Source organism: Neltuma alba, unplaced genomic scaffold (assembly GCF_004799145.2).
Source record: "Neltuma alba isolate B1F8T4 unplaced genomic scaffold, ASM479914v2 tig00012137_pilon, whole genome shotgun sequence".
NCBI classification, from domain to species: Eukaryota; Viridiplantae; Streptophyta; class Magnoliopsida; order Fabales; family Fabaceae; genus Neltuma; species Neltuma alba.
In genome coordinates, this window is record NW_021636687.1 from 154,088 (window position 1) to 298,266 (window position 144,179).

Here is a 144,179-nt window from a genome sequence, read left to right on the forward strand (position 1 = left end):
CACCGATATGATTCTGACATATTTAAGTGCTGGCAGAACCTGACTGGTCCAAGCCATAGATCTATATATCCCCTTCATGCCATCTTTTCATGGATTATTATGCATTCCAATTAAGCTAATCATGATTAATTTTACTGGGCTAAGTTGAATGTTAGCATCCTCATCATGAGAATATATAGAGTCTTAGATCCAAAGCTGTCTGAAATGGGACTCAAGCGTGCCATTGTGCCATTCAAAATAGCTACCCGTCTTAACAGACTTAGATCTATCTATTCATTGATAAAACCAACTTTCTGTAACAATTCTAGCAGATACTCATCAGTGTCCTCCTTCCATTTAACAATTCTAGCAGATACTCATCAGTGTCCTCCTTCCATTAATCACAAGTATAGATCTATTTTCAAATCCCAAGGAAGGCTTCTCAAAATGTACTCATCCTAATTCCCTTAAACTTGATCAAAATATACTCATTAGAAACATTTCCCGGGACACAGTTGAGCTTGCTTACCATGCTGAAAGATGATTGCTGTAACAAATAAATCTTTTGAGGGGTCCAGTAACTCCAGTTCCAGGCCTTCCAACATCGTACCTGATGGCTATACAGAGATAATGGAGTACTATGCAGTGGTGATCTCTTGAGGGTAGAGCAAGCGTCCAATGTGTGCCTGTGTGGAATCAAAAACCAAAATTTAAGGTTTTTGGCCGAATGTTAAAAGCGATTAAAAAACCCAGAAATTAGAGAAAAAGGGTCAGAAGAAATCAACTAGATGATTTATGATAAAGAGTTTGAGAAATGACTTGTATTGTAAAACTTAAAATTGAATATTATGGCTTGCGATATTTTATATGTTATACTGATGATATTGATGCTATATAATATGTATAAAATAAAATATACACTTAACTACATTATTTATTTATCGTGAATGATTAGGCCCATTTATTAATCATAGATGAAAGCATCTAGTTAAATCATTGGATATATATAAAGTGGCTTTCTTTTTTTTTGACTTGATAGCTATTGGTTTCCTTAATAAGGGGTTAAAATGAAGTCTTCTAAAAATATTACCTTGTTAAAAAAAGTTATAATATTAAATATACTACATTCTCTACGTATTTCATACGACATATATTATAAATATTGATAATTTGACTATATCAATCAAGAAGGTCAAGCTCGCCTTGATTTGATGAGGATGGTGCTTTTGCTTGTTTTACATATTAACGCATTAGTCAATCTTTAGAATTTCCATAAGTGGACGGTGGGGGAAGCAAGAGTTCTATGTAATGTGGATTTATTATTTAAAGAAGGGTTAATATAATCTTTGGTCCCTCAAATTTGTTCTTATTTTGGTTTTAGTCCCTCAAATTTCAAATAATAAGTTTTGATCCCTTTAAGGGCAAAATGGTTCATGTTTTTATTAAATTATAAGGATCAATATTTTAGATGAAATGAAATTTGAGGACCAAATCTATTATTTGAAATTTGAGGGACCAAAACCTAAATAAGAGCAAATGAAGGGACCAAAAATTGTATTAACCTTTTATATATCAATTTAGATATTATTACTGAATCTCATTAAATATTATGATTACTAATCAATATATATTCAATGAAACAAATGTGCCATTGAAAATATTAAATTTTTCTAACTCATTGGAAAATCTATCTTTGGACTACTTTTCCCTCTTTTTTTTTGGGCCAAAATACTTTTCCCTTAATTTCAACCATAGAATATTTGGAAAATTATTGTTGATGATGATATTATTTGCTAGGCTTTGAAAAATACACATACTTATCAAGTTTTTCTGTTTTTGCCTTAATTACCTTCAATCGTACTTTGATACAAACACACATATGCATTAAGAAGGGATCACCCACCATCGTTATGGGTTTGAAGTTATGATCTTACAAGTTATAAATCGGCTCCTTTGCTAACCAGATCAATTGTTATTGACACAAAAGGTGAATGGTTCAGCAAGTCATATTCATGGAACTGTGTTTATAGGACCATGGAGCATTCAACTATGGAAAAACCTATGTTGAGAGTACTATTTACATTTAGTACCTGATAATATTTTCGAATAGAATTACCTCTAATAAGAGAATATCTATGCTTAACAAAAAAAAATGATAAAAATCCCAAGAACAATACAGAGAAGATTTTTATTTGTGGATTTGCTGGGAGTTGAATATTGGGTACCATGAAAAACGCAGCCACGAATATCTATCTGTAAAACAAAGGGCTCAAGGGCCCAGTTTCCTTGTACCGTTCAAAGTTGCTCCAGCCTGCTGAGATAAATGTAATTTAATAATTGGACTAAAAAATATGAAGTATACAAAGTTAAGTATTAAAGTCATTTTCATTTTTAATAATATAGTTAGGAATGAAGTGAGGCTTTCAAGTGAGGTTATTTTTTCCCAAATTAAAGTCTGGCAAAAGTCCAAGTGCTCCCACGGTCCCACTAGCAGTCAACTTGTCGTCCCTATCCCTACGCGTGGAAATTTTGGCCCCTTCCTTCCTTGACTCATTCAATAGCTTTCTTTCTCTTTCTTCGTAATTACTTATTTTTCTCCCCACTTACTTTTATTTTAAAATTTAATAACTTTACGATTTTAGTTTTATTTAATATATGTATTTTTCAAAAAAAATACAGAAAATAAATTTAATATTAAATTAATATAATAAATTTAATGAAATAAGTTGTATTAAAAACAAACATATATATATCTTCTTCCTTCTAAATAAGACCAAATAAGTTATTAATTATTATTAAAGTAATAAAGACTAAGAATCAGTTTAATTACAAGAATTTTCGTTTTTTATATGATATGACTGAGAAAATTGTATACTCAAACAAATTGCCAAGTTAAATTCGGTCTTTAGAGTTTTCAATGGAAGTTCCTTTATAACGGAAGACTTCAAAAAATACACCTAACCCTGTTCAAACCTTCTTGCACTTCCCCTTACCCCTATAATATACTTCCAGAAGGCTCTAGGGTTTTGAGATCGAGGTTGAACATGGCTCTAAGTGGGCGAACTTCTTCGTGTGCTCACATTATTATTATCAATTTCCTGTTATTGTTTATTTGTAACATGGTCTTTGGGACTGCGACTGATATCTTCTGCTTGAAAAGCATAAAAGATTCACTTGCAGACCCATATGGTCATTTGAAGTCTTCCTGGGATTTCAGGAACAACACCGAGGGATTTATCTGCAGATTCACTGGGGTTCAATGCTGGAAACCTGATGAGAACAGAGTCATAAGTCTCAAGTTGTCAAACACGGGACTCAAGGGCCAGTTTCTTCGTGCCATTCAAAATTGCTCCAGCTTACAAGGATTAGATCTATCAATTAACCAAATTTCTGGGACAATTCCAGAAGATATAGATCATCTCCTCCCATATTTGGTTTCTCTTAATCTATCTTCAAATGACTTTTCAGGGCCAATCCCTGTGGGTCTAGCAAATTGTAGCTATCTAAATTTCCTCAGCCTTGATCGAAATCGACTCGGTGGGAAAATTCCCGAACAATTCAGCAGGTCCCTAAGGCTAGGGACATTTACTGTCACAAACAATCTTCTGAAGGGTCCAGTTCCATACCTTGAAAACATCACAGCTGATAGCTATGCAAATAATTCAGGATTGTGCGGTGGCCCTTTGCCGGCGTGCGGCACCAAGAGAGAAAGAAATGCAGCCATAATTATAGCCGGAGCAGCTTTTGGAGGAGCAATTTTGGGATCTGGCGTTGCTTTCTTCTTGTACCGGTCACTAACTACGAAGAAGAGCCAGAGGGATACATAAATAAATGCATGCCATCATATCTAGTTTAAAGTGATGAGGATATTGATAATTCCATCTCACTTTCAATTTTCAAATAGAACATACCTGATTCAATCAGGATTAAGATTATTTTTTTCATTCATATGAACTCGACTGAATTCAATTTCAATCATGCTATTGAATGTGATAATGACAAATATTTTCTCGAATTTACGTGCTTAACATGATCTTCTTTTTGGGAACACTACAACAAAATTTAGTAATAGGAATTTTTGTCACTAATCAAAATTAGTGATGGATTAGCATGGAATTCAGTTAGCGACAGATTTTTTTAGTCACTAATTCCACTGTCACTAAATAATTAGTGACAGAATTCAAAATTCCGTCACTAAAATTACTGATAGATTAGCAACGAAATTAGTGACAAAAATTTTCTGTCACTAATCCGTCACTAATTAGTGATCGATATCCCACAAAATTCTATCACACAAAATGATTGTGTGACAGAAAATTCTGTCACAAATTGTGACGGAAATTTTCTGTCACTAATCTGTCGCTAAATTTTTTTTATTTTGTAAATTTAAAATACCACATCATTGTCACGTGTTCATCACTATGAGCTGCCACATCATTAATGGCTGCCACCTCACCAACTCCTCTTCTCTTTCACATGTTGCCATGTCATCTCTTCGTCCACACCATCACCACGTGTCCATCATGGGATGCCACCTCAACTCCTCTCTCACATGCAGCCACATCATCATAATGGTCCACATCATCACCACATCTCCATCATTATGAGCCGCCACGTCATCACCACGTCACAAATTGAGCCAATTTGTGAAAAAGTGTTGGTTCGAATTGAGACTGCGCCCGTGCTAAAGCCTTTACCAGTTTAACTGAGAAGCCCTTACGAAAGATTTTGCAAAAATAAAATATATAATATTTCTAATAACAAATACAAATATATATAATAAAATTATATACATGATTCATATATATTATATAATTTATAAGTTATGAATTTATTTTTATATTTTAGAAAAAATTCTAATAATTTATATTTTTATTCAAATATTAATAAAATAATAATATATTATATATTTCATTTTTAATTCTTTTATAATATTTGATTTTTAATTTTTATATAAATATTTTTAAAAATATGATATTATTTTTTTATTTTAATAATAATTTTAAAAAATAATTATCATATATTTTATTCTATTTTTTTTAATGGATTAGGACGGAAATTGCGACGGAAAAGTGACGGAAAAATTTCTTCACTAATTTCCATCACAAGATGAGAGTAGTGATGGATTGATGACGGAATTAGTGACAAAATTTTTCCGTCACTAATCTCCATCACTAATCATTTAAAACAAAATTAGTGATAGACTTGTGACAGAATTTAGTGATGGAATAAGATTCCGTCACTAATCCATCTCTAAGTTGGTGACGGAATAAAATTTCATCACTAATCGTTTACTAATTTAGTGATGAAAATTTTCCGTCACTAAATTCTATCACTAATTTTAGTGACGGAATTTGTGAGGGATTAGCAACGGATCATTCCGTCACTAAATTCTGTCACTAATACCCTGTTTTTTTGTAGTGGAAATTTGAATATGTTGATGGATATTGGCTTCATTGATAATCTGCTTTCTTTCTTGGTTGTTTTTTTTCCCCCTTGGAAGCTAGAGCTTCCTTAATAAGTTAGTTAGCTTAAAGCAAGTGGTATGCTTTTACATGGAGATTCAATTGAAGTTTGGCTCTCCATTTTTAATTTGCAAGCCTTTCATTCAAGTTTTTCCAACCAATAAAAATTTCTAAACAGAAACTTTTCATCAAGTTTCCAATTATTTAATTGTAATACTTTGAAAAATAATTTCCCACTGAGAAAGTCAAGAAGATGTAAGGATTGATGACTGTGTCGCTAATTTTGCCCAGAGCTCAAAAATCACTGATATATATATTGATAATGCCCACGCGTGAAAACATTATTTGAATTATCTGGATTAAGTAAATTTTGTAAAAAAAAAATCTCATTACATTTGAAAAGAAAATAGAAGAATTTAAAACTTTTAAAACAAAAAATTGTTTAATGATTGACAAAAAATTGTTAAAAATATTCATCGAAAATTTGATATTCAAATTTGATTATATAGTCAAAAATTAGGAGTCAAAAAATGACTTCAATTGTAAACTTCTTTTGCGTAAAAAGTTGGTTTTGCTTAAAGTTATGCCAAATATTGTTCCTCCCCCAATTGGCTTTTTTTTCTTTTTGTTTAACAATTGACTTGCAAAGCTTCCTAATGTTATTTCAAACATTTACATAGTGTTTAAGGCGGAAGGTGGTACTGATCACTCTAAAGCACGGCTTTGTCAAAAGCAATAAGCTAGCCAAATGTAATATTTTGCAATACCAAACATGCCGTAAGAGTAGTTAGGGAAAAACTTATGAAAAAATTGCAATAAAGTCTCACTTAAAAGAATTAAATACAAAAAAGTCTTTTAAAATTATCAAATTAACTTGAAGTCCCAAAAAATCTCATTGCAAGAAATTTATTTGTTTAATTACCAAATTACTCTTCTTCTTTTTTTCCCAAGTATGCATCGCAGTCGTTTGCAACTTAAGGTATAACGATTAACAACTATCACGGTAGCCATTAATAATATATTTTCTCAGCACATTACAAAAATCTAGTGCGTGAGTTGTCAATATCTGCCACAATAATTGTTAATCGTTGCACCTAAAATTGTTAACGACTGCATACTTAAAAAAAATAAAGGCAATTTGGTAATTAAACAAATAGAATCTCTTGCAATGAGATCTTTTAGAACTTCAGATTAATTTAATAATTTAAAAAAATTTTATATTTAATTTTCTTAAATATGACCTTATTATAATTTTCCCAAAAATTAAAGCATGACCAGCCAGAATAAATAATAATAATAAAATGACTTCTAGTGAATTAATGTGGGCCCCCGAAAGTGGGAGCCTATGAGAAAATAATGAATAGTTTTTAGAAATAAAAAAGCTTAGAAAAACATAAGCACAACACGAGAGTCGGTAGTAGGACGCGGCACAAAACTGATGCTGGTGGGACCTTTACCTTTAAATTTCATTAATGTTAACGCGTGGACCTAAGTGTTTTGGACTTTTAGTATGATTTGACTTGTTGACTTTAAAACTGGTTTGAAGGGTTATCTTTGATTGCTGATTTTTTTTTTAATTTCGAAGAATCATGCTTGCGAGTATAAACAAAATCCTATCAAGTTTAATTTTCCCAAAATTATGAAAATAATAAAATCTAATAGATTTAATCAAAACCTATAATTTTCACAAACTTGGGTGCCATAGGTATCGTTTAGTTTTCTTTTTCCCAGTGTTATAATGGAAACTAATTAGCCCCTGTTGTGCTTCTTTTAGTTGCTGCATCTGGCAACTTCGTGTGGTCAAATGCCTATCAAATGCATGTGACATGGCTATAGTAATGGCTCATCTACTGGGAAAGCAATGATGTTGTGTTCCAAGACAAAGTCCCAAAACTGCTAATCCCCCGAAGACGTTATTCCACTAGTTAAATCTATAAAACATTAGGGATAAATTTCTCATCAAGAAATTAATTAGTAAATAGTCCCTAAGGTTCTTGGGCGACATCTTTTTCTTGTACAACTAGATTCTTTTTGTATGCAATCAATCTTTCTTATGTGTAAATTAGTCTCTTATGTCTGGTGCAATTATCTTTTATTGTGTAATTCATGTATAGAAACCATTTGTCAATTAATTTTTTAATAAAAAATTTATCTCCATAGATCTACACTTTCTCAATATTGGGCTGCAAATCAGAAAAACACTGATACGATGCTGATTGATGAGAATATACGGAGTTCTTAATCCAAAACCATCAAAAATGGGACTCATGGAGTGCCATTCAAAATAGCTCCATCTTAACGGGATTAGATCCATCAACTCATTAATGAACTCTCTGTAACAATATAATTCTAACAGATACTCAGTGTCCTCCTTCCATTAGTGACAAGTATTGGTCTATTTTCAAACCTCCAGCAAGGTTTCTCAAAATGTACTCAACCCAATTCCCTTAAACTGCATCAAAATATAATTGATGAGCTTGCCCACCGCGTCCTCAAGATGTTTACTGTGACAAATAATAAATCTTTTGAGGAACCTGTGATGTCTGCTGACTTCCTTGTTGCCCTTTAAATTTTTTTCAACTTCCTAAATATTTTTTCTTCTTTTTCTGTCATTAGATTCTACCTAAAACAAGTGGTATTTTGACATCTTATGGACAACAAATAACGTAATTTTGAAATTTTTTACAATTTTTCCAAAAAAAAAGTTCTAAATTAAAAAAATCGTAAAAAAAAATTATTCAAAACTGTACCCTTTTTCCCATAAGATATCAAAATATCAGTTATTTTATGTAGAATTTAATAATAAAAAAAAACAAGAAAAACAACATTAGGTAAGTTTTGAAAATTTAAGGTTCAATCAGCAGACACCTGAATTCATGTTTTGAGGGATCCAATAACTCTAGTTCCAGACCTTTCGCACCATAGCTGACGATAGCCATAGGGAGATGGTGCAGTAGTATGTGGTGGAGATCTCTTGAGAGAAAAGCAAGTGTTCAATAGTAAATACCTGCGTGGAACCAAAAAAATAAGGTTGTTGGAGGGCAAAAATTAGGAATAGGCATTGGTTTGTTCGATTGGCCAGGTTCAATTAATGTCGGTTTTAGTTTGAGTCTTCGAGGTAGTCACTAGTCACGACAGGATTATTGTCTTATGGGCAATTTTATCATATGATTATTTCTCATGGTCTCACGTTAATGTCCCATCTGCCCTAAGTACAATAATTCTAAATATCAGTGTCTCATTTTTTTTATAAAATCTATAAAAGATATTATTCATTAGTTATAAATCGTGTGACTCATTTGCGACTTCGTAAAGGAAAAAGGACCCCCGATTTAGTTATAAAAATATTTGAAGAAAAATTTCATTAGCATATGAGGTTGAGGTGAACCGGGTCAGGATTTGGTTTCATGGTGGCCTCCAAATGGTCAGTTTGACTCTTTCTTTGCCAAAAAAGAGGATCTTCCTCACGACCGTTGGTTGTTAGAATTTCATTAATTGGTAATTGCAGATTTGTGGCATTTTAAATAAGGGATAAGAATTAGGATTGAGATTGAGAAAATAATGTTTAACATGAGAGATTTCTTGTTACATAGGATTTTGACAAACCTATGTATGTGGGATTGAAAAATTCTATGGAGGAAGTGGTATTTCCCAACCCTACTTCCATGGGTTTGCTTAATTTCATATAACAAAGTATTACTTATGCTAAAAAAATTTTTAATAAGTTATTTCAATTGCAATCCTAATTCTTATCCGTCATTTTCAATGATTTGTATCAAATGGGATCTTAGTGTAAAAACAACTAATTATTATCATAACATGATTAAGTCAGCCATTTCATCGAGAAAATCAGTCAATTGATGCATGAACAAAAGGGAAAAAAAAACCCAGAAATAAAAAAAAGTCGGAAGAAATAATCAACTAGATGTCGATGGGTTATAATAGAGTTTGAGAAATGACTTGTCTTATAAAACTTATAATTGAATATTATGGCTTGCGATGTTTTATATGTTATACTGATATTGATGTTATATAATATGTATAAAATAAAATATGCACTAAAACCACATTAATTTTTTTTATAAATCATCAATGATTAGGCCCATTTATTAATCATAGATGAAGGTATCTAGTTAAATCATCGGATGTATTTATAAAGTGGATTTCTTTTTGAGAAATTTGACTTGATAGCTATTGGTTTCCTTAATAAGGTGGTTAAAATGAAGTTTTCTAAAAATAATACCTTGTTAAAAACTTATGGAGATATTCAATGATAAAATATTTGTGTCCACAATCATCATTTTGACAAGTTTCTCTTTCTATAAAATCATAAACAATAAACACTAGAGTAATAGAATTTAAATGACGATAAGGTTATTCAACATAAAAAAAGAGTAGCTTTCATTGTCATTTCCTAATATCTAATCATGTAAAAATGAGTATGTTCTTCAAACAATGCTTAGAACTTATTTAAATATCAAGTTATGTGATATTATCTCAGGTCCTTAATATAAGACTAGTTGACTAATTTGAGGAGATTAAGAAAATTAGTTAAGTTAGTTATTTGTAATAAATTAGTATTATCTTTTCTCGAATACCCTTGCTAATCATATGTATTAATTAAAATTATCATTTAAGAACATTTAATATACACTACTACTACAAGGACTATTTTAAAAAAACAAATAAATATGAAAGATAAAGTGAATTTAGATTTTGTACCTAGGACCAAATTAAAAGTCAAATTATCTTTTATATTACAAGCTAGAGGTAGTATTAAATTGTAAAAAGCCATGTAAATTAGAGCAAGAGTTCAAAGGACGATAGGATTATTCAACATAGAAAAAAGACAAGCTTTCGTCATTTTTTAATGTTTAATCATGTAAAAATTAGTACGTTCTTCAAACAATGCACAGAACTTATTTAAGTATCAAGTTATGTGATATCACATTGTAAAAAGCCATGTAAATTAGAGCTAACTCAAGTAAAAAGAATAAGCTGAGGTGTAGGTAAAAATAATTTATCATATTTTAATTATTAAAGAATATGATGATGATAAGAGCAAAGCAATTATAAGGAAAAGGATAATAATAATCATCATCATCATCAAATGGGAGAGAAACTTATCAAGGTGGTTTGAAATTTTTTTAAGTTGATAACTTAAATGGCCTTATAAATGACTTGATCATGTGAGCCATAATAAATAAAAATGCTTCTAAGAAATAAAAGGAACACAGAAACTTGAAGCAAGAGATTGATAACAAAGGTTGTAAAATAGACATGGCTTGTGGATTTTTCATTCAAACTTATTACCTTGAACCATTAATTTCTATTAAATTGTGGGTCCAAGTACTTTTATCTCTGGTTTTACAGCTAGTTTTATGAAATATGGTAATTTTATTTTTTAAAAAGTCATATTAGATCTTAATTAATATAGATAAAACTAGTCAAGTCAAATTATACAAGTATAAATTTCCAAGTCATATTTAAGAAAAATATGGGCTAAATTCCTTGAACCAATGATTATTGTTAGGATTAGTGGAAAATTATATTAGTCACTTCAGTGTTTTATATGTAAAATGTGCATATTATTAGTCACGCAAATGGGAAATAAATCTCAGATATTTTCATTCCCAGAAGGCTATCACTGCAATATGTGTGTGTGTGTGTGTGTGTGTTTTATAGATTAGTTAATAATATAAAAATATTTCTGGAAATCACAGCATATTCAGTTTATAAAAAATTTTAAAAATTATGAATAAAACTCTCACCCGGTATATGGTCAGGCTACGAAATCACGTGAGGTGTGAGCAAATAAATGCATCTCATGACATTTTAGGTAAGAATATAATTAAGCTAGTGTTTTTTATTGTGAACAAATAATAAATTATGTATAATTCATTTACTCATGTTTGGTTGATTGGTTCATGTATTTAATTATGTCGAACAACAACTTATATTCAAGTTAAGTTAGAACATTTAATATTATTAATCCAAATTTAAGTTAGATCGAGTTTTAACTTTTAATTAGAAGAAAGTTTTTAAATACAACTTTATCATGGTTAAAAAGATAGAGAGAGAGAGAGAACGAGAATGATTTATGAATGGCTGAGCGAGAAAGAGAGAACTTTTATAAGAGTAAATTTAAAACTTTTTATTAGTTTAATATATTTCTTAGTATGTGAAAATAAGTTACAAGTGATTTATAATAAGAATTAGAGTGAAAATATGTTATATTTAGAGTCAAAATAGAACTATTAATTAAGTGTATCAGAGACAATATTTATGTATTAAGAGCGTGAGGAAGAAGTTAATTAAGCCCCGAAGAAGGTGAGTAATAAGTGTCACTATCGGACATATCAAAGGGTCGTTTCAGAATTAAAAGTTGATAGGTGAAGATGTAATATAGAATTGGTAAACGAAAGGTGATGGTTTGGTATTTCCATAATGTTTCCTCTCTTTTTCCAAACTCGCGTCTAAGGCACTCAATTTAGTCAAAAGTGAAGTTTCCGTGTTATTGCTCCAAAATGCTTTGTTTTGGCCATCAATTTGACAATGCAAGGCCCTAAATTAATAAGCTAATATTTATATTTTCTTTGCTATATTATTAGATTATTTGTGATTTGTGATGGCACTATTAAGATGTGGTTGTGCGCTTTTTAACTATTTTGGAGTGATTTGAAAAATATAAACGCGTCATCTACTTGTATTTTTCTTCAATATATAATTGAGATACTATACCCAAAAAAATATTATTCCTTTGATCCTAAATATAGAAATTAAATTTTATTTATTTTTTAATCTATTTAAAATAATCAAGTAATTCTTGTATTAAATATCAAATAAGTATATTTTACTTTTTCAACAACCATGTTTTAATAATTGGTTCCAACACGACCGAACTCACGAGGGCCGATGCCGACCTTTTAATTCTACTATTTATTGGGCAAATGATAATTTCGTGCTTCCTTCCTTATATTCTTTTTCTAAGTTTTAAATAATTTTTGCTCCAAAAAAAGTTTTAAATAATTAAATTACGTGAATAAAAAATTATTTAAAAATAATAAATATGTGAAAAAATTATATCTTATTTTTAAAACACTCTTATTTATATAGATGGGGAAGAGAATAGGTTGGATAAAAAACAAAGACGAAAGAAAGAGAGTGATTAAAAAAAAAAGATACAAGAGAATCGTATAATTCTTTAAGAGACATAAATAAAAAATGTATTAAATATTCATATATTCCAAAACGTAGATTTTAAAAAGAAACAAGCTTATTTTAAAAATTGAAATTTATAAACACAATTGGAGGGAGCAACATCTAAATATAATGGCAATTAAGTCAAATTAATTTGATTAATTACGAGAGATATATCCCTGATTCTCTTATCTCCCTCTTTTCTTTTTTCAAACATAATGACTTTTTGGGTGAAAATATCCTATTACAAGCAATTTTCAAGGAAAAATATATAGAATTAAAGTTGTAAAATTTGAAAAACTGATATGTAAAATATAGAAGAAGAATTATAAATGAGTATGTAAAATTTGGTGAACTTATGAAAAAACACATTGGCTGATGGTAAAATATTACTAAGGCTAAAGTATACTTTTAGTCCTTTAATTTTACATAATATTTCATTTTGTCACTTAACTTTAAAAAATAAATTTTTAGTTTTTTAATCCAAAAACTGTTAACAAAAAATAATGATATTAAGCTTTTAAATATTTATAAAATATTACTAAATGCTAACACATTAATTTAATTTTCAAAACAACCATCATTGTCATAAAAAATTATTGTTTAATACTAAAATTTTAGAGTTAAAAAACTAAAAATATATTTTTAAAATTAAGGGATTAAACTGAAACTTTACATGAAGTTAAAATATCAAATAAATACTCTAGCCTATTACTAATAATTCAACATCGATGGTGGTCCAACCAAATGGCTTGGGCGTCGGCAATAGTTGGTCCAAAGATGAAAAGATGAGAGAGAGAGAAATAAAGAAGGGACAATTCTATCATTCTATTTATGTTAGAAATGCCACTTACGCGATTATCACCCAAAAAATAAAAGAAATGATACTTAAGATATAAATAAAAAATATGTAATTAATCAAATTCGTGAGAGCAAATTAGCATTATTATCTTTCTTAGATGCAACTAAATTGTCATCTTCCCTTTCCTTACTTCTTTCTCACAAATAAGTAGTCTTTTTGCAATTTATCTCACCCCTATCTCTTTCTCATAAATTGTCATATGACTAGACATTTTTTATTATATTAGAAAGAATTGGGAAAATAATAATAAATAAAAGTTGTCAAAAAAAAAAAATAAAAAATAAAATAGTAACTTAAAAATATTAGGATTTTTCATAATTTTTATATCTCTATTCATTTTTGTAACATACACACACAGAGAGAAACTGTCAAGTGGTGCTGTTTTGCCATTGTGGATGGTATGCAAGTGTAGGTGTTACTCGTTTTCTTTTATTCTAAATTTTAACAAATATAAGAAGTTATATTATATGGTACTCTTTTTTTTCTGGTTAAAAATTTATATAGTACTTTAGACTAAGTTATAATGTATGAATAAGATGAGAAAAAAAATATCAATACAATTTTAATAATAAAAATAGATCAAATAATTTTAAAATTTGGGGTTTTTTGTTGCGCTTTTTTCTTCTAAAGAAAAAGCTGAGTTACTAAAATTTTTCAATCTTATCCTAGTTAAATGATCCTGGCCAGTGGTAAACTTATTCGGTAAACGCTTTGATATTTTTATTGTTAGAATTCATAAACTTATCATAACTTAATTTTCATTCTTTTTATATTACTCCTCCGGTCCTAAAAAAATGGGTCTTATATTTAGGACTGGAGGAGTAATATGATTTGAATTTTTAACCACAACTCACTTCCCCCTCCAATCTTACTTCCTAAGTTAATTACTCCATAATTTTTTTAGTCAAAAATATTTTATGTTTATTTTATTTTAAAGAATATTTTATAAAAATATATATACATATTATCTTTATCAATGTTCTTCATTCTATTTGATAGTGCCATTGCCTTAAAAAAAATGTTAATCATTCTATTTCTACTGCCAAATCTAGCCTCTGCTAACTTATATCAGGTGACATGTATCTTCATCATTATGTATATTTCTTCACTTTTTTAATTCAGTAGTGTTACTTTACTTTCTTTATATTTAGAAATAATTCAGAGTTATATACAAGTTATTATATTTTGTTATTCAATTTTTCAACAAAATTAACTATCGAATTTTTAACAAATATTTAGATAAAACTAAATTAAATCACGTTCCAAAATATTATACAACATTTAAGAAATGTTTTCATTGTTTTGCTCTAAAATATTATTTAAAATAATATTTGTTGATATTGGTTATTATTATCAGAATCATACTTTTTAAAGAAACTGGATTAGACGGGACTGCCCTTCATATATTATATAAATGAGGGGGAAAAGCCAAATTCAAAAAAAAAAATCAAGTGTGAAAACAAGAAGTGGTTATGGGTTTCAATTTCATATTAATATAAATATTCTTTAATAATAAAAAGTATAAAATTGTTTCCAAATCTTTTTCCATTTTCATTGGGCCATCATGCCCCTTTAATTGGGCAAAAGCAAGTCAGCAAGTCAAGCACGCACAAAGTCTTCGCTTTCCCGCACGCAGTCTAGTCGTCCCTGAGCTTGGAAATTTTTGCCACTGCCTTCTTTGACCCGTTGGTTATATCTTTCTTCCTGCTTCCCAATTCACACACTTTCCCTTCAGAGTTAACTCGTCTTCTTCCTCTCTATCCTTTCTTCTCTGAGCCCTTCGATTTTGGCTCTGTTTTTTCAAACCTTCTGTTCACGTCCTTTTCTCCAATTCAGCTGCTCTTTTCTGCCTTCCCTTCTGGGCAGAGCGATGCTTCCACGCTATTTCGAGAGCTCTGCAAGTTTCTTTGGTTCTCCTGAGCTTGATTCCTATATAATTCAGGTGGGTATTGCATTACTTGAGCAGAATTGATGTAATTCTCTATCTCGATTAGTTGGGTTTTTGCTTTATCTGTCAGTGTCAAACTTAATTTGACTTCGCTTCTCAGGGCTTGATATCTCTTTTGCACCTGTTAAGTGTTAGAGGGTGTGAATTTGGTTTAAATGATAATTAGTGTATTTTCTTTTTTCTGCTGCGACAGAGAAACTGATCGTTTTAGTTCGTGTTGGATTGCGTTTCTGTTCGTTAATTTCTTTGAAATGTGTGTCAGGATGTGTTCTTGAGGGGACTATAGTATGGATTTTATAACCTCCAACGGATCCCAACTGAAGTGAGGTATCTGGGTTGTTTCTTCTCGGCTCGTGTTTGAGATCGTGGTTGAAGATGGTTCTGAGTAGCCGAATTTTCTGTGCTCATTTTATTATTATTAATTCCTTGTTGCTGCTTAGTTGTCACATGGTCTTTGGGACTCCGACTGACATCTTCTGCTTGAAAAGTATAAAAGATTCTCTTCAAGACCCATATGGTTATTTGAAGTCTTCCTGGGATTTCAACAACAACACAGAAGGATTTATCTGTAAATTTACTGGGGTCGAATGTTGGCACCCTGATGAGAACAAAGTCTTAAATCTAAAGTTGTCAAACATGGGACTCAAGGGCCAGTTTCCTCGTGCCATTCGAAATTGCTCGAGCTTAACAGGATTGGACCTGTCAATTAACAAACTTTCTGGAACAATCCCATCAGATATCAATGTTCTCCTTGAATATGTGACAAATCTTGATCTATCTTCAAATGACTTTTCTGGGACGATCCCTGTGAATCTTGCAAATTGTTCTTATCTTAATATTCTTAAACTGGATCAAAATCGGCTCAGCGGGACGATTCCTGGACAATTCAGCACGCTTACAAGGCTCAAGACATTTAGTGTCTCAAGCAATCTTTTGACGGGGCCAATTCCAAACCTTAAGCAGCAAGTCTCAGCTGATAGCTATTCAAATAATCCTGGACTATGTGGTCCCCCTTTGCCAGTTTGCCAGGCCCCATCCTCCAAGAGTAACTCTGCAGTTATAGCCGGAGCAGCTGTTGGTGGGGTGACGGTTGGAGCATTAGTAATAGGTATTGGATTGTTCTTCTTTGTCAGACGAGTATCTGTGATTAAGAAGGAAGAAGACCCTGAAGGCAACAAATGGGCAAGAAGTCTGAAGGGAACTAAAGGAATAAAGGTAAGTTTTATCAATGCATCACTCAATAAATGTATTCACACAGTGAGCAGCTATTCATTTTTCTTCTCACCTCCATTAGAATACGAAATCATATGACTGAAACTATCTTTAACATCAAAAATTCTTTATAAATTATTTTCAATTTAAGATATTTTAATGGATACTCTTTTAGACTGATATTGCAATAAAATCATTCTTATTGGACCTTCACTTTAACAATTCTAGTTCTTAGGATGAAATGGACTTTGACATGAATAGTTGGAGGCTCATGGTTGGTTTTATTAAAACCAGTAACTGTAACATTATTCTTTTAAAATCGTTGTCAGCATTAGCTGTGATGAAATCTTTTGTTAACTTCTGATGATCTGTACCAGATTCATGCGCATGACATATTTTTATAATTTATACCATTCACTGTAAGATCTTGAAAACGTACATGACATGTATTGACTTGGATCAGGTTTCAATGTTTGAGAAGTCAGTTTCAAAAATGAAATTGAGTGATCTCATGAAGGCTACTAACAACTTCAGCAACGTCAATATTATCGGGTCTGGAAGAACAGGAACCATGTACAAAGCTGTCCTTGATGATGGCACATCGCTCATGGTTAAGAGATTGCAGGAATCTCAACACTCCGAGAAAGAATTTCTTTCTGAGATGTCTACCCTTGGGGCTGTCAGACATCGTAACTTGGTTCCTCTTTTAGGTTTTTGCCTTGCCAAGAAGGAGAGGCTTTTGGTCTATAGTTTTATGTCAAAAGGCACTCTTCATGATCAGCTACATCCTGCTGAAGGTCAGAGCACCCTAGAATGGCCTATAAGGCTTAAAATTGCTATTGGAGCAGCTAAAGGATTAGCATGGCTCCATCATAGCTGCAATCCCCGTATCCTTCATCGTAACATAAGCTCCAAGAGTATCTTATTGGATAGCGATTTTGAGCCCAAAATTTCTAGTTTTGGCCTTGCTAGACTGATGAACCCAATTGATACACATCTGAGTACTTTTGTTAATGGGGAGTTTGGGGATTTAGGTTATGTTGCTCCTGAGTATACAAGAACGCTGGTGGCTACAACTAAGGGGGATGTTTATAGCTTTGGGGTTGTTCTTCTTGAGTTGGTGACAGGTGAAAGACCCACTCATATGGCTAAAGCTCCAGAAACATTCAAGGGAAGTTTGGTTGAATGGATTACCGAACTCTCAAGCAGCTCTGAACTGCAAACTGCCATTGATGAATCATTAGTTGGGAACGGATGTGATCATGAGCTTTTCCAATTTCTTAAGGTTGCATGCAACTGTGTTTCATTAAATCCAAAGGAAAGGCCGACTTTGTTTGAAGTATACCAGTTTCTGAGAGCCATTGGTAGCAGGTACAATTTCACAACTGAGGATGAGATATTGGTACCTACAGATATTGGTGATGCTGGAAATCTAGACGAACTTATTGTGGCTCGAGAAGAGAATAATTGAAAAGGCAGGTGAGATATATACACACATATTTAATGTAGGTCTAATTTTATCAATTTTCGTATGTAACTCTCTCTTGCTTTGCAGTCCAAGAATAAGCCTTAGTGTAATATATTTCTTGGTGATCTAAATCCAGTTGTGTGAAATCAATATTGAAAAGACAGTATTGTATCATCTTATGAACGATCAGCATATATAGGTGAGTTACTTTAGTTCGCTGTTTAATGTATTTGATTTCCTTCTCCTCTCCCCTGTAATGCTGATGTGTATAGCAGAAATCTCCTTTTGGCATTAAGGATCTGTTTTTAGATTTAGTAGTTTATGAATCATTGATTTGAGATGCTGGTTAGCTTGTTATATTATTGACTTCGCTCGACTGTGGTATGGAAAGTTCTAGTAGACTAAACTTTAATTGGCAGAATGATATCAAACTACAAGGGGCGTGGGTATCCCTTCTGGGTATTAGCCTTTCTAATAAGAACTTGGCAAGTGAACATTTTTCCCCGATCAGTGCCATTGCTGCTGCATGATTGGGTGTTTCAAAACAAAACCCTGACATGTGCTTTTATTGGATTATGTGATAATAACGGACACCTAGGACTCATTTGGAATCATGATTATAAGCACTGATAAGTAGGTTTGATAAAAGTTTAGACAAAATTCTACTCGAATTCCATAAATTACAACTGAAAAGCTGCTTATAAATTATTCTAAATGGGTTTGTAAAGAAACTTCAGTGGAGTTTATTATAAATCTTGCACAATCCTGATGCATGTAGATTGTGTACCGATTTGCAGTCTTGAATAGCAGAATGGGTAATTCGGATCCTCTAAAGTGAGAGTTCGTAAAGTTCTTGAAATTTAATGCAAAGGTATTTCCTCTTTTGTATATACAAGACAAACATGTTAAACGTATGAGTTTGACAACTAATTTGTAGGATTAAAAAATTAGTCATATTAGTTATTTGTAAAAAAATGTTAGTTTTTTCTAAAATATTTTTTTTAATCATTTGCATTGAAAATTACTTTCTTAATGAAAAAATCTTTTTAACATATGCAATTAATAGGGAGAGTTCAAGGAAAAAAAATTACTACCTCTGGTCCTAATTATAAAACTAATTGACTAATTTAAGGAGATTAGGAAAGAAGTTTAGTTAGTTATTTGTAATAAATAGGTGTTGTTTGTTAATCAAGTGTATTGGCTAGAACTATCATTGTTAGAAGAACTATCTTAAAAAAAATATGCATAAATATTACAAATAAAATGGATTGGGGTTTTATATTTAAGACCAAAATAAAAATCAAACGAGATCTTCTATTAAGGATCGGAGGTAGTATAAATTTAGAAAACAAAGTAAACTAAGATTTAACATATTTAGCTAACATTTAACATATTTAGAATAAAAAACAAATCTTTTTACTAACTTTTAGATTTAGGATCGGAGGAGTATAATGTTAAGTACTAATACTCTCCCTTTACTTCATAAAACTTGAAGAACTCATTGCATGGAACCCAAATTTCCTGGACGAACAAAATGTGAAAAAAAAAATCTTTTTTTTTTTTTTAAAAAGATTTAGGACCGCATAGGTTTGATAAAGAAGCTTTAAATGTTACTTCGCACATTGCTTTTTTTTTTTTTTGGGTAAAAGGAACATTGTTATTTTACTTCAAACGGCTAAAATTTTTCAATAAATTTTTTGGACCAAAATTTCTCGATAGGTTAACCTAATTATATTTAAAAAATCAAGCGCAACAATATACTTAGAAATATAATATAAAATGTCTTCTGAAATTTAGCCATTACCGGTGGGTGAAAAAATAAAAAACTTGTTCCTCGGTTAGATACGCAACTTGTTTCTCATATGGATGTACAAATGTCTAATTCTTACAGCGTCTCGAAGTTTTGGTCACATACATAAGGAAAAGCTTCTCTAAAATTCTTCTGATATCTCCAACTTCATAGCATCTCATAATTGCTCACTTGTACATATCACATAAAATTCTGGTAATATTTACAATCCCATTTTTAATTTTTTTTTGGGGCTTCATCTGATTTTACTTCCATTGATTGAAAATTGGGATCATAAATCTTCCAATCCAATATTCCAACACTAAATGTTTCAATATTGATGGGTATGTGGAGCAGGAATTGCAAAAATAAAAATACCCTGCTTTTTGTCAATAAAAATAATTTAATTCGTCTCTAATTGGTGGATAACATAATTCAAATTAAACTTTCTTAAAAAAATAGCAATAAAAATTTAAATTAGTCTCTCTCTTTTTTAATTAAAATGGTTATAATTCTGTTAAAATTGACAAATCAAAGATGCAAGATGACGCTGAGAAAAGTTCATGGTGCATAGAAGGATGTCCTTCTAATTTTGGTTGGCTTGCAATCTTAGGGCTTTCACTCTATATCATATCATTTTCACTTAGAATGGGGATGATCTTGGGCTGTAAACTCCAAGATATGAATGCTTTGGTGCAAAAGTATGTGGAGGCATGGGAGCTACATCAGTTTGGGTTTCAAATCTCATTGTGTCTCAAACTTTCTTGATCATGACAAGGAGCATTAGGACTGCATGGACTTTCATGATTTTCAGTTTTGCCCCTTTTGTTTGAATTTTCTCCATCCTCATTTTTGTACCAGAAACTAAAGAGCTTCTCATGAAAAAAGAAGGTGAAAACGAGGCCAGTGCAGTTTAGATTTTGAAAAAAGAAACCTTTGTCTGCGCCGCCTTAACAGACACTTAAGGGACAATAACTAGCTACTGCTTGTTGGTTGATTGTAATAAGCTTTTGAAAATAATAGAATTGAGTTTATGTGTTTCTCTATCCCCTTCCTCTTTGTCTATCTACTTTTCTCTCCTTATTTCTCTCTGTTTCTCTCTCTTTTTTGCTCTCTTTTCTACCATTTCTACAAATCACAATCCTTGTTCTGATTTATAGCAACGTAAGGATGAATAGTGCTAATAAAACCTGCCATCAATATTATGCTAGTTATCATTGTAATAAGTACCGAAATCAGTTCCCAAAAAACAAAGCAAAAAAAAAAAAAAAACTAAACGAACCATCTGTCTATATATAAAAGCTAAATTAATGGTGGACAGATCTGTATAGATAAGGACAGAGACATTGATTTTTTAATAATCATTTTTTGTGTGTGCACGGGGTGTATATAAAATGTTTAGAATTAAGTAAATTTAAAAAGATGATTTTCAAAAGTATAATGATTTTGTTATGTATAGAAACTTTACCATGAAAATGAATTAAAACCCAAATAGGAAGAGTTAGGAAACTGGAAAGAAGCATGAAATTTTTTGCCAGATTGTGCTAAAAGAACTGATTCTAGGGCCAAAAGGAATAATGATACAAATTATAGAAAAGATGGTTCACTTATTGAAATATATATATATATATATATATATAAAAGTTGTAAGAAGGGTTTTCAGACATATTCTTTCAAGTATTGGTTGCAAATAAAGATTAACGGTAATGCAAGAATAGGAATGATAGATGTATTGGTGATCAAAAGTATAAAATCACTATTCTACTCCAAAAAAAAAGTATAAAACCACTAAATTTGATGAAGAATATAATTTCCCTCTCTACACACCAAAAAAAAAAAAACAATATGCTACCTTCGATCCTAATTATAAACATCATTTGTAATCTACAAATAAGGTGTTAAAATGAGATTGGAGGTAGTTCTTATTAGCATCTAAAAATTTGTTAGAAGTCGATATCCTTCAAATTGACGTGCGAGGAAGTGTGGTTAAAACAAAATACTATATTTGATTTAAGGAGTACATTTATTGAGAGTAAAGTAAATATTAAAAATATATAAATATGAAGTATAAAGAGATAAAATGTCTATGTAAATATTTTCAAAAACAATTTGTAGCGAATTAGAAAAAGAAAAATGAAATCAGCCGATCGGACGGGTCAGATATGTTCACGGATCAACCCAGCCCGTCCGGCCCGGTTTCCACTCCATGGAAATTAATCCATCAGGAGCAAAATTAGGGCAAGCGACTCGTCCTTTGTTATTGGGAACAGAACGGTATTGGCCCTCGTTCTCGTAGGAACCGCAGCGATTTGACCTGTCTACCGTTGCTAGAGCAAAATTAGCTGCTGAGGATGAAGAATCGAAGTCGGAAGAATGAAGGAACTAGCGAATCCTTCAACAAGTCTGACTCAATCGATAGGCCCAAATCAAAGACGATGAAGAAGAAGCAAAAGAATAACCTGCCGAGGTTGGGCGCAGGAGGCCTTTCACTCCATGCCTTCGCTAATGCGAAATCCAAGGACAATCACTATAACCCAGCTCTCATAAGTATGCATCTTAACTCTATTTGTATTCATTCGTCTTCTTTTTAATGCTTTCAACCCTTTCATTAGTCGCGTTAATTGTGCCCTTGGTTCTTGGTCCTTTCAATTATCACTTATCCTACACTGTAACCCAACTTTGGTTTGAATTCTGTTAGTCTCTACTAATCATTTATCCCGAAAAGTAGTATGAGAACGAGGATTTCATTAATGCCATCCCCTGGCTTCTGTTCATTGTCATATAATGCAGCTTCCTGAGTGACATGTTCTCTATTTTTTTTTTTTCCCCCCTCAGAGAAGCAAAGGGAGTTCTATAAGAATGCTAAGAAGGTGAACAAGTTTAAGAAGTTGTTGAAGCAGCAGAATGAGCAGAATGATGTCTCCTTGCCCCAGAGAATGATTGAGGTTTGGGATCAGACTGGATTACTTTCCCTTTTAAGTATATGTTGGGAGTGATAATTATTTATCTCTCTAACTATAGGTTAAGACCTTGCCACTAAATCAGACATGATTGTCAAATAACTGTTGTGCCACCTCTCTTAGATTTCTTCAACCTTCTTTGTGTGTCATAGAATTTTAAGGAAGAGCTTGCCCTTATCTTCAATTTTGCCCCTTAGGCCTTTATCCGATGCTGATAAGTAATTATGCTGGATTTGAAGAATAAAACTGTTGAAGGACTCTTAAATGTGGATTTTTTATGTATGGCGCATTTTTCTCCATTCATTTCTTTTTTGTTGGCTGTTGCAGAGTGAGAATGGAGTAGAAGAAGACAGGGACAACAACAAGAAGAGGATCAGAAAGGATGCTTCCCTTCGTTTGGAAGAACTGTACAAGAAGAAGCACGAAGAGAAAGAGAAAGAAAGGCTGGAAAGGGAGGCAGCTATAAAGGCAAAGAAGGAAGAAATAGAAAAGGCTGAATCTCGGAGAAAGGCTATGCGGGACAAAATGTTCAAGAAAACACGAAAAGGGCAGCCAGTGATGAAGTATAGAATAGAACATCTTTTGGAGACAATTCAAGATTCAACTAAACACTAAATCTGACAGGAAATCCTAATTAATTCATGTGACAAAAGAGAGAAGATCACGGAGAACACCCTCGATATACCTGAAGTCTGTCACCAGCTTTTCGCTCATAACATGATTCTTTTTGTAACATTAGTAGAACAGAACAGCTTCTTGTGCTGGTTGAACATGACGAAATATGGGTTATAATATATATAGATTTTGCAGTGTTCTGTGCTATCCTTCTCAGTATTTTAAACCAGTTTTGATGCCAATACTCGTTGCAAACAGTCATGATAATATATATTGACAATGCAGTTTGAATTGCTTCTGAATGCAAGAAGTGAAAAGGTAGAGGTAAGGTTTTGTTATAAGCTATTTAACAGCACGTAACATTGGATTTTTGTTTTTCTTGGAAAAAAAATCCAATTATGTGGTGATAAGCCGTCAAAGACATTCAGATATTTTGTTTTTACTACAAGAACAGGATACCTCCTATAAACCCTAAACCCTGCAGCATTTTGAAAGTGGAAGCTAATAGCATTACTTGTTAGGATACGATACCTGGTGGATTCACCAGGACGATCTCTGAAGAAGGATCAGTTCAATGTTCCCGATAATTTTTCTTTTTAATATAATTTCGGTGAATCAGGTTTCAGGCTTACTAGGATTAGGGCATATCTTAAGCTCAAAAAGAGTTTATAGAGATTCAATCTGATAAGATCAACAATCAAATTGGGTGTGTTTTCCTTTCTAACTCGTATTCCCTTAGGTGACCTTAGATTAAGTGGAAAAAAAATGGACTCCGCTTCTAATACATAACTCCCCCAAAATTAGGCTTGTATTTTTACATCTATTTCTCTTCTCACTTCATTAATGTTATCGTCCGATTCAAATTTTCATTTTCACTCACTTTAGAATTTGAGAAGTTGTAAATTTACTACCTTATGGAAGTGGTGATAAATAGGTAAATCAAACATCTTAATTACACGGTTGTACACGAAAATTTTTAAAAGTAGGCATTATGATTATTTTTAAGAGAAACTTGTGTGCTTAAAAAATTTAGTGCTTGTTTGGAAAATCCTAGACCCCTTAAAATAAGCTATTTTGTGTTTTACAAGACAAAAATCCTATATTTATACCCAAAATCACCTCTCTTTTTTTGGGTCAAATACCCAAAATCACTTAAACACCTACCTAATCCCTTTTGTTTTGTCAGAAAAAGTTTTAGTGAGTTGAGTCCCGAGAGTTCACCAAGGTCAGAGAATGCCTCCAGGCTCAAAGAATGCTTGTAGAGTTACTCACAGATCACCTATCAATAAGGTTCTCACATCGGCAGCAGGGTTTGAACTCACAACCTTATGGATTATGAGTTGACTCCTTACCAATTGGATCAACTTCTGTTGGTAACACCTACCTAATCCTTTGTTAAAACTTCTCAGTTACTTCAACAAGAGAGCATAAGGATGTTCTTTTAATGCACTCACGGCTCCAACTTGCTTCTGTTCTATGTCCCAATGATTTCTGCAATGAACTTAATACTCATTTATTTTCTTTTGGTTCTTGAAATCGCGTTCAGAAGGAGGGTATGTGAACATTGCAGCCTAATCAGTCCATCCTCTTTGGGAGCATTTCTTCCTTTCCCTTGTGCTGCAATTTCTAATGCCATTATTTTAAACGATTTTTTTTTTTTTGAAGTCGTCGACTTTGGACATCCAACAGGTAATTTCAGTGTATTCTTCATCTGGGGTAATTTTAATATAAGAATAGAACGTTTCATTTAAGAATAACTATATCAAAGTAATTATCTTTATTTTGTTTAATGTCACAGGGAGCAGCCACAACATGCTATCTTCCTCACCAGTCACCATACATGCTTGAACGGCATAACTGACAAACACTGGCAAATTAGTACCACCCAAACCAAAAAAAACTTTCGGGAGTAAAAATCTGCAAAACATATTTAGACATTAACCCTAAATAATAAAATGGACAAAATACAAAACTATCCTCCCAAAGGAACAAACTGTTATCTTTGCTAACGAAGATATAAACATTGACAAGTAGATAGATATATAGGGAGATAAATAATCCTCGAGAAAAAATAGAAACTAATGCACCCGGGGGAGAAAAATGAGGAGATATTTAGGATTTTTACTGTGTCAATATTTAGAACAAGTCAACAAAAGAGGTACATGGATTAAATTATAGTTATACATAATATAATTTATACATTTTATTCCTAAAGTGAATTTATTCAGAGTCTGTTTATGAATTGTTTCTGAAAAGCAATAGCCACTAGCAAAACAAAAGATTAAAAATATATATATAAACGAATTATCTTAACATCAATCAATTAATCTTGCAAAATTCATGGCAATTCAGATTATGAAACGCATACTATCATTACGGTCGGTTAAGATCTGCATTCCAGAACTTGACTGGAAAATTATATTCAAGAAGAATATCATAATCTAAAACAATCGGAGAAGAAATATCAATGTGATTGATGATGATCCCACAGGCCTAGGGCTCGAACCATAAAAGCAGAAGCAGTGACGACGACGACGGATAAAATAGGCGGAACGATGACATCGAGCTTGGACTTATGGAACAGGGGAGCCGGAAAACAGAGCATGGCACCGGGAACGTCCAACGGCACTCTGATGGAACCATCCATCTTGCAACTTTTAGAAAAGGAAGAAGAAGACGTCACGGCTGACACGAAAGCCATCTCCGTCGAGAATGACACCACGCCCACCGTTAACACTAGAAACACGGTCCAAGTGGCGGCGTACAGGAACAGAGCCAAAGAATTGGAGGTTCGGAGGCGAATAGGGATGATGAAGCCAGAGAGTGATATAGACATTGTGAGAGAAATCCAAGTCCTAATGTTAGGGTTTGAATTGAAGGTGCCTCCCTGTGGAATATATATATATATATATATATATATATATATATATATAGATGCATATGCTGATCAAAACAAGAAGGTGACTGAGTCAGTCCAGACGTGGTGGGGGACGTGGAACGGTGGAAGCAAGTTATGGCGTGCGGAGTTAGACTGGGTTGTGAAATTTTTTTAAAATCTAATTTATTATTAGGTAAAAAAATGAAAAAATGATAATTGTTTTCTCCTTCCTGATTATGGAACAAAATGATTTAATTATACGTACTAATTTATGTCTTGAAAAAAGTTTTTTTTTTAAATTTTATTCTTAATTAATGCAAAAGGTTTCAGCTTTCAACCAAATAATCTACATTTGGGCAATAAATGTTGACGGCACATTGATCCAAGTAGCTCCGTAGGTATTTTTGTCATAAATTTTCATGTTATTTTTTTATATTTTTTTTATTGTTAATTTACCTATAAACACATGTTAATATTGCATTTGCAGAGCAAGGTAACACATTCTAATGCTCTTATAAAATGTTTTTAACAAGTGAAAGGAAGAACCGTAGGGCATTTGAACGAGAAGACGTTGTTCCAGTTTTGTAAAGCTCAAAAGTTTCGGAATTAGGGTTTTTGAAAGAAAGGATGCCGTAATACCACTGTCAAAAGCCTAGAAAAGAATTATAATGAAGCAAAAAAAACAAAATAAATCCCAAAAATTATTATTCTTTGTTTTGATTTTTGAAACTCATCATTGTATACTATTTAAGTTATTATTAAGATTTTTTAATAATTATTTTTCTTTTTTTGGGGGTTAAATTGTAACTCTTTCAAAGCCCAAAGCTTGCAAAACGTCACGGTTCCCCGGTTCATCGTTGAGATCCCGCCATCAGAGCCACCTGGCAAGCAACCAAAGACTGGAAGTTGTCCATCAAGGCTTCTTCATTCTGCTGTTCAAATTCAATACTCCTTCAGTCCACTGTTATTAGTTAGTTTTATTTTTAAATACTCCTCATAGTTATAATTTTTTTAAAATTATTTTATGGATATTCCCTTAAATATAATCAAGTAGAAAATAAGAAGATGTTAAAAAGATGATTATGATATTTTAAAAAAAATGTCACATTTTTTATAATTAACTAACCTATCTAACTTTTTAATCTAATCAAATTAATTAAATAAATCTTATATTAAGATCGGAATATTATCCAAAACGAGTAGTGTAAATTCAAAATTTTTTGGGACTAAACGGACATTAAGTTGCTTACATAATACTCCTCTAATCCTAAATATGACCCTAAATATAAGACTCTTTTTGTAATTAATTTACACTATAAAAAAATCTTATATTTAGAACCCTAGAGGTACTATAATAAAATATTCTCTAATTATCAAAAATTATATTTAAGATCAAAAGTACTATAATGAAATATTCCCTCCCGGACAAATACGAAAGTGTCCTGAAATACACACTGCTTCAACAAGCTACGGAAACTTGAAATTTTGATTTCAACATACCATCAAGGATAAATAGGTCTGGGACATGCCTCATCTGGAATTCCGATTTCAACTTTGGGTATCCAATACACTCAACCTCATCATAAGATTACAGGCCTGTTCCTCAACTGAAACCACGGCTCTATGAGCATTATGCAGATAAATTGAAGTCTTCCATAATAAAAAGAAACCTAGAACTCAAAACATGATAGGTTTACAGACAAAACTTGATAAATCGTTCAATCATCGAGGAGCAAGCGCAAAATTAAGCAATGCCCCACCAACCGGTTGCCCCCCTGTTCTATTGCAAAATCAAGAGCCAAGTTGATCAACGATCAGCTCCACGCCTGGATGAGGACCATGCTGACGACGACCTTGAACCCCCACCAGCACCAAAAGCAGGTCTTCGGTCATCACTACGCCATCTGTCACCATCCTGCCTGCTAGGGTTTGTCCATCGATCAGCTTCTAAAGGAGCAGCAGGGTTTGGGACTTCAGCCCTCTCACGACGGAACTTAGGTACGTATTTCCCAGGGGCAGAGGCAGCTGCAGCCCCTGCCGCAGCTGGTGCAGTAGCGGTGGGTCCAGCCTCCAATGGGCGGGCTGGAGGTTCAAGAGGCTTCACAGCTGCTTCACCACTTCTGCCAAACAGTGCTTCTTTCTTCTGCCTCTCCGCCTTCTCTTCAAGTTCCCGCTCTCTTTGCCTCTGCTTTTCTAGTATCTCAGCCAATTTCGCCAAGTGCTCAGCCTCTTCCTTCTTCCGCCTCTCAGCCTCTGCAAAGTCATCAATGCCGATGAGCAAGGAAAATATACAAAGAAAGGGATCTGACCGTGGAGCAGAGCATTTATAATCAAGTGCTGAGGAAATAGTTTCTGGTAAGGTTACCTTCACGCTTCCGAGCTTCCTCCTCTTCACGCAATTTTTCCTGTCTCTCTTCTTCTAACCTCAGATAATACTTCAACTTCCTCATCTTTTCCCTCTCTTGTCTCCTGGCCTGTAAAATCCTTGAGATTCGCTCCTCTCTTTCCCGACTCAACCTATTAAATTCTGCCTGACGAGAACTGACGACTCTCTCTTGATAAATCTCCTACATAAAAGTTATCACATGCAGCATAAGTCAGAAGAAGGGCATGTTGGTGAGAAAATGAGCAGATTGATCCCACTTAAGTAGAGAACAGACAGAAAGCACACAAAGTAGAAAATTAAAAGACTCGAAACAGAACTCTCTAGTTACGTTCTCAAAATAGTTTCCATCCAATATAACGCAGATATCACGAGTCATCTATTACAATTCCTTAAAGACCGCTAACAGTTAACAAGCCACAGAAGTTGATGATTACTGACTTTATTGCCAACCATACGAGCCAGCCTTTCCTTCTCCTTGAGATCTCCCTCATGGCGCTGTTTGCTAACTTCAACCTCAAGCTGCATCAAAGCATAGGTGGGTCAAAGAGAGGGAAGAATATTATTTTATTCATGCAAAAGAATATACACGTTACACAAACAGTAGTGCACATCCTTCCAAACAAAACAGAAGAAATAAACTATCACCCGGGGGAAAAAAAAACAAAAACACAAAACACAGGAGAGGTAAACTACCTGTTGCTCACGCTCATGGAGAAGCTTTTCTTCCACTAGGCGCTTTTGATATGCAGCTTCAATCAAGGGAGCAGCCTCCTCTCTTTTGGCTCTTTCCAAATAGTCCATTGTTTTAGCTAATTTTTGTAGTTTCTTTTCCATTTCTTGTCTTTCCCGGAGTTGTTCAGTCAACGTCAACTCCATCAGTGTTTGCTTGGTCAGTTTTTCCTGCAGATATAACTCACTCTCAGTACGTCCTAACCAAAATAATTGGAAATCTAGTCAGAAGTAGACTTCAACTTACACCCTCAATGATTGGCTTCTTTCCCTTCTTTTTAATACGCTTCTCAGCTTCCTGAAGCAATGCTTGAGCTTCTTCCATTTCTCTCTCTTCTATTTCTCTGAGAATTCTCTGATTCTTCCTCTGCTCATACTCATTGGCAAGTCTTCTTTGTTCTGCTTCTTCAGTTATTTTCTGCAGTCTCAATCTCTTTGATTCCTCCTCTCTTTCCTTTAATATATACAGGATTAAAGGGAAAATTTAATCTCTTAAAATAAAAAATGATTAAATTGAAATTGCAAGCTCTCATGCATCACTAATTCACAAGACCATACCATTTCAAGAAGCTGCCGTTCTTGTTCTTCTTTTCGCTTCTCAATAATTGATTTCCGTGCAAGAAGCCTCTTGTGTTCCTTGGCAACAACTTCATTCAAGGAGGGAAGCAAAGCTCCAATTTTTGATGGTTTTCTATCAGGAGGATAAATCATTTGTCTCGCCTTGTTCAGATGTTCAGCAAACTTAGCCAAGTGATCCCTTAAGCCATCAGACTCTAGATTCTGCAATAGAAAATACGCAATTACTATTTACTTTAAGTACAGTAGGGCTAGTAAGAGCAGGGATTCTAGAGATTTCACGATGATGTTAAATGAGATTAATTTTCAACATATCACAAGTTATTTTTCTGCAAAAGCAAAATCTATTGCCAAGTGCATCTATTATTGAACCATTATGAGGTGAAATGGCGTGTTGTCTTCTATGATATCATGCGTTAGTAAGGCAACTAAACCAACTGAATGGCAACATACCGTCTTGCAGAAAACTACAACCTTCCTCATGTGATCAACTTTCATGGATACAAACTTATGCTTAGCAGCATCCACAGAAATCTTCTCCACAACAGAAAAATCAAAAAAGGGGATCATTCCAGATAAGGTCTCAATCTTCATTGTCTGGTAAACGTTGGACACCTGAAAAACCAAAGGATAACATTTAGCACACAGAATTCAGCATGTCCAGAAGAAATGATTAAATATCCAAAAATTGACACCATATATTAAAATGCACCTGCTGTAGCAACCTCAAGGTAGCTAGTTTCTCCAATGCTGGGACATACTGACACAGCTGCACCTCAGGGACAGAAGAAGCAGTGGAGAGCTTACCCCCCAACTTAGATATTTTAGTTAGCAGAGGCTGAACTTTCGATGGAAGATCCAGGGGAAGAAATTCATGTTCCAAGAGATGATAAATGTCCTTCACTTCCTGAGTCACACAAGACATTACACCCTTGGACACCTGTAGTGACAACCAGAAGACAAACATGAGGATGATTGAACCCTTTGTTGGGGTCAATATAACACATACTCCAAACCCTTTGTTTTAAGCCCATTATTAATTATGTCCAAACTGCAGGCTTAATCAATGGAAGGGAGGGAGCAAGACAAAATCAACAAGTAAAACAATCATAAAAAGGTGTCAATGATATAGAAAATTCTGGTGTCCAGAATTTAAACAAAGTTTCGCCACCTAATGCTTTTGGTCTCATATTTGCCACCTCACTAAATTCCCCTATCCACAAATCATGCAAAAAGCAAAAATAAATTATCAAGAAATTAATGCAGATCAAAAGTATAACTGAACAAAAAGTTTCAACCTTACCAGTTCAGCAAGAAGGGCTGACCTTGAAAGCTGAGGAAAAGAAAAAAAGGTGACAAAAGCAAAATAGTTAGATTCAAGGAAAAAGACATTGATACACTAACTTGAGAGAACGGTTAAAAACGTATGTTACCACTTCTCTGCTCTCAGGTTTACTTTCAAGGTTAAAACCAATGAGATTAGCCATCCTCAAATTCCTCTCTTTTTCATGCTCCAATTCCAAATGAGATGCACCTTGAGTGTGATCATGGGGAGGCACTGAAAGTGCAGCCAGAACAACAGACGAAGCTATCAATTGAAGATCTTTCTGGCTCAGATTCTTATTAAAGTTCTTCTGCAGTAAAAAGAGCCTGAACCACGCATATGCATGATATAGATGGCTTGACGATATCCAAAATATTTCTGTCAGCTTAGCATAGTAGAGAACCATCAATGATGCCTTGGGTGTTTTCTTGACAATGCACATAAGTCCATGTATATCTTCAATAGATCTAAAAGCTTCCTGCAAAATTAAAAAAAACTTTTCAACACTCCATTGACAGACACTTTAAAGACATGTAAGAAAAACTAGGAGAGAATGACTAACCTGCCAGAGTTCAAGCTCAGTTGCAACTTTCAGCTGCTCAAATCTGGTATCTAGATATAGTTGCAGGCTTTCAGGTGCTGAAAGATCAGGTCGGTCACGTTGGTCTCGATATTTATTAAGATTGGCAAGATGGTTTCTTATAATTTCACAAAGTCTGCGGAACTCTGTTGTTCGCTTATATTGCTTACAAAATTGAAAAGCCCGATGTGCTGTCATCTACACAAAGAAAGATAGTTAATTAAATGTTCAAAAAATTCAGATCAAATCAAGGAATATAAAATGTCAAAATAAAATAACATCCAGCAAAAGCAATAACATGCCAAACGCAACCAATCAATAATTCACTACTGTTAAAATTTTAAATTTAGAAACAGTGTATTATTAATCAATATGGAGCAGTTACATGGCAATTAATCACACTGTCCCCGACGCCAGGAAAATTTTTAAGCAGTTCATGAGGCTCTCTTATGTCCCAGATATCCCAATTAAGATTACTCTAAGACTTAAGAAGCATATGACTTCCGGATGGCTGGCACCCTCCATAAAGTGACCAATTAAAAAAAGGGTATTACATATCTGCAGGAAATTTCAAGTCCAACGACAGTCCATATATCAAAGGCAAACACAAATTTAGAAAGAGAGAGATCAATAAATTAAATTGGTTAGGGTGAAAAACTTTGGAGGATAAACATTAAACTACTTTATAAACAACAGCATCAACGCCTAAAAATATAGAAAACGCAGAAGCTACAGTAAAATAAAAGGGGGGAAGAAAAACTTACAGCATATAGAGCTTCCAGTTTTGAATTGTTGCGTAATATTTCAAGCACTGTCCTATACGTTTCCCAGAGAAATTTAAACCATGGAGTAACAAGCTCCCTGTCAGATCTCTCTTTTCCTTTCTCTCCACTCACATAACTAAGCATCAAGTCCTCAGGCCTTTTATCTGCCTCTAAATCATCAACATCGAGAGCCTCTTCCAATGCCTGTGCCTGGCTGCGAGCTTGTTCAGCCTTCTCCGTTGACAGATGCATGAAATGCTTGATCACCTCCTCCAGTGAACTGACATTAACTTGCTGACATATAATACGATACTGAATGAGCCCATCCTTCGCAAATCGCCCTTTCCGCATGTCTACGCACAGTTCTACATATTTAAACATTATCCTTTCAAGTGTCTTCTGCCATGCTCTATATCTTTTTGAAGTGATAAGGCTATGTAGAGTTTGCAAAGCATCCTGCTTCTGTCCAACATTAATCAATTCTGCACATTGAATTTTACATAGAATAAGTCCACGGCATTACTACATTTGAAAATAGAACCATATCTTCCAACAAAGACATGAAAGTCTCTATCTAAATGAAATAAGAAGGTAAAAGTTCATCGCTCAAACTTACCTTCCGCTCTTTTCAGAGCATTCTCAGGCTTCAAAAAAGAAGTCATTTTAGGCTTTCAGCAGAAATCAACTATCCCTGCTCCAAGATGAAATAGAAAATGACCAACATGAGAAAACATATCTCCTATTAACCGAACAAAAGAGAAAAACCACATCTGCGTAAAATATCAGGGGGGCCGGGGAAATCTGGGAACAATATAGAGTTGCGTTTACAACCCCCCCCCCCAAAAAAAAACCTTCGATTATATAGTGGGAAAAAAATCCATCCAAGTTCAACCGAGCAGAACAAAACATTGCCGAGAATCAGTGAATTAAGAGCTCACTGATGCGCCCATAACGACAGCCTTAACGTGTCACCAAAATCAGGTGCAGAGAACAGATAAATAGCATCAAGTTTACGATCAAGACTACGATAAACAATACAGGGGAGAAAATTAGATAAGCTGTAAACAAAGTTACAATTTTGAAGATCACGAACGATATTAAAACCCGAGAAATCCATGCGTCCAGTTAAGGTAGGATGAAAACCAAACAGAAGCAACAGGGATTCATCATTACGAGCGTTTAACATTTACAGAAACTCAAAACGGGTGTGGCCACATAAAAAGAGTGAGATTGAGAACGAAAAGGCGGAAAATCACGGAGAAGAAAGAAACCTGTGTTGGTTGTTCTCAGAGTAGATCCTACAGAGATGGCCGCCCTCCTACCACTCTCCAGCGTTGTTACCCTAGAGAACACGAGAGCGCAAAGAGTTAGCGATGCCTTGTGCCGAGGAGCTTACCTCTCCCATCATCACTTAAAATAATCCGGGCCGGATTTTAGGCCATTAACGGGTCGAACTTCCACATCAACATTCCTTTCGGGCTCAACCAGACCGCCCATCAACTGGGCCCATTAAGAGATTTGCACCTTGCAGGTTTTTCCTTAAAAAAACAGAGAGAGAGAACCCCGGGCTTCCATGGTTTTCCCTTCTGTTTTTTTTTTGGACTGAATGTTTCCCTACTTTTCTACTCTTCCTTTGTTTTTTTCTCCTTGAATTTCTCTCTTTTTTTTGGTGAATAATACGGGGCCCAAAGGCCCAATCTTATTAATCCTTCACAAAACATAGGATATCCACCCCCACAAAATCAGCATACAAGTGCTTTCTTACAATTAGAGGCGGCACCTCAAAATAGCCTCCACCTCATCAATCTCAAAACTAAAATTAAAAAGTCTATCAGCACAGGAATTTCCTTCTCTATGCACATGCTTAATCCTAATTCTCTCAAAACTAGTCAAAACATTCTTTACAGCTTTCAAAAAATTAGAAGGATGATCAGTCTCATACAACAAACTACGTAAAATATTAACAACAGTAGAAGAGTCACATTCAACAATAAAGTGATTAATTCCACCACTCCTTGCCATCTGCAAACCCGTAAACACTGCCCAGATTTCAGCCTTGATAGTTGAACACTTACCCAATCTTTTTGAGAAACCTCTGAACCACCTACTATCACACCCTCTCAACAAGCCCCCACAGCCGGCCAAACCATTTTGCCCTTTGATGCCCCATCCATGTTCAACTTGATCCAGCCAACCTTTGGAGCCTCCAACCAATGTACTGTTCTCTCTAGTTTGAACCACTTATCCCTTCACTTTCTCTGGATATCAAAATTTCTTGAACATATCTGTCGATACTACTACAAGGTTCCTCAGGCAAAACAAACCCTTCCTCAAATAATGATTTGTTTCTCCAAGTCCATAGCTGCCAACATGTAACACCAAAAACCACTCTCCACCTTGCATCTTTACAACCCAGGCACCATCTAAACCAGTCTTTCCTATTTAGCTGGAAAAAGTCAGCTTTATAGGTGAAACCCTCCCACCTATTCCAAACATACCTTGCAACACAACAATCTCTAAGTACATGCATCAGATTTTCATTAATCCCTTCACACCTGAAACAATACTTAGAACCTCCCAAAAATCTCTTCCTTCGTTCAGCAATTAGTAATCTATCATGAGTTGCCAACCATAGAAAAACTTGAATCCTTCTTTGACCCAATGCCAAGTCCTATTCCATACACTATCACTCACACCTTGTTTCATTTCTTAACTTCCTGTACATATAAAAATGCTATAGTTGTTGTTCACACCACCTCCCCATTTTATCTTATCATCTCCCAATTCTTCTTTTGGTGGTAAAATAGGAAGAATGTGGCTACATTCCTCTTCTAATAGAAATCTCGTTATTCTATCAAGGTTCCAACTTTTGCTTGCTATCACCATGTCTTTAACAGCAGCATCTGCTACTTCTCTGTCCAGATTAACATTACATTTATCCATTAATTTTTAACCATCCTTAGCCCAAACATCTTTCCCAAACCTAACACGCTTGCCATTCCCAATTTCCCATTGAATACTATCCTTCAGGTTTGGCCATAGTCTTACTACATTCCTCCAGATCTCTGAATCAGAGCTCTTTGCAATCCACTCATTATGCAGATCCTTCCCTCTCTCATACTTTCCCTTCAGCACCCTAGAGCATAAATTTTTAGGCTACGCAACCACTTTCCATCCAATTGTTCCAAGCAAAGCATCATTCATAACTCCCATGTCTCTAAGACCATATCCTCCCATGTTTTTTGAAGAGCACATCATGTTCCAATTTATTGCATGAATCTTCCTCCTTCCTTCCACACTATTCCATATAAAGTCCCTTTGAATTTTTTCTAACCGTTGTCTCACTCCCACAGGAATATAAGAGTGCTGCATATGGTATATGGCCATCTAACTTGTTATTGACTGAACAAGGGTGATGCAACCAGTCAAGGACAAAGATTGTCTTTTCCAGGCATTCAACTTATACTGGATTTTATCTGTTAAAAACTGGAATTTACTTTTTTGGCTCCTTCCTTGAGTAATATGTGCACCCAAATATCTGCCCAAATCTTCCATCCTCCCAAAGCCAGTCATGTTGCAAATAACATTCTGCAACTCCCTATCTATATTCTTAGAGAAATAAACACTTGTTTTTTGAGCATTAATTTGCTGTCCTGATAGCTCCTAAAATTCTTCTAAAGTTTCCAAAACATTTATGGCCTGATTAACAAAGGCTTCACAAAACAACAAACAGTCATCTGTAAACATTAGATGAGATATTTTAGTACCTTTTTTCCCTAATCTCAAAGGCCTCTAGACCTTACAATTAATCCCATTATCATGTGGGTTAACTTTTCCATTCCTAAGACGAACAGGTAAGGAGATAAGAGGTCTCCTTGCTTTAGTTCTCTGGTTGGTCTAAATTCCTTGTTCTTCGACCCATTCCACATTATAGCCATCTTCGAAGTACTTATGCATTTCAGGATCAATAAACACAGATGTTGATCAAAACCAATTTCCTCAAGAACACACTTCATGAAGTTCCAGGACATCCAATCATATGCTTTTTCTAGATCTACTTTATTTACCATATGCCCTTTCTTACCTTTCATCTTGCTCATAGTATGCACCACTTCTTTTGCAATGACAATATTATCTTGTATGCTACGTTTAGGGACAAAGCTAGCTTGATAAGGTGATGCTAACTTATCCATAAGGGATTTTAATCTATTGACAATGATCTTAGATACTTCTTTGTATAAAACATTTCAAAGAGATATAGGTCTGAATTGACTTACCAATTCTGGATTATCCACCTTCAGAATCAACACTAAAATCGTTTTGTTGATCTCCTCAGGCCTTGAAGGATTATGCCATAATTCTTTCTCTTCTATTGTCATAATTTTACAAGAATGATATTTGAATTTGAAAAAGATTTTTCTTTGACCAAAATTTGAAAAGGATTTCAAAACTTGGACACATGAGGATATTTTGTAAAATGTCCAAAAGATAACCCCTTATGGATTTTATTGATCCTAATAAAAATTTATCTTTAAAAATTTAGGTTTATTTCGTTTTCTTTGAATTTCTAAAAGATAACGTCTGTTAACGGAAAAAGAACTAACTTTTGAAATATATGCACAAAAAATAATTGATATTAAAATTTTTAAAAACTTAATGTTTCAATAAATCATACTTTGTATGAAATTTAAGCTTTTAATGTAAGTACATTTTTTGTGGAGTTACTATAACACTTAGCAAAATAGATAACCATACAAACAGTTTGGAGGAGTTCCCATCCTAAATGGCGTCCAGATAAAAGGATTTTCTAATACGTATTCATTAATATTTTTAAGGGAAAATGACAAAAAAAGGACTGTTGAAATTGGAAATGACAAAATAGGCATGCAAATAACTGAAATGACCAAATGGGTATGGGGTATCAATCTGGAATTTTGTCAATTCGGTAGAAAGACTAAAATGCCCTGAACCTCTCTGAAGTATATGAACCGGAAGAAAACAATACTATACCAGAAGAGAGAGAAAGCTGCGAAAATGAAGCTAAAGCAAGGGTCAAAATCTGGAAAGAGGGAAAAGGTAAGCAATTTTTCCGTTAAAACGCTAGTATCACCCGATTTCTTGACTCGTTTTTTGCTGCAATCTCGAATGGGGATGGGTCTGTGAGTGTAGAGGGTTTGGATGAAGAATTTGACCAGGATGAGAGAGTGACGCGTCGGAAATGGAAAAATGATGACAAACAGTAAGAATGAGGTGGTCAGTGTTGTTAAACTCATTAGTGAAGTTGTAAAATCCTATATTTAAGTTGTTAATGGAGTAAGTGGGTGTGTGTGTTTTTTGGGTGTTTCGAAAGATAAATGAAATTGATTATTGGGGAACTAAAATATTGATTTATGCTTCTTTGTTGCAGGTTAGCAGGCTTTGATGACATCTAACATTGGGTTTAACATTGAGGAGTAATTTTTTTAGTGTAAATAGAATAACTTTTGAACCCTTAATTTTTTTGGGAGAATAACTGATAGAGAGGTTATCCTTTTTGTAAATGATGTTAACTGGGTAGGATATGTTTGTAATCTGAATGACAAGGAAACATTAGGTGGTGGTTTAATCTTAATGTTAACATGTCATTTGAATACAAGTTATGTAACTTCTGTCATAGGCGTACTGGTTTTTGGTAAATATCATCACTTCAGTAGTCAATTCCATTATACATGTAGTAAAGTCTGAATGTTAATACAAACATATTATGATGTTCTTCAGGTGTACTTGTATGCTATTTTGTCAACACATTTTACCATTTGCTTAATTCCTCCAAGGGAGATGGTGGAAGTTGCCAATGGGCATGACTGGAGTGGTTAATTTGATTACAAATGTTGTTATCATCATTATCAGGGTAGTGAGTGGCTATGGCATGTCATCTTACAAGCATGTGTGTGTGTTCATTACTGCTGGGGCTATTAATGCTTGAGGTTGCGGGATTCAAGTTTTGGAAATTTAGAAGCTGATATAATGGTGTTCAAAGACTGTTTAATGAATCTGAATTATATATTAGCATGTTCTGAAAGTGAAATAATTTACAGATTATATATTACTACTAGTTGAAATATTTTGACGGTTACTTGTAAAATGTTTGTATATATATGAGTATGTGGGCTATTGCTTGTGAATTGATGCTTGTGAATTAAAGTATCGAGGCATAAAACTGATTTTCCTTTCTTTTCTTTTTTTAAAAAAACTGTTGGTTTGAGGATTGAAGAGCTAGAGATTAAAAACTGATTTGAACATAATGATTTATGTCTCTAAGTGCTGAATTATGATTGTGCTGTTTGAATCAGATTGTTTTACAGCCTGTGAGCTCAAAGTAGGAGCTGAAAAATTAGTTTCAAGTTACTGAATTATGCATTGGTGTGGTGGCTAGTGAATCATGACCTTAATTCAAGACATGACAAAGCATTGAGCTTGTTTTCATCAAATGAAGCCACCACACTGACCAAAAGACAGCATCTGTGATAGTAGTAAAGATTACATAAATTAAACATATAGTATTTGTGAAAGTAGTGTCCAGATATTATCAAAATACTTGACTTATGGTTGTAGGTTGTAAGTTATGATATTTGTTGGCTTAATTTAAATCTTTTTTGGAATAATTTCACTAAACAAGTAATGATAATTACAGCATGCATAATGAAAGTTGTAACTTCTGTCATGGTATTTGCAACTCAATTATTTGTACCCTAAATTACATCTATTTGAACCCAAATTTCACTACACACGTAATGGGATTAACAACATTCGTAATGAAAGTGACCACTTCCGTATTGTCATTTACAACTCGTTTATTTTAAACCAAAGTAACATGCATTTGGAGCCAATTTCACTACTCCGATAATGATAATAACAACATTTGTAATATGAATTATAATTTTTGTAATAAGAGTTATCATCTCGCTATTGCCATTTGCAACTCGTTTATTTCAAACCCAAGTAATATATATTTGGAGCTAATTTCATACTCTCTATAATGATAATAACAACATTTGTAATGTGAATTACAACTTTCGTAATGAGAGTTACAATTTCGCTATTGCCATTTGCAACTGGTTAATGTGAAAATGAATTTAACATGTATTTGGAGCCAATTTTACTACCCTGATAATGATAATATTTGTAACGTGAATTACAACTTTTGTAATAAGAGTTACTATTTCACTATTGCCATTTGTTAACTCATTTCTTTCAAATCCAAATAACATCTATTTTCAGCCAATTTTACTACCCCGATAATGATAATAACAACATTTGTAATGTGAATAACAGCATTTGTAATCAAATTAATCACTCCGGTCATGTCCATTGGCAACTTGCACCATCTCCCTTGGAGGAATTAAGCAAATGGTAAAATGTGTTGACAAAATAGCATACAAGTACACCTGAAGAACATCATAATATGTTTGTATTAACATTCAGACTTTACTACATGTATAATGGAATTGACTACTGAAGTGATGATATTTACCAAAAACCAGTACGCCTATGACAGAAGTTACATAACTTGTATTCAAATGACAAGTTAACATTAAGATTAAACCACCACCTAATGTTTCCTTGTCATTCAGATTACAAACATATCCTACCCAGTTAACATCATTTACAAAAAGGATAACCTCTCTATCAGCTATTCTCCCAAAAAAATTAAGGGTTCAAAAGTTATTCTATTTACACTAAAAAAATTACTCCTCAATGTTAAACCCAATGTTAGATGTCATCAAAGCCTGCTAACCTGCAACAAAGAAGCATAAATCAATATTTTAGTTCCCCAATAATCAATTTCATTTATCTTTCGAAACACCCAAAAAACACACACACACCCACTTACTCCATTAACAACTTAAATATAGGATTTTACAACTTCACTAATGAGTTTAACAACACTGACCACCTCATGCTTACTGTTTGTCATCATTTTTCCATTTCCGACGCGTCACTCTCTCATCCTGGTCAAATTCTTCATCCAAACCCTCTACACTCACAGACCCATCCCCATTCGAGATTGCAGCAAAAAACGAGTCAAGAAATCGGGTGATACTAGCGTTTTAACGGAAAAATTGCTTACCTTTTCCCTCTTTCCAGATTTCGACCCTTGCTCTAGCTTCATTTTCGTAGCGCTCTCTCTCTTCTGGTATATTATTGTTTTCTTCCGGTTCATATACTTCAGAGAGGTTCAGGGCATTTTAGTCTTTCTACCGAATTGACAAAATTCCAGATTGATACTCCATGCCTATTTGGTCATTTCACTTATTTGCATGCCCATTTTGTCATTTCCAATTTCAACAGTCATTTTTTTGTCATTTTCCCTATTTTTAACTTTATGTCAAGTAGTAATGCCTGGGAGATTTTTTTTTTTTTTGAAAAATAATATGAATTTGATATCAATTTAACATTTAATATGTTCTTTTTATGAAGACAATTTAGGATCTATTTAGAATTGTTTAGAAGTAGCTTTTTAATTGTAATTTACAAAATATAAGGTAGATATGTAAAAAAAATTTTATCTTAATTTATATAAAATATGTTTATAAATAATTTTAATCGTGACAATAAACAGAGCCTTAATACTGTTCCCAGTAAGAGGAGATCCACACACCCCCATCTCACACCTACCCCCGTTTTGGTTTCCCGGGGCGTAGAATCTGCAACTGCTTTTATAGGAGGAGGCGTGGGGTGCCACGTCAGTTAGAAGCTTTGGCTAGCATTTAATTCAAGTATATAAAATACATACAAATTACAATATTGGCTAGTTGTGAATATATACATACACATACACCTGTGTCCGCTGTAATATTTCTCAGTTCCCATGCACTGTTAGGATGCAACTTTTTTACAAATTACTACATCCATTTTTTAATATGAAAGTTATTTGAATAATTTGAGTAAATTAAAAAATTTTATTAAATAAATTATTTATAATAAATAAGTGTTGTCCAAGATATTGAAAACTGAATTGGTGATTAAACTGGTCAAGACAGTAAGTTGAGGTTTAATAGGTTAGACAGAAGTCAATCTGGGAGTCAAGCCAGTAAGAAATAAGAAAATAAAAAATAATTTAAATTTTTATTACCAATTTAGTTCCTTGAATCACTGATAAATTAATTATATACTTATAATTTTTTTCTAATTTTTTGTAATTTCTTTGACAAATTAAAATCATAATATCATACTTTCAAAATTACTAAATATTCATTCTAGCAAAATATCAAAATAGATATATGAATAAGTGGTCACTAGTTTCCCTTCTTTTTCCCTTCAATTTAACACTTATACAAATCCAATACATATATTTTTTTTTCCGTGGACTTGCTTTGCTGTTCTTACTTTTTCAAATCCTATTAAGATTTTACTTCTCCAATTATTTATTTGTTTGGATTCAGACAAGAACCCATGGGAAGGACTGATTTGAGGGTGAGTAATTAGCTTTGCTGCCAAATAGCAAGTTAACCCTTCCAGAAATACGATCAAATTTAACTCTACTCGGTTAGATGGCTATTTCAGCATATGAACTCGTCATCAATGAAGTCAAATGTAAAGAATAGGTAGCAATAGAGCAGAAGCTCTCCCTTCTGGTCCTCCCGCAGGACAGAAATAGATGCTCTGTGCATGTTTACAAGAAGCAATGGAAGACACAACAGAAAAATTATGCTGTGGCAAGTCCTCCACTGGATCCATATTTTTTTTCCTTTTACGAGTGAACTGGATCCATATATTTAAAGGGGAGGAAAAAAAAAGATACTATTGCTTTCAGAAGTGACATCATTTCAAGACTTTACCTGGATACATATAAAGTTGAATATATATATATTTTTATTTTATCAACAAAAGCATGAGAAGGTGGCCATTAAGAAAGAGAGAGAATGTAAAAGTCTCTCATGTTCTGATCTTCCTGAACTGTGGCATATTGCTGCACCAGCACATTTTTGAATTAACCTCTAACCAGCACAGCAAATCTGATATGCCAATATAAAAGGTGTGTGTATATGAGCTACATGAAGTTTAGCACACTGATGCTGGCAAATCTTAGCCACAAATTCTGCAATATTTTGATCAGAACTTCCTCCCGTATCAATAAAATTCCCAATCAAATTCTTCCATTTGTTGGCATTGTCCTTCATCTCTTTCCCCTTTTCACTTTCCATAACTTGCTTTATGCAATTTTTCACCATTTCTCGTCTAAGAATCCCTTTCTCGTCCAATGGAGCTCTGAATCCCACTTTCCGAACATCTACAATATTCTTCGAGTTAGTGCTCTGATCACTCCAGTTTGGTACTCCAATCATTGGAACTCCTAAGCTCAAAGCTTCCAAGGTAGAATTCCACCCAAAATGAGTCACAAAGCATCCCACAGACTCATGTGACAATACTCTTACTTGAGGACACCATGTCACTATCAAACCCTTCTCAGAGGCAATTTCTAGATTGTTCTTTGGGAGCTTAGCCTCTTCAGATTCCCTAACCACCCACAAGAAATAAGTGTCAGTATCTATCAAACCCCATGCTAGTTCCTGCATTTGTTCCTCACGAAGGGATGCTATACTTCCAAAGGAGAAATATACAACTGTTCATTGAGGCTTAACATGAAGCCATTCCAAGCAAAGGTCATTGTTGGGTTTGAACAAGTTTATATCATAGCCATCATCGTCTTGGATCCTCTTGTCCAAAAACAGGGATGGCAGAGTTGGTCCTATCGTCCTCAATGGCCACATCTCTCTCATCCAATCAGCAACCTGACAGCTTTTGATGATCAGTTTTGTAAAAACATATTGTTTGGAAAATAATATAGAGTTAAGATACATTCAACATCTCGAAATATTTTTTCATGTGCAGCCAGCACTCTAAAATATTTTGTGGTGCATCCAGCATCTCAAAATATTTTTTAAGGGTGCCCAGCACCTTGAAATATTTTTTTTATCTTGGTGCTGGATGCACCAAAAAATATTTTTAGGTGCGTCCATAAAAAAATATTTTGAAATGCTGGATGCACTAAAAAATATTTTACTTTGCTGGACACACCTAAAAAATTATTTTAAGGTATTGAATGCACCACAAAATATTTTAAAGTGCTGATGTAACTGAGAAAATATTTCAGTGTGTTGGATGTATTTTAACTCAATAATATATAACCACAAAGCACAGTTTCGAAGCAAGCATCCAGAAATTGGTCAAAAATATTTTGTACGGAAGTTTTAAAAAACAAAATGAAGCAAGGGTCTGAACGCTTGAAATAAGTGCTTTTGAGCTTTACGAGGCACAATTCATCTCGCACATCTATATTTATACTATGCAAAATTACTTTTAAAAAGGAAAATAACAACAACAAAAAAGGTTAAAAATTACTAAATTCTAAATCAAATTTGATAATAACACTTTATTTGATATTGACAACACTAAATTTATAAATAACAACAAATTTTTATAACAATCCCTATTTAACATTTAGTGATTTTCAGCTTTTTTAAAAAAAATATCATTTTCCTCTTTTAAAAAGCATTTTTTTTCACAAATTGAGATAAACTTTTTTATATATTTACTTCATATATAGTAAAATCACTTTTAAAAACCATGATTTTTAGTTCTACTCAAATACTCCCTTAGAATAAGATGGTCTAAATAAGCCAAAAAGGAACTAAAACACGGAATAAAATTACGAAAGTTGAAGTTCTTGTAGAGCTTCCTTCGATTTCCCATGAAAGGAGCCAAAAAAAAATCTGAGAAGACAAGAAAAGGAGCGTAAGTGAATTTGATCACACGAAATACTCGCTGGGATGAGTACTTTAGATTCATTCCTCATGTAGCATGCCAGGAGTCCAATATCAGAGCAAATTAAAAATATAATTTCTCATATAAACGCATATCTCATGCTCCAGTTCATAAATAGTGTTGGCAAGGACCCAATCTGCTTTTCCAATGTTGGAAAAATGCTCAACAAGATAGTCCCAGAAAAATGAGTAAATCCCATATTGAGCAAATAAAAACGATGGCAAATCTGAAGGTTCAAGTTCTGGTAAGTGAGGAAGCAAAATTTTACTCTCCTTGATCGGAAGTTTCAAAGTCCCTTAATGAAGATGGAAGTAAACGCTATTAACAGTACAAGATTGAGTCATAAAGGCAGCACCAATAAGGCCAAATTTCTTGGCCACATCAAGAACCCATGGAAGGAAAGTATCATAAATCACACAATCTACAGGGAAGCTACCTTTTGAGAGCTTGTCCAGAACTTCACATAAGGTCTGAGATCCTATCTCCCGAAAGCGTTTTATATAAGCTTCACCACTCTCTGCTGCCTTTCTTCCTCCTTCATCATAGCCATCTGAGATGGTTCCGAAAGCTATGGAAGATTTAGAAGTGGGTTGCGTGGCAGTGGTTTTCCAGAAAGAAGGAGGGTAACAAATGTTGCTTTCACTTCATGGTGTTGTAAGCGCTTGGAGAACTGAAGCATTGGGTGACATGGCCTTGTAATGGATGTGGCACTAGAAGGCAGTGAGCTTTCCATTGCTTCGCCATTAATGTCTCTCGTGCTCAGATTATTTCTCATTTCCTTTTATATGGCCTATCCACACACTTTAATTAATTCTTCAGAATAAAAGAAAATTGTACTAGTAGTTGTTGTTGTTGTTATTATTATTATTAATAAAACTACAAGTTACATTTAAAAAAATTTACGGGGTGGTAGTTAATGACTTAGGGCCTGTTTGGGTAGCACCCCAAACCATGGTTTGGGGGCCCAAACCATGGTTTGGGGAAAATGCTACCCAAACAGGCTCCAAAAAATTGCAAACCTTGGTTTCACCTGAAACCATGGTTTCACCCGGTGAAACCATGGTTTCACCAGAAGCTGGAAATTGTCGCTTGTGGGAAAAAATCGGGCACGCCTACTGGTGATTCCAAAAACACCCCAGACCTTCTCGAGCAGGCCGACACTTTGAATTCAGACATCCTTCTCTTCTCTTCGCTGGCCGACACTCTTCTCTTCAGCTCGACCAGCTCCTCCGCTCGACACACTGTGCTTGCTCCTCAGCTCGACCAGCTCCTCAGCTCGACACACTGTGCTTGCTCCTCAGCTCGACCAGCTCCTCAGCTCGACACACTGTGCTTGCTCCTCAGCTCGACCATTGCTCTCAGCTCAAGGTCGACCCTCAGCAACGGCTCCGGTAGGCAATTTCCCAGATCCCTCTCTTCTTCGCTGGCCGACACTCCTCCTCTTCGCCGAACGATCGGACTCAGCTCGAAGCTCGACCCTTCGGCCCTTATCATCAGCTCGTCTCTTCGCCGCTTCATCATCGGGTCGCGTCTTCGGCCGTGCTTCATCGCCAGCTCGAGTGTTCGCCGTCGCTGCTCTGAAACTCGACACCGGTGAGATCGTCCTGGCCTCGCGAAAACAGGGGTGGTCGTGCGTTTCTCGGCTCGCCAAAACCAAAGGAAGCTCCGATCCATCCATCCTCTGTCTCCAATCTTCGTTCTTCAGTTCGGCCGGTGAGCTCTCTCTGGTGATTGCCCAAAATTCTGTTCGTATTTCCTCCATTCATTGATCTATCAGCTTCTTGCTTATGATTCTGGTTCGGTGGTTCTGATTCGGTCCCTCCTCTATTTTCGGTCTGTCATCCGGAAGTGATATGAATTTTTTTTCAACCGTGGCTATTAGTTTTTTGATTGTGGTATGTTGAATTGGAATGATTTGGCTGTATATCCTCTTCAATTGCAAGCTTCCTCTCGGTTCTATTTTTCAACCGTGGCCTTCGATTTCAGCTTTGTATGCCTAGTGGATCCAAGCGATGTATAATTGTTGTCTGGATATTCCTTGGTCTTCCTGTGCGTCATTCGGCAGATTTTGATCAATGGTTATTGCCGAAGATCTTGTTCGTTTTTGCCATGGATTGTTTCGGGGTTTATGGTGTTTTTGGATTTCTTTAATTGAGCTTCATGTGCTGGGGATTATAAATGGTATGTTCGTTTGGTAAATTGGTTCTGATTTTATGAAACAAAGAGGGAACAAATTATGGTAATCAATGTCTGGTTCTGGAGGCAGGGGACGTATATGGATGAGAAAGTCTGGCAATTGTTATATAAATTCAATGCAATTTGTTTTTCCTGCTGTAGTCCAGATTTCCCCCGGAGAAGAAGCTGTGAAGTCGAGACTTTGGTTTTTTTTTTTTTGCCGTGGATAGTACTTGTGATAATGAACATTATTTGTTAAGAGTTGATCTGATTTGGGATGAGATAAGAATTGTATTGTTCTGTATTGTTGTATTAAGGATTTTGATAAATTTATGGCCAACTTTTGAGAGTGAGGAAAAATGAAATCACAACTGAAATCCATGTATATATATTGAAGGAAGTGATTTGTATTTTGGTCAGAGGTTTATGTTGGTAGTTTTTTTTATTTTCGGTTGACAAATCTGATAAGGATATAATTTTTAAAAAATATTATGAAAGGCTTGTGCAACATGTTATTTTGTAAAAACAATAATGTGCTTTATAATGTTATTTAATTAACATGTTATTTTGGACGTTTTAAAATTTTTAGTATTTTGAAGTAAAAACAAATAATGAAGTTTAGAAAGGAGGGGGTGTATTTTTTCCAACCATGTAAAATTAGAAATTTTTTGTGTTTGTTAATTTTTGTCACACTTGGTTTGGTAGGAAGGAATTGAGATTTAAAATGTGATCAACTTTTTCACCTATTACAGTAGACAATATGATTTTTGTTATTTCAATTGATTTTGAGTTGATTAACCTGGGATGACTGAAGAGTTATAATTGTGCTATAGCATAATGCGTAAGAATACGGTGAAAGCTTCCTGGGACCTACGAACCACAAAAGTGTTTATTGACCTCTGCATTGAACTTGTGCAACAAGGGGAAAGAAAAGGTACTAGCTTAACAAAGAAAGCTTGGGATATTCTTGGTGATAACTTTACTGCCAAAACTGGAAGAGTGTATGAAAAAGGTCAATTTAAGAATAAATATGATTCCCTACGAAAGGAGTGGCAGACATGGGATAGGCTGCTTCGTGAGACAGGATTGGGATGGGATACTGAAAGGAATACTGTCAGTGCAACTGATGATTGGTGGGAGAGAAAAATAAGGGTAATTATTGAACCTTTTGATCTTACATTTTCTCTACTTGTTAATGCTTTGTGTATATTTACTGTTTTTGGAATATTTTATGATATTATTGGTGTCTAATGTGCAGGAAGTTCCAAACTACGAAAAATTCAGAGAAAGAGGACTTCAATTTAGGGATGAATTGACGCAACTATTTGGAAGTGTGGCTGCAACTGGACCACAAGCATGGGCACCTTCTTCCATGACACTTCCAAGTGAAGGAACACCGAATGAAGATTTGGAAGAAGGGTCCGGAGATAGTGATGAAATTTTAGGTGCACCAACTGGTATAAGTGGGGAATTTAACACAATGAACTTCAATGATAATAGTGGAGGTAGTGGAGGCAACACTGAATTGAGGCAGGATACCAGTGGTGGGGGTACAAGCAGAGGTAGGAGTCGACCTAGTAGCTCACTGGGGGTCAGAAGGAAGAGTGAAGTCAAGAAGAAACGCACATCTCCCTCTATGAAAATAGCGGATGCAATTAGCAAGATTGCTGAAACAAATACTTCTGAGGCCGAGCGTGGAAATGAGGTCATTTCACGAGCAGAAGCTAGAAGGTTGGAAGAAGAAGCGCGTGCTTATGAGGTTTCAATTAGGGGAGTCCTGTCTCACCTGAAAACAGTTCCTGAAGTTGTCAGTGATCCTGATTTCTTTAGACGGTGCACACAACTCCTTATGGAACGGCAGGATGCACGAGAAATGTATGCAGCTCTGAAGGATCAGAAGGAACAGCTTCTACTCATTTTAGAGCATTTTACTAGGGATTTATGACTTGTTTATTATATTAGACAGTTCCATATGTGTATGTTTTATGTGACCAGTGGATTGTTATATGAATCAGACAACTCTGTAACTTTTATAAATGTTTCGTAATTTCTACGTAGGAATTCTAAACTTTATGTGTATGTGCACAGGATAAAACGAATATGGATGATGAAATTAAACATGTGGAAGAGCATGCTAAGGGACGGAAAAAAAGAGTTAACAAAGTTGCAGCATTGGTTGGTGCATACGCTACTTTGAACTTGTGTAAGGAGCCTCGGCATACAAGTGCTTATACAGGCTGCATATGGGTAAGGGATGTTTTAGATGGCAACTCCAGTCGTTGTTATAACATGTTTAGGATGGAACGGGATGTGTTCTTAAGTCTGGTGGAACAATTGCAACAACATGGTCTAAAAGAAACTAAAAATATAGGGATACATGAATCAGTTGCAATGTTTTTACATACCGTTGGGCATGCACTTAGTAGCAGAATGCAGCAAGAAAGATTTCAACATTCAGGGGAGACAATTAGCAGACATTTTCATAATGTCCTAATGGCATGCTGTAGACTTGCCATGTCTAATATCAAACCAAAAGATCCAACATTCCGGCATGTTCATACAAAAATTCGGTTTGGTAAATACTGGCCTTTTTTTAAACATGCTATTGGAGCAATTGATGGCACACATGTTTCCTGCGTTGTCAGTGCAACAGATCAAACTAAATTTATCTCTAGGAAAGGAACAGTGTCACAAAATGTCATGGCGGTTTGTGATTGGGACATGTGTTTTACTTTTGTCTTGGCCGGATGGGAAGGTAGCGCACATGATGCTCGGATATTTGATCATGCCCTCACAACTCCTTCAATGAACTTTCCCCATCCACCTGAAGGTATTTTTTTATTTCCTATATTTTTTTTTATATTTAGCTTAACAATAGAAACATAATTTACAATAATTTCATTTTTTATATAGGAAAATATTATTTGGTGGATGCTGGATACCCAACACCGAATGGATATCTCGGCCCATACAGACGGGAGCGTTACCATTTGCCTGATTTTCGAAGGACATCTGGGTTTGAAAATGACAATGAAATCTTTAATTATTTCCATTCAAGTTTAAGGAGTACAATTGAAAGAACTTTCGGAGTTTGGAAAAAAAAGTTCGCAATCTTACAAAACATGCCATCTTATGATTTTGAAACACAAGTTAAAATCGTTTGTGCAACGATGGCTATACATAATTTTATTAGAATGACATCTATTACTGATCCTGGATTCGTTCAGTTGGAAGAAGAAGGTACTTATGCAGAAGATGATGATGATGGGGTTAGATTTTCACGTATACATTCATCAATTCAATCTTCATCTTACATGGCTCAGGTTCGTGACAGCATAAGAGACGAACTTGTTAATTCAATACGAGGATAGTAGTCATGTCTTATTTATTTCCTTTTATCATAGATTGTAATATGTAGTTAAAAACAAAACCTATTACAAATGCTTTGTATCGATGCATCATCTTAATGATTATGACACTTCTTTATTTATATTTCTCTTATTAATATTATGCCTTATATTCTCAAGCTAATTATTACTTACTTGAATAATTAATAAATTATTTTAAGACGTGTTTATTCTATTTTGCAACAAAATAATTCATCTTCTCTAAAAATATTTTTCACTCTTATATTTTATGAATATATATGTGTGGTGACAATTAATTAATTAATTGTATTAAACATCAGAGGTTATTATACATGTAGTTATGAAAAAATGTTATGGGATTTCACGTTTACAATCTTTAAACAAAATTAATATTTTTCTGTTCTAAAAAAAATCATTTTTCTATAAACATTTAATATTATGTTTTATAAATATATGTACACATATTAATTATGTATTAATTATATTATCTTATATATTATTAATTATGTTAGTAAAAATTATTTCATTAACAATTTTATTTCTTCAAATCAAAATAAATCATAAAATCTATCCCTTATATAATTATCATATTAACTTATACCCTTTTTGGTCATTTCCACATGTCAAAAGCACTTCTGGTAATAACTATCCAAACACTCTCACTTCTCAGAATCACTTTTTCTCAGAATCTATTCTCCACAGAATCTATTCTCCAGAATCACTTTTCCAAACCACGGTTTGAAGTCATCCAAACACACCCTTAATGTTGGTTGGGCTAAAAATCCCGACCAATGATCCAGGGTCTATATATAACTTTATTTGATTTTATTTAACCAATGAATGAAATATGCCGTCACTTACCAATGGGAGTTAGGTCTAGCAGAAGGGACTAGTCTTTTATAACGTGGTGAACCAAGATTTGAATTCTCGCTAAAAGAGGTGTCCACATTTAGTACCCGACAGTACTTCTAATAAGAGGATACCTATGCTTTAATACACAAAAAAGGGTTAAGGTGCATCCAGCACCCCCAAGTATTTTGTCAGGTGCACCAGTGGCCTAAAGTAATTTATGGTGCAATTTTGCCCTCAAAGTAATTAAAATGGTGCACCGGTATCCCATGCTAACAGATCTGTTACTTTGACCGTTAAATTGATGAGTCAGCACAAGTTTGACCAAAATAAGTTGACGTGGCATGTCTAATAAGCAGGTGATGTGGAATTTTTTCGGGGTTAAGGTGCATCCAGCACCCCTAAGTATTTTTCCGGGTGCACCCAGTGGCCTAAAGTAATTTATGGTGCAATTTTGCCCTCAAAGTAATTAAAATGGTGCACCGATATCCTATACTAACAGATATGTTACTTTGACTGTGAAATTGATGAGTCAGCACAAGTTTGACCAAAATAATCTGACCTGACATGTCCAATAAGCAGGTGATGTGGAATTTTTTTCGTCTGCCACTGCTTTGTTTTCTCTGTTCAGTAAATGCTCTCTTCGGCTCTTGGAATTTTTTTCAAAGTAAGAAATTTTTTCAGAGATACTCCTCTAGTCCTATTTATAGGGTAGAAAAAGAAAATATTTTTTGGTCCTATTTATAAGGCACTGAGAGAAATTTTTTGTATGAATGTACAAATTTACCCCTCATTTATTATTGTATTGACTTTGTTTATATGAGGTATAATGTATATTAAATAGGGATAAAGTTGAAAAGTTATTAAAATTTAAATGAGAGTTAATGAAATTTAAGGTTTTTCTTGGTCTGTATGAAACATGCTGGAAGTGTCTTATAAATAGGACCAGAGGAGTAATATTCAGACAAAACAATGGAATTAACAAGAAAAGCCATGTCACCTGCTTATTAGATGTGCCATGTCAGATTATTTTGGTCAAACTTGTGCTGACTCATCAATTTCACAGTCAAAGTAACAGATCTGTTAGCATAGGATACCGGTGTACCATTTTAATTACTTTGAGGGCAAAATTGCACTATAAATTACTTTAGGTCACTGGGTACACCTCGAAAAATACTTGGGAGTGCTGGATGCACCTTAACCTCGAAAAAATTCCACATCACCTGCTTATTAAACATGCCACGTCAGCTTATTTTGGTCAAACTTGTGCTGACTCATCAATTTAACAGTCAAAGTAACAGATCTGTTAGCATGGGATACCGGTGCACCATTTTAATTACTTTGAGGGCAAAATTGCACTATAAATTACTTTAGGTCACTGGGTGCACCTGGTAAAATACTTGGAGGTGCTGGATGCACCTTAATGCCATCACTTAAAACGCGCAACTTTATTAAACATGACCAGTCCTTAGAAAAAAGCATCATTTTATTAAAAAGGATAATACCGTTTTGAGTAGCTCAAATGTGATCTCATTTTAATTTAAAATTTTAGATATTAAAATTAAAATAAATTCAAATTTAAAAAAAAAACTACTGATTTTAAATTTCAGGAACCAAAATTAAAATGATATCAAATTTTAGGGATTAAAAATGTTGTTAACCTATTAAAAATTAAAATGATGATACTGATACCAACAAAGAGTTGGATCGATATAAGGCTTGCTAAATCTTTTTAGGTTTTGAGTTCCAAATGAGTCAAAAAAAAAAACCACGAATTTCAAGCGGATTAGCGATGATATAGTTAAAAAAAAATTATACTGATGACCCCTCACCAGGTATGAGACGAGAGTAACGTGTCTAGATAAGAATATAAGATAGAAGGAGTTAAAATAATAAAAAAATACTAAATGCTGTCTTTTTTTTTTTTTTTGATATACTGGAACTAACTAAATGTTATCGTTGTCCTGGCCACATCATACATATAGAATTTCAAGTTGAATTTTATAAGCACATATTAATTGATGACCAAGTTTTGATATTTATAGTGTCCAGCCACAAATTATTTATCTCGGTGCGGGGCAGTGACAGATGTGATTACGGACAAATTAATTTAGGGGTATTTGAATAGAATTTAAGCTATAGTTTTAAAAGTGATTTTTATTGTATATAAAATAAATATGTGAAGAAATTTGCTTCAATTTATAAAAAAAATACTTTTTAAAAATACTTTTATCAAATGTCAAACACCTCTTTAGCGTTGGTGGTAATGATGTTTTCTGAACAAAAGATTCCTTTCCCATTCAAATATGGAAATGTTGCCCGTACATGGAGCAGAAATTAATTATTTGGTTAAATTATGGAAATTAAAGTTACACTCAGTATCTTGATCTTTTTTTGTGTACTCAGCACCCTAATATTTTTAATGGTATAATTTTACTGCTAATCTATTAAATTTGATGCAATCTTACTCATTTTTCAATTTTATGATGCAATTGTAATTTGATTACTTTATATGAAAGTTGTTAATGATTTGATAAAAGGAAAAAATTGTTAATTTTAATTGTTAAAATGAATAAAAAAATAATTATTTTAAATAAATAAAGAAATGTGAGATAGTGAGATTGCACTAAATTACACCAATAAAAAATTAGGATGTTGGATACCAGAAAACAATATCAGGATGATGAGTTGAGTCATATACTTTACCCATTAAAAACAAAGGAGGCAACAAATGTATGCATATTTAAAATATACTATCTTTTTTAATATAAGAGCTAGTTAACTAACTTGAATAAACTAAAAAAGTTTGTTAAATTAATTATTTATAATAAATGAGTGTTATCTTTTTTAAAATATTTTTGCTAATTATGTGTATTGTTTGATGAAACATTTAACACGTATAACTATTACAAGAACTACCTTACAAAAAATAGATAAATATGAGAGATAAATTAAATTGAGATATTATATTTAAAACTAAATTAAATGTCAAACTAACTCTTATATTAAGTATGGAAGTAGGACATTGGATTTAGAACTACGTAGGTATTTGCTTGTACATTGCTCTGATAAAGGCAAATGGATAAACAGATAGAGAGGCCTTTTAGCACAAAAATGGAGAGGCTGATAAGCTTAAACCAGAGTGCGTGCCTTTATCACAAAAATGATTCTGTTTGTTGTCCTTTTACAGATTTGGTCTCAACGCGCCATGGCTTGATCCGCTTCAACAGTGGAGTTTCATCCTGGCTTCCATGGACTCCTTCCTTTGATATGCCAACATAGAAAGTGTTTATATGAGCTGCATGAAATTTCAAATCTTTTATTTAGACTCAACTATGGCTAGAGATCACGAAGCTCACTAGTGCTGAGAAATCTTAGCCACAAATTCTGCAAGATTTTGATCAGAACTTCCTCCCTCGTCAACAGAATTCCTAATCAAATTCTTCCATTTCATGGCATTGTTCTTCATTTCTTCTCCCTTTTCACTTTCCATTACTTCCTTTATGCAATTTTTCAACATTTCTCGTCTAAGAATCCCTTTCTCGTCCATTGGAGCTCTAATTCCCACTTTCCAAAGATCCACAATGTCCTTCAAATTAGTGGTTTGATCACTCCAGTTTGGTACCCCTATCATAGGAACTCCTAAACTCAGAGCTTCTAATGTAGAATTCCACCCACAATGAGTCACAAAGCATCCCACAGCCTCGTGTGACAGTACTCTCAGTTGGGGACACCATCTAACTATCAAACCCTTCTCTGAAGCAATTTCTAGAATGTTCTTTGGGAGCTTAGCCTCTTCAGATTCCCTAACCACCCACAAGAAATAAGTGTCAGTATCTATTAAACCCAATGCTAGTTCCTGCATTTGTTCCACACTAAGAGATGCTATACTTCCAAAGGAGACATATAAAACTGTTGATTTAGGCTTATCATGAAGCCATTCCAAGCAAAGATCATTGTTGGATTTGAATATCTTTATGTCATAGTCATCATCATCTTGGATCCTCTTGTCCAAGAACATGGATGGCAGAGTTGGTCCTATTGTCCTCAAAGGCCACATCTTTCTCATCCAATCCACCACCTGAGAGCTTTTATTTATCAGTTCCATAGAGAATTACTAGCCTTGTAAATAAGACCACAAACTATAGTTGTGAAACAAGCATGTAGAAATTGGTCAGCATACATTGGCGTAGGGAAGCTTTACCACATGATGGATTATGCCAAAAAGAACTAAAACAGCAACAATAACAAGCACTGTTTCATTAGGTGGGGTTGGCCAGAAAAGAACTAAAACACAATAAAATTAGGGATCTGGAAATTCTTGCAAAATCCCACCAATTCAAACCAAAAGTTCAATATGAAAGCTAACAATTTCACAAATAAATGATTCTATATATGCCTGAAGACCTGCATATTCACATACCTGATGATCCAGTTCATAAACAGAGTTGGAGAGGACCCAGTCTGCTTTTCCAATGTGGGAAAAATGTTCAACAAGATAGTCCCAAAAGAACGAGTACATTCCATATTGAAGATATAAAAAAGATGGCAAATCTGAAGGCTCAAGTTCTGGCAGGTGAGGACGCAGAATTTTACTCTCCTTGACCGGAAGTTTCAAAGTCCCTTGATGAAGATGGAAGAAAAGGCTATTAACAGTACAAGATTGAGTCATAAACGCTGCACCAATAAGCCCAAATTTCTTGGCCACATCAAGAACCCATGGAAGGAAAGTATCATAGATTACACAATTTACAGGAGGGAGGCCATTGTTGGAAGGCTTGTCCAGAAGTTCTGATAGGGTTTGAGATCCTACCTTCCGAAAACGTTCTACATAAGCTTCACCACTCTCTGCTGCCTTTCTTCCTCCTTCATCATAGCCATCTGAGATGGTTTCGAAAGCTATGGAGGATTTAAAGGTGGATTGATTGGTAATGGTTTTCCAGAAAGAACGAGGGATAACAAATGTTGCTTTCACTTTGTGGTGTTGTAAGCGCCTGGAGAACTGAAGCATTGGGTTGACATGGCCTTGAGATGGATGAGGCACTAGAAGGCAGTGAGCTTTCCATTGCTTCGCCATTAATTTCTCTCGTGCCCAGCTAGCTGGTTATTTCTCGTCTCCTACTCTCCTTTTATATCATGTAGCCTGGATTCAAACTTCAAAGGACACGTTATTGTTTTGCTTTAGTTCTATGGACACGTCGATGCATAAAAGAGAGTGCCATTTAAAAATCATGCAATAATGGGAATCAATTTTTGTTTTTGAAATTAAAAGACAAGCACTAACATATAAAAAATATAGACGGAATCAGGTTTGTAATTTTTTTATTTTCAGAACAAAGATCATTGACAGTACGAATCAAATCTAGGCTCTGTTTGGGTGCTTCAAAACCTTGATTTCAGAAGCACTTTTCCGCAAAACGAGGTAACCTCCTCTACATATTTACTTCGTAATCCGTAAAAGCACTTCTGAAACCATAGTTTTGTTTTTATCCAAACACTCCTCTAATGGATGTTTTTGACAACGTTGAACACGTAGAGTAGGGCCCACAAAACGATCACATGTGCCTTTAAAGGATATTTTTTGTTTTTTAAAATATTCATGGATGAGTACCTGGCATTTTAAAACTCAGTATTCTTTTAACATTTCAGTTATTATGAATTATCGATTTCTTAAATTTTATAATTTATAATAAATATTTGGTGGAGACTCACGGCTCACATTTTTAGGTTACCTGGTGGTCAATTTGGACACTACCCGGCGACAAATTCTTGTATTAGTTAAAAGTTTTTGTTTTTCTACCACCCTATTTTTAGTAGTTATTTATATGAGATCGTACAATAGAGATAACTTTTGGCCAAAAAAAAAGGTATAACGGAGATAAGAGACAAATGTGGGGATTGAGCCGCAATTTATCGGTTTTAATTTTCTGAGAAACTTGTTGACAAGTATTGTTATTAATAGTATTGTAAAACTTGTTAATTACATTACTAAAGTTGTAAAAATACTATTTTTTTAAATTTTTTTAAAGATTTGTTATTAATTGTTATACTGAACTTGTTAGTAGTATTAAAAAACTTGTTAATTGCGTTATTGAAATTGTAAAATTCCCGAAAAAAATAGTTGTCTGCTGCTAAAGTTCCTAGTCCTTGGTCAACTGCAGGAACTTCGCTGATGGTGGCCCACCTAAACTTTGGCAGCCGCCACTGGTATTAGAGCTGCAACGACCGACTAGTCATTAAGTGTGCCTGACATGTTTTCTTAAAGAAAAGAAAAAAAATTACACACAGGTCCCAAATAATACAATTTATTAATCTAAGGTCTTATAAAATTTCAAAATGAATAAGAGGTCCCATGGGACCTAAAAATAATATATTCTAAATAAAAAATTACGTCATTATTCCTATTCCAACTGACAAGTTCATGGTGTGAATTAATAAGTTAATAAAAAGCTATTGACAAGTGAGGGGATATTAGTTGACAGGGGTGTGCATGGATTAGACTGGATCGAATTTGTTATCAACTCGAAGTCTGGTCCAGTAAAGACCCCGGCTGAAAAAGACAGCTCGAGATCTCTCTAGTCCAGTACCAACCCGAGGTCGGGTTGGACTGGATTTGGTCCTCTGGATTGCCTGGACTAGTTGAGGCAGTCCGGGACCTAAATTTAATTTTTTTAAAATTTTTTTCCTTCAATAGGAGGCAAGATTGTAACTTACTATATAAAATTTTGCACATATTTTAATCAAAAGTTCATCAAATTTGATCATTCCCTTTCAATTTCCCTATAATGTCATATTTTATTAATTAATCCTCATTAATATAGATCTTATATTGTAGAAAATATATACACATGTTCATTACTTAGGAAGTTAATAGATAAATCTTGATTATTTGAATAGACAAAAAACTTATATAGAAAAATTAAATCAAATTAAAATTATATAAATAATAATTTAAAAAACCAGGCTAGACTGGACTGGACTAACTGGTTCAAAGGGCCAGTCCCTAGTCTAGCCCAACCCGATGAGACCAGTTTGGTCCAATCTGTTCCAATCTTATTTCGAGCCAATTTTTTTCGGACCGGACTGGAGTGGGTTTGTTCGGGTTGGAGTGGACTATACTGGACCACCGAGTTTTCGCACAACCCTATTAGTTGACAATTAAATTGAATAATGTAACCTTTACCTAAGATCAAATTATTACAAAAGAGTATTATATAATAATTTTTAAGCTAAAATCATGCATGACCAAAGCATACATATTAATATAAGATGAAATGATAGGTTTATATCATAAATTTGTTGCGAATAGCCATTACCAAGCTTATGAGTATAGATTAACAAGTCCATAGGAAACTATTGACAAGTTAGAGAGTGTGAGTCCATAGCTAAATTTATCGAATAATATACCATATATATAAGATCAAATGATAACAAAAGAATGTGAGAATTTTTTCTAATTTTGTCTTATGTGGAGATTATATTATCCCATAAATTTAGTTGCTAACTCACACTCCCTCACTTGTCAATAGCTGCCCATCGACTTGTTAATTCATACCCATAAGATTCTCAATGGCTGTCTGTAACAAAAGTATGATATAAACTCATCATTCCATCAAATATTAGTGTGTATGCTTTGGTCACACATGATTTTATTTTAGCTTAAATTATTATATAATACTCTTTTATTATAATTTGATTTTATATGAAGATTATATTATTCAATTAATTTAGTTGTCAATTGACACCTCCTACGTATGAATAGTTTCCTATTGACTTATTAATCCACACTTATAAGCTTGTTAATTGAAACAGGAACAATGACAAAATTTTTTATTTAGAATATTTTACTCTCAGGTCTCATGGGACTTCCTATGCATTTTAAGATTTCAAGGGAGTTTAAATTAATAAATTATGTTATTTAGGACTTGTATGTAATTTTTTCACAAAAAAAGATAATGCGGTCATTTCATCAAATTCGTAAATATCAATTTACTCACTTATATCTAAGCTGAAATTTTACTTATTTAAATGACTACTTAGAAATTTAGAATTTTTTTTTAATTTTTCCTAATTAACTTATAACTTCGCATTTCAAAATTTTTTGAAGCAAATACTTGAAGTGATGTCAGTTAAACTACCTTCCGGATCAATGGTTCAGCGTTATATATTCAAATCTGACTATAAAATTTAATTAATTAATTTGTAAAAATTAAGAAAGTAGAATAAATTATTTTAAAGTATTATATTTATTATTTTTAAATTAATTTAATTGATCTATAAATTAATATATAATTTAATGACACATAGAAATATTTTAAAAAGATCATGTATATTTTAATAAATTAATTGTTTTATTTTCTCAATATTTCTGAATTAGTCAATTGAGTGTTTAAAATAACTTATAAGCATTTTTTAATATAATTTACATAATATGTAATAAGGATACAAAAAATTTGTCTCAATTTATGTAATGCGGTCATGGACTTCTTTATCTCTTTATACTTGTATTCACTGGTTCTTAGATCTATATTTCCTCAGTTCCATATCTAGTTGGCTTCCAGCTCCTTTCTTGTGTAAATCTCGACATGAAAACTCAATCAGAAGATGAATAGTACCCAACTAGTCTCGTTGGCCACCAACACAAGAAGAAGCTCCAGTTGGCGAACTCTCCCTTTCCCAGCATGATGAAGACGATGATTAGTGCCCCCAAAATCATCTTAAAAGCACGACTTCATAAGCTATAATGAGCAAGAGAATCTTACTTCTTCAATCAGTTTAAAAATCACAGCTTTTGGTTATAATTGAGATTGAACAAAAACTCAACCAAAGATCTCATTAAGAGACCAATCATAATTATACCTTTAAAAGCTACTTTACCAGTTCTCAGATGCTTATGCAAACAGAGCCAATATGATCTCAAAGAGAGCTTTAAATGCACAACTTTATTCAACATGATCAGAGGTTAGAAAAAAAGCATAATTTTATTAAAATACGTAAACGCCATTGCCTTGTTTTTCTAGATGGGCGACGATAACCCCTCACGATATGCGAGAGAAGAAAGTATCAAGTCTACATAAGATCCAAAACCAGTTGAGTAAAGAATTTCAAGTTGATTTTGATACTGATGACCGAATTTTGATATTTATTTAGGAAGAAAAAACAGAAAAATGCTATCTTAACTTTATAATGACCAGAACATCTGCTAAATTTGCAAAATACCATTTTGGTCACATGAGACCAAATTGGCATTATTATATCAAATAAAAAGACCAAATTACCCTTCTTTTTAAATATTGTTTTAAAAGTATCACAGCTCCACTGGCCAGCCGATTGCCGGAGCTCCGGCAACGACAGTCACCAGAGCTCCTGCGACCGGCAAACAATTGGTCACCGGAGCTCTGTCGGTCGGAAAAAAATTTTTAAAAAATTTTTACAACTTCAATATAACGATTAACAACTTTTGTAACGCTATTAACAACTTCAGAATAACGGTTAACAACAATTTTTCTGAAAAATTCAACAAGTTCCAGTGGCCGGAAATAAACTTTTTGGAAATTTTTACAACTTCAGTATAACAGTTAACAACTTTTGTAACGCTATTAACAACTTCAGTATAGCGGTTAACAACAAGTTTTTAGGAAAATTCAATAATTGGACGTCGAAGCTCCGACGGTTAGAAACAATTTTCTTGAAATTTTTTTATAACTTCAGTATAACGGTTAACAATTTTTGTAACGCTATTAACAACTTTAGTATAGTAGTTAACAACAGGTTTTCTGAGAAATTTAACAAGCTCTGGTGTCAGGAAATAAGTTTTTTGAAAATTTTTACAATTTCAGTATAATAGTTAACAACTTTTGTAACACTATTAACAATTTCAGTATAGCGGTTAACGACAGGTTTTTGGAGAAATTCAATAATTGGATGCCGGAGCTCCAGCGGTTGGAAACAATTTTCTTGAAAATTTTTACAATTTCAATGTAACGGTTAACAACCTTTGTAATGCTATTAACAACTTTAGTATAACAGTTAACAACAGGTTTTCTGAAAAATTCAACAAGTTTTGGCATCTAGAAATAATTTTTTTGAAAATTTTTACAACTTCTATATAACAGTTAACAACTTTTGTAACGTTATTAACAACTTCAGTATAGCGGTTAACAATAGGTTTTTCAGAATATTCAAAAAATGACATTTTTACAACTTCAGTAATGCCGTTAACAAATTCAAAAACTTGTTGTTAACTGTTATATCAAAGTTGTTAATAGATATACAAAAGTTATTAACCATTATACTGAAATTGTAAAAATTTTCAAAAAAAAGTAGTTCTTAAAGTTATAAAAATACCATTTTTTCGAATTTTTAAGAAAACCTGTTGTTAAATGCTATACTAAAGTTATTGATAGAGTTACAGAACTTGGTAACGATATTATTGAGTTTGTAAAAATGTTATTTTTTGAATTTTTTGAAAAACTTATTGTTAGCTGCTATACTGAAGTTGTTAATAGCATTATAAAAATTATTAATCGTTATATTGAAATTATAAAAATTTTCAAAAAAAATTGTTTCCAGTCGCCGGAGCTCTAGCGACCAATTGTTGAATTTTTCTAAAAATATGTTGTTAACCGCTATATTGAACTTGTTAATAACGTTACAAAAGTTGTTAACCGTTATACTAAAGTTATAAAAATTTTCAAAAAAATTATTTCCGGACACCAGAGCTTGTTGAATTTCTCAGAAAACTTGTTATTAGCTGCTATACTAAAATTGTTAATAGCGTTACAAAAGTTGTTAATCGTTATACTGAAGTTGTAAAAATTTTCAAGAAAATTGCTTCCAACTGCCGGAGCTCCAACTTCCAATTATTGTTATATTGAAATTATAAAAAGTTGTTAATAGCATTATAAAAATTATTAATCGTTATATTGAAATTATAAAAATTTTCAAAAAAAATTGTTTCCAGTCGCCGGAGCTCTAGCGACCAATTGTTGAATTTTTCTAAAAATATGTTGTTAACCGCTATATTGAACTTGTTAATAACGTTACAAAAGTTGTTAACCGTTATACTAAAGTTATAAAAATTTTCAAAAAAATTATTTCCGGACACCAGAGCTTGTTGAATTTCTCAGAAAACTTGTTATTAGCTGCTATACTAAAATTGTTAATAGCGTTACAAAAGTTGTTAATCGTTATACTGAAGTTGTAAAAATTTTCAAGAAAATTGCTTCCAACTGCCGGAGCTCCAACTTCCAATTATTGTTATATTGAAATTATAAAAAGTTGTTAATAGCATTATAAAAATTATTAATCGTTATATTGAAATTATAAAAATTTTCAAAAAAAATTGTTTCCAGTCGCCGGAGCTCTAGCGACCAATTGTTGAATTTTTCTAAAAATATGTTGTTAACCGCTATATTGAACTTGTTAATAACGTTACAAAAGTTGTTAACCGTTATACTAAAGTTATAAAAATTTTCAAAAAAATTATTTCCGAACACCAGAGCTTGTTGAATTTCTCAGAAAACTTGTTATTAGCTGCTATACTAAAATTGTTAATAGCGTTACAAAAGTTGTTAATCATTATACTGAAGTTGTAAAAATTTTCAAGAAAATTGCTTCCGACTGCCGGAGCTCCAACGTCCAATTATTGTTATATTGAAATTATAAAAAGTTGTTAATAGCATTATAAAAATTATTAATCGTTATATTGAAATTATAAAAATTTTCAAAAAAAATTGTTTCCAGTCGCCGGAGCTCTAGCGACCAATTGTTGAATTTTTCTAAAAATCTATTGTTAACCGCTATATTGAACTTGTTAATAACGTTACAAAAGTTGTTAACCGTTATACTAAAGTTATAAAAATTTTCAAAAAAATTATTTCCGGACACCAGAACTTGTTGAATTTCTCAGAAAACTTGTTATTAACTGCTATACTAAAATTGTTAATAGCGTTACAAAAGTTGTTAATCGTTATACTGAAGTTGTAAAAATTTTCAAAAAAATTGCTTCCGACTGCCGGAGCTCCAACGTCCAATTATTGAATTTCCTCAAAAGCTTGTTATTAACCGCTATATTGAAGTTGTTAGTAACGTTATAAAAATTGTTAACTGTTATACTGAAGTTGTAAAAATTTTTTAAAAAATTATTTCCAGACACCGGAGCTTGTTGAATTTCTTAGGAAATTTGTTGTTAATTGTTATACTAAAGTTGTTAATAGCATTACAAAAGTTATTAACCGTTATATTAAATTTGTAAAAATTTTCAAGAAAATTGTTTTCGACCGCCAGAGCTCCGGCGTCCAATTATTGAATTTTTCCAAAAACCTGTTGTTAACCGTTATACTGAAGTTATTAATAGCGTTACAAAAATTGTTAACTGTTATACTGAAATTGTAAAAATTTCCAAAAAATTTATTTCCGGCCACCGGAACTAGTTGAATTTTTTAAAAAAACCTATTGTTAACTGTTATACTGAAATTGTTAATAGCGTCACAAAAATTGTTGACAGTTATACTGAAATTATAAAAATTTTCAAAAAAAATTTTTCTGACCGACGAAGTTTCGGTGACCAATTGTCTGCCGGTTGTCGGAGCTCCGGTGACTGCCGTTACCGGAGCTTCGGTCGACTAGTGGGGCTGTGATACTTTAAAAACAATATTTAAAAGGAAGGACAATTTGATCTTTTTATTTAATATAATAATGCTAATTTAGTTTCATGTGACCAAAATAGCATTTTACAAATTTAACGGATGGTCTGGTTATTATGAAGTTAAGATAGTATTTTTCTGTGTTTTTTCCCATTATTTAGCGTCCAGCCAAAATTACTCATCTTGGGTCAGAGGAGTGACACTGTGACAGACGTGAATAAGAACAAATTAATTTTGCAGAGGTCAGAATTCAATTTTCTGACATGTTAGGTTCCCCATGCAAGGGGCAGAAATTACTTATTTCGATAAATTATAAAATAAAGGAGGCAACAAAGAATACTGTGCGTACTCGCTTGTTCAAGCTTCTGATATAGACTCAAAAGGCAAAGGGAAAAACAGATGGAGTGAGAGGCCTTTCAGCACAAAAATGGCGAGGCTGATGAGCTCAAACCACAGTGCGTCTATCACAAAAATGCTTCTCTTTGTTGTCCTCTTACAGATTTGGTGTCGCCCTGCCATGGCTTCGGCTTCAACAGTAGAGTTTCTTCCTGGCTTCCATGGATCCCTTCCTTTCCATCTTGAAACTGGGTATTTGTCTCATTTGTTCATCGATCTTTAATGATTTATCAGCTTCATTCATTAAACGAAGAAGATATTGACTTTATATTTGGTCAGGTATGTGGGAGTTGGGGAAGGAGAAGAAGTGCAAGTTTTCTATTATTTTATTAAGTCAGAGAATAATCCTCAAGAAGATCCTCTCCTTCTTTGGCAATCTGGGGGTCCTGGTTGCTCTGGCTTCGTCGGACTTGTCCATGAAATAGGTAAACCATCTTCATTCTCTTCAAGTTTAATCTTCTCTGGTGTCCTTTATTCATCTAAATAGTGCGATCATTCATATAAATTGCGTTATTGATCTGAAGTCCTTTAATTTTTTTCCCACAAAATGGTCAGTAATAATTGTTTTCCCATTTGTATGTTATATAGGTCCACTTGCATTTATAAACCAACAATACAATGGGAGCTTGCCTAGCTTAGTCTTGAGGTCTCAGTCATGGACTAAGGTTAGAATGAAGGTTATTTGATACGAAGTATTGAAAATGAGGGATAAGGATTGGAATTGGAGTTAAAAACACATGTTAAAAAGATGTTTAGTTTGAGTGATTTCTTATCATATGGGATTAAGCAATCCCATATAAATAGGATTAGGGAATACCACCTCCCCTCATGGTATTTTTCAATCTCATATATATGGGCTTGTCTAATTCCAAGTATTATACAATTACTCATACTAAATGCCTTTTTAATGTAGCTTTACACTTTCAATCTCAAACCCTATCTTTTATTTTTAATACATTGTACCAAGCGGGATCTATATGTCATGGGTTAATTCCTAGTTAACTTGCTTCTAGTTAATTTGTAGGCAACATGGATATATTTGTTGATTTTGATTTGATATTGTCTATATTTTCATGATGAGTAGATTTTATAGGGCCAATTTGGCCTCCTTTTAATTTTTTTTCCTGAAAAAAGGCTAATACTAAATAATGTGACATGGCAACTCATTAAAACAGATTTTTTTTTTCTGTTGCCCAAAAAAAAAACACTTTCTTCTTGACACAACATTGGATAAAAAATCTAAAGTTTGAATAGGCAATAGCAATGCTTATATAGTTCTTCTGTCCTTGATATAAAACTTAATTATTAAGTTGATTATAGTTTTAAATATAAGATTTATTTATGCTATTTATCAATTTTTCTAAATCATACAATTGATATTTGCTCAACCATAATCAAATAATTAGAGGAGGGGATATTAAAAAAGATGATTATGATGTTTTAGGAAAAACTTGTTATATTTCTTACAACTAATTAACTTATCTAACTTTTTTAATATAATCAAGTTAATTAAATAAGCTTTATATTAAGGACTGAAGGAGTATTATATAACAATTAATTGATTTTATGTGTGTAAATGCTCTTCCTTGATTTGCAGGTAAGTAGTATTATCTTTGTAGATTTACCTATTGGATCAGGCTTCACTTACACCAAAGCAAAAGGAGTTGTTGAGCAGAGTGATTGGACCCTAATTCATCATGCCCACCAATTCTTGAGGAAGGTACATTAATTAATTCAACCCACTTCATATGTTAATTATATCTTATATTATCATCAAACATGAACAATGACATGGTTAACTTCTTGACGTACGTTCTATGAAATTATATGAGATAAATAATCTGGAATAATGTCCAAATAATCCGTAACATCAATTAATTTTGATTTGTAGTGGCTGATCAATCATCCGGAATACATGTCACATAAAGTTTATCCAGCGGGTGACTCCTATGCTGGCATTCTTATCCCAGCCTTGTTTCAAGAAATTTCACATGGTACAATTAATACTATCCCTGATTCTTAATATAAGGTTTAGTTTGTTGAACTATAAGGACTATATCTTCATATAGCCATACATATACGTTAACATAATAACCTGATGGTTCATTACATATGCTTGCTTCAGCCAATGAAAATGGGGTTCAGCCACGGATAAATATCCAGGTTTCAAATCATAGTTCTCTCTATTTCTTCTTCTAAATTAAAGATAAGTTTATAAATTTCAAGAGTCGAAGGACATACAACTCCTATTTGGCACAAAGCATTGAAATTGGGGGGGGGGGTGAAGATTGGGATTGAGATTGAGAAAATCTATTCAAAAAGTGTTTAACATAAGAGATTACTTGTTACATAGGATTAGACAAACCCATGTTTGTGATATTGGGGATCTCCAATTCCACCTTTATAGGTTTGCTTGATCCCATATAACAGACAATTATTTATGCTAAATACTTTTTTAATAATTTTCTTAATGGCATTCCCAATTCTTATCACTCATTTTTAATATTTCGTACCAAACGGGATCATATAGTAGTCTCAAACTTGTGTTACGTACAGGGATACATACTGGGGAATCCAGTGACAACAAAGCTTGAAATAAATTATGCAATCCCCTTTGCTCACGGAATGGGACTCATCTCTGATGAACTTTACGAGGTAAATATATATCATAATGCGCAAGTTATATTTGAAGTAGGTAAATGTTCTTAAAATTTTTGTTTCTGAAAAAGACTAACATATCTGAGTTATTATTGATTCTACAAGAACAGTCATTACAGCAGAACTGTAGAGGAAATTACCAAAACATAGATCCCAGAAACTTGTTATGTCTCAGAGATTTCCAGTCATTCCAAGAGGTAAGATATGTAATTAACCAACTATTGAACTAATATTTTAAACAAAATTGGGTTAGTTTCAGTTGTTCGTTGGTTTCAGTTAACTGCAGAAGTGGATCATGCTCAGATTTTGGAACCAGCCTTTTGTGGTTATGATTTAAACTCGATGCCCCAGGGAAGTACTATTCTGAAGAGATCCCTAACCCAGAAAGTGAAGGCCAGTGACTATACCGCATCAAGATGTCGGGTAATTAATATTATTCCTAATGGTTATGCTCTTCCAGTCCTTAATATATGATCTAATTATTGAGTTGATTTTGATCTTTAATATAATATTTATTTTTCATATTTATCAGATTTTTCTAAATTACCCCTGGATACTCCCTCAACCATAATCAAGTAGAAGAAGGAAATAGAATATTAAGAAAGATAATTATAGTGTTATAGGAAAAACATGTTATATTTCTTACAATTAATTAACTTACCTAATTTTTTTAATCTAATCAAATTAGTTAAATAGGTCTTATATTAAGGACTGAAGGAGTATTCATTCGTCAGACTTACTTTGTTATTGTTATCTTCTGAATTTACTCCATTCGCTGGTAACATTGTGTGAGAAGATCAAAATTCGTTTAATTACCTAACCTGAGCCAAATAAATAATTGGCTTCTTATATAACCCGAAGCTTTAGGAATACACACACGTATATATGGTTTAAGGTTCTTAAAATACCTTGTTAATGGTTTGAGGTTCTTAAATACCTTGAAAGCATTAAGAAAAAGCACCCAGTACCTAAATGTGTTTCTTTACTCTAATATACCTGGGGGAGTTTTATTTTATAATATTTCTATCTTGAATCGTTACCTACCATAGGTTTAACTGTTCAAGGCACAGGTAAAAGCACATAATTTAACGATTAAACTTAAAAGTACATAATGGCTAGAGTATATTTGCTACGACAATAAACTTCTAAGAGATATGAGAGGAAAAAAAAAGCTTTTAGGTGCTAGATGTTTATTTTTGGATACTTTTAGGATATTTAAGCACCTTAACTCATCTATATTTATTGATGTCTGCTAATCTCTGTTATTGGTTCTACATTATTGCTGATGTTTGTCACAGAGATACGAATATTTTGAAGCTGTATATTGGGCCAATAATGATGACGTTCGCCAAGCACTCCATGTTCGAAAGGTTTGGCCGAATATATTATTATAACCTTCTAAATTCTAATATTTAACTAAAAACAAACATTTCAGACCAAAAAAAAAAAAAACCAACAACAAACAAACACACACACACACACAAGCCTGATAAACTTGTATTTTTTTTTTCCTTTGGTGTCGTTTTTATTGACTGATTGTAGTGTTGCAGGGGACTGTAGGACATTGGGAGCGTTGTCGTAATATTACAACTTACAAGTTTGATATCAATAGCAGCTTTCATTTTCACGTAAATCTCAGTGCAAAAGGCTATCGTTCTTTGATATACAGGTAATTCACATTTAATTTATGACATTCTAGCTCCTGTTTTAATTTGCACTACAAAGTAAATCTTATATTTATGACCAGAAAATAGCATATCATTTTCTTTCTTCTTCGCAAAATGTTGAGCGTCCCTATTCCATATACCTTTTGCATTCCATTTCATTTCTTCTTTCAGTTTTATTGTCTTGAAAACAGAATTTTACTTGTGTGCTTTTTTTTTTTTTTGGTTATCAACTCTATCAGTTTGTCCGTCCCAAACCGAGTCTGTGTTGGCATGTGTAGTAAAGAATTTTGTTGCTTTTCAATTATATACACACAAAAAAAAAAAGAATTACTGGCGGAATTTAGCAATGGAAATTAACAAAAAATTATCGCTAACATTTAGTGGTGAAATTACTGATAGAATGTTAGTGACAGAATGGAATTCTGTATGGCTACTATGTCACTAATTTAGAGACGAAAAAAATTTCATTTCTAATCTATCAGTAAATTTAGTGATGAAATAATTTTCTGTCACTAATAAACTGTTTTTTTTTTCCCCTCTGGTGATGACTGATTATAAAAACTTAAATATAATGGGGTGTTTATATATATACAGTGGGGATCATGACATGATAGTTTCTTTCTTATCAACACAAGCATGGATCAGATCTTTGAATTACTCCATTGTTCATGACTGGAGACCTTGGCATTTCAATAGCCAGGTTGCTGGGTATGTTGATTTCCATGTTAATTTCTCTCTAACTTTCAACACTCAAAAAACTGCTTATTTTCTTAATCTTTCAAGACACACACACGCACACATCTTTCTAGTTAATTGCTTTGCGATCAAATTATTTTTTTGCAATAGATACACGAGGACGTACTCCAATCGAATGACATTTGCAACTGTCAAGGTATGAATACGTACTTTTTTGTTTTTAATTACATACCAAAACACCATTATTGACACTGTTTTTTTTTTCTTGGAGAAAGAAAAGTGAAGGAAAAATAGTGATTTGGTGGAATTGTTATAATAATACTCCTCCGGTCCTTATTATAAGACCCAATTTGACTTTTTATTTGGTCCTAATTATAAGACCCAATCCATTTTGTTTCTTATATTTATGCATTTTTTTCCAAGATAATTCTTCTAATAATGATAGTTTTAGCCAATATACTTAAATAGTAAGGATATTTTAGGAATGACAACACTTATTTATTATAAATAACCAACTTAACTTACTTCCTTAATCTCCTCAAATAAGTCAATTGGGTCTTATAATTAGGACCGGAGGAGTAATAATCATACTAATTGCAGGGTGCAGGACATACAGTTCCAGAGTTCAAACCTGAAGAATGTCTTGCCATGTTCAAGAGATGGATAGCTAACGAGAATCTCTAGCAATACTGCTATCTTGTGATGTAGTATGTACCAAATTGACTTTTGATTCCAGATTATTGTGTTGATACTAATTTAAGAGTAGAGTTAGTACTTTTGCATAGGTACCGAAGTAATTTGACTGGAGTAAAGAAGCTATGTCTCTGTAATGCTTTGGGCCTCTGTTCCATCTTTTCTCAAAAGAATTATAATTAATCACAAGTCTCTGTTCTTGAAAAATGACATTTACGCCCCCAAGAACTTAAGATACGTTTGGTACAAAATATTGAAAATAAGAGATAATGATTAGAATTGAGGTTAAAAACATATGTTAAAAAGATACTTAGTATAAGTGATTTCTTATTATATGGGATTAGACAATCCCATATAGATAGGATTGGAAAATATTATCTCCCCTCATGGTATTTCTCAATCTCACTTATATAGGTTTGTCTAATCTTAAGTATCATACAATTATTCATACTAAACACTTTTTTAATATAGTTTTATATTTTCAATCTCAATCTCTATTCTTTATTTTTAACGCTTTGTGCCAAACGGATCTTAGTTCACTGATGCAGAAAAAGCTTTTTAATATCAATTAAAAATACCTTTTAACAATGGTTTTACAACCGATGTAGAGAATATTAACTTTCTATTGGAAAATCATTATTTCACATTGGTTGTATCACAACCGGCATAAAAGTTTGTAAAATTTTCTTAGAAAAATAATAATGATCAATCTTTTGACAACTTTGGTTGTTACAAAGGATCAAAATCAGTTGAAACATGTTCATTCAGTCAAGAGTGAACGTTCGATAGATGCATTTAAAGATGCAAGTAATGGATATCTAAAATGAAACTAATATTTGCAGGTGATCTTTCAATACAACTTCTTAACTTTCGGAGCCTAAATGCCATTTCTCGTATTTTCTCTAAGCACATCATATGCTCCCTCAGGTCTTTCAGAAATCATAGTGATGAATTCTTCAATATTTTTATCTGAACTTCCCCCTTCCTCCATTGAACTCTTGACCACGCTCATCCATTTGATGGCATTATTCTTCATCTCTTTCCCTTTTTCACTTCCCATTACTTCCTTTATGCAGTTTCTCACCGTTTCTCGTCTAAGGATCCCTTTCTCATCCACGAGAGCTCTAATTCCCACTTTCCAAACATCCACAATATACTTCAAATTCGTGGTTTGATCAGTCCATTGTGGGAATCCAATCATAGGAACTCCCGAGCTCAGAGCTTCTAAGGTAGAATTCCACCCGCAGTGGGTAACAAAGCATCCGACAGCTTCATGTGACAGTACTTTTAGTTGAGGACACCATGTCACTATCAGACCCTTATCTGCAGAAACTATTTCTCGTATGTTGTTTGGGAGCTTCACTTGTTCAGATTCCCTAACAACCCACAAGAAATAATTCTCAGTTTGTGTCAAACCCCAAGCTATTTCCTCCATTTGATCCTCACTAAGATTTGCTAAACTTCCGAAGGAGACATAAATTACTGATGCTTTAGGTTTATGATGAAGCCAGTTCATGCAAAGATCATTCTCGGGCTTGAACATGCTGATACCATAGTCCTGGTCGTCTTGGATCTTCTTGTCCAAGAACATGGACGGCACTGTTGGTCCTATTGTCTTCACTGGCCACATCCTCCTCATCAAATCAACGGCCTGGCCAAAAGCTTTCATTTATCAATCTCTATGGTTGAATTAGAAGGGCAATTACTAACAATCTCGGATACATAAGCAGGATTAAACTCGATCCCCTCTCGCCAAAAACAGAAACACAATTTTCAAAACAGAGATTTTTTTTAAGGCCACAATTGAAAACCAAGGCAGATATCAAACAAACTAAGCTAATAATTCTACCAATTAATAGCTCTACTATATATATGCATTTAAACCCATACATACCTCGGGCTCCAGTTCGTAAACAGTGTTTGCAAGCAAGCAATCAGCTTTTCCAATATTGTTAAAAGGATCAACCAGTACGTCCCAGAAGAACGGGTACATCCCATATTGCAGAAACAAGAAGGATGGCAGATCCGAAGGCTCAAGTTCTGGTAGTCCAGGAAGCAAAATCTTACTCTCCTTATTATCATCAATGGGAAGTTTCAGAATCCCTTGATGAAGATGGAAGTAAATGGTTTTAACAAAACAAGGTTGGGTAAAAAACGAAGCAGCAAGAAGGCCAAACTTCTTAGCCACATCAAGAACCCAAGGAAGGAAACTGTTATAAATAACACAATCCACAGGCAAATTACTGTCAAAGAGCTTGTGAAGAAGCTCAGATAGAGTGATTGGTCCTACTTGCCTGAAGCGTTTTTGATAAGCCTTTGACTTCATAACCTGGTGATCGGCTCCTTCGTCGTAGCCATCAGAGATGGTCTCAAGAGCTATGGAATCAGAGATGGTGGGTTCAGTAACAGAGGCTTGTTTCCAGAAAGAACGAGTGGTGACGAAAGTGACCTTCACTTTGTGGTACTCCAATCTCTTGCAGAATTGAAGCATTGGGTTGATATGGCCTTGTGCAGGGTAGCACACGAGTAGGCAGTGAGCCTTCTGTTGGTTCGACGCCATTGTTGATGCTCAAGATTTCTGCGTCCGGTTTGATTTTGGGCGTGTTTGGATTGGCGCTGGAAACGGCAAAAGTATCTTGAAAATACTGAAAATGAGATTGCAAGCTGAATTGGATAAAAAATATTGTTTGATTACCTTTTTCAACTAATTTTTAGCCTTTAATTTCATTTAGACTCAACAGAAAAAAATATAATTTTTTAAACTGTAATTTCAAACAGTAATTATTAAAAAATGAACATCTCAGATTTATCTTTATATTTTTCTCTCTTTGTCATCTTCTTTGTTCGCATAATGAGCTTTTATTCAGATCAAATGAATTTTAATTTATATTTATGTTTATCCATTATATATATTTAATTAACTATCTACAATGTATTTTCAAATTTATGTACAATGTATTTTCAAATTTTTTTTTGTAACAAATTTTTTTATTTTATAAGTTCACAAATAAACCATTTATATTTTATCATAATAATTTTATTTATTTTTTAAAATTATTATCACATTAAAAACATAAAATTTCAAACATTACTATTCAATAAGATTCATACTCTTTTCAGTCATTTTACAACTAAACTAATTTTTTTATTAATCATCCAAACAACTTTTAGCTTTTTTAACTGATTTTTTAAAAATATCTATCTAAATATATCTTAACTGATTTTTATTTTAACTTCGGTTACAAAAATTAGTTAGGTTAAAAATCAGTTGTGCCCTAATACCAATTTAAACATACCTATTGACGGTGGGTTAATTTTAGGCAATTGGATCATGTGGGAGTACAGTGCATGTGGATAAGAAAGTGCCACCTGTGGCCCTTTCAGTTTGTCAGGTTTATGGACAGAGTATCGTCATTATCATGGGCTGGCCAAAAGTTTCCTTTCTTTTTTTCAAAAGTTATCAATTGCGGAATCGTAAGGTGTTTAGATTAGTTTTTTTAAAAATAATTTTTTATCATAAAATAAATGAGTGAAAGTAGTTTTGTTTCTATTTATATGAAAATATTTTTTTATAAATGTTATTTTTAAACCAAACTAAATTTTAATATTAGTTAGCTTCTCAATTTTTTTAAAAAAAGCTACAAATATTAATTAAAATAGTTACAAACAGGAATCTTAATTTGCAGTGGAAAACACAATTCTTGTATATATTGCAATTTAATTTATATTTGAGTAGAAACTAAATTATATTTTAAAAATAATTTTGTAATGTATGAAGTAAATATATAAGAAAAATTTTATTTTAAAATAAATTTGAAAGATCTACGCGGGCACCTCTTGTTCCCAACGTTTTTCGTCTAAGAATCTCTTTTCCCTCCATGAGAGTTCAAAGTCCCCCTTTTCAAACATCCCCAATATATTTTTTATTTGTTTTTATGTGACCAATGAATAAAATATGATATCATTTTGTTAACCTAAACAACATTGCTCTGTTTTCTTACAGATGGAAGAAGATGAACGACGACGACAATAGAGAAGACCTCTCGCAAGATACGAGGAGACAACAGAGTATATATAAAAGATCCAAGGAGTTAAAATAAAATAAAGAAAACTAAATGTTATCGTTGCACTGACCACATTATTATATATAACTTCAAGTTGCTTTTAATTAATAACCAAATTTTGATATCTATTTAGTAGGTGTTTGGCAACCCTCAAAAGTACTTCTCAGAAGCAGAAGTACTTTTCTGCAAAACGAGACAAACTCCTTCACATATTTACTTCGTAAACCGTAAAAACACTTTTGAAACTATAGTTTGATTTCCATCCAAACACCCGTTTTCATTTGTTTTTTTCATCTGGCCTGTTTCATACGTTGTCCTCTTTAACTCTACCAGCTCTAGTTTTCCTTTCATAAATACATATACACACACGTACATATACCTTTAAACTGAATAACAAGACTAAACAAATAATGTTAACAACAAGAATCTCTTAGTTAAGAGATGGTAGGTAATCAAGAAGACACCAATTATCTTCTATCCTGGAAGATAACCTAGTTAGTCTATCTGCAAAGATAAACCCTTCTCATGATACAAATTGACCTACCAATCTTTTAGGTTCTGTTTGATACAAAGCATTAAAAATAAAAGGTAGAAATTATGTGTAAATAAAGTTCACTGCAACTTTATTTGTATATGTTCTCATTTTATTTGTAACAATATTTCATCTTAATATATATATATTTATATATATATGCGGGCATAATATTTATGCACGATGGTGCCAAAATTTTGGATCTTGATGGTGATGGTAATTGATACTTCCGTAGTATATATCCAGTGCTATAAATGATATATAATCCGAAAATATATACGGAAAACGACCTTATATACCTTTGTGGCAGTGGTAGGCGCATAAGGATGAAACAAATCTGAAAAGATTACGACTTCAATGAATATTGAACAATATCCTAGTTTTTTTAGGGATACTAATTAAAAACAATAATATTTTTGACAAAAAAAACATTATACTCTTTTAATTCTTAATATAAGATCTAATTATTGAGTTGATATTGGTTTTAAATGTAGGAAGTATTTCTTATATTTATCAACTTTTTCGAAATCACTCTTATTAATACTATTTCAACTATAACCAAGTAGGAGAGGGAGTGAGGATATTAAAAAAAATGATCATGATATTTTAAGAAAAACATGAAATATTTCTTATAATTAACTAACTTACTTAAATTTCTTAATCTAATCAAATTAATTAAATAGGTCATATATTAAGAACCAGAAGAATATAATGAAACATGTTAAAGGGTAAGGTCCTTTTTTTTTTACCCCCAGTTGAGAGCTTACGGTCTTGATAATGAGGAAGAAGGGAGTAATGAAATTGCCTTTGGAATGTTTATTTGAAGTCCTGACATTTTATACTAGGCAGGACTTGCTACATGGCATACAAAATGTTATGTCGACAAAGATTTAATATCAAATCTTCCTTGTCGTCTACAAATACGTTGACATCAAAAGTCACTTAGAAATCCTAGTTATGAATTCTGTAATGTTTTTATCTGAGCTTCCCCCTTCCTCCATAGAACTCGTGACCACATTCATCCATTTGATGGCATTATTCTTCATCTCTTTCCCTTTTTCACTTCCCATCACTTCCTTTATGCAATTTTTCAAGGCTTCTCGTTTAATAGTCCCTTTCTCATCCATTGGAGCTTTAAGTCCCACTTTCCAAACATCCACAATATACTTCAAATTCGTGGTCTGATCACTCCAATGTGGCACTCCAATCATAGGAACTCCCGAGCTCAGAGCTTCCAAGGTAGAATTCCACCCACAATGTGTAACAAAACATCCGACAGCTTCATGTGACAGTACTTTTAATTGAGGACACCATGTCACTATCAGACCCTTATCTGCAGAAACTATTTCTTGTATGTTCTTCGGGAGCTTGACTTGTTCAGATTCCCTAACAACCCACAAGAAATAATCCTCAGTTTGTATCAAACCCCAAGCTATTTCCTCTAATTGATCCTCACCGAGGGCTGCTAAACTTCCGAAGGAGACGTAAATTACTGATTCTTTAGGCTTATCATGAAGCCAGTTCATGCAAAGATCACTGTTGGGTTTGAACACGCTGATGCCATAGTCGTGGTCGTCATGGATTCTCTGGTCTAAGAACACGGAAGGAACTGTTGGTCCTATTGTCCTTATTGGCCACATCTTCCTCATCCAGTCTACCACCTGGCGAAAAGCTTTCCGTTTTGTCAATTTTCTATAATAGTGCCTTCAAACATTGTTGGTGGCCAAGTGGCCGAACTATACTGATGGGAAGGAGGCATGTGATAATATCAAATTTGACTGAGAAGTCCTATGAAATTCTACATTACGGACAGGCATGCAGTCACCCAATTATTTACTGTCATATAAAAAGTGGCAAATTAAAGGTGCTTAAAAATGGGACATACACACATACATGTATGTGTATATACTCCTTTTTATTTGTATTATAAGACACTCCCGCCATCTCATCAAACCCAGTAAGAGATGATCAAGTAATTAAATTTGTTTCAAAATTAAAAAAAATAAATTTATCCATATATAAAATCATGAATTACGTATTGAGAAATGAGAAGAAAATTTTTTATATCAAATCATTTAAATAGGGCCCATTTTAGAAAAATATAAATACTACCATACTTATAATAAAAACCATTAATTCTTTCCAAAAAGTGCCCCATGTGAGGCATGCAATTTTAGAAAAATGTAATTAATATCATACTCATTAGAATTAATATCATTCAACATGTTAAAATATTTTTCTAGCAGCTAGCACACAATATTCTAAAGTAATTTTTGGTATAACTATGTGCTTAAAGTATTTTTCTCAGCTGTAATAAACACCCTAAACTTGGGATAATAAGTGCATATTAGACTGATACTTTAAAGTACTAAAGCACCAAAAACAATTATTGTAGGACATTTAATATTATTGAAAAATACTTTATGGTGTTAGATAGTGCTACCGAAAAAATACTTTAGATATTGGATGCTACTTAATTTTATGTTATTTTTAATAAATATTAATAATTAAATTAATGCTTATGAACTTTCCTCTCGGCAAGAAATATGTGGATTGGGTTTGATTTTAAGACCACAATTTAAAACAACAAAGGCTGGTATCAAATAAAACTAAGTTCGCAACTTCATCCTCAGTGCCTATTCGACGTCACGACTTCCCGGCTAGGGGTGCAGCACCCAAACCAGCAAGCCATGAGTCTTTGCATATAACGTACATACCTCAGGCTCCAGTTCGTAAACAGTGTTTGGAAGCAACCAATCAGCTTTTCCAATATTGTCAAAAGTATCAACCACTAAGTCCCAAAAGATTGGATACATCCCATATTGCAGATACAGGAAAGATGGCAAATCAGGAGGCTCAAGTTCTGGTAACGCAGGAAGCAAAATCTTGGTCTCCTTTTTAATGGGAAGTTTCAGAATCCCTTGATGAAGATGGAAGTAAACACTATTAACAAAACAAGGCTGAGTCAAAAACGCAGCAGCAACAAGCCCAAACTTCTTAGCCACATCAAGAACCCACGGAAGGAAGCTGTCATAAATAACACAATCCACAGGCAAATCACTGTTAAAGAGCTTGTGAAGAAGCTCAGATAGAGTCACTGGTCCTACTTTCCAGAAGCGTTCTACGTAAATCTTTGAGTTCTTAACATCTTGATCTGCTCCTTCGTCGTAGCCATCTGAGATGGCCTCAAGAGCTATGGAATCAGAAATGGTGGCTTCAGTGATAGAGGCTTGTTTCCAGAAAGAACGAGTGGTGACGAGTGTGGCCTTCACTTTGTGGTATTCCAATCGCTTGCAGAATTGAAGCATAGGGTTGATATGGCCTTGTGAAGGATAGGATACTAGAAGGCAGTGAGCTTTCTGTTGCTTCGACGCCATCGTTGAAGCTTAAGCTGAGAATGATTTCTGCGTATGGTTTTGATTTTGAAGGTGAAAGTGGTTTTTTATAAGGGAATTATTATATGGGAGCGCATGAGGATAAGGAGGAGCGAAATATGAACCTCCCAGTGTTTCAGAGTTATCACTGTCATTTTTTTTTGGGGGGGGGGGGGGGGGATTTCAATTTCATAACCTCAAATTTTCATTAATCCAAAAGCCTCAATACATATGACTCAGTAATTTAGGTAACAGCTTGATATTAGAAGCAAAATAAAACTTGATTTCCTGTCCCAGAAAGAAACTTGATGATAACTTCTTAATAAAATATAAAAATAAAATCAAATTTGCTTTCCTCCACTTGAAAACAACTCCCTGATAAAATATAGAACCAAAATCAAGTTTCCACCCCCAAGAAGGAAGCTTACAAAATAATCAAACAAGACAACAATTTACTTTCTTCTAGAATAATATGATTTTCCATATTTTCTTTCACTGTGTTTGACGGCGCAACTTTTACCTTTTATTATTAGAACAGTTTGAAGGGATTGAAAGTTGAATAGAGTTTATTATAATGTTCAAATCCACAGTTGTCCTTAATTCAAGGTACTTTTGGCCTCCAGTTTTTGTTCTGCTTTTCATAAGTGCCTCCAGTTTTTGTTCTGCTTTTCATATATATATATATATGTATGTATGTATATTGAATTATATGTATTGAATCTTTCTCTGTTTCCTTCCTGTGCCAAACATTCCTCTTCTTGCATTTGTCTGAAAACAAAGGGAGAGATTCTGTATTAAAGTTGGATTATTGTTTACTTCATACCCATTACATTGAAATGTAACATTATAGCATCTCTCGTGCATCACATGTGAAGATATACTTGTTATCTTTTAAATATGCATTATTTCTTCTAAGGATATGATGTCACTTTTTGTTTTCATTGATGACTTTGTCACAAACGAAATTGATATAATGGACAATCAAAGTCCAACCAAGTTTTAATGCAGTATTAGATAACAGAAAATTGCAATTTTCGGTCATTACTGAACATCTCTGTTTCAGTAGAGCCCATTTGTATTGCCACTAAAAGATTTCAACAACAGAGATTCGCAACCAAATAGTTATTGAGGTGACAATTGAAGTGTGTTGGAGAGTTGTGACTACATTATTTCCTACAAATTCTAACAGACACAAAATGTTCTGTTGACAGTTTTATTCATATAACTGAAGATCATGAAGCTTACTGCTGAGAAATCCTAGCCACAAACTCTGCAATATTTTTATCAGAACTTCCTCCTTCATCAACAGAATTCTTGATTAAATTCATCCATTTGATGGCTCTATTCTTCATCTCTTTCCCTTTTTCACTTTCCATAACTTCCTTGATGCAATGTTTCACTGTTTCTCGTTTAAGAATTCCTTTTTCATCCACTGGAGCTCTAAGACCCACTTTCCAAACATCCACAATATGCTTCAAATTAGTAGTTTGGTCACTCCAGTATGGAACCCCAATCATAGGAACTCCCAAGCTAAGAGCTTCTAAAGTGGAATTCCACCCACAATGAGTAATAAAACATCCCACAGCCTCATGTGCCAGTACTTTTAGTTGGGGACACCATCTCACTATCAAACCCTTTTTTGACAAAGTTTCTAGAATGTTTCCTGGGAGCTTAGCCTCTTCAGATTCCCTAACCACCCATAAGAAATAAGAGTTGGCATCTATCAAACCCCAAGCTAGCTCCTGCATTTGCTCGTCACTGTAAGATGCTAAACTTCCGAAGGAGACATAAACAATAGATGCTTTAGGCTTATCTTTAAGCCAGTTCATGCAAAGATCATTGCTGGGTTTGAACATACTTATGCCATAGTCATTATCATTAGGGATCCTCTTGTCTAAGAACATGGATGGCACCGTTGGTCCAATTGTCCTCACTGGCCACATCTTCTTCATCCAATCAACTACCTGAAAGCTTTCAATTGTCAATTTCTGAAAACAGCATGAGTTGGGGTTCTCCTTATGATAGAACCATCCTATAAAGTGACTCGTGAGATGGGAAGACCAGGAATAAAAAAAAATTTAGCAAATAAGTGATGAGAAAATTTTTGAAGTTCAAGTTCTGCCTGAGAAGGAAAGAGGCCTGTAGAAATATTAAGAACAGAGTTCGATTCTTCAACAAAGTATAGATATTCAAGACTTTGTATGAAAGAGGATTTGTTTCAAACATAGTAAAGATACTCAAGACCAAATTTTAAAAACCAAAGCCAATAACTTGTCCAATTAACAATTCTAGGTTCAATCTATTCATAACATATACGTACCTCAGGCTCCAGTTCATAAACAGAGTTTGAAAGCACCCAATCAGCTTTTCCAATGTTGTTAAAAGGATCAACCAGCAAGTCCCAATAGTGAGGGTGCATCCCGTATTGAAGATACAGAAACGTTGGCAAATCCGAAGGTTCAAGCTCAGTTACACCAGGAAACAAAATTTTGCTCTCCGTAATGGGCAGTTTCAGAATCCCTTGATGAAGATGAAAGTATATGCAATTGACAGCACAAGTTTGAGTAAAAAACGCAGCACCAACAAGTCCAAATTTCTTGGCCACATCGACAGCCCAGTGCAAGAAACTGTCATAAATAACACAATCAACAGGACAGCCTTTTCCAGAAAGCTTCTCAATTAGCTCAGATAGAGATTGAAATCCCACTTGCCAGAAGCGTTGAAGATAAATCTTTGAATTTTTACGTGCTTCTTCTTCCACTCCTTCATCATAACCATCCGATATGGTTTCAATAGAAATATTGGAATCAGAAGGGAGTTCAGTGGCAACTGTTCTCCAAAAAGAACGAGTGGTAACAAGCGTGGCCTTCACTTTATGGAACTCCAAACGCTTACAGAATTGAAGCATTGGGTTGATATGGCCTTGTGCAGGATAGGCCACTAGAAGACAGTGAGCTTTCCATTGATCCGCCATTGATGGATGGATGGATGGTTAAAGTTCTCTGTATGGGGGTCGAATTTGAAGACGATAAGAATGATATCAGTCAATTATTGGTGAAACCTTATTGGTTTGGTTAGGTTGCGCAATTTGCCCGTGGCAATTTAATAATGTGCTGACAAGTCCGTCCATGGCATTGGTTTTCAAGGAGCATTTCAGTTTGGTTTTATCTTATGAGATAAGATTGTGGAAAAGTATGGCCACGCATGATTTGACCCTGTAATGTTTCATGATCACCCTGTAACTACTCAAAATAAAAGGAACAATAGAGAATAAAACTGCTATATATATATATATTTTAATCATTAGCTGTAGGCTACAATCTAAAAGTTCAACCACAGAAGGAGATAGACAGCAGAAAGGAAAATACAGAGGAAAAGGGAAGAATGGGTTTTATCTTATGAGATAAGATTGTGGAAAAGTATGGCCACGCATGATTTGACCCTGTAATGTTTCATGATCACCCTGTAACTACTCAAAATAAAAGGAACAATAGAGAATAAAACTGCTATATATATATATATATATATATTTTAATCATTAGCTGTAGGCTACAATCTAAAAGTTCAACCACAGAAGGAGATAGACAGCAGAAAGGAAAATACAGAGGAAAAGGGAAGAATGGGTACAGAGAGAACATTAAATAACAAATTCAACACCTCTTAAACCCTAATGTTTAACTTTATACCTCATAAAAACTGTTCAAGCCTAGACTGAAAAATAAAGCACGTTCATGGCATCATCCCCTCCCCTTCAAAATTGACCTTTTCCGCAAGGTCAAAGAACTGTGTTTGCATGTCAACAAGATATTCCCAAGTAGAAGACTTGACAGTCTTGAACCCATATTTCCTTGGCAAGAAGAATGTGTGGAACCCAATATGGAACACATTTATGGTTCTAAGATATTCGTCCAATCCTAAGCGTAAGACTTATTTTGTAGTATAAATCACACTGTAAAATGAGTCTTATATTTAGGATTGGGGTTTTTATCCACTATGAGCCAAAACAGGAATAATCATGGGTGAGGATTCAAACCATTCCCCAAAAACAACAAAATTGTACGAGACCCAAGAAACAGGGTTGGAAATGCTTGAGTTAACTCCAAAAGTTACAATAGCAACCATAGTCAAAGTTACGTAAATAAGTTAGCTTGAAAAGTCATTTTGAACGTCCCACAAGAAATAAAAAAATCGTGGCACGCCATTTAAAGGGGAGTGAGGTTTTCCATATGTGGGGTAGCTTATCATCATAATGACTACACAACACATAAGCTCCATTGAACTTTTAACAAAAGCTAAGCAGGAAAACTAGCCAGTGAAATAAATGGAGCCATTATAGAGTGTCTAGATTAGCTTTTTGAAAGTGATCTTATAAGATACCAAATAAATATTTGTTTTGACATTCAATCTTGAATCTTGGTCATGTGTGGCCCAGTCCATTTCATATGGGCAATGCAATTTCTAACAACCCAACACATTTAACTTTTTGACACATCAAATGAGTGAAACCACATTCTTCCCTTGGCCCATGGTTGAAATCTTTAGGAAGGTAGATGTCCAGAGATCAATTTTATACCACGTTCAAACTTCTGGTGGCCCAATTTACGAAGCTTCTAGCCCATTGTTTTTACTTCCTATAAAAATGGTCAGTGACTTTTCATTTTCAGTTTATTAGACTTTTGCATCTCCTTTTTCCTTCCTATAAATTATGCTCTTTCCGTCTTCTTCTTCTTCTTTTTTCACCAAAAACAATTACTATTTTCACTTCGTCCATTTATTAAAAAAACGCTTTTTTTAATATAAGTTTGTCTTTGGTCTCTGGCCCATACTAGAAAATTAAAGCATGTTCATGACATAATCTGATAATCCTTAAATAATACACGATAGTTTACAAAACTTAATAAAACATTGTGACTTATTGTAAAAATGGTCATTGACTTTTTCATTTTCAGTTTATTAGACTTTTGCATCTCCTTTTTCCTTCCTATAAATTATGCTCTTTCCGTCTTCTTCTTTTTTTTTCACCAAAAACAATTACTATTTTTACTTCGTCCATTTATTAAAAAAAATTGCAAAATGTCTTCAATTTTTTTCACCAGTTTCTTATTTTACCTCTATTAGTTTAATATTTGATATATTTACTACCTTATTTTTAGAAGCACTATTTATTCATTTTCTTATTCTCTCTTTTATTTTCCCTTCCATAATTTTATATATTTATTATCTTCAACTAATTTTAACTAATTTTTTAATCATATAATTTGGCCAAATGTTTTTCATGACAAGCGAGGGAGGGTACAACGAAAAAAATCTTTTTTCTTCTCTAGATTAACTTAAAAAAAAAAAAGAATTGGAATTGTAACCGGATACGTTTGGTGTTTGTGAGAACCCCTTGAATCACTACATTACTTGATTTAAAGGGTTCTCGACTGTTTGGTTTATGCGAAGTTATATCAATGAAAGCAAAAGGATAATTTCTAAAAGTTGTAGAAACTTTAACAGAAAAAATATTGCTACATTAAAAAAAAATTAAAGTACAATTTTAACAACAAAGTTTATCTTAAGGGGCACTGGGAACCATAATATTTATTTGGGTGCAAAAATATACATGAAGTTGTCAAAATGGGACATTTGGTACCAGGCCGTTAATGTCTATTAATTTACCGTCAGAGGGGCTCAGGAAGTCAATTTTGAGGTGCATTTTTAACAATAAAGTTTATATCAAGGGACACAAGGCACCATGAAGTTTTTTTGGATGCAAAACTATACATGAACTTTCTAAAAGGAAAAAAATAACAAAATTCTTCAACTCCCATAAACATTAATTAATTTTATTCTTTTGGGTCCCACCAAATTCTATATTTTCTCTCCATTAATTTTTACTTCCAAGTCAATCTATCTTTTCTCATTATAGTCATATACTCTCTTTGTCATGTCGTTTTCTCAGCCTCCAAGGCCTTTATATGTATTTATACAAAACAATGCCTTTCTCTTCTAGGATATGAGGTTTATTGCTTGCACCTAAGTACTACCTCCAGTTCTTAATATAAGACGCGATAGACTAATTTGAGGAAATTAAAAAATTAAAAAAATTAAATTTAAAGTATTTTATTTATCATTCTTTTCCAAATTAATTTGTTTCGCTTATAAACTAATATATATCAAACGATTTATATAAATATTTTAGAAATATCATGTACTATATGCTATATTTAAGTAATCGTTTCATTTCTTTAATTTTTTTAAATTTGTCCATTATACTAAGGAGGAGAGGAAGTAGGAATGAGTAAAGAGAAAAAGTGATATTGAGTAAGACCCAAAAAAAATAAAATTAACGGACGTTGGAGAATTTTGTTATCTTTTTTCTTTATACAAAGATCATGTATATTTTTGCACATAAGCAAATTCTATAGTGCCTAGTGCTCCTTGATATAAACTTTATTATGAAAAATGCACATTAAAACTGACTTCATAGATCCCTCTAACGGTAAACTAATGAACAGTAACAAGGTGGTGCCAGATGTCTCCTTTTAATAATTTTATATATATTTTTACATCTAAATAAACTTTATGATGCATTGGTGCCTAATGTCTCCAGGATAAATTTTATTGTTAAAATTATACCTTAACCCTTAACAAAATTTATTGAAACCGAAGAGACTCAGAAGTCAGAACCAGAGGAAAACACCTGAAACCTAGTACCTATGGGCAAGATGAAGAGACTCTGATCTTCTCCAGCAAAAGGTAAGGGGAAAGCTTGTCTCTCTAGAAGCACACTCTCTCTCTGGAGGAACTCCTTCAGATCGGTTCCCTTGGAATCGACCCTAAACTTTTTCTTCCATTCAAAGGCAAGACGAAACGATGACCTCTCTGCAACAATCTGAACCAATAATAATCTGCCATACAGGATTCACTATTACTCTGGTCAAAAGTTCAGCTCCAAAATAAGGGGAAAATAACATCTCGGGAGCTTTCTGGAAAAGCAATAATAATCCTGTAATAATATGAGTTAATTGTACTTACTTGTAATATTTATATGAGTTAATTGCACAGAAGCAGAATTCAAAATCATATGAGTTAATTGTACTTGCTTGTAAAATTTATAGCCGCTAAGACGATACAATAATAATAATCCTGTAATAATGTTGATGGGTGTGAGAGTTGGTAGAATCATAACATTCTAAACCCCATATTCTGAGAAGGGTAGAGAGTAACTAATTTAAGTAAATTAAAAAAATTTGTTAAGTTAGTTATTTATAATAAAGAAGTGTCATCTTTTCTAGAATACCCTTACTAATCATATGTATTAGTTATAACTACCAATTGATGGAATCATTAACATGTAAAACTACTACAAGAACTACATTTAAAATAAATAAATAAATATGAGAGATAAAGTGGATAAGGATCTTGTATTTAGGACCAAATGAGAAGTTAAACTAACTTTTATATTAAAAACTGAATGTAGTAATCACTAATTTGGGGATATTAAGCAAATTATTTAAACTGATTATTTGTAACAAATCTGCATTGACTTTCTTAAACCACCATATTTAATCAAGTGCATTGGAATTACCACTTAAGGGGAACTCCTTACAAATTAATGGAGATATTTTGGAGAAAAATTTAAAAATTTAGGAGACAAAATATATTAAAATCTTATATTTAGAAACAAATTCTACCCCTACCTGGCTCTTTTAATTTATTAAAGAGGTGTTTGGCTATTGCTAAAAGCACTTCCTAAAAGTATTTTTTCGTAAAATGAGACAAACTCCTCTACGTATCTGTTTCGTAAACCGTAAAAGTACTTTTGAAACAGTATTTTAGTTTTTATCCAAATACCTCCTACGTATTGGAGGTAGTAGTTACTTAAGCATATTTTGTATATATCGTTGCAATCATTGGATATATTACAAGGATAAATTGTAGTATATTCTCGTTGTTAGTCACTAACAAAACAAAAGGGAGGGGACAATGTACTAGCCTTGTTAATTTGATCCCATGATGATTATTAGAAGAGGGACTTACTTTAAGCTAACAGATTGAATCAAGTTTAAGTTTAATTTTTCTCTCCTAGCTAACAGCATATAAGTAAGCACAAAAAAGTGAACTTTGGATTAATTTGGGTAGACAAAGAAGCATAAAACAAGAGACAATTAAACTTTAATCCGTAGTTAACTGACATATGCAATGTACTACTGTTGTTGTCTCACACCTCTCTGCAGCCAGCTATAGCAGATCAGATTATTGACAAGCAGAGAGGACAATACGATTTGTAACACGAGAAGATTCATCATCAGTTTTATCCATTTCCATAACTTTTTTATGACTCTCCACAAACTCTCGAATCTGTTTCTGAGAACTTCCACCTTCATCAATGGCTTCTGAAGCTGAAACCTTCCAAGGAATGGCATTTCTCTTCATTTCTTTCCCTATCTCACTTTCCATCACTTCCTTAATACAATTCTTCAATGTCTCAGGTTTCACAATCCCATCTTCACCAGCCTCAGCTCTCATTCCCATCTTCCAAACATCCCTAACATTCTTTGCATTTAAGCTTTGATCAGTCCACTGAGGCACAGCCACCATTGGAACTCCTGCACACAAAGCTTCCAACGTTGAGTTCCAACCAGAATGAGTCAGAAAACAGCCTACAGATTCATGAGAAAGCACTTTCAATTGAGGACACCAGGAAACCACTAGGCCTTTCTCTGATCTCTTCTCGAAGTCTTTTGGGAGTTTGGATTCTTCGTATTCTCTCACAACCCACAGGAAGAAGTAATCACAGTGCTTTAAACCCCAAGCTAGTTCCTGCATTTGATTCTCTTTGATGTTAGACATACTTCCAAACGAGACGTATACCACCGAGCCTTTGGGCTTATCGTCCAGCCATTTCAAGCAGCAATCTTCATTCTTGCAGAGATTGAAACCATAGTCTTCATCTTCCTTCAGCCTTTTGTCTGGCAACATAGATGGCACTGTTGGCCCCACCGCTCTCAACTTCGGCCAAATTGTTTTCAGCCAATCAGCCACCTAAAAGTCACATATTTACACATCTGTCGCAATCAATGGAGATATATATATATATATATAGAGAGAGAGAGAGAGAGAGGCAATGGATTAGTTGGGTTGTTCGTTAATTAATGGGATGACTTATGTTAAGGACAAAAGGATACAAGTACTCTCCACATGAAATATAAATGCAGTATTAATTAAATGATGCATTAATATAGATATACCAAGATGTGCAAACGTAATTTGTCTCTCTGCCATCTAATTATATAATTTACTTCATTATTTTGTGCCAACTATATAATTTACTTCATTATTTAGTGGCGACTTCAATCTGATAATTCGTTACGTAGTGGCAATCTATGGACACATTAAAGGAAAAGATTATAAGCATGTGAGCGCAATTATTGGCTGTGAAGAAGTGGCTCTTTTGTTAAACAGTTATATTGCACGTGCCCCATAATATTTTTCTATGGCCATTATTGGCATTCGAAAACATATTTAACAATATTTCGATTCTAAATTAACTTTTACATTCAGTTGTGATCTCAAAATAATCATTATTTCGGTCCTAAATGTAAAACTTATTTTATAGTATAAATTACACTATAAAATAGATCTTATATTTAAAATCAAAAGAACATTTCATACTTTTATCTAAAATATACTTCTTTATTTGACCCCCCAAAAATGTGGAAAACACATACGGCGTAGAATAAAAATGAGGTAAATACTCTTAAATTACTAAATTACAAAATAGGCTAATAAATTATACAAAACCCTCCCTACTTTTATATCATATGTGAATAATCTCTTTACCCTTCGAAACTTTACAATAAACCACACTGAATTTTTACATTTATACAAATAATTCTCATAGTATTAGTTTTGTTCATTATTCATTTGTAAATAGTTTAAACTTTATGGAATTTAAATGTAGTTAACCCAAAGCTTGAAAAGTTATATACTACCTCTGATCCTTAATATAAGACATCGTTTGATTTTTATTTTGATCCTTACTAAAAAAACCCAATCCATTTTGGAAAAGATAATACCTATTTATTATAAATAACTAACTTAACTTATTTCCTCAATCTTTTCAAATCAGTCAATTAACTCTTTTATTTATGACCGGAGTTAATACATATATAAATAGAGGGGTATAAAATTGGTAATTTGAAGTTATCTGTAAAGGTTTATGGGGATGTATTATTAAGTTTTAAATATTATATTAAGAAGGTTACCTGTACATGGTTCTAAATTCATGGAGGCTTAACGTAGTATAATTTAGCCTCCAAAAGATAAATGATTACAATCTCATTTGCAAACAAGCATATATAAATGAGTCAATTTAGCAGGCAAGACAAGGTAAATCAATGCGCGGAATGAGATCAAAGAATGGAGTAGTTCCAGAAGTTACAGGGAAAATAAAAAAAAATAAAAAAAGAGAGAGAGAAAGAAAGAAAGGAAAAATAAAAATAAAAAACTGAAGTAGCAGAATGCTGACCTCTTTTTCCAGCTCATAAAATGTGTTGCAAAGGATCCAATCAACCTTGTCAATGTTAGAAAACTGGGCCAAAAGAACATCAAACAAGTCTGGATGGGTTTGGTGAGCAAACACAAGAGAAGACAAATCCTTAGGCTCCAACAATGGCATCCCAGGAAGCTGAATCTCCATCTCCATCTTCATAATATCCAGTTTCTTCCTCTGCAAATGATAATACACACTACTGATAGAAAGAGACTGAGTCAGAAACGAAGCACTGCTCAACCCAAACTTCTTGGCCACCCCATGAACCCAAGGCATGAACGAGTCATAAATAATACAATCTGCATTATTTCCAGAACTAGCAAGCTTCTCAATAAGCTCACCAAGAGTCTCTGAGCCAACCTTCTCAAACATATCAAAGTATCCCTTGAAGCTATCTGCTTCAGCAACTCCACCTTTGTCGAATCCGTCAGAAACAGTATCAATGGCTATGGAAGAAGGAAGTTTCTGTAATGTGTTGTTGAAGCAGAAACGAGTGGCCACTAGAGTCACTTTGGCTCCTTCTTGCTTCAAACGCTTGCAGAACTGAAGCATAGGGTTTATGTGACCTTGAACTGGACATGGCAGCACCAGAAAATGAGGTTGCTCCGTATTGGCGGTGGTGCCGTCACTCCACATTCTTTTTCTTTATTCTCTTCTTCTGATATATTAATTGTTTCTTGTGAGTGTCCCTTGGAGCATCCCACCACAAGATTTTATAGAAGAGAAAATGGCAGGAAGCGATCTCTCTGTCGTAGATAACGACAGTAGCAAGTTAATTGAACAGTGATCATGTGACGTGGAATCATATAATTAAACCTAACCTAATTATATACTATCAAATCTTTAATATAAGACTCGGTTGATAAATTTGAAGAGATTAAGAAAATTATTAAATTTATGTGAATTATTATATTATATATCAATTTATAAGTAACACAAATTAACTTAAAAGATTATGAATATAAAAAGTTTAAAGTAATTTGGTAACTTTTTCAGTTTTTCCAAATCAATTAATTGAGTCTTATATTAAAAATTAGAAATAGTATTACCTGAAGGGAGTACTGCGAGGTCCACGATGAACTGAAAATAAACACATAAAAGTAAAGGAAGCGAGGAACCTCAGAACAATCACGAGGCAATAACGCATGTTATTTTCATGGATGTCATTTTCATGAAAATTTTTTTACGTGTTTGAGATGATTAATTAAATACTGAAGGGAGTAGCAGAATTTGAGGATGAGATTAGGTGAAATAAGAAATTAAGAAGGAAGTTTCATATACATAGAAGTATGAAAATATTTTAATACAATGAAACTTTAACGAGGTCTTTAATTGTTGCCTCCGTGGGATGCGAGGGTATATAGTTTAACCATAGAACATGAATCACGATGAGCAAGGAGGACAAAGGAGAGACTGAGAGAGAAATGATCAAAAGCAGCACTTTAGCCATTGAGAAATCAGAGGGGAAGGTCGAAAGAGGAAAGAAAGCGGGGGACCTATGTGGGGCCTACAAATCTCTGTGTCTTCAGTTCTCTCTCCACGTGGACTATATGAGTCTTCTGGGAAAAATCTAGATCCGTAACTTTTTATCTACTCAAGGTTTTTTGGAATTGATTGAGTTATAAGTAACTTTTTAAACGTAATTTACGGAATATGAGGTAAGGACATGAGAAGAGTTATCTTGACTTATATGAACTTGTTTAAAAGTTCGTTTTGATCGGGACTTTTATTACCGTGTCCTTATAGACTTTTGTCACCTGATTAATTATATGGCAACTAACTCTTGTTATTGACAATTTTAACTTATTTTTAAGTTTTAATTCTGCTTATTGTTGTTTGTTCTGATTTACTTAAAACATTTTTTTACTTTATTTTTTTAATTAGAGAAACTTTGTACGCTGGCCTGCATTTGATATTAATTACTTATTGGAATTCAAATAATGATAGGACTATTTTTAATCATGGGCAGTTAGCAATACGTCATTTAATTTTTTTATATTTTTCCAGATGTTTTAAGATCATGGGATATTAAGATAATGAGTGGTTACATTATAATTAATTAATTAAGAGATATGGGAATTAACAAGTAAATATCATAAGGTCATATTTTTTATCTTCGATGAAATATTTTGCTGAAGTGAACTTAACATTGTTAAACTTGCTACTACCACTAGTGGCAAATATAAGAATCAGTTGGGAATTCAATTTGATTATAGATATAAAACCTTAATTCACTTTATCTTTCATATTTATTTATTTTTAAGTAATTCCTAACTATTACTAGGAAAGACAATATCTATTTATTATAAATAATTAACTTAATTAATTTTATTAATATTTGGAGGTGATTAACAAAAATGTTAACTTGAAACTATTTCTGTTAGGAAGAATTAGAACCAAGAACCTGTAGAGAAAAATATTTAGTTAAAAAGATCCTAAAAATTAGAAATATTTTAAAGGACCATATAGTAAAATATACTTTTAGAAAGGCTAAATCATCCATAATTAATCTGCCTATATTCTCTCGTTTCCATTCAACAATGCCTCCTTAAAGGTATGATATTGATGATGGCAAAGGTTAAAAATCTCATCCTTTCAACTGTTCAAATACAAATTGAGGATCTCTTTCAAAAGACAAAAATATATCTCCAACATCTGACTTATAAAATACTTGATATCCAAATAAATAATAATCCACAAAACCTCTTTCTAGCTGATACACTGTTCAGAGGGAAATGAGAAGTATAATTCAATTCCAGTATTATTCTATTAGAGTTTTCACTTGAGTTGAGGGATCCAAATTAAATTATCAAATGCACAAATGCTATCTGATGATCAAAAAGCCCTACCTATTCCAACGTTAGAAGGTGAAGATTCATCTCGAGATTTGGCAAGGAAGCGAATTTGGCATTGATGCTGAGCTTGAATAGCTTGTCAGTGGTGGAATCGAGTGTAGAAGCCATTGAATGAGCACACGAGCGGAAGAATCACAGAGGGAACGAAGGAAGTGGACAAGGGTAACGTGCTATTTAAAAATCTATATTTTAACATTTAGTCCTTTTAAATAATTCTAATTTTTATGATCCTTTTGACTAAATATTTTTCTCTACAAGTCTTCTGTTCTAATTTTCCCTTTCTCTTGTGTTGTTTGGGAGCTTGTCTTGTTCAGATTCTCTAACAGCCCACAGGAACCCACGAAAGAAGAGATAATGAAAGTATGGGGGCCTGGATTGATATTGTCCCCATATTATTTATCACTTGAGAATAGTGAGATTTAATTTGAATTTCATCATTTATATAATATTAATTAAATATCATTTTTCTTATGTGATTGAAGTTCATCAATATCTAGCTAGGCTTCAAGAACAGATGATGTTGCTAGAGAGGCTCATTGGAAATCCACTTGCTGAACATGGCAAGGTACTCCTCAGGTTTGAATTCCGGGGCTGTATGTCCTGCGCCCTGGACGTAAATTCATCAAAAACATAATAATTAAATAGAATAGTTCCATTATAAAAGAGGAAAATTAAACAGAATAATTCCCAACCCATAGCATAGACACATCTTTTACTTTTTTCTTTTGCCCTTATCACATTAAGCTAGTTTCAATCAGCCATCTTTTAGTCCCTCTCTCTCTAGTTTCAAACAGAATAATTCCCACCCCATTTTTTGAATCTCGATAACAATGAGTATTTTGATGAAATAATTACATTTTACCTTGACAGCTGCAAATGTCATTTGATTTGAACAAGTCCTTGTATACCTATTAATCCAAAGGAACATTTCCAGTAAGTATAATTGGAATAATAGATCATTCATAAAATAAATTAAGCATTAATTAATTAATTATACAATATATAACACAAGGCCTACCCAGCAACTTGGCCACTGACATACCAAGGCCTCCAGTCATCAACAATGGAGTAGTTCAGAGATCTGATCCATGCTTGTGTTGATAGGAAAGGACATACCATGTCATGATCACCACTGCAAAGAGCAAACTTTTATTAAGTTGCCAGAGCAACATTATCAACAAAATTCAGAACTACTTTGCCGGGAAATTTGGGGGAAAATCCCAAATTGAAAATTTTATTGGTGAGGAGAATTTGAAGTTCTATACATAGAAAATACAGTACTTTGCAATTTTTGTATACATACAGTGCCAATACAGATTTAGCAAGGTCCTCCTCATCAATAAAATTTTTAATGGGAGACTTTTTCCCCATTTTCCCCCACTTTATTTGACTTTTATTCATTTGATATTCTTATTCCTTCAAAAGGCAAAAGGGTTTGAGGTTTTAGAAGAGAACAGGTTAGGCAGGAATCTAACTGAATACCTAGGATTGCCCAACAGTTGAGCCGAGGTAAGTGTCGCTAATTTATTTATTTAGAACAATAATAGCAACCAATGGATGATAAAATATTAACCTGTAAATCAATGAGCGGTAGCCTTTTGTACTGAGATTTACATGATAATAAAAACTGCTATCAATCTCATGCTTAAAAGGTATGTCCCCATTGCAAAGCGTCCAATTTCTTGCAGTTCCCTGCTTCACATGTAATAAGTCAAATGAAGACAAAACAAGAGACTAATGCACCATAAAACACCTAAATCATCTGTAAATTAAATGGGATGGACAAAATAAAAAGAAGCATCTCCATAAACCAACTTATTCAGGATAATTAATTAATCAGCATTCACAGCCAAGACTTGGGCCACTGAAGTTGGAGGTGAAGCCATTTATTTATTTTTTTTTTGGGAGATTTAGTCTTTAATTACAGCAATTTTACTTAACAAGCTAATTGGTTGCTTAATTGAATTGATGATGTTGTAGAATAACTATGGTTGCATCTATGTGTCATCTAGACTAGGAATTTATATAGTAATTCATTCGAATAATTAACTGTATAGTTTGAGAATACCGGAAGCATATGTGGAGATGGCTCTCCGAACATTGCAAGACAATGCTTTTTATGTGAAGCTGTCCAAGAGTGCATTTTCTTAGCATCAAGTTGAATATGTTCATGCAGCCCAAAAATCAAAAAAGAAGAATGAATCAATGATTGATCGGCCCATGCCTAGAAATATTAAACAATGGAGGGTTCTGTAGACTTAAACAGGCTAATAGAAAAAATCATTAAAATTAGGTGTTGGGCCTTCTGTATTGCATGGAACCCAAACTAGTTGGACCCTACACTGTTCATGGGTCCAAACGTACAATGCAGCTTTCACTAACGTTTATATCCATAGACTGACTGATACATCGATGATTTATGCTCAATGCCTAAGCCTTTTGAACTAGCCACAAAGAACTTCAGACGGAATGACAAGGTTTAAACGAAATCAGAAATTTTGAAGGTGAAAGTTACACTTATATTTTGCAATAAAAAAATTTCAAGAGAGATTGTTGTGGAAATTGATTCTTCTTGCATGAAGAAATAAGCCACCCTAACTCCAGATCACCCACTCAACCTATAGGCAGCATGTTTAGGAAGCTCGATAAGAAATTAATGATTGTTTCCACCAATGTAAGATGGCTTTAAGCTATCACCCAAGAAATTTTGAAGTGAAGGCACTGCTGGGCAAAAATTTGCTGATGTCGGTTCTCAAAGAATCTTTTGGCAATAAAACAAAAGAAAAAGAAAAAGAAAAAAGTTATCAAAGAAACCTGGAGAAGCTCATTCCCCCAATAGCCTAACTTCCTGAACAACAGTGGTATCCCCTCAGATTGATGGGGTTCACCTATTCCATTGCATAAAGAAGTGATTGATGCACTCTACAAAAAATGGAAATGATAAGTTGCTAGCTTTAGTTCCTGTCAACTTCTCTCATGGACCAGCTATTTTCATAATTGAAACACAGTTTGTTGGTACTAAACAGGGTTGCTGTTACAAAAAGTAACCTACTAAGCGGCTTGTACCAGCAGAATTTTATGCCACTTGAATAGGTGACCATGTAAGAACTTAAAGACACAAGGAAGGTGTGATCTTTCACCTGAAGAATATGAAGGTGAAGAATGAAAAGTTTGTTGCTCATTAGCTAATATGTTCAATAGATTAAGTTCTTATCTAAGTAACAAATGAACCAATATCTACCCATATCAGTCACGCCATGGCAAGAGATAACTGTGAACTTCACTGGTTTTCCAAGATCCTAAGGGTATAGCCCAATTCCTGTGGCTGTGGATGGTTTCTTCTTGTTAGAATAAATTTGGTCCTGGCCAAACATGTTCAAGTCTCTTATTCATTATCCTTACAGGCCCTGATTCATGCTTAGCTGATGTCAGTTGAATGATTTAAACAATAGATGCAAACACACTTTTACACTTTCTTTTGCTTGATGCCGACCTTGACCCCTATTATTTAGAGGTCATATCTGGTATTCAGAGTCCACCTTGATTTGGTGCCACTCTTGCTTCCCACACCGAAATAGTACTTCACCCCTCAATGTCTCAAGGGTTATACAATGAAATAAAAGATAACTCCAAGTAGAAAGCAGTATGAAGCCGAAACAAGGATATACCACCAAAAGAGAATTGGTTATATATGTGATCAAACCTTTTGAACGTGCAATGCTTGGCGAACAACATCACTGTTAGCCCAATAATTAGATAGTAAATATTTGTTTCCCTGTAAGAAAGGAAAAGGAAGAACGCAAATATTAACATCAGAGTTATTAGTGAATTAAAGTTATATAATGAATATCATGGTTATTAATTTACCAAATTACGATAGAATAAAGCATAATAGACTTTTAAAACATTAAAAAACTAATTATTTCATGGCAGATTACTGTTTTTCATTTCCTTTTCGTCGAATGTCATCCTTTCAATTTAATTCTTCAGCAATTTTTTTACTTCCACTTGTTATTGTCACATGAACTAATTTCTCAAGAACGTCTGTTAGTTTTTTTTTTTTTTTTTGCTTTAGGGATCCATTGCAAGAAAACAGTAAAACTTTTGGAAATTTTCTCACCAAATAAATGTTTAACAATATTTCACAAAAACTTTTGTAATGAGGCGCCAAAACTCCTCACAGACAGTTTCTAAAACTTCCTGCAGCCAGTTATCTTGAAAAAGTAGAATTTCTCGTGCTAATTCGCGGGTGTGTGAAGTTTTTGAACTTCTGCCCATATCTATTGTCAAGCAATCAGCACATGCGTGTAATGTGTAATGTGATCAAGTGCATTCCGGGCAACCATTACGTGCAATACTTCATCCAATTCAACGACTTGACTCTTAAAAAAAACAAAAAAAGTAATCATGCAAATAAATGGATTAAATTGAGAGGCACTAATTGAATAAGTTGTGCTTGAGTTTATAAGACATAATGAAAAATCAAAAACGAAAAAGGAAGAAAGAATTATCACCGGAAAAAAAAAAACGAAAAAGGAAAAGCAAAAATAAAAGATTACCTGACATATATCTGGGGAGAGGAGTTTATTGGTTTGATCCTTTAGATAACTTAGATATCTCCTTTGTACACTTTCTTTTGGTGGACGCGTATCATGACCACAATACGGATGTAAAATGTGATCATGATATATATTTGCAATTAACTGGAACGAAAGAGAAATTGAAAAATTGAAATTACCAATAAGAACAAATTTTCAGACAAGAAACAAAGCCACTAGTGCTTTACCTCTTGAAAAGACTGGAAATCTCTCAAACATGACAAGTTTTCCGGGTCTATGTCTGTATATTATCCTTTACAACTTTTCTGACGTGACTGTCAAACATTTCAGGGGTGTTAGCATTAAATCCTGTTATTTCTTTGCCCTTTCCAACAATATTTTTAAGAAAATTACCCAAAATAACCTGTACTAATGAGCTTAATTACCTCATAGAGTTCATCAGAGATGAGTGCCATTCCATGGGCAAATGGGATTGCATAATTTAGTTCATACCCTGTAGTCACTGGGTTCCCTAGTATGTATCCCTGGAAAAGAATGTTTTAATATCTCAGAATCTTCAACATCTCTGAGTTCAGATGCAGTACAATGACAAATTGAAAATAAGGGTGAAAGACAAAATAGAGATAACCGATTGCAAACCTCCAGATTTATCCATGGTTGGATTCCATTTTCATTACCTACAGGCTCACATAATCAGAAGATTAATTGAATTACTATCTCACAGATTATGTGCATTGAAAGACACACCCAGATACTAACATATCCACGGGCTTTTTTTCCACCATAACATATAAAACTTTAAATTTGTTGCGCTTGAGACAGAGTGACACAATCAGTTGGAGACTATTAGAGTCATTTGCCTTCACAACAATATAAAATGTACTTTTAACTTGCAGCATTTACTGTGATATGAAGGAATGACTTAAGCACTCCCATTATTCAGATCATAACCTCAAGTTGTAGAAAGAGTTAACTTTTTTTTTCCACAAAAAAATAATTGGGAGATGAAACTTTGACAAAAATTGGAGGTTTGACGTAAAATTTTCGTATTATAAATTTGCTGATCCATTTGCAAGGTTATCACGATAGAGAGTTGTGTGTACCATTTGAAATTTCTAGAGAGATGGGAAGGATTGGAATTCCAGAATAGGAGTCACCACCCAAATAGACTTTATTTGATAGATATTCTGGATGATCAATCAACCACTGCAAAGTAACAAATGTTACAATGTTGACCTTTTATACATCAACATCAACAACAACAACAACAACAAGCCTTATCCCACTAAGTGGTGTCAACTACATGGATAGTATGGCACTATTATGTTCTGTCAACAATGTTGACCTTTTATATCAGGAGAAATTTTAAATAAAGTAAAACTAAAATTAATATGTATGTTTTGGCAGGACCTCAAACAAAGCCACACTGTTAACCTCACTTGAATCAATGGACTTCCTAGTTCTCATTTTTCTAATGAATGAAAACACACAAAATAATAAGATTAAAGATGTGAGAAGAAAGAATGAAATTGAAAAGTAATCCCTTGACTTTCACACAATAATATGAATCTTTTTTATTTTTGGGTTCACATAGCAATCAACTGCTAAAATGTGATAGTTGTGCGATAAATGAAATTAAAATCACGCTAAATAACACGCACTCACTCCCACACCTTCCTCAAAAATGGATGAGAATGCTGAATAATATTCCAATCACCTTGCTGAACAGCAGCTTCAGTTTTTGCGTAAGTGAAGCCCGCTCCAGCAGGCAAATCTACAAAGATAATACTACTGACCTGAAAGAAATAAAAGCAGTGTGATAGCGTGAGGATCACCTTGCAAAAATATCAACTTTGGATTATGAGGAGTGTGCGTATACATATAAGTATGTTTTTTTCCCAAGAGAATATTCCTCCACAAATAACAAGCAAGAAATTAGAAAGAAAAAAGTTACTTTATTAAGTAATGACTGCATATCAGCAAGGATTTTTATTTTCTATTTTATTTTATTTTGCAATATCTCTCTTCTTTTCTCTACTATATGTTTGGTGGGTATCATGTATTTAGTGAAAGTAAATTTTATACATACTTTTTACAGCCTACCAATATTTCATGTTGAAATTTTGTTGTGAGAAGCAAAAGTAATAAACAGCTGCATAGCTATACAATTATAGATAAATATCTCACCTTTGTCCAAGTTTGTGGTCTCAAAATTAAACTAGGCAAGCTCTCATTGTATCTTTCTATGAATGCTAGTAGGCCTTCACAGAACACACCCAAAGACAGCGTTATACATATGGTCATACACACGCATGCACATAACCACACATATATGGGGCATGCTGGTATAATTTCAGACCCAAAATAAGCTTCTCCTCTGATTTTGAGTGGTGCACGTTTTAGGAAGATCTGAGATGCTGCATCATTTCCCCTTAAGGAAGTGATTTTGAAAGACAATGGAGAAGTCCTTTTGGGAACACCCAATATTACCGGAAGAATATAGGAAAGATTAGCATGGAAAACAATGGAGAAGAAATCTCATGAGAGAAGGAGATGGAAATAGAAGTTTGGTATTCACTTTAAGGATTTTAGGGAAAAACAGAAAGTTGAGAGATTTGAGTTTTGGGAGAGCAATGCTGATGTTTACCAACTTCATAGATAAGGCCTGTAAAGGAAGAGCAACCAGGACCTCCTGATAACCAAAGCAGGATTGGATCCTCTTTAGGATTATTCTCTGAATTTATAAAATAGTAGAATACCTGCACTTCTTCTGATTCTCCTACTCCCACATACCTGAACAAAAGATGCCTCGTCATTATAACATATTCGATGTTAATTCTTCTTTTTTTTTTTTTTTGGGACCAGCGATATTAATTCTTCATTTAACTTCATATACGAAGATGTCACATACTTTTCGTTCTTTTTTTTTTTTTTTTTAGATTTTTTGTAAGTTATATTTTTGGTTCTTTGAAAATGCTTCCTATTTGTCTAAGCTTGCTAGGATGGGAAACATCTCAACGAGTGAATCACATAAAGACTTAAGGGCTAGACAGTTGAGCATAAGTTATTTAGATAAAATAAAATGTAAATTACCTCTCAATATATTTGTATGAACAAGCTGTCAATCAGTATTTGAGTGGATGAAGGTGGATAGATGGAAGGGAATGGGAAGGAAGAAAGAGAATTGTGACTCACAAACAAGTATGATGAGAAGTGACATGTTTGATAGATAACAGTAACAAAGAGTGACTGTGTGAAAAAGATACTAAAGAAATGAAGATAAATATAAAATTACAACAATATCCTTCAACCAGAAAATGAACAAACACTAACACACCATTGGAGAGCTGCAGTTAGAGGCATTCGACGGCACTCAGTCAAATAAAAACATTTTGGGCAAACCATACCAAACCAAACAATTTCAAGCTTGAAATTCCAAAATCTGGCCATATAGCTCTGCAAGTTCATGCTAGCTGGTCAAGAAGCATTGCCCTTGCTGCCTCTTTTTAGTCCGATCAACATAACCGACGCGTCGGCGCCGACAAACGCCCGACTTCATCGCTGGCAACCACGTAGAAGCATCGAAAAGAGACCCACCAATTTCGGCATGGTCGTGGTCGCTGCCTCCAATTTCGGCATCGGTGCGGCGGCGTTCTTGGGAGAAAAGCTGTGCGCCGCTAGCGCGGGACCTCTGGGCATGGCAGTGGGGGCACGGACTTAGTAGGTGTGTTCTAAGAAAGAAGAAGGAGGATCGCCTCCATTGAATCCGGGGATGGTGAAAAGGAAGCTCATTTTCCTTTTCCTAATGCCCGGTTTCAAACCAAACGGACTCCTAACTGAAAGAGTGATAATATGTTCCCGGAGGGAAAAAGGAAATGGGAAGGATAAATGACATACCAGTTTCAAGTTGAAAAGGAAGAGGTCCATGGAAGCCAGGAAGAAACTCCACGGTTGAACGACAACTTACAGGTTGAAAGAAAATCAGTAAAAGGAGAGCAAACAGAAGCAATGCCATCTCGTAGTAACTACAGAAGATAGAAGCGATGTGATAGGAGCCCAGCCTCGCCATTTGAGATGAAGTTTATCACTAATTTCTGTGTAAGATGGGGAACAAGTGGAGAGGCTCTCATGACTCATAACTGTGTCCTACTTTTCTTGCTCACCGCTTTTCGTCAAACAAATGGAGAGAACTGAGAAGGACATTCCACATTTGCAAACCGAGAAGGACATTTCACATTTGAGAACCAGCACCGTCAAATTACATTTAGGACCATAAATTTTAAAATTTTTAATAAAGACCTTTTTTTTTGGGGAAATCACAAATAAAGACCCTTGAATTAGCAAAATCACTCTATGGTCACCTGAATATGCTAAATTACTATGAGGGACCAGGTCTCAAATTGTAATTATGAAATCATGACCAAATTACCAAAATACCCCTCTTTAATTTTTTTTTTTAAAAAGAAAGCCACTGCCTCACCGGAATCCGGCCACCGGCGCCGGAGCTCCGGCGGCCGGACGCCGGGGTCCGGCCGCCGGAGCTCGGCGCCGGCAGCCACTTCCGGCGGTCTTCCTTTGTTTTTTTTTTTGAAACTGTTTTTTTTTTTTAAATTGGGGGGAAGTGAGGTTGGGGGATTTGATCCCCCAACCTAATGCTTCCCAAAATAAGGAGTGACCATTGAGCCAACAAATTTTTGTTAACATTATAATGCAAAAAAAAATATAAGTTAACTCATTTACTCTTGTTCCAGGTGATAACAACAATACATTTGGAAATAACAAGTTCTGATTGTAAAATAACACGTCTGGAATAAAAATTTAACAATATGTTTTTTTTATAACAATAAATTTTGTTGCAGGCAATAACAACAATACATTTAAAAATAACAAGTTCTGATTATAAAATAACAAGTTTGGGATTAAAATTTAACAACACGTTTTTTTTTTTAACAACACACTTTATTTCAAGTGATAACAACAATACATTTAAAAATAACAAGTTCTGATTATAAGATAATAAGTTTGGGATTAAAATTTAACAACATGTTTTTTTTATAACAACACACTTTGTTTCAAGTGATAACAACAATACATTTGGAAATAACAAGTTCTGATTATAAAATAACAAGTCTGGAATTAAAATTCAACAGCACCTTTTTTTATAACAATTAATTATTTTATACTTTTGGAAAATAAATTATTTATAACTTATAAAAGTACTTGTAATCTATTTAATTTTCTAAAAAAATAATTTTTATCTCCAATTTATAATCAGAACTTGAAGTATAATTTTTTATAGATTAAAAATACTTTTTTATTGTTCAAATTTATAAATAAAATTTAGGGAAAATGGCAACACACTTTTTTATTTTTTTTAAAAAAATTTTTAATCTATATATCTATACAACTTATTATAAATCAAACTACTTCTTATAAATTATAAATAGTACAATTTATTGTGGATTAAAAGTACTTTTTGACTGCTTAAATTTATAAATGAAATTTATCTCTAATTTATAATTAAAAATACTATTTTATTCTTTAAATATAAAAACTATTTTTAATATTTAAAGAATGAAATAATATAAAATTTATACTATGATTAATAAATCAAAATGCCTTATTATAAATACTTTATAATTTATAAGAAGTAGTTTGATTTATAATGAGTTGTATAGATATACAGATTAAAAAGTATTTTTTAGAGAAATAAATATATTAAAAATATTTTTTATAAGTTATAAATAATTTATTTTTTAAAAGTATAAAATAATTAATTGTTATAAAAAAACGTGTTGTTAAATTTTAATCCTAGACTTATTATCTTATAATCAGAACTTGTTATTTTTAAATGTATTGTTGTTATCACTTGAAACAAAGTGTATTGTTATAAAAAAAAACGTGTTATTAAATTTTAATCCCAAACTTGTTATTTTATAATCAGAACTTGTTATTTTTAAATGTATTGTTGTTATTACCTGCAATAAAATTTATTGTTATAAAAAAAACATATTGTTAAATTTTTATTCCAGATGTGTTATTTTACAATCAGAACTTGTTATTTCCAAATGTATTGTTGTTATCACCTGGAACAAGAGTAAATAAGTTAACTTATATTTTTTTTTGCATCATAATGTTAACAAAAATTTGTTGGCTCAATGGTCATTCCTTATTTTGGGAAGTATTAGGTTGGGGGATCAAATCCCCCTAACCTCACTTCCCCCCAATTTAAAAAAAAAAACAGTTTCAAAAAAAAAACACAGGAAGACCGCCGGAAGCGGCCGCCGGCGCCGGAGCTCCGACGGCCGGACGCCGGGGTCCGGCCGCCGACAGTGGCCGGAAGCGGGCGCCGGAGCTCCGGCGCCGGTGGCCGGATTCCGGTGAGGCAATGGCTTTCTTTTAAAAAAAAAAAATTAAATAGGGGTATTTTGGTAATTTGGCCATGATTTCATAATTACAATTTGAGGCCGGGTCCCTCATAGTAATTTAGCATATTCAGGTGACCATAGAGTGATTTTGCTAATTCGAGGGTCTTTATTTGTGATTTCCCCTTTTTTTTTCCAACAAATTTTTAGAAAAATTAATTTTTTTGGTGGCTATCTTTGCTCAAAAAATGAATTTTTTTCTTGAAAAATTATAATTTTTATTTTTTAATTTTATATAATATTTTAATTTGTTCTGTCAATTTTAAAAAGTATATTTTTATTCTTTTCACTATAAAATATTAATATTAAATAATGATTTTTTATAACAATCAAATTATAATCATTTTAAAAATAAAAATTAATAGGTAGAATCCTATAAAAAAATTTGGAATTAATGAATTCTAAATAAGAAATTTTTACAAGATGTATTCTTATTTACAAGTTCAGTTTTATCATTCGACAATATTTTATTAGCATTTAAATTTCAATATTATTATTTTTTGTTAATAAATTTAGTATTAAAAGACTAAAAGTGTACTTTATAAAGTTAAACATCAAATTAAAACATGATATAAGGTAAATAATTAAAAATATACTCTTTAAAGACTAAAATATATTCTTTAACTTTTTTTTTTTTTTTTAACAAGGCACGAGGGAAAGCATTCCGCATCCGCGGGTCATCCGAGCCGCACGCGGCCCTAACAAGTTCCATTATTGATGATTTTTAAGATATCATGTCACAAGAAAAAATAAAAATAAAAATACACGTTGAATTTTAAAATGACAAATACATGATTATGACAGATTTTAATTTTTCAAAACTTTTACAAGAGTAGTCAAAATCATTACAAACATATTTAACATTATCTATTTATCTTTTTTAAAATTTAATATTTAATATGTATTTTTTTGTATTTTTTGCTGGTGATAATTATTTTGGAGAGGAGATGGACAAACACAAACTCATCCCCATCAACACTGGAGCATATTGAAGAAGAAGGCTTCGGATGGGTTTGGGATCACAGCAGCAAGTCCCAAGGCAACTCCTGTACCGCCAAAAGTAGCTTGTTTTTGAGTGGATTGGCATAAAAGTTATATTTGGGTTAGCATTGTTATATAATAGGCTTATGGTATAAAATCAAACTATGATTTAGATAATAGTTTCTGAAAAAAAAAAAGTTATTTTTGAGAATAGATCTTGGAAGAATAGATTTTGTAAAAAAATAATTTTGATAAAGTGAGAGTATTTAGATAATTGTTAAGCATTTTTTATACATACAAATTACTAAAAAAGACATGATTTAATATGATAATTACATCAAAGATAGATTTTATAATATATTTTTATTTAAAATAATAAATTTGTTAATAATATATTTTAACTAACATAATAAATAATATATAAAAAAATATAATTAATAAATAATTAATATGAGTATATGTATTTATAAATATAAGATTAAATATTTTTAGAAAAATAATTTTTTTTTGCCAACAAAAAAATATTATTTTGCCTTAAAGATTTAAAATATGAAATACCATAATATTTTTTCATAACTAGTTTTTTTTAAACAACATACTAACTCTGATTTTTAATATAAGAGTTATTTTGATATTCAACTTGGTCTTAAATATAAAACCTCAATCTATTTTATTTCTCATATTTATCTATTTTTTTAAAATAGTGTTTATAGCGGTTACACATATTAAATATTTCATCTAATGGTACTTCTAACAAATACACATGATTAGAAAGGATATTTTAGAAAAGACAATATCTATTTATTATAAATAACTAACTTAATTAATTTTTTTAATTTACTCAAATTAGTCAACTAGCTCTTATACTAAAAATTAGAGGTAGTATTACAATGTAAAAAAAAAAAAGACCCCATTTTCAAAAAAAACATTTTTGCTTTTTTATGAAACCATAATTTTGGGCCAAACTAAGGTTTTTTAAAATATCTGTCTGTTTTGACCAAAATCAAATGAAAAAGCACTTAAAAAAAAAAAAAGCACTTTTACATTCCAGCTTTCCCGCTACTCATTCCAGGACAGTGGAGTCCAAACTGCAAAGAGGCTATGCTTTGACCTTATTCCCTTGGGTTTCATTCCCAACTTCACGAAGTCATATTTTAAAAACAAATGTATTATAAAATTTAGGGAAAATTGGAATGCCTTCCCCCTTTTTTTTTCCCCCTTTTTTGCCAAGGAAAATTGGAACACCTTCAATCCATAAGAGTATTTAGGTGGGTCTTATCTTCACCCAGTAGTTTGATTTTTTTTTTCTAAAAGAAAAAATTACCTAATAAAAATTAATTATTTTAATTTAATATTTTTCTTGAATTTATCAAATTGTATATATATGATATATTACTTGCACTCTTTAATATAAGATCTCAATAGACTAATTTGAAAAAATTAAGGAAGCTAAATAAATTACTTAATTATATTATATATTATATAATCTCTCTAAAATATTTATGTGTATTATAAAACTCATGTCATTTTCAGTCATTTTACAAATAAATTTACTTTTCTACTAATCATCCAATCAAGTTTTAATTTTTTTAATTGATTTTTTACAAACACCAATCTAAATATAAATCACATTGTACTAACTAACTTTTACTTGAATTTAAGTTTACAAAAGTTAGTTAGAATAAAAGTCAGTTTTGCTGCCACTAATCTTAACACACCCAAAACGCTAGTTTCAATTGAGTTAATTTGTTCTTGCAGTTAATGTTGTTTTGGAGCTTTGAAAGTAATGTAGAATATTATAGATAATGATTAAACGAATAATAACAATTAATCTAATCTTGAATTTAATATAGACAAATAACAATCTCTTTTTTTAGGGGGAAAAACAAAATATAAAAACAAATGAAGGTTCTAGCCACAAGGAGGGTCTCGGTGAGTATAAAGGGATGCATTTTTGTCTTAAGAAAAAAAAACTGAATTAAACTAGATTTCAAAATTAATGAAAAAAACTTACAGGAAGTAACACATCAATTTGCCCCGATGACTTAGTTAGCAAAGACTAATTAAGTATTTATTTTTGGATATTGACTGGCATGCTAAGAAATAATAATCTACTTGTGAAACGACCATTACAAAAATAAAATAAAGATTTCTTTTTGGACCAAAACAGAAATCCATCTTATTAATACCAATACAAATCATAAAGATATATTGAAGATTGAAAATTCACAGAACCTAAGCAAACAAGTCAAGGCAACAAAATACATCCTCGCAATCATACAGTATTCCTCCGGTTTTTCACTACAAAATAAGTCTTACATTTAAAATTAAAAGAGTAACATTTAAGAAGTTAAAATGTTCACTCTAGCTATTCTATATTTTCGACCATATTCCTCAATTTTATTCTCTCCACCATTTGTTCCGTAACGTTTTTTTTTTTTCAACCACGTTTTATATGAGATTCAATATTATCAAAGTGAGATATTCAAATATGGGTTCAGTTTTTTTTCCTCCATCCATTTGAACTCTCATCATTGTTTTGGAGAATCAAGTTCCTTCCACTTTACCCATTACTGTTGGTTCCACGACTAAATGAGATAAGTTGTCCCAAAAATTCTTCAACATTACTATTCAATAATCACTTTCTCATCAAGCTGAGCCCCCACTCCTATTTTCCAAACATCCTTAACAAGTTTGAATTGGTACTTTGATCTCTCTACAGAGGCATAGCCACCATGAAAGCACCAAACTTCTCTGTGTTTCTCTGCAGAGAACGTTATGAGGAAGCATAGCTTCTACACGTTCTCTCGCCTTCCACAAAAAGTTGCTTTCACTATCAGCAAAACCCCAAGCTATTTTTTCCGTTTGCTCTCCAGTAATGGCTGCCAATGCCCCTAACGCCATAAAAACGACAGAAAGTTTTGGCCGATCATCCAACCATTTGGTGCACATTGATCTTCATCTTCAAGTCCATTATACTGATATGTCGTCCAAGAATATGCATTCATGGGTATACATGGTGGGTTATATGGTCCTCAATTTTTTGGCCACATCTTTGCCATACAATCCGCCACCTGAAACCATTCAGCCACCGACCATTAAATACTAGCTTGGCCTTTTTCCCTAAACTTAAAAATAACAACCCATATTGTTGAAGGTAAATATCATTTTTGTTATCGATAAAATTTCTGATAAGGATTTCTTGCAAGCATGCTAATTGGTATCAATAGTTACGTGTTTTTTCTTGGAAATTAATTTTTTTAAATAGAAAATTTATTTGTCGCTTTGGCAGTAAAAAAATTTCTATCGCCGGTCATCAATACATATTGTGTGCAAGAAGTTTAATTTAGTTTGTTCCTTTTTTTTCAACCAAGATGTTTGGTTGAAGTCTTGTTCATGAAGAACATTGTCTCCATGGTTTTTAAATCTGTGTTTGGAAAAATAAAAAGGGAGAATTATCAAGATGTCCCAAGAAAGAAATATAATTACCACAAAAGTCTAATAACAGGTGACCAGCATGAACTTATTATCATTATCTATTTTGGAACTTGTCATTACTTCCCCTTCACTTGTTAATAGACTTTAGAATAATTAAATCTCTTTTTTGATACCTGCTCGTAATTCTCCCTAATAAAAAGGTTAAAAGGCTGTGTTGTTCGTAAGCTATAGATATTGTGGCTTTGCTTGATTACCTTGTCAAGCACGGGCTCATAATTTAGCTATAAAGTACTTTTGACTTTATATACAAAAAAGGCGAGCTCCACACAACATTCAACGACTCTAGTACCACTTTTGAAGATAACTATAGTACCAATGCCCAAACTGCAATCTCTATAGTATTATTATTAATATCCGTTAATTCTGGAGAGACCTGGTAATTTTTGCATCACTAAGGTTATTGCACATAAAGAAACCTAGAGAGGCCCACTTTATCACCAGTTTGCTTCAAATCTTTCTCATTCTGCTGTATGTACTCTCTGAAAGTGAAGCTTCTGTATAGCCGGGGGGTGCCATGGCTCTCTATCACTGCGTCATTGGAAGGCCTATAGAAATATGCTGCAGAGAACCTTTCTTCCTTCTTTGCAGCCACCACTCTATGTTTTATGCTTCTGTATGCTCCGTTGCTCAGTGCCTGCATAAACACGTATATGTTTGTTTGTGCCTATACATATATATGTGTGTGCGCGCGCGCGCGCGCGTATTGTATATTCAAACTTCAAAGGTAATTAAATATGTTTTCAAGCTTCTGTCACTAGAGAAAGCCCTAATATTAAGTAAAGTAATAACCTAGCTTGCCCAGTTCTTGTGGGGTTTGTAGACAACTTGTTTCCTTCCTTAATTATTATCATTCTTAATTCCCTCACTGTAGTTTTCTCGGCGCACTTGATTAGTGTCATGACGAGAGGGGGAAGCCAAGCAAGTCATTCCATATTAAAAATATCACTTTCAGAGTTCTATGAAATTCTTTTATTTTTGTTCGGTTTCGCCGCATCAAACCCTTTTATATGTAGTATATAGAAAAAATGTGTAAAAAAGGCATACAGAAAAATTAGACATGTTTTTTCTATGCATTCCAGTTTAAGGTTAGCCATATTATTATGTCTTATAAATTTTACATAATATATATTAACTAATATTCCTCCTTAGTTTCTCTTCCCATCAATATTCATTATGCAGGGAATCTTTATAGGCCTGGACAGATGATAATGGAAGAGAAGGAAATAGGAAAGAATAGAATGTTGCAAACCTCTCATTTAACTAACTTATTTCATATTTGTTATAATTAACTAACTTATTTAACTTTCTTAATCCACTCAAATTAATTAAGTATAGCTTTTATATTAAAAAACAGAAGAATCATAAATTTGTCCAAAAAAATCAATTGAAGTCTAATATTTGAGACTAAAATAAAGTCTATAGTAAACTCTGAGGTCTCATTCGGTACAAAGCATTGAAAAGGAGGGCTAAGAATTGATATTAAAATCAAATCACGTGTTAAAAGAATATTTAGTATGAATGATTGCTTGTTATTTGAGACTGGGCAAATCCATAAATGTGGGGTTGAGAAATACCATAGGAAAGGTGGTATTCACCAATCCGACTTAAATAGGATTGCCTAATCAGTATTAATCCCATTTAACAAAAAATTACTCATACCAAACAATCTTTAATATTTTTTAACACCTATCACAATCATTACCCCTCATTTTTGTGCTTCGTATCAAATGGGATCCTAGAGTACAAAGTAATATTGACCACGAGTTATATACACATATAATACATACCTGAAATAAGTCACCGATATTGACCAAGAGAGCATGAGGATTAGGTTTCACTCCAAGCCATTTTCCATCTCTCATCAATTGCAATCCCCCAACTTGGTCTTGGTACACAATGGAGAGGAAAGTGGAGTCAGTGTGAGGCAAAAACCCAAACACCTGCTTGGGAATGGGGCATGGTGGATATCTATTTAGCCGAAGAAAACTCGTGTTTGGCAAACACCTTTCTCGGAAATAGCTGGATTTGATGTTCAACTCGTGACTTAGAATTTCCGCCAACATTTCTGCCAAAGCAGCCACCTTGCTAGCAAATGCTTCAATAATTGATCTAAGCATTAATTCATTATTAGTAATATTGTCTGATTAATTAAAGATGTTGAAAATAAAGAAACCAGATAATTAATTAGTAAAGAGCAAGAAAATTAATCAAGTTATTATTAGAAAAAATGTGTGTCATTAGTTCCCTGCCTTGGTATCATTTTTAATCATTGGCATTGGAAACTATTCTTTTGATAGAAAACCTTCTTAATATATACAATCAATAGGAAGAGTTTCAGAGGAAAAAAATATAAATTTAAGAGAGACAAAGTGAATTGAAATGTTACACTTAAGATCAAAACAAGCATCTCCATTAGTTATTGTTTAAGATCACAGGAAGGAGCATCGATCTAATTAAAATACACCAAATTATATATCTTATAATGTTCACCTCAGACATTTGGGTTGGTCGTCGCCCATATTTGTTTGTCCAAGTGGAACAGATATGTGAAAGGCTTCTGACCATAGGAGTTGCCTAGGATTACTAGCAAAAGGGTTGCCCCACTTGTAATGAGTAGTTGTGGAAAATTGTTGAGACTTATCTGCAAAAGGCCTGTGAAACACTTTGATTTCCTCTAACAGAAGCTGCTGCAAGAGGTGTTGTGAGATGCCATGATTCACAACCTGGAAAAAACCCCATTGTTTAGCAGCCTCAATGATTTCCTTCATGCAATCTTCTCTTTCAAGATGGTCAGTACTATTTAAACGGCCCAGATCAATCACAGGCACCTCACCACTACTCTCTAGTACTTTTGATAATATTGATGATGTTGATTTCACATTCTTCATTCTCTTATGTGACGAGCTTTGGAGAAGCGTCTTGTAGGCTTCTAGCAATGGAGGCTCATAATCCATTATCGATTGCTTGTAGCTTTCCTAAGAAATTGTAAGATAATAAGAAAGCATAGAATGAAATAGGACCTTTCATGGAAGAATGTTAACAAAGACTCAGAAAATACAACAATAACAACCAGCCTTGTTTCAGTAGGTGTACCACTGTACTTTTTAACAACCAATTTTCAGATAAATTATTAACCAAAAAGTCCTATTCAATAATTTTATTAAATGTTCTCTTCAGTTTATGTTTCTTTTCAAAGAACTTCATACTACCTGATCCGCCCATATCAAATAATTTTTCGCCCTTTTTTTCAACCAAGACTCAGAAACTGCTGCAGGAAAATATATTTCCGCTAGATTTGCCCTCAGAAAAGGCCAAACTTATTGCACTTTCGGATTGTAATGACTGTCCACATAATGTGCGTGTGTCTGTGTGTGTGTGTTTTTTTGTTTTGGGGGGGGGGGGGGTTTAGATATATACTTTAGAACAATGGAAGAAAACCAAGCGCAGCAAAATCTGCTTTCATGGGTAAGCGCTTTTTGAGTGTTGAAACCTTATTCTTGGACTTTGGTGAGCCTAAAAGATCTGATTCACTTAGACTTTTCATTATTAAGAATTAATTTCTTGTAAGTAACTCACCAAACACTCATAACACAAAAATAACCGATTGAGCAGGCTAATTAACTTGCTCTCCCAAAAAATTTAGAAAGTATCAAGCAATGGCATACACAACCTTCGAATATAGCCTACAAAACAGAACTAAATCGATCAGTGATTTCCAACAGATCACAAAAGAGGTGAACTTTTCAAAGCAATTAATGAGAGGAGGAGGAGGAGGAGGAGGAGATCAATCAACACCCTAAAAACTACCAACTAGAATATGATATGTCATGTTTCGGAGTACTAAAATCTAAATTACCTGATCACTTGAAAAGGAGGAGGAAAAGAACTGAAGGCTGATTTGGACTTGAGCCCAGAAGCAAGAAGAAAGAAAGAAAGAAATGGAAAAGTAAAGAAAGCTCCTACTAAATATAATATTAGATGGAATGAGAGTCCCAATAAGGCTATGCCTTATTTATACACAAAAAAATCTCTGATGCAGCTTGCCACAATGCAAGTCTATGGTGAAATTAAAGAACACGCGTTCAAAGCCAATAACACACAAAAGCGCACATATATTTTGATGGCAAATTAAGGACATAATACTTGTAGATAATTATACGTATTTTGCTAATTAATGCACAGATATTGCTTAACTTTTCAAATTTCAATATATATGGAGTGTTTGTGTTAGAAAACTTAAGCCTGTTGTGATTTTGTTCCAATTCAGTATTTTAAAAATATTTTATAAATCAATTTTTAAAAGTTAAAACAAAAAAATTATTTGAAAAAAATATCTTTTGCCATCAATCATCTCCTGCCCATTGATCATGATTGGCTAATGGCTATTGCTGCCTTCTACCACTCTATAGTTCTCGCTACTGATCACCTCCTACCATCACCAGTAGCCACCTCCAACCATCGCTGCTAATCGATCACCGCCATCAATAGATGGTGGCAATTGACACCGATCGATGAGGCAGCCTTAGGTAGTGGTCAACCATGATTAAGGATGGTTGTTGTTAATATTTCAGAAATTTCAGTATCTGCATTCTGTGTTACTTGTCGCAGCGAAAGCTCGTAAGAAGGATGAACATTACAGTATGATCAAACTCAATAGTCAAAATTAAATGAGATATTAGTCAGGGCGACATTGCTATGTTTTTGTAACTATATTGAGATTTTAAAAACTTCTCAATACCCATATGATACGCTTGGTAGGAAGCATTGAAAATGAGGGATTGGGATTGGGACTGGGATTGGGATTGTAATTGAGAAAATCTATTAAAAGAGTGTTTACTATAAAAGATTGCTTGTTATATGGAATTAGCCAAACCTATGTATGTAGGATTGGAGAATACTATGGGGGAAGTGGTATTCCCCAATCCCACTTCTATAGGTTTGCCTAATCCCACATAATAAACAATCACTCATGCTAAATACTATTTTAATGATTTTTTTTCCTAATTGTAGTCCTAATCTCAATCTCTTATTTTTAATGTTTCGTACCAAACAGGACCATAGTTCCTAGCCATGTACTTCCTGGGCAAATTCGTACATTATCCCTTAGATTATACATAAATATAAGTTAGGTAAATTAATTTGGAGAAAATGATAAATATACATACACTAAAGTAATATTTTAGTTTCCTTAATTTTTTTCAAATTGATCAATTGGGTCTTATATTAAAAACTAGAAGTAGTTTATTTTTAGAATGAGAAGAGAAAACAAAAAAAAAATCCTAGTTTCCATTTTAATTTATTATTTTTAAAAGTGACATGAAAGTGAATGGATTTATAATCCAATGGCATGCAAGCTTCACTATGAGTGCGAAATCTTGAGTTCGGTCTCGTTCGTGACCTTAGACTGTTACTGCTTGCCCCTCTAATATACAAAAATGAATAAGAAACAATGAAAACAGTTTTGAAAACATTTAGATGCAAAACACCCACCCAGACTCAAGTGAGTGTTTTTGTGCTTTTTTTCTTAAAACAATGAAGATAATTTTTAAAAACAGAAATCAAACAAATCCTTAATTAGTCCTGAAGTTTTAGTTAGAATCATCATGATCACTACTATGTTTCTTTATTATAAAAAAATTGCAAAATTAATTTTTTTTACTTATGTTATTTCTTGCCTATGTGATATTATTTAACTATTGATTATCTTTGAGCAAAAAATCAAGGAGACAAAAAATCAACGGCTACTTATGTGTTTGGATATTAGTTTGAAGGCCTAAACTCAATTTCACAAGCCAGTTTTCATTACTATTTTTTTGACTACTCTTGCTAAATTGGAGTTTATTTGTCTCTCAAACCACAATTTTCCCAATACAAAAAAAAAACTGAATTTTAAAAATTGAATTTTCTCAATGGCACTTTAATCCCTCCAAACGTATACACTTCATATTATAGTCAAATTATTAATTGTCAATTATGTAAATTATTGTCGAGCAGTTTAACCTCAAAATATTGATATTTTTTCCAACACTAACAGATTCAATTATATTACAAGTAACCAGAACTTATTATTATAAGAGACTATATATTTGCTATATACTAATATTTCAATAGTGATAAATATAGCAACATGCACGATCATTAATATTTATAATAAGCTTATTAAAAATCAAGCCTGTCATCAATTTTTGTAAAGTTGTCTTCGATAAGACATCTTAATAGGAATCTTTTAAAAGGACTTTGCAAGTGATAGAATTTTTTTCCCCATAATAATAGGATTTTTTTTTTTTGCAATTACAAATATCCTCGGTAACCTTATCCCAGGTACTATCAGGTACTGAATATGGACACTCCTTCCAACGGGATTTTAAACCTTAGTTTATCATATTGTGGGAGATTAACATCTTTTGTTAGACCCGATCCAGCAGGATTTGAATCTTGGTATACCACAATCCTAATAGGAATTATGAATTACTCATCTGGTCCTATTTATAAAACACTTTCAGTATTGTTCAAACAAACTAAGAAAAATCTTAAATTACATTAACTCTCTATTAAAATATATATAACAACTTTCCAATTTTACCCTTAATTAATATATACACCTTTCAAAAATAACTATCCACACTGTAATAAATGAAGAATAAAATAATACATTCTTGCTAAAAGTTTAATGAAGTGGCTTATAAATAGGATCAAAAAAAATTTTCTCTCTATCCTATAAATAAAACTAGAGGAGTACGACACTAGACCTGAACTGTGAAATATGTTATAAGAAAAAATTGTATATATTTCACTTGAACTATGAGTAAATTTTTTCTTGGTTGAAAAAGGGGCAAATTCGTTCTTTTCTATTTCAGGAATATATATTTAAAAGCAAAAAGTTAAAATCAAAGTCATTTTTTAATCAATTAAACTTGCTACTAAAACCCATATGCTGCAAATTGACCATTGCGTCCAGTGACAAAAGAAGTGTCGTTTGTAACATATGTATGGGGTTCAATCGCCAATTAAAAATTCAGGAAAAAAAAACATATACATTACCTTTTCAGAAAAAACCATATACTAAAAAGTGGACTATCAATTAGCGACTAAAGCCAGTTAAAATACTCAAATACTAGTTCATAGTTTAGTTATTGGATTGTGTCAAATTATTGTCAAATAGATTTTGATTCAGATAAAACATTTTTACCATACATTACCTTTTAAGGAATATATAAGAAAGTGAGACTATGAAATTTACATAGGAAAAGTGGGGGATTTGTCTGGATATATATAGGGAAAGAGAAGCGGACCATAATAAGTTGTTTATTATCTATGAAATGAATGGTCATAAATATATTAATCGTGATTGTTAATAGTATCCGTGAAAACCAGAAAAGTCCAATTCTTAAAAAGACAAAAAGATGAGCGTAATAGTTGTGCCATGCGCGCATATCAATAAAATAAAATGGAGCTTGAAGGTTTCAAATTGACTGGTAACAAGACATCACCAGTTAGTGGGGGATTAGGTGCTCGAGTATTATTGAACCCAATTGAAACTAGCTCTCTTAGAAGTATTTTATATATTCACTTCAACTCAAATTCGAGACCCATATATACTTAAGAAGTCGAAGCTACTTCTACTAGGACCACTCTTTGTTGGTAGTTACTATATTTAATTTTAGAAAAAATTGCATTAAGATCTCATTTAAGAGAAATAACTACAAAAAAATCTCTTAAAATTATTAAACTAATCTGGAGTTCCAAAAGACCTTAAGAGATTCTACTATTCGATTACTATAATACCCTCATCTTTTGTTTTTTAAATACACGTTGACAACTGAAAGAGCAGTTATTAACAGTTTAATATGCAATAATTAACAACTATCATACTAGGTATTAATAATACTTTTTCTCATGTTGACAACTAAAATGCAGTTATTAATAACTTAAGGTGAAACTATTAACAGCCATTACAACATGTATTGACAGCACATTTTTTTCATCTCATCACAAAGATGTGGGAGAAAAATATTTAAGTTCAATAAATTCCTATGCATTTTTTTCTCAAACTTACTATAAGCAAGGTCGGCTAATGTCTGTGCAATGCATTTGTGTCTGTATATCCATGCTTCTCTTTAAAAATTAAAGAATAATCAGAAAAAAATATGAAAAAGGATCCGGGGATATTATATCATTGCACTACTAATATATATTCCCTTTTATCAAAAGTCTAATAATGAAATTCAATATCTTTTAAATAAAACCCAACCAATCTATGGTTTTTTTGGTTTGTTGGAAAACCAAACTTCTCAATCGTGTGGGGTCTTTGAGTGTTTTATTCTAATAATAATGTGGCATTCCATCGTAACAGAAAAAGTCATGACAAAAAAGGAATATCATGCTTATAAGATTGTTGTGACGAAAGTGGAATGATTTGGCCCTGATGTAATTGATATTAATGACTAATTAATTTTATTAGGACAAAAATAAATAATGCCACGTCGGCCAGACCTAAGGGTCCCATTCATTTGCATCTATTTTATTAGGCCCATCCGAAAATATAATGTGATATAATATTAAATAAAGAAAAATATTTATATAAAATTTTTTATGTCAAATTTTCAAATAACTCATTCTAAAATATCATCATTTAGTTCTAAACTCACATAAAAAAATAGAACATATAATTATGTATGATTGAAAAACTGACATAATGAATATAAATTTAACCTAGGTATTCTCCAAAAAGAAAATTAATATTTTTGTCGTTATGCTTTTGATTGGTTGTAACGGATCAATTCCTAAATTTTAACTTGTCCTAATCATTTTGACCCAGTATATGTAATTACAGTATATGCGTTAACTTTTGTTTATTAAAATGGTTGAAATGTAACGTGTGTTGACCAACTTTGGTGGAGGTATAGAAAGAAGCAGAGGTGATAATGGAAAAGGGGAAGCACAGGATGTTAAAAGGCGTAAACAACAAAAAGTAGCTTTGATTTAAAAGCCACTTTAGGGCTAAATAAATTAAAACTCAGTTAGATCCAATGCCATGCCAAACGCTCAAATTTGGGTCTAACTCACAAGCCTAGGCAACGTAGTGGAGGTCAAGGAAAAGGAAGAGCAAGATACGAGGATGTAATTTACCTATTTTATTCATAATGAAAGTGATAAAGTATTTTTTAAATACATTTTTTATTATCACTGATATCTCCCATTTATCTCTTATATTTAAAATTATCTTTCTCGCAATTAATATTCCTTTGGTCCTATTTATAGGATAGAGAGAAATATTTTTTGTCCTATTTATAATACATTGAGAGAATTTTTTGTATAGATGTATAATTTTATCCTTCATTTATTATTATGTTGACTTTGTTTATATGAAGTATAATGTATATCAAATAGGGATAAAGTTGAAAAATTGTTAAATTTTAAATGAGAGTCAATGAAGTTTAATGTTTTTTTTTATCTATGTAAAATATGTTAGAAGTAACTTATAAATATAATCAAAAAAGTAAAATAAAAGTAGAAAAATATCATTAATTATTTTGGAAAGCGGCCTTCCTCCTCTACTCTTATCGTCCACTTCTCCTCCTCTACCCAGAACTATGGCATTTTGAGTGTAAAAATAAAGACTGGCCACTTTTTATATTATGGGTTAACTTGTTATATTTTTGACACAATTTAAAAGATGCGCTGCTTAAGGAACCATAATTATTAAAGATGTCGGCAATTGAACGTCATTATTGTCACCACGGGGAGGATTTAAACTTTAAGTACCATCAGTATTCACTTTCAACTTTTTTTTTCTTTTTAATTTTTTTGAAATAGTCCCAAATGACAACTAAAACATCTCATAATAATAATACCTCAGCCACCTCCTACAAGAAAGGGAGGCCCATAATAAGTCCAAACTGTAGGAAACTAAAGGTGTCGGCAATGAATATGCTCCGGTCATTTTGGTCACACAATATGGTTTAAACTCTGCTTCTTATTCCTTCTCTAGTAGCTGTATATTTTTTTAATTTATTTAATCTTTATTTCTGTCTCCAATTGCGCCAGTATAATTGTAAAGATCCATTTTTAAAAAAAACTTTGTACCATTTTATTTGGAGAGAAATTAAGAACAGTACAATCATTTATGACTACATGATTTTATAATGATGTCTAGTTTTTTCCTTAATAATAAGCTTTGCTCTAGGAAAAATAAAAACACAGTTGCAACAGCAATGCATACATATACACACATACATACATATATGATTTTTGTTTCATTATGAATATATTTTTGGGAGAATGACACTCAGGTCTCAAAATCAATTCAAGGCCAACAAAAAAAAGTATCAAAATCAATTTAATGATATAGCTAAGTAGCAAGGAATTTTATTGAAAATAAATTGCAAATAGCAAATCATGTATTCAAGTTTCATAGATTATTCTAATGAGTTTCAATGGAGACTCACATATTTATAAAGAATGATTCATCTTTTAGAAAAAAAAAATTTTGAAATCTAATTATCAATAATTGAACTTGTGGAATTTAAATGTCATTTTTTAAAACTTTAATTTGGTTTCCATACAAACACCTCTTAATCATGAAAGAAATAAAAAGGGGAAAAAGAAAAGAGGCATGTGCTTATGTATCTGTTTCTTTGTTTTATTTTATACAATGAATTTTTATTTGGCTATGATTAATATAGAAAATTTTGGGTAAACGTGGGTTAGAGGCCCAAAACATTAAAGATCCACAGTTTCTCTAATCTGTCGCAAAAGTAACTTTAATTTGGATTAAACGAATGCTTAGCAAACCGATAATCTCGAATCAATAATCATCAATAGAAACTATAAAAGCTGTTAGAGGGGTCAGTAAAGCATTAAAAAAAAAAAAGAAATATTATCGTGATGAATCGATTTGACTAGCCAAAATTTGCTTGTTTACTGGCAAACGCGACCAATTGATCAAGTGCAATATTCCATAATAAAATTTACTCTTTTTTATTGATGGTGTTGTTGAATCAATTTGGTACACATTGCTAGAGATTTTCATGAGATATCCATCTCTTGAACATTGCAAGACATTCTGCAGGTTTGAACTCTGGAGCAGTATCTCCTGCGCCCCGCAATTATTACTATTATTATAATAAAAAATCCATCCAAATCAATACCTTTCCTTTGATTTTAATTTGTTTCTCCAAGAAAAAAAATAGTCGATGGTGTTTTATTATCTAAAAGTAAAAAAGTGCATATATATAAATATATATATTTTATACCTTGACAGTTGCAAATGTCATTCGATTGGAGCAAGTCCTCGTGTATCTATTGCAAAAAAAAAAAAAAAGATCAATAATGGAATTAACTAGTCTGAGATACACACACACATATTGAAAGATTAAGAAAATATGCAGTTTTTTTTTTCTGTGTTCGAATTTAGAGAGAAATCAACGTACCCAGCAACTTGGGCATTGAAATGCCAAGGCCTCCAGTGATGAACAATGGAATAATTCAAAGATCTGATCCATGCTTGTGTTGATAAGAAAGAAACTGTCATGTCATCATCTTCACTGATTACATTTACACACACACATATATATGTAAACAACAAATTTAAGTTTTATTATAATCAACCATATATAATTCAAAACCAACAAGATTCTTTAATTTATTATATATACACACAGAGACTCAGTTTGGGAAGCAAATTGATACAAAGTAGATGAAATGTAAGACCCATTTTATGGTGTAAACTACACCATAAAATATGTTTTACATTTAGAATCGGAGGAATACTACTTATGTCCAGTCCTAAAACTATTTTGGGTTAGATTTGATTTTAAATACAAGACATTAGCTTACTTTACCTATCAAATTTATAAGTTTTTCCTCAAAATATTCCTATTGATTGTATATATTAAGGGGTTTCTCAACAAAGTAGTTACAAAACACATGATTATATAAGGTAATTTAGGCAGGTCATCAACTTGTATACCAGCTCAACGAATTTATTTAACATCCACAAATTAGTTATCTAGCTCTTAGATTAAACACCGAAGAAAGTAGTACCTAATAACTAAATTTCTGTTTTCAGGACAGTAGAAACTAAGAAGAATATGATGGCAATGAAATGGAATGGAAAAGATATATGGAATTAAATGTGAACCTGTATATCAAAGAACGATAGCCTTCTGCACTGAGATTTGCATGAAAATGAAAGCTGCTATTGATTTCAAACTTATAAGGTATTATGATCACAACGTTTCCAATGCCTTACAGTTCCCTGCAACCCAATAAAAAAGAGACAAGAAAAACAAAAGAAAAGTGATTCAAAGGCTATATGTTATTTAATGTACGTCCTCCTGTCCTAAATATGAGAAATAATACGTAGTGCAAATTGGACTACCAATTAGATTTTATATTTAGAGTCGGTGGCAGTATTATATATAAGAGAAGGTTATAACCAACATATTAGGCCAAACCTTTCGAACATGGAGTGCTTTGCGAACGCCATCATTGTTGGCCCAATATTGACAAAGATCAACAACAATGTTGAACAATCACAGAGATTAGTGACATCAACAAGCATTATTCTTCCAATAATGTTACTAGCTTTGTAAGTATGATATATGTGGAAGAATTAATGTTTATTTAAGCATTCGTTCTTTAATTTGTTAATCACCGATTTCATATTTGGGACATTGAAACCCTGGAGATGCCTCTGAGACACCAAACACTTAATGGTGCAGTACGATAATAATTACCCGACACGTTGATGCAGTATTTCTGGCCTTCACTTTCTCAGTTAGAGATCTCTTCAAAGTATTTCTTTTGGGCATCGTTCTTAGATCATAACCGCAAAAGGCTGGTTCCAAAATCTGAATATGATCCACTTCTGCAATTAACTGAAACCAAAAAGAGAAATCGAACAACTGAATTGAAACACCCTTATGCTTATCTCTCTCTAGTTCTATAAAATATAGGGTTGGAAATTAAATTAGTTCAATAGTTGGTTAATTATATTACCTCTTGGAATGGCTGGAAATCTCTGAGACATAACAAGTTTCTGGGGTCAATGTTTCTGTAATTTCCTCTACAGTTCTGCTGTAATGACTGTTCTTGTAGAATCAATAGTTCCAATAGGTTAGTCTTTCTTAAAACAATCATTTTGACAACTTCTGTGCACTTAGAATATAACTTGTCCATCATTATGGTATTTACCTCGTAGAGTTCATCAGAGATGAGTCCCATTCCGTGAGCCACAGGGATTGCATAATTTATTTCAAGCTTTGTTGTCAATGGATTCCCCAGTATACATCCCTACACGTAATACAGGTTTAACATTTGAGTCTACTATGTGTCCTTCAACCCTTGAAATTTATAACGTTGTCTTTAATGTAAAAGAAGAAATGGAGAGAACTATGATTTGAAACCTGGATATTTATCGCGGCTGAACCCCATTTTCATTGGCTGAAGCGAGCACATGTAATGAGCCATTTGGTTATGTGCATATCTATGCAAATATATATATATATATATATATAGAGAGAGAGAGAGAGAGAGAGAGTCCTTATGTTATAAATTAGGAGTACTAATTGTACCGTGTGAAATTTCTTGAAACAAGGGTGGAATAGGAATGCCAGCATAAGAGTCGCCGGCTAGATTAACGTTATGTGATAGGTATTCCGGATGATTTATCAGCCACTACAAATCAAAATTAATAGATGTTTCAGATTATTTGAACATTATTTATATCGTATAATAAAATGTTTTGATATAATATCACGAAATTAATCTTTTCATATTGATCATCCTTGATGATAATTAAAATATGAAGTAGGTTGTTAAAAATGTACCTTCCTCAAAAATTTGTGGGCGTGATGAATTAATGTCCAGTCACTAACAATTGCTTCGGCTTTGGTGTAACTGAAACCTGCTCCCACAGGTAAGTCTACAAACACAATACTGCTTGCCTGATCAAGTAAAACATTTATATATACTACCTTAATATAAGAGTTGATTAATTAAAAAAAAATAGTTAAGTAGGTTATTTTTAATAAATAGGAATTATTTTTCTTAGAATACCCTTGCTAATCAAATGTATTAGCTAGAATTATTATTTGATAAAATATTTAACATGTGCAACTATACAAGGACTATCTTGAGAAAAATGGATAAATGTGAAAAACAAAGTAGATTAAAGTCTTATATTTAGAACCAAATTGAATGTTGAACTAGTTTTTATATTAAGGACTTGATGTAATATATACCATGTATTATCAATTTGTTACATATACGATAAGTATTGCTATTTTCATATTCAAACTGTAGATTTTTAATCAATCCAATCTTGTCGGGAAGATTTTCAATTTTGAAGTTGACATTATTCCACTCATTCTAGGGAATTTACTTGTCACGAAAATATATACAGCGACTACGACAACTCTGTTTATGCTTTCATAGTTGTCAGGAATTTTAATATATTAGGCCCTTGACAATTAACACAAGACTTTTGCCGAATCTCTTATGAACATGAATTAACGAAAATATTGAAGAGAAAAAATCAAACCGAGCAATGGGATCCAGAACATACATGTTAGCAAGCTTGGTAATGCCTAAAAATTAATCTAATTAAAAGCAAGTTAGGAATTAATGTACTACATCTATCTAACCTTAGTCCATGATTGTGGCCTCAAGACTAAGCTAGGCAAGCTCCCATTGTATTGTTGGTTTATAAGTGCAAGTGGACCTATGTATATTAACATACAATAAAAAAACAAATATTACAGATCATTTTGTGGTAAAACAAAAGGACTTGAGATCGATCAACCCAATTTATTAGATGAATATACGGAGGACAACAGATAAGATTGAATTTAGAGAGAAATGAAGATATGCTTACCTATTTCAAAGGCAAGGCCCATCAAAGAAGAGCAACCAGGACCCCCAGATAGCCAAAGAAGGAGAGGATCATCTTCAGGATTGTTTTCGGACTTAATAAAATGATAGAAAGCTTGCATTTCTTCTGATTCCCCAACTCCGACATACCTGACCAATTACTCATTATATTAGAAAACCAATCTTCTTCATCTAATGAAGCTGATAACTCATTAAAGATCGAGAAGGAGATGAATAAATGAGATACCCAGTTTCAAGTTGAAAGGGAAGGGGTCCATCGAAACCAGGAAGAAACTCTACTGTTGAAGCCGAAGCCATGGCGGGTCGAGACCCAAATCTGTAAAAGGACCACAAACAGAAGCAACACAATCTGGTAATTATAACCATATAACATAGATGCACTGTGGTTTGAGCTCATTATTTGCCACGCCATTGTTGTGATGAAAGGCCTCTATATCTGTTTATCCATTTGCCTTCTGAGTCTCTCTCTCTCTCTACATGTGTGTGTGTCTAGAGAGAGAGAGGACGGTCCGACGGGCCGGACTGCTGACCGGACACCCTTCGGCTCGGTCCAGGTGGAAAACTCATTCCAAAGGTTAGGCCGAATCTGCTCGGCATTGGGCCGCTATCAAGCCATTAACCGTTAAAAACCAGGGAACCGGAGCGGCTAACTGAAAACCGTCCGGCCAGAACCAGTCCAAACTTCCACCTCCAGAATCCACTTGCAACTTCCGTCGGCGAAAATCCAACACCTCAAAACTGGTTTGGAAACATTCATCACATCTCCCCAATACCCATTCTTTTCTCTGTCATGGGTATGGAGAAGAGAAGGAAGAGAAGAAGAGCATAAAGAAGAGAAGGAAGAAGAAGAATGTCTCACGACATTAACACTGATTATATCCAAAACTATCAGATCAGCAACAAAAAAATTGAACAAGATGATAGACTGGAGAAGAAAAAAAAAAATAATGAGCCTCGTCTTTTAGCTGGTATGAAGTTCAAAGCATTTTGAAACGCTGGAGCTTGAGAAGCTGAGAGAGTTTGAATACCCATATTACGGTTAGACTCTTTAATTTTTATTTTGAAAAAATAAAAATTGCCCTAATTTTCATTTATCTCCACCGTCTATCAATTTAATCTCGTTTTCTACTTTTTTTTTTCAACGGCCAACACATTCCCAATGCTGAACACAGAGGACTTGTAATTATAGCATCCAGTGTACTAGCTACTAGGCATCACATGATGTACCGCAAAGGAGCAAAATAATCCCTCATTTTTGAAATTTGAAATGCTTAATATGTGCAAATTATGAAATTGATTCTAATTTCGGATAGAAAAATTGATTCTATAAGTGTCCATATATATTCTACCATAAATATTTTTTTATATTTGTATGCATATAATATTATGTTTAATTTAATTATTATATTAGCAGTTCAACAAGACGGTCTAACCGATCTAACTATTTGAATTGTGGTCTACTAGTCTTTCTAATTTTATATCCGGTCTGATTTTTAAAACATTGATATATATGATAGACACGAAAAGGGGAGTAGTTCTAAATCCAATGTATATTTTAACTGTACACACATGTCTTGCCTCCTTATGTTATATTCTTCTTGTCCTTAATATAGGACTTAATTGTTGAGTTAATTTTGATCCTAAATATAATACTTATTTATCATATTTATTAATTTTTTTTAAAATTATCCCTATAGATACTCCATCAACTATAATCAAGTAGAAGAGAGAGGATATTAAGGAAGATGATTATGGTGTTTTAGGAAAAACATGTCATATTTCTTATAATTAACTAACTTACCTAACTTCCTTAACCTAATCAAGTTAGTTAAATAGGTCTTATATTAAGGACCGGAGGAGTAATTCTTATGTCCTTTTTTAATTTCTTATATTATTTAATTTCTTTTATTCTTTTCCCATCATGCCAAACAACAATGTATTAGGATTTGTTTGGTATACCAATAAATTAATGGAAAAATTGCAACGAACGACTACTAGAGGAAAATAATTAATGACAATAAAGAACCATGCATGCATTTGTGAAATGATAGACGATGATCAAAGTTTTTTTTTTAAAAAAAATAAATGGATGAAAACACTTGACCTTACATAATTGGCAATATTTCAGTTGCAAATAAATCAAGATAGTTCAATTATATATCATGGGAGCTTATTAGTTGTAAACATTAGAAAATTAGTCGCACATAGATTATAAGTTATATAGAAGCTTTGTAAAGCCTGAAAATTGGATTCGCAAATCTCTAAATCTCATCTGTAAAATTAAAAAAAGATTAATAAAAAATAATAGAGGTCCTTATTTTTCCCAATCAAATCACCTCGTATTTAAAAGTTATATATATATATATAATTGGATATTTGACTTAATCTTGGTTCGAGTCAGACTTAAGATTTGTAGAGGAGTTGTTTTGATAATAATACTTTTTAACTCAAAAGGGAAAATTATTGCACAATTTACCCCGCTCTCGTATAATAACACTATTATTTAGTTTTATTTATATACATCAGTTTGTTTTTTATTTCACAAATATTTACTTGAGGACACTCAAATTATTTCCAGGCTTTTTAGGGCACGTTTAGATTGCCATATGAAGCTGTAAAAGTACCTTGGAGTCTATGAAACTAAGATTTGGAGCTTATTTGGATATTATGAGTTGTTTGGGTGGGCTTTTACCCCAACCAACTTTTGGAGCAAAAGTTGGTTGCTTTCAAAGCTAACAAAAGAGTTTTTGGCTTCAAGAATGTGGAGAGAGTAAATGGAGAGAGAAGAAAGATGAGAGATGAGTGTCTTAAGGTGGATTCTATTTTGCTTCAATAAAAACAAAAAAATTATTCAAAAAATAATAATATTTATATACTCCTTTGGTTCTATTTATAAGGTGAAAAGAGAAATTTTTTTAATCTTATTTATAAGTCATTTTATTAAATTTTTGGCATGAATGTATAATTTTATTATTCATTTACTATAGTGTAAATAACTTTTTTTTAAAAGTGTATATATTAAATAGGGGTAAATTAAAAAATTATTATATTTTAATAGAGAGTTAATGCAGTTTAAAATTTTTTTATCTATATGAAACAAGCTGAAACTAACATAATTGCTGTCAAAGACCGAATCTTTTGGAGTAAGGAAAACCAAGCCGTCTTTTTTTCTCTCGTTCAGCTGATGATGGGAATGGGAGGCCACCCACCAGAAGGCGGCCAGTGTACTAATGAGGATGATGAGAACAATGCTCCAAATAAGAAAAAGGTGAGACATGCCATGGAAGAGGCTTCGGATGCAGGTTTTACTCCAGGTCTCTCGTTCAAAGACAAACTCATGGGGATAGAGGAAGAACCATTGCAGCAGGATAGGAAAGGTAGGAAGGTTGTTAATGGTGCATGGAACGAATATATTGCAAGTTTGAAAAGCTTCTTCGTACAAGGAGAGAATGTGGATTAAGAAGACTCTAATGATGAAGACTGCCCTGCGTTTAGGGTCACTCAAGAAGAGTGTAACATTCTGAGTTTTATCGGGTTTTAATAACCTCTTTTGGTTGATTTTGAGGATAGATTAGTGATTTAACATTGATCTTGGAGTTTGGGTTGGAATTGAGGTATGTTAGAGGAATAGGTGAACAGACCCCTCTCAGGGTATGTTCGCCGCGACGAAGGTAGGGGTATGCCGCAGCGAAGATTGGAGTTCGCTGCGGCGAAGTCAGGTTTCCAGGTGAGTATTCCCTCTCGGGATTAGTTCGCCGCGGCAAAAGGTGCCGAATCTATATAGTCGCAAGAGGGTCTGTTGGTGCAAAAATTAGAAAATCTGAAGGAAGAGAGAGAGGCTCTGCTAGGGTTTCGGTGTTGTGGCTTGGGAAAGGCATTTCTAAGGATCCATTACCTCAAGTAAGTGATTTTAACCTCTAATCTACTTTCTTTCTTGGAATTTCTGAGGATTTATGGTGAAACCCTAGAGTTTTCTAGGTTGTTATGAAATTGAGTTTTTTGACCGATTGTTTTGAATTTAATTGATTGCTTTGGGTTAGTCTAAGTATTTAATCAGTGTAGTTTTCTTGGATTTAAAGAACCTTGAGTTTTTGAAGCTAGGGTTTATGGAAATGGGAGGTTTGTGATTGAGGATGATAATGTAGAGGTTGATTTTGAGTTTTGTGAATTGGGTTATGTTAAGGAGGGTTAAATTGGATGTTTAATCGGTTTAGAATGTTGTTAAGACTTCTATTGTTCAAATGGAATGTTTGGGTGTTGAATTCCTATAATGGGTCCTTGAGGGTATGAATTTTAATTGATGTTTGGAAAGGAATTAAGGTTTTAAATGGATTTTTATGACCTTGGAGTGTTGCCTTGATGGTTATACCATTTTTAGTTGGGTAGAGTTGTGGTTGGAGCTAGGAATTTTGTGTCTCCAAGTGTTTTTTTTGTCACATTATTAGTTAAAAGCTAATACATGTTGGTTGTGTGCTTGTGTAGACCGGTTGTGAGCCTTGTTGGTGCACGGGGCTATGTTGTTGGTTTGTTTTTCCTTGCTCAGGCGAGAGGTAACAACTTTCCAATCCTTTGTACATGCTTTTGTGGTACTGTGAGTGGATTTATGCTTTGTGCTTCGAGTAGCAACTGTGTTCAAAGTGTATGTTATATATTGAAAAGGAAAACCGTCTTGTGGGGTTTAAATTGATATTGATTGAATTTGTAACTTGTGAAAGATAGGCCACTGAAAAAAGTTAATTGTGAAATGATTATTTACTCTTTGATTATGATTTGAGCATGATGCATTAATTGGGAATTGGTGAGAGTTTTGATTGTTACTACCACGTGGTAAGGCCTCCATTAATACATGATGGTTGGCTCTTTACGTCCCCCATAGTGAGGGATAGGCCTTTTATGGCTCCTTACGTCCCCCATAGTGAGGGATAGGCCGGGTTCGGCTCTTGAAAATCCCCTAAAGTGAGGGATATGGTTGATGGGATCGCATCATTGCACTTGCATGACTTGTTGTGGCTATCATTTATCATATTACTTGTGAACTACCCCACTTGACACCTCACGAGCACCTATTTAATGGTACTTTGAATTGGAAAGGTTGGTTACTGGGACGTTTGTCTCACCCAGTGGTTTATAATGTTTTCAGATGAAGGTTCTAGGCGAGTGCCGTCGGGAAGAGACGCAGAGGCTTGAGCTTGGTTAGCTTTAGGCCTCTAGCCCTTGTATATGTATAGTTAGTATATATATTGCCACATTTAGGATCCCTTTGAAATATTTTGATTACCCGGCCTTGTTGTAAACTGGAGAGAATGTTATCTCCTTATTTTGGTTGGCCGGAGGCCATTTCTAGTGTCTTATGAAACTCTGATTTATTTTGTTGGAAACCATTTGGATGGGCTGATGTGATGTCTATTGTTACCCGGACCGGAGGCTCGGTGTAACATCCTAAGTTTTATATCGGGTTTTAATAGCCTCTTTGGGTTGATTTTGAGGATAGATTAGTGATTTAATCTTGTTCTTGGTGTTTGGGTTGGATTTGAGGTTTGTTGGAGGAATAGGTGAACGTACCCCTCTCAGGGTATGTTCGCCGCGGCGAAGTTTACTTCGCCGCGGCGCACCGGGAGTTTCAGAGGGGAGTGTCTTCTCGGGAAGGTTTGGCCGCGGCGAAGTCTAGGGGACGCCGCGGCGAAGTTGTTCAGGTGAGCGAGGCTTCCCTTTCGGGAAGGTTTCGCCGCGACGAAGGTAAGGGCACGCCGCGGCGAAGTTCTTTTGGGCGAGCGAGAGTTTCCTCTCGGGAAGCTTTCGCCGCGGCCAAGATGGGAGTTCGCCGCGGCGAAGTCAGGTTTTCAGGCGAGTAATCCCTCTCGGGATTAGTTCGCCGCGGCGAAGATGGAGTTCGCCGCGGTGAAAGGTCGCGATTCTATATAGTCGCGGGAGGGTTCAACGTGCGAAAATGAGAAAAATCTGAAGGAGGAGAGAGGAGCTCTGCTAGGGTTTCGAACTTTTGGCTTGGAGGAGACATTTCTAAGGATCCATTACCTCAAGTAAGTGATTTTAACCTCTAATCTATCTTCTTGATTGGAATTTCTGAGGATTTTTGGTGGAACCCTAGGATTTTCTAAGTTGTGATGAAACTGAGGTTTTTGACCGATTGTTTTGAGTTTAATTGATTGCATTGAGTTAGTTTAAGTATTTAATCGGTGTAGTTTTCTTGGATTTAAAGAATCTTGAGTTTTTGGAGCTAGGGTTTATGGAATTGGATGATTTAGGATTGAGGATGATAATGTAGAGGTTGATTTTGAGTTTTGTGAATTGGGTTATGTTAAGGAGGGTTAAATTGGATGTTTAATCGGTTTAGAATTGTTGTTGGAACCTTAATTGCTCAAATGGGATGTTGGGGTGTAGAACTCCATAGTGGGTCCTTGAGGTTGTGAATCTTAATTGATATTTGGAAAGGAATTAAGGTGTTAATGGATCGGTATGACTTTGGAATGTTGTCTTGATAGATATACCCTTTGAGTTGGGTAGAGTTTTGATGGGAGATAGGAATTTTGTGTCCCCAAGTGTTATTTTGGCCACATTATTAGTTTGAAAGCTAATATATGATGGTTGTGTGTTTGTGTGCTTGTGTAGACCGGTTGTGAGTCTTGGTGGTGCACGGGGCCACATTGTTGGTTTGTTATTCCTTGCTCAGGCGAGAGGTAACCACTTTCCAATCCTTAGTACTTGCTTCTGTGGTATTGTGAGTAGATTTGTGTTTTATGCTCCAAGTAGTAATTGTGTTCAAACTATATGTTGTATATAAAAAGGGAAAACCGTCTTGTGGGGTTTTTTATTGATGATGAATGAGTTTTGGAATTGTGAAAGATATGCCACTGAATGAGGTTAATTGTGAAATGATTATTACTCTTTGATTATGATTTGAGCATGATGCATTAATTGGGAATTGGTGAGAGTGTTGTCTGTTACTACCACGTGGTAAGGCCTCTATTAATGCATGATGGTTGGCTCAGTACGTCCCCCATAGTGAGGGATAGGTCTTTTTGGCTCTTTACGTCCCCCAGAGTGAGGGATAGGCCTTTTATGGCTCCTTACGTCCCCCATAGTGAGGGATAGACCGGCTTCGGCTCCTGAAAATCCCCTAAAGTGAGGGATTTGGTTAGTGGGATTGTATCATTGCACTGGCATAACTTTTTGTGGCTATCTTGTTATCTTAGTATTTGTGAACTGCCCCACTTGACACCTCACGAGCACCTATTTAGTAGTACCTAGTATTGGAAAGGTTGGTTACTAGGACTTTGTCTCACCCCGTGGTTTACAATGTTTTCAGGAGAAGGTTCTAGGCGTGCGCCTTCGGGAAGAGACGCAGAGGCTTGAGCTTGGTTAGCTATAGGCCTCTTGCTTTTGTCTATGTATGATCTGTTGTATATTGCCACAGTTAGGGTCTTTTGTGATATTTTGATTGTTGATATATTGTAAATTGGAGGATGCGTTATCTCCTTATTTTAGTTGGCCGGAGGCCTTTGCTATTGTTTATGGAACTTTGTTATCTGGTTGAAAACGATTTGGATGGGCTGATTTTGATGTGTGTGTTACCCGGACCGGAGGCTCGGAGGCCCAGTAGATATGAATGGATTATTTTAGTTGTATGCAACGTCTATCGGGTTGACTCGAGTTTGAAAGTCAATTTCTAAAAATATGAAATTTTCCTTCTACTATGGTAGCTCGTTTTAACAGCTTTCCTTTTCTACCATAGTAGTGGACTTTATGATGATTTATGATGTTTTTAAGGTTAAGGGTTTTACACTCGAAGGCCCAGTGGATGTTAATGAATGATTTTTAGTTGCATGCAACAGAGTTTGGGTTTGATCCGAGTTTAAAAGTCAATTTCTAAAAATATACAAATTTCTTTCTACTATGGTAGTTCATTTTAACAGATTTCCTTTTCTACCATAGTAGTGATTTTATGACGAGTTTATAATGTTTTGTGGGTTAAGGGTTTTACAAAGAGCATGAGTTGTTGTGTGCTCCTTGGAAAAAATTCTTGATCATTAAACTACTGGGGAAATCAATCCCCCTGAGAGGAATGCGAAACAGCCTGGCTCACATATGGAAGACCACTGAACTGTTTACAACTCGGGACCTTGATAATGATTTCTTTGTTGTCTCATTTGAGGATGAGTATGACATGAACTATATCTACCAGGAAGGCCCTTGGATGGTGGCAGATAGATACCTTATAGTTCAACGATGGAGACCAAATTTTGACCCATGGTGCACTGAAGCTCAGATGAAAATTGCTGCATGGGTTAGAATCCCGCTTCTATCGCTTGAATTCTTCAACACTGCTAGTTTGAAATGAATGGGATCCATGCCTGGCCGCACATTAAAAATTGATCAAATAACTCGTACTAGTAAGCGAGGTAGATATGCTTGATCATGCGTTGAGATTGATCTCCAAAAGTGTCTTAAATCAGCCATCAAGATCTTTGGTAAAAGAAGAATTATTGGGTATGAAGGTCTTCATCTTATATGTTTTCTTTGTGGAAAATACGGTCATCACAAGGAGGACTATTAGGAAAATGAAAGTCATAAGGAAAATGCAGCAAAAGTAGCAACAAAAAATAGACCTAGGATTGTACTACGAACCGCGACGGCATGAGGAACCAACCACCAGAAGGAACCAAGGAACAGAAAGAACCAGAGGCCAAGAGTCAAACTAATGAATCCCAAAAGCAAAGAAGAGAAATGGAAGAGGCCAAAGAAGTTGCCGGTGACGGTGATGCGATAGCCGTGCTGGGGCTTGGGGTGTGGAATCTGGTGCAACGGCCTTCACAATGCCAATTTGGAAACTCCAGCAAATCAGGGGGATACAATTATGGCATGAAAACTTTCAATGAAACAGGAAAGAGAATCAAGCACAACGTGATCTGCGAGCTAGCATTAACGAAGAATCTCATACTGAGATGGGGAATACTTACGAGGGACGCGTCAATCCTAGACACTTCTGTGACATGGGGAGAGAATATATTAAACAACAGAAATGGGTCCCAGTGGGGTCCTTAAAGCTACCACCACAAGAGGAAGAGGGGAAGGGAAAAGAGCCTACTTATTATGAGAAACCAAATTGTGATAAGACAGGCCCATCTGAAGTAGTTAAGCCCACTAGCAATTTCTTAAGGTCATCTAATCCTTTTGCTCCTCTTGGTGAAATGACCAACGAATTTGGGCCTGAAGCAGCTACAAATGAACAATTCAAGAACCCAAAGCCAAATGAGACAAATGAAGAAATAGTGATCAAGGATTGTCACAAGAACGGGGAGAACAACTCACATCACATATACTTGACATCGTTCAAGCAGCTGCGACAAGTGACGGAGTCTTCCAACACAACTCAAGTTCTGGTGGCTTCGACCTAGAACTCTCCTCTCTCTTTACCGGGGCCTATAAGCAATGCACCCTATCTAAGTGATGCTTAATGAATTGCATCTTTTGGAACTGTCGGAGGATTGGGTCTAAAGCACTTCCAAGCCTTGTCCGAGAAATTCAAAGACGATATAATCTTGATGTCTTTGCTCTCTTTGAAACCAAGGCAAGCGATGTGAAAGCACACTAAAAAAGCTCCAATATAGGGTTCACTAATGTTGAGATCGTCGAAGCCAATGGTTTTAAGGGTGGAATTTGGGTTCTGAGGAATGAAGGAGACTTTAAAATCTCTGTCATTGAAAAATTCGAACAAGGCATCCATGTAGTTGCTGATAATGGAGAGGTCAAGTTTTTCATCACTTCAATTTATGGAAGTCCAAACCCCATTATTCGCAGAAGGTTGTGGTCTAAATTACATGAAATCCAGCCTGATGAAAGATGGCCATGGATCATTGGAGGAGACTTTAATGCGACCCTCTATACTAATGAACGACACTCCACAGCTCTCCATCCTAGCACTGTAACCGTGATTTTGGTATTTGGTTTAAAGACATGGAGCTAATGGATCTGGGTTGCAATGGGCCGTTTTACACTTGGAAAAGAGATGGTTGTGAAAGTAGAATTGACCGGGTTCTAGCCAATAACCAGCTTGTGAATGTTTTTCTCAATGTCTCTATAAAGCATCTTCCTTGGTTTAAGTCTGATCATAGGCCTATCTTGTTTCAATCCAAAATAGAAAGGCCAAGAAACTTGGTTGAGCGCCTTTTTCGCATGATAGCTTCGTCGGTCCTTCATGATGACTTTGCAAGATTGGTGAAGAAGGAGTCTTGGAACCTAAGTGACGAGTGGAGGAAAAATGTGCAGAACTTTATGGCCAATGTGAATGGTTGGAAGCATGATGTCTACAGTCACTTGGGTCGGAAAAAAAGACACCTTATGGGATGCCTTGAGGGAATCACTCAGTCTATTCAACATTGAGAGTGATCTTCCTCACTTGATTGACTTCAATGAGATTTATGACTTGAACTTGAAGATGTTTTGATCCAAGAAAACCTCCTTTGGGCACAGAAAGCTAGGTGTAATTGGTACTCTCTAGGAGACCGAAATACCAGCTATTACCACGCTCGGGCTAACAACAGGAGATGACGAAATAGAATAGTGGCAATAAAAAATAAAAGTGGTAATTAGACTGATGATGTTGACGAAATCAAGAAAGAAGTTATGAGCTTCTTTATTAATCTATTCACTCATGTTAGTGATGAAACTTGCCACCTTAATTGTCTAGTGACTTTTCCCCACCTAGAAGATCATTTGAATAAAATAAGTGCAGAAATCTCCAGTGAAGAAATCAAGTTGGCTATTTTCAACATGGGGGCATTGAAGTCGCCGAGCCCAAACGAATTAAACGCTCTGTTTTTTCAAAGCCAATGGGAAGTGTTAGGTGCCTCTGTTGTCAATATGGTAAAACAAGCTTTTGTGAAACTAGCTTTGGTTAATAATATAAACCAAATTTTATCGTTCTCATCCTGAAGAAGGAAAATCCTGAAACCATTAGAGATTTTCGGCCAATTAGTTTGTGCAATGTAATCTATAAAGTGATTACTAAGGTTGTGGCCAACAGAATAAAACACTGGCTCTTGTATGTTATCTTCCCTAATCAATGTGGCTTTATCCCTGGTAGAACTAGCTTAGCAACATTATCGTGGCTTAAGAGGTTATCCACTTAATGAGAAAGATAAAAGGGAAGAAAGGCTTTATGGCAATCAAAATTGATTTAGAAAAGGCCTATGACCTTATTAGATGGGACTTCCTGATGACTTGTCTAGAAGAACTTCATCTCCCAAGTACAATAATTAATGTGATCCAAGCCTGTATCTCCTCCCCCACCATGCAAATTTTATGGGAGGGGAGTAAGGCAGAGGAATTTTTTCCCTCACGTGGACTTCACTAGGGAGATCCTATTTCTCCCTACCTCTTTGTAATCTGTATGGAGAAGTTAGCACATCTCATTCAAACAGAGGTTGATAAGGGAAATTGGAAGCCTATTAAACTGAGTAAGGAAGGCCCTCCTATCTCTCATTTGTTTTTTTACTCATGATCTGTTGATTTTTGCAGAAGCAAATTTAGACCAGGTGCAAGTTATTAAGAGCTGCTTAAATAATTTTTGCAATGCTTCAGGACAAAAAGTCAGTAACAGCAAGACTAGAGTGTTCTTCTCCAAGAATATTAATCATACCAGAACCGAGCAACTAAGTGAAGAATTGGGCTTTACCTCTACCGGAGACTTGGAAAAATACCTCAGCATTCTGTTGCATCATGACCGGGTCACAAAAGGGATGTATCAATTTATTATTGACAAAATTAAATCTAGATTAAGTAACTAGAAAATTAATAAACTCTCTCTTGCAGGAAGGGACACGTTGGTAAAAGTGGTCATTGTAGCAATACCAAATTATACTATGCAGACAGTTGATCTTCCAATTAGCACCTCTGAGACGACCATTAAAAAAAAAGGCTTGGGACTTTCTTTGGGGGTCAACAGAGGAGAAACGCAAGATGCATCCTCTTGCTTGGAGCTCTGTGTGTGAAGAAAAGCAAAAGGGAGGCTTAGGCATGAGATATATAAAACACCAAAATAAGGCCTTCTTCATGAAGCTTGGCTGGGGGCTAGTGAAGGACCATGACTCACTCTGGGTTAAGGTACTTTGAGAAAAATATGGATGTGGGGATGATATTATCCCAAACATTAGCTCTCAAAAGCTAGGCTCGAATGCATGGCAAGGAATTAAGAAGAACTGGAATTATGTCAAAGACGGTCTGTAACAAGCCCAAGATAGAAACGAAAATGCTTGCTTTCGTTGGAAATGAGAAGAGCATGGTCAGTTCAAAATAAAGTCTACTTACAAGTCCCTTAATACAGAAAATGGACCCCCCTCAAGCATTTGGATGAATATTTGGAAGCTGAAAATCCCGTAACGGTGTCGGATGTTCGCTTGGCTCATGGCCCATGAAAGATTAATGATAAACCAGCTTAAGTGGAAGAGAGGTCTTCACCCTGATGGCTTTTGTAGCAGGTGCAACTCCCAAATGGAGGAGGCAATGTATGCATTACGTGACTGTTCGCATGTGAGAGGGCTATGGGAGTCAATAGTAAGACCGGAGTACCACACCCACTTCTTCTCGACTTAGATGGACGAATGGCTTTGGATGAATCTTACCAAGCAAGTGGGCCATGGCAGCAACTAATAGAAAGGATTGTTTGTGATCCTGTTTTGGCTCCTGTGGCGAGCAAGAAATGAAAGTTACCATTCAGGTATAACCATGCCCCTTGATAAAATTATGATCAGAGCAAGTGGCATCATGAGCTGCATGATGTCTATGTCCAAGAAACTTATTGATGTCAACTTGGGGGCAAACATTCGACGATTACAGAGCATTAATGGATCCAATAATAGAAAAAGGACCTCTGTTGAAGTTGATGGCGCCTTCTCATACAGAACAAATGCCGCTGCTTGTGGAGGGATTATTAAGGACTGGAACCATGATCTTGCCAAAGGATTTCTCCTCAAATCAGATGCTACTGATAATCTTGCAGCAGAACTTTGGGGCTGCTTAAGGGGTCTCAAAAGGGCCTGGGACTATAGCTACAAGGACATAATTCTTAAGAGTGATTCTGCAGAAGCCTTAGGTTGATTGAAGAAGAGACAAATGGTATGCATGCAGATTACTTGTTGATTCAGGAGATCAAAGGAATAATGATGAGAGAATGGCAAGTGGAACTGCAGCAAATTGATCAAGATAAAAACGGTGACGCAGATAAGTTGGCCAAGATAGCTCTTAGCATCAGTCAAGATTTTCAAATCTTGGATCCTGTGACGTTGGAGGCTACACTCCAAACGAACGACTTAAGTGCCTTTTAGTTTTGTTTTTCTCTTTCTGTCTTGTTAAAAAAAAAAAGCTGAAAGTACCTTATAAATATGATCAGAAGAGTATATTTATAAAAGTATCAAAAAAAAAAATAATAATAATAAATTTAGAGAAAATTAGAAAAAAAATCTTCGTTAAAAATTTAACTTGTGAAAAAGACTTAATAAATTTTTATACAAGCCCTTTAATTTAAATCCTTTTTTAACAATTTAAAACTCTTATTACAATTTTTTCATTGACAAAAATTTTTATTTTATAATTATAATTAAAAATTTTTTTAAACAATTATCACATTAAAAACATATAATATAAAATACTACTATTTAATAAAATTTATGCCTTTTTACTCATTTTATATCCAAACCTTTTTTTTTTTAACTAATCATCCAAACAAGCTTTAACTGTTTCAACTGACTTTTTATAAATGTTAGTCTAAATATAAATCATATTACACTAACTAATTTTTATCCTAACTTAAGTTTATAAAAATCAATTAGAATAAAAGTCAGTTTTACTATTATTAATCTAAATACACCTTTAATGTGTTTACGTCCCTTCACATCAAGGTCCTTCAATCTCATTTTTCCCTATAAATAAATGCATAGGACCTATGCGAACAAGGTCCATGTTTATAGATGCATTTGGATCTATGTTAGCTTAGAATAACCCAGCGGAAAAAACAAAACGCAATCGTGTGCTCCTTGTTACATTTGAATAGGACAGGAATTTCGTAGTCAAATAATATAATTATCACGTACATTAATGACAAATTTGTGTTTAATATATAGCCCTAAAAAACTGTTTTTTTTTTCTGGGGGTATATAAATAGCCAATTATATTAAAGCCCACTTGCTATGTATAACAGAATAAAATGTAGAGAAAATAAAAAAGTAATTTTATGGAATAAGAAACGTGCTTTTTCAACAAAAGTTAATACAGTTTGTAAAGAATTGGCTCAAGACCCAAAAAGTTATAAGTTTAAATCTTGCTGTAGATATAAAAACCTTGTTAATAGGTGATTTGTAAATACTTCTGTAAGTGTTTTTTGAACTTAGAGGTATATATTGGCCTCGATAAGTCTCTAAAACCTAATTTACCTAAATTTTTGTCTGAAAAATAAAAAAAATGTTTTTCTCCAACTAAATAAATAATACAAAGAAGATATCTAGGCACCAAAAATCATAACAAAAAAATATATTCAATTAGATAACTCTTTAGAGAAAGAGAATCATCACTTTACCTCACACCAAGCAAACATAAATAATTTTAAAGATATTACTTAGGTTTACGCACATCATATATATATATATATATATTTATATATGTATTTATCCAATAGCACTAACTTCATTTTTACATTCTTGTGGCAACTAATCACTCATTAGAGAGGCTCATTAGCTATCCATCTCTTTAACATCGCGAGACATTCTTCAGGTTTGAATTCTGGAGCTGAATGTCCAGCACCCTGCAATTATCATAATTAAATGCATAAAACCTTCACCTTTGAAAAAAGTGTAATTGAAAGGTTTTTGTGATTTAAAAAAAAGCATAATTACTTATTTATTATACCTTCACAGTTGCATATGTCATGCGATTGGAGTAAGTCCTTGTGTATCTATTTCAAATGGCAAATAAATTGCTAGTAAGTGTAAATATTATTCACCAATACAAATATAATAATAATATATAATAATTAATGAAATAATATAAGAGATTTAATTTAGGAATTACCCAGCAACTTGGTGATTGACATGCCAAGGCCTCCAGTCATCAATGATGGAGTAATTCAAAGATCTTATCCATGCTTGTGTTGATAGGAAAGGGAAACCCATGTCATGATCGCCACTGTATGTGAGCAACAAAATTTATTATTAATTAAATTGCCAAAAAATGTGAAAACTAAAAGGATTTATTATTTATAAATATGATCCAAATTAATTACATTCTCAAGCTTAATTAGAATGATATATATGTGCATGAAAGCACAATATATATATGTCGTGAAGAGGAAAACGAAATATAATTAATAGAGAACCCTAATTAACCTGTATATTAAAGAACGGTAACCCTTTGTACTGAGATTTGCATGAATATAAAAGCTACTATGGATGTCCTGCTTGTAAGGTAAACTACGATTACAACGCATCCATTCTCCTGTTGTTCCCTGTAGACACATATACACAATTAGCCAAATTAAAGGAAAAGAGTTAGAGACATGGAGAGAAGAGAGGAGAAAATGTAATTTTTTATTTCAATTCATAAGGCACGCAAAGCAAATGCATTGAGTTACCATTTATAATTAATGAAAAAATATTCTAAAACTTTAAAACTAAATGCAAATAACAACTAACCAAAAGATAACAGCGATTGATGTTGGTAGAGAGAGAGAGAGAGAGAGAGAGAGAGAGCAGGGAAAAACACAAGATTTGGTTATGTGATCTAACCTTTCGAACATGGAGTGCTTTACGAACATGATCATTATTGGCCCAGTGTCTCGCTTGTAAATATCCTAGTCGCTATCACAAGGGAAAGGAATTCAATTATATATTATTAAAGGATAAGCGCTTACCCACATTATCAATGGATTGTAAAGTTATATTATAGTACTAAATGTATTTTAGGAAAGATAATACCTATTTATTATAAATAACTAACTCAACAAATTTTTTTAATCTATTCAAATTAACTAACTAGCTCTTATATTAAGGATTGAAGGTAGTATAATTTTTTTGAATGTTATATTTTTAATTCTTTTTATGTCAAAAGATTGTTTTTTTTAAAAAAAATTGACTGTCAAAATTTTAAATATTATGTTTGTTTTATATTTTGCTTTTATTAAAATAAAAAATATTAGGATTCTAAGACTGAAGCGATAAAAAAGTCTTGATGATTATATTCAACTGCAATATAAGCAATCAAGATTTGAAATGAGAATCACATGCTACTCTTTAAATTATGTAACTATTAGAATATCCTCTTCAACCATACATTGCAAGCAAAATTGGAAAGCCTAACCTGCGTAATGAAACTTACAAAACTATATATATATATAGACACACACACATTTCTCCTTTTCATTATTATACAGATCTGGGTTTATTTCAAAAGAATTACCCGACATTTTGATGGAAAGTTAGGGTCTTTCACTTTCTGGGATAGAGATCTCTTCATCAAAGAAATTCTTGGGGGAAGCACACGCAGATCATAACCACAAAAGGCAGGTTCCAAAATCATAGCGGGATCAATTTCTGCAGTTAACTGGAAGGCCAAAGACAAATTAGAGATTCGAAAACAATCAAATAAATTTTACAAAAAAACTGTAGAAAGAATCCACACAGTTATTACCTCTTGGAATAACTGGAAATCTCTGAGACATAACAAGTTTTTGGGGTCTATCTTTTTGTATTCTCCTTTGCAATTTTTCTGTAATGACTGTTCTTGTAAAGCCAACAATCAAAATTATTACAATTTGAGAGATTTTTGAAGAATCATCTCGTGAACGGATATAGACTTTAAATAGTAGAAGTCCTTGGAAGAACCACATGGAACTAGCCGTCAGAGTTGAAAAGCCTAAAACCTTATAAAGCTTCCTTTCAAGGTAACCCTTCCCATATGGACTCATGACATGAACCTTATAATAATTCATTATTAATTACCTGAGATAACTGGTGCCTATACTACGAAATTACCTCGTAGAGTTCGTCAGAAATCAATCCCATTCCATGAGCAAATGGGATTTGATAGTTTTCTTCATGGCGTGTGGTCAATGGATTCCCAAGTATGTATCCCTATAATAAAATTCAAATAAGATTAGTATCTCAGAATCTTGATCGCTTTTAATAAGAAATATATATTCTAATTTCTTTTTAACCTGGATATTTATCCATGGTTGGATCCCGTTTTCGTTTCCTGCATTAATTTAGAATAATTGAACCCTCATTAGATCACATAGAATATATATATAGTCCTTAATACTGAATAACTGGTAGACTAATTAATAATATACGGAACCTCAATTTGATAGAAGACATGAATACGAGTTAAATAAGATTTTTAAAAAAATTATGTGTTATTGTATACCATGTGAAATTTCTTGAAATAAGGCTGGAATAGTAATGCCACTATAGGATTCACCACACAAATACATTTTATGTGATAAGTATTCTGGATGATCCATTAGCCACTGCAAAAATTAATGCATGTTAATTAACGATTCATGGGTATAATACATATGATGTTAAAGGCTAACTTTATTCTTGATCTTCCTGTAATGCACGCACTTAATTTCTCTGACATTTAGTAAAAGTTAACAATGAATCCCATCAAATTTTAAAATTTATATGTGATTGATAAAATTTGACAATAGTAGTACGTTAAGTAAAATGAGAAAAGGGTTGAATATATAATATTACTTCTTATCCTTATTATAATATATATTTAACTAATTTGAGTAAATTAAGGGTCCGTTTGGATCAGCGATTGGAAAAATAGCTTATTGAAAAAGTAGCTTATAGAGAAATGAAATTGGATAAAAGCTAAATTGGATAAGCTGAATTGTGTTTGGATTAGAGTTCAGAAAAGTTAGATTGCAAAAGTGAGATTGGTAAAAGGTTGTTTGGATTATGATTGAGTAAAAGTAAGTTTGGTTGTAAAATGACCAAAATAGATATGAGTTTTAATAAATAATGAAACATGATTAAAAAAATAATTTCACATAATACAATGAAATTAAAATAATTTAATATGAAGAAGTCATAAAAAATATTTTAAATATAAAGTGAAACATGAAAAAATAAAAATATATTTTTAGGAACATATTTAAAAATAAAAATATATTTCTAACTTATTCATTACTTTCAACTAATTTTAACTGATTTTTTATTATCTACAAATTAGTTATTTGAGGCTTATAATAAGAACCAAAAGAGGTAATAAATTTCTTAACTTTTTCTCTCTCCATATTTCAAAAGCCATAAGCCATAAGCTATAAGTCATAAGTTGTTAATTTTAGCTTATAGCTTATTGAAGCTTTTTAGACAAAAGTCCGATTGCAAAAAAGCTGATCCAAACAGACCTAATTGTGTCAATCGAGCTTATAGAGCTTATAGAGCTTATAAGCTACTTATAAGCTCTAAATAAGTGATGCCAAACAGACACTAAAGAGTTTTGATAAATTAGTAAATTTATAACAATTGTATAACTAGATCTCTCTAACATATACTATATATAATATTAGATTATATATTAATTTATAAATTAAATAAATTAATTTGAAAAAAAATTATATTAATAAATATAAAAGATATAGTAAATTAATGTTTTATATTTACAACCAAATTTAATTCTGACTAACTCCAGTGTTACTGCTAAAGGAAGTACCTTCCTTAAAAATTGATCAGCATGACGCACTCCACCCGAATCACTTGATTGCTTCGCAGCTTCAGTTTTGGCGTATGTGAAGCCTGTTCCAACGGGCAAATCTGGAAAAATTATATTGCTTACCTAATCAAGGAAAAATTTTAATTTAGTTAATGAGGAACCATATTGTAGAAAACTTCAATTAAGACATGTCACAATTTCTAATTTCATATTTTGGAACCCAAAAAAAAAAAAAAACAAGTCTCTTGATGTTGATGACATGAACAAATAAAGGATTTGAGTTCTGATAACATTCCCAACATACCAAATATAAATAAATAACAACAACAACAAATCTTATCTCATTAAGATGGAGTCAGGTGGAGTCAACTACATAGATTATACGATGTCATTGTGTTTTATCAATAACCAAATTTTTAAATAGGTTGTTAATCAGGAGATCTTATTGTGTTGAATAATCTTATTGATGTCTTCCTCTATCCTTCTTTTTTTAAAAAAAATTTCTAGATATAAAATAAATGTGCGTGGGTAACCTTTGTCCATGAGGGAGGCCTCAAGAGTAAGCCAGGCAAGCTCCCATTGTACACCTGGTTTGGAAATGCAATTGGACCTACATTATGATACCCACAGTCAAACAATAAAAGCTGTTACTGATCATATTTGTCCAGAAAATGATATATCTAGTCAATTAAAACAAAAATGCATATTTGGTTATTTAATTTTGCAGAATATTTTGCTTTAGTCCCTTAATTTATGATGTGTCTTTTAATTAGTTTTTTAATCTTAATGCTGTTAATGAAAAATAATAAAATTAAATTTTAAATATTGACAAAACAGTGTCAAATACTAATACATTAAATTTAATTTAAAAAATAATAACGACTAACACACAAAAAAAATCATCGTTTGAGATTAATTCTTTCTGAATTAAAGGACTAACAACGTACTTTATAAAATTAAGAAATCAAACCTTACTTTTTAAGAAGAAAGAAGAGAGAGATCAAGCGATGCTTAAATGCCCATTTGGATTAAAAAAATAAAAAGGCACTTTTGCGTTGCGCAAGGCATGTGAGAAAAGTTGTATGGATGTGTGAGATGTAAGAAAATAAAGAGTAAGGTTGATGTTTATTAGTTTATACCTATTTCATTGACAAGTCCCCCGAACGAACTGCAACCAGGACCTCCTTGTAACCAAATCAGGATAGGATCATCTTCAGGATTGTTCTCTGACTTAATAAAATAATAGAAAACTTGCACTTCTTCTTCTTCCCCAACCCCAACGTACCTTACCAAAAACAAAATTGTCAAATCAATGGAGAGATTTCCAGAGAATAGATAGGAATTGGGGTAGAAAAAATGAAAAAGAAATGCGCCTCCTATAGAACTTATTTGCATATTTATGGTTTATAACTAATCTCCTTCTTTTTGCGTTACAAGGGCAAAACCTAACTTAGCTTCTTGAGAAAGAGGCAGAAGGTAATTAAAGATGCAAAAACTGCCATCAAGGCTATGCAAAATGTTTTGCTAAATAATCTCCTATGGCAATCCTATATCTTGGGAAATCCCTTGCTAAATACCAAGCATGCTCCTTAGTATTTTGTTCATTAATTACTCAAGAATTGGTGGCAGATCAATTCATTAAAGAAATTCACACTGGTGGGATCTTTTTGGGACTGGTCAAGATCTGAACAGTTGAAGAAGCAAGAAAAAGGAAATGAGAAGAATAGTGGTAAATAATAATGAGATACCCAGTTTCAAGATGAAAAGGAAGGCGTCCCCGGAAGCCCGGAAGAAACTCTACTACGGAAGATGATGATGAACCAGAAGCCACAGGTTGAGAACAAATCTGTATGAGAAGAGCCAAAACAAGCGAAGTCATGTGGGAATAATTATAGCAGTTGAACCTCGCCATTATTGATCTGTGACATCCAAGGGCCTCTCAACCTAAACTGCATAAATTTCCATACTTATTTATAGTATGGATGGAGGTCTAGCTGGATTCTGCGACGCTTGACGGCAAAACAGAAAAAGACAGAAAGAAAGAAAGCTGGATTTACTGTCCCAAAGGAATTCTTAGGTACTCTGAGAGCATCACGCTGAAAGGGGGAAGTCCACTTAATAGTCTAATAAATGGGCATTCACAAACAAAAGCACACAAGCACATACAAGATCCTGTGTGTGAAAGGAGAAAAGAAAGGAGACGGGTTTGAGGAAGAAGATGATGGTGAAAGTAAGGTATTATTCGTGATGGCGTTCCAGGCACGACGGAGGCGGCTCTGTCAAATCGGAGCACCCTCCGCTACGATAAATGCTTCTCTAATGCTGTTGAAGTTTGTGTGACCTTGCTTTAATTGGGGAGAACTGTTGAAGAAAAGAGTGGGAGATGTTGAAGACAAGAGAGAGAAAAGAAAATGGGTAGAGAAATGTACAGGAAAGAGAGTTAAAAAATGTTTTTTAAAAAAATAGGGGCTTATTAAAGAAATTATTAAAATATTATAAATCTGAAAATTCACACGAAAGCTGCCACGTAGGTTTAAATTTATCTAAATGGCATGTTTTTATTTGTCAGGGTATAGGTGAGCTGGTACACCCAGAGTATCTAAGAATTCTTTTCTTCTGTCCCGTGCTCCTTCGTGAAATATATGCATTATAATTATTTTTTGTTTAAGTTTTATCTAATATTCTAAAGTATTTTTTTCAGTTATATTTATTATCCTAAAATATTATGTTTCATATTGAAATTTTTTTTTTCATATGCGTCCCATATGTCACAGTATTTTATGATGTAATCATTCGACACCCTAAATTGTTTTTCAAGCAAGTATAGCATCATAAAAATGTTTTTTATACATCCATCATCCTAAAATATTTTATCAGATACGTTTAGCATTATATTTTGTGATTCATCCAATGTTTTAAAATATTTTTTTAAATACATCTAGTATTTTTACTGAATGTACATGAAAAAATATTTTAGAATATTGCATGAAACTTAATGCAAAAATAATTTTAAAATATACAACCTCTAATCTTTAATATAAGATCTAGTTAATTAATTTGAGTGGATTAAAAAAACTAATTAAGTTAGTTATTTATAATAAATAAATATTATTTTTTAAAATATCATTACTAATTAAATATATTAGCTAAAACTACTATTATTATAATAACTATTTTAAAAAAAACTATAGATAAAATAAATTAGGATTTTATAGTTATTATTAAAATAAAAATAAAATAAAAGACTGAATATAATATATATTTTTTTGTGATAAACAAGGACAGAGAGGCAAAAAAAAAAAAACTAAGGTTTGGCGCAACCGTCATTGATGAAGTGATTGATGATGATTTCTTTTTCTTTATTTGCTTTTCCACAAACGGTGGCGGTAACAGCGAACTGAGCCTAACTTTTGTGAGTTGACAGAAATAATTACCCGACACATCTTCTAGCTGGCATTCACTCAAAACGCACGAGTGATGTTGACATCACAGAATTATTGAGGTTTAGGTATGATTAGTGATGAAGGGGATTACATTTAACTTAATTTCAGCATTTTAAAACTTAATCAGCAACCCTCTTGTTATGATGATGACAACGACGAATATGGCTATGGTTGGATAACCTTTAAACTATAAAACGTGAAACATGGGTTAGAGAGTTATTTAAAGAAAATAGATTGTTTAGGATTGTGTTTTGTCCTATGGCACTGCTGTTTCAAATTGACTTTATTCGATGTAACTTTTTCTTTTTTTTGCCTTTGGATGCGTTGCGGTGAGTGGGACCCACTAATCTTTTTACCATCGTGTCCCTGTGTAGGCCAACACATTTATTTTTTTCTCACCAACAGCAAGCAACACATTTATATTATTTATTATTCTTTTAATTTATATTGTTTAGGATTTATATTTTAATAAATATAATAATATTATATAATTAAATTTATTTTTTTAAAAATAAAATTGTAAAATTTAATGATAAATATTTTAATAATATTATTTAAATAGATTTAAAAAGCTAAATAAATTACTTAATTATAT

General features: G+C 33.3%; 13 protein-coding genes and 3 pseudogenes across 16 annotated transcripts in view; 5 read left to right on the forward strand and 11 right to left on the reverse strand.

Moving 5' to 3' along the window:
* The first annotated feature begins 3,023 nt into the window (after positions 1-3,023).
* LOC114723405 (inactive LRR receptor-like serine/threonine-protein kinase BIR2) lies at positions 3,024-3,810 on the forward strand. The gene has a single exon (XM_028909598.1). The coding sequence runs from the start codon at positions 3,024-3,026 to the stop codon at positions 3,804-3,806; it is 783 nt and encodes a 260-aa protein (XP_028765431.1). The 3' UTR covers positions 3,807-3,810.
* An 11,366-nt stretch (positions 3,811-15,176) lies between these two features.
* On the forward strand, positions 15,177-18,472 carry LOC114723420 (probably inactive leucine-rich repeat receptor-like protein kinase At5g48380). 2 transcript variants are annotated; one of them, XM_028909612.1, is made up of 3 exons: positions 15,177-15,448; positions 15,648-16,669; positions 17,130-18,472. In XM_028909612.1, exons 2-3 carry the CDS (start codon positions 15,830-15,832, stop codon positions 18,135-18,137), a joined length of 1,848 nt encoding a protein of 615 aa, XP_028765445.1. In that variant the 5' UTR covers positions 15,177-15,448; positions 15,648-15,829; the 3' UTR covers positions 18,138-18,472. The 2 variants fall into 2 exon arrangements, with proteins under 2 accessions (XP_028765445.1, XP_028765444.1); XM_028909611.1 differs by having other exon boundaries at positions 15,178-15,448; positions 15,717-16,669.
* A 3,716-nt stretch (positions 18,473-22,188) lies between these two features.
* Positions 22,189-23,707, forward strand: LOC114723422 (stress response protein NST1). Its single transcript, XM_028909615.1, has 3 exons — positions 22,189-22,470; positions 22,759-22,868; positions 23,211-23,707. The coding sequence occupies exons 1-3, from the start codon at positions 22,275-22,277 to the stop codon at positions 23,496-23,498; spliced, it is 594 nt and encodes a 197-aa protein (XP_028765448.1). The 5' UTR covers positions 22,189-22,274; the 3' UTR covers positions 23,499-23,707.
* A 2,135-nt stretch (positions 23,708-25,842) lies between these two features.
* On the reverse strand, positions 25,843-26,337 carry LOC114723394 (uncharacterized). The gene has a single exon (XM_028909586.1). The coding sequence runs from the start codon at positions 26,332-26,334 to the stop codon at positions 25,963-25,965; it is 372 nt and encodes a 123-aa protein (XP_028765419.1). The 5' UTR covers positions 26,335-26,337; the 3' UTR covers positions 25,843-25,962.
* A 1,482-nt stretch (positions 26,338-27,819) lies between these two features.
* On the reverse strand, positions 27,820-34,098 carry LOC114723413 (eukaryotic translation initiation factor 3 subunit A). Its single transcript, XM_028909603.1, has 14 exons — positions 34,006-34,098; positions 33,352-33,426; positions 32,736-33,217; positions 31,954-32,169; positions 31,501-31,869; positions 31,371-31,400; positions 30,780-31,007; positions 30,521-30,682; positions 30,050-30,271; positions 29,739-29,945; positions 29,456-29,662; positions 29,201-29,281; positions 28,742-28,943; positions 27,820-28,629 (listed from the first exon to the last, which is right to left on the reverse strand). Exons 2-14 carry the CDS (start codon positions 33,395-33,397, stop codon positions 28,184-28,186), a joined length of 2,898 nt encoding a protein of 965 aa, XP_028765436.1. The 5' UTR covers positions 33,398-33,426; positions 34,006-34,098; the 3' UTR covers positions 27,820-28,183.
* An 8,617-nt stretch (positions 34,099-42,715) lies between these two features.
* On the reverse strand, positions 42,716-45,287 carry LOC114723406 (UDP-glycosyltransferase 74G1-like; annotated as a pseudogene).
* A 9,006-nt stretch (positions 45,288-54,293) lies between these two features.
* LOC114723407 (UDP-glycosyltransferase 74G1-like) lies at positions 54,294-56,012 on the reverse strand. Its single transcript, XM_028909599.1, has 2 exons — positions 55,359-56,012; positions 54,294-55,016 (listed from the first exon to the last, which is right to left on the reverse strand). The coding sequence occupies exons 1-2, from the start codon at positions 56,010-56,012 to the stop codon at positions 54,294-54,296; spliced, it is 1,377 nt and encodes a 458-aa protein (XP_028765432.1).
* Positions 56,013-64,020: 8,008 nt separating this feature from the next.
* On the forward strand, positions 64,021-69,830 carry LOC114723416 (serine carboxypeptidase-like 12). The gene is made up of 14 exons (XM_028909607.1): positions 64,021-64,170; positions 64,258-64,403; positions 64,567-64,643; positions 65,576-65,698; positions 65,870-65,972; positions 66,104-66,141; positions 66,535-66,633; positions 66,747-66,833; positions 66,913-67,059; positions 67,935-68,006; positions 68,187-68,305; positions 68,898-69,011; positions 69,150-69,195; positions 69,600-69,830. Exons 1-14 carry the CDS (start codon positions 64,022-64,024, stop codon positions 69,681-69,683), a joined length of 1,404 nt encoding a protein of 467 aa, XP_028765440.1. The 5' UTR covers position 64,021; the 3' UTR covers positions 69,684-69,830.
* A 673-nt stretch (positions 69,831-70,503) lies between these two features.
* Positions 70,504-77,811, reverse strand: LOC114723414 (UDP-glycosyltransferase 74F2-like). 2 transcript variants are annotated; one of them, XM_028909604.1, is made up of 2 exons: positions 77,006-77,811; positions 70,504-71,343 (listed from the first exon to the last, which is right to left on the reverse strand). In XM_028909604.1, the coding sequence occupies exons 1-2, from the start codon at positions 77,663-77,665 to the stop codon at positions 70,570-70,572; spliced, it is 1,434 nt and encodes a 477-aa protein (XP_028765437.1). In that variant the 5' UTR covers positions 77,666-77,811; the 3' UTR covers positions 70,504-70,569. The 2 variants fall into 2 exon arrangements, with proteins under 2 accessions (XP_028765437.1, XP_028765438.1); XM_028909605.1 differs by lacking the exon at positions 70,504-71,343 and adding an exon at positions 75,067-75,949.
* Positions 77,812-78,677: 866 nt separating this feature from the next.
* On the reverse strand, positions 78,678-80,735 carry LOC114723415 (UDP-glycosyltransferase 74G1-like). Its single transcript, XM_028909606.1, has 2 exons — positions 79,983-80,735; positions 78,678-79,626 (listed from the first exon to the last, which is right to left on the reverse strand). The coding sequence occupies exons 1-2, from the start codon at positions 80,634-80,636 to the stop codon at positions 78,904-78,906; spliced, it is 1,377 nt and encodes a 458-aa protein (XP_028765439.1). The 5' UTR covers positions 80,637-80,735; the 3' UTR covers positions 78,678-78,903.
* Positions 80,736-85,903: 5,168 nt separating this feature from the next.
* LOC114723409 (UDP-glycosyltransferase 74E2-like) lies at positions 85,904-88,838 on the reverse strand. Its single transcript, XM_028909600.1, has 2 exons — positions 88,179-88,838; positions 85,904-86,692 (listed from the first exon to the last, which is right to left on the reverse strand). Exons 1-2 carry the CDS (start codon positions 88,836-88,838, stop codon positions 85,904-85,906), a joined length of 1,449 nt encoding a protein of 482 aa, XP_028765433.1.
* A 2,571-nt stretch (positions 88,839-91,409) lies between these two features.
* On the reverse strand, positions 91,410-99,757 carry LOC114723410 (serine carboxypeptidase-like 11; annotated as a pseudogene).
* A 6,953-nt stretch (positions 99,758-106,710) lies between these two features.
* LOC114723397 (gibberellin 2-beta-dioxygenase 8-like) lies at positions 106,711-110,130 on the reverse strand. Its single transcript, XM_028909591.1, has 4 exons — positions 110,097-110,130; positions 109,011-109,490; positions 108,308-108,629; positions 106,711-107,154 (listed from the first exon to the last, which is right to left on the reverse strand). The coding sequence occupies exons 1-4, from the start codon at positions 110,105-110,107 to the stop codon at positions 106,918-106,920; spliced, it is 1,050 nt and encodes a 349-aa protein (XP_028765424.1). The 5' UTR covers positions 110,108-110,130; the 3' UTR covers positions 106,711-106,917.
* A 7,408-nt stretch (positions 110,131-117,538) lies between these two features.
* LOC114723411 (serine carboxypeptidase-like 12) lies at positions 117,539-121,712 on the reverse strand (annotated as a pseudogene).
* Positions 121,713-127,711: 5,999 nt separating this feature from the next.
* Positions 127,712-144,179, forward strand: part of LOC114723396 (UDP-glycosyltransferase 74G1-like) — a 24,760-nt gene continuing 8,292 nt past the window's right edge. The window contains exons 1-2 of the mRNA XM_028909590.1: positions 127,712-127,716; positions 131,352-131,355. The gene's annotated coding sequence lies outside the window, so the exon portion shown is untranslated. The remainder of the gene's footprint in view (positions 127,717-131,351; positions 131,356-144,179) is intronic.
* LOC114723395 (serine carboxypeptidase-like 10) lies at positions 135,929-142,163 on the reverse strand. Of its 2 annotated transcripts, XM_028909587.1 has the most exons (14): positions 141,890-142,163; positions 141,281-141,426; positions 140,675-140,751; positions 140,142-140,264; positions 138,843-138,945; positions 138,634-138,671; positions 138,452-138,550; positions 138,108-138,194; positions 137,877-138,020; positions 137,207-137,278; positions 136,808-136,926; positions 136,494-136,607; positions 136,332-136,377; positions 135,929-136,227 (listed from the first exon to the last, which is right to left on the reverse strand). In XM_028909587.1, the coding sequence occupies exons 1-14, from the start codon at positions 142,051-142,053 to the stop codon at positions 136,144-136,146; spliced, it is 1,416 nt and encodes a 471-aa protein (XP_028765420.1). In that variant the 5' UTR covers positions 142,054-142,163; the 3' UTR covers positions 135,929-136,143. The 2 variants fall into 2 exon arrangements, with proteins under 2 accessions (XP_028765420.1, XP_028765421.1); XM_028909588.1 differs by lacking the exon at positions 138,108-138,194.

Excerpts from the sequence above, each read along its gene's own strand:
- LOC114723407 (XM_028909599.1), bottom strand. The coding sequence starts at position 56,012 with ATGGCGAAGCAATGGAAAGCTCACTGCCTTCTAGTGCCTCATCCATCT. Across the intron at positions 55,017-55,358 it reads TTTATGAACTGGATCATCAG|GTGGTGGATTGGATGAGAAA; the intron begins GTATGTGAATAT and ends AAAAGCTCTCAG.
- LOC114723395 (XM_028909587.1), bottom strand. The coding sequence starts at position 142,053 with ATGGCGAGGTTCAACTGCTATAATTATTCCCACATGACTTCGCTTGTT. Across the intron at positions 141,427-141,889 it reads CCTTTTCATCTTGAAACTGG|GTACGTTGGGGTTGGGGAAG; the intron begins GTATCTCATTAT and ends GTTTTTGGTAAG. Across the intron at positions 136,927-137,206 it reads AAGCACTCCATGTTCGAAAG|GGAACAACAGGAGAATGGAT; the intron begins GTTAGATCACAT and ends ATGTGTCTACAG.
- LOC114723394 (XM_028909586.1), bottom strand. The coding sequence starts at position 26,334 with ATGTCTATATCACTCTCTGGCTTCATCATCCCTATTCGCCTCCGAACC.
- LOC114723416 (XM_028909607.1), top strand. The coding sequence starts at position 64,022 with ATGAGCTCAAACCACAGTGCGTCTATCACAAAAATGCTTCTCTTTGTT. Across the intron at positions 64,171-64,257 it reads CCTTTCCATCTTGAAACTGG|GTATGTGGGAGTTGGGGAAG; the intron begins GTATTTGTCTCA and ends ATATTTGGTCAG. Across the intron at positions 67,060-67,934 it reads ATACCGCATCAAGATGTCGG|AGATACGAATATTTTGAAGC; the intron begins GTAATTAATATT and ends TGTTTGTCACAG.
- LOC114723420 (XM_028909612.1), top strand. The coding sequence starts at position 15,830 with ATGGTTCTGAGTAGCCGAATTTTCTGTGCTCATTTTATTATTATTAAT. Across the intron at positions 16,670-17,129 it reads AGGGAACTAAAGGAATAAAG|GTTTCAATGTTTGAGAAGTC; the intron begins GTAAGTTTTATC and ends GACTTGGATCAG.
- LOC114723409 (XM_028909600.1), bottom strand. The coding sequence starts at position 88,838 with ATGTGGAGTGACGGCACCACCGCCAATACGGAGCAACCTCATTTTCTG. Across the intron at positions 86,693-88,178 it reads TTTATGAGCTGGAAAAAGAG|GTGGCTGATTGGCTGAAAAC; the intron begins GTCAGCATTCTG and ends TGTGACTTTTAG.
- LOC114723415 (XM_028909606.1), bottom strand. The coding sequence starts at position 80,636 with ATGGCGGATCAATGGAAAGCTCACTGTCTTCTAGTGGCCTATCCTGCA. Across the intron at positions 79,627-79,982 it reads TTTATGAACTGGAGCCTGAG|GTAGTTGATTGGATGAAGAA; the intron begins GTACGTATATGT and ends GAAAGCTTTCAG.
- LOC114723405 (XM_028909598.1), top strand. The coding sequence starts at position 3,024 with ATGGCTCTAAGTGGGCGAACTTCTTCGTGTGCTCACATTATTATTATC.
- LOC114723422 (XM_028909615.1), top strand. The coding sequence starts at position 22,275 with ATGAAGAATCGAAGTCGGAAGAATGAAGGAACTAGCGAATCCTTCAAC. Across the intron at positions 22,471-22,758 it reads CTATAACCCAGCTCTCATAA|AGAAGCAAAGGGAGTTCTAT; the intron begins GTATGCATCTTA and ends TTCCCCCCTCAG. Across the intron at positions 22,869-23,210 it reads TGCCCCAGAGAATGATTGAG|AGTGAGAATGGAGTAGAAGA; the intron begins GTTTGGGATCAG and ends TGGCTGTTGCAG.
- LOC114723414 (XM_028909604.1), bottom strand. The coding sequence starts at position 77,665 with ATGGCGTCGAAGCAACAGAAAGCTCACTGCCTTCTAGTATCCTATCCT. Across the intron at positions 71,344-77,005 it reads TTTACGAACTGGAGCCTGAG|GCCGTTGATTTGATGAGGAG; the intron begins GTATGTACGTTA and ends GCTTTTGGCCAG.
- LOC114723397 (XM_028909591.1), bottom strand. Across the intron at positions 108,630-109,010 it reads GACCAACCCAAATGTCTGAG|ATCAATTATTGAAGCATTTG; the intron begins GTGAACATTATA and ends ATTAATGCTTAG. Across the intron at positions 107,155-108,307 it reads ATATCGGTGACTTATTTCAG|GCACTGAGCAACGGAGCATA; the intron begins GTATGTATTATA and ends GTGTTTATGCAG.
- LOC114723413 (XM_028909603.1), bottom strand. The coding sequence starts at position 33,397 with ATGACTTCTTTTTTGAAGCCTGAGAATGCTCTGAAAAGAGCGGAAG. Across the intron at positions 31,008-31,370 it reads CAGCCCTTCTTGCTGAACTG|GTGTCCAAGGGTGTAATGTC; the intron begins GTAAGGTTGAAA and ends TTGTCACTACAG. Across the intron at positions 28,630-28,741 it reads GGAAGCTCGGAAGCGTGAAG|AGGCTGAGAGGCGGAAGAAG; the intron begins GTAACCTTACCA and ends ATGACTTTGCAG.